This window comes from Suncus etruscus, chromosome 1 (genome assembly GCF_024139225.1).
Source record: "Suncus etruscus isolate mSunEtr1 chromosome 1, mSunEtr1.pri.cur, whole genome shotgun sequence".
Lineage (NCBI taxonomy): Eukaryota > Metazoa > Chordata > Mammalia > Eulipotyphla > Soricidae > Suncus > Suncus etruscus.
Window position 1 is genome coordinate 123,590,972 of NC_064848.1, and position 144,179 is coordinate 123,735,150.

General features: G+C 34.9%; 1 protein-coding gene and 1 non-coding gene across 2 annotated transcripts; one reads left to right on the forward strand and one right to left on the reverse strand.

The window, feature by feature from the left end:
- Positions 1-13,008: 13,008 nt before the first annotated feature.
- Positions 13,009-107,113, forward strand: MDFIC (MyoD family inhibitor domain containing). The gene is given in 5 exon segments (XM_049778387.1): positions 13,009-13,078; positions 38,401-38,523; positions 69,790-70,065; positions 106,816-106,865; positions 106,867-107,113. Coding segments are annotated over 5 exon segments (717 nt in total). The 3' UTR covers positions 107,065-107,113.
- Positions 107,114-140,999: 33,886 nt separating this feature from the next.
- On the reverse strand, positions 141,000-141,106 carry LOC126025122 (U6 spliceosomal RNA). Its single transcript, XR_007501173.1, has one exon. It is a non-coding gene; the product is annotated as a U6 spliceosomal RNA (small nuclear RNA).
- Positions 141,107-144,179: the final 3,073 nt, after the last annotated feature.

A 144,179-nucleotide genomic window follows, 5' to 3' on the forward strand; every position in this document is an offset into this window, starting at 1 on the left:
ATGTTCTTGAAAGGATCTAGAAATCTTTGTTATCTGGGGCCACTTTTCAGCAGATTACAACAGTAGACAAAATCTTAAAGTATGCCTTTGTATAGAATGCCCTGTTTTAGTGCCAAAGTGTTCTATAGTGTGACTGATTTTAGTTGATTTATTTTTGGATTTTGGAGGGTCACTTCCAGTGGTTATTCAGGAATTACTTCTGGCTCTCACTCCTGGTGAGTTTTGAGAAACCTTGTAAAGTGCCAGGGATCAAATCCTGTTTGGGTGGTTTTGCATTGTGAACCCTTTACCAGCTGTACTGTTGCTCCAGCCCTGTGTGACTGATTTTAAATTCAGATATAATAAGTAATTATCTCTGTCTATTAATTTTAGGTTCCCCTCTCCTATTATTTATCCCCCCAAAATCCTTATTTACTTTATTGTATGGCCTGATACCAAATACAAGTCCAGGCAAGTTTAATGTTTGAAGATATTATTATTGGTTACAGTAGATGTAACTAGTTAGAAAATCTAAGAGAAAAAAATTCAGTCAGTAAGAATCCAATAAGTGGTACATGGCATCATTGATCTATCATGATCTATCATGAATGGTCATTCATTTTCTTGGATATATGCTTATATGCATGAATTTATATATCATCTCAGATTCCCATTCTCTACAATATGTTAGTATTATATGATTTTATGTGTGTCCTTTTGCTCACATGCTTACATACTCCTGGCTCTGTCTTTAGAAATCTCTTCTGGCAGGCTCAGAGGACCATGAGATGCAGGTGATGAAACTTGGCTTGATCCCAAGTCAGCTGCATGCAAGGCAAATGCCCTACCCACTTTGCTATCAGTTTTACTGTTACAATATCTAGTCTGCTCTTTTAAATAGTAATACAGACTCCTTGCCTGCATCCATTTTGTTAATACCTTGCTCTCCCAGTATACTGCCCTAGTTAACACCAACATCCTATCAAAATAAAATAATTTCTTTGAGCCTAAGTATATTTGGGGTGGGGATATGTACATGGAACTAAATTGTAGGTTTCTAGGAAAAGACTAAAAATTATTTTAAATATTTTTTTATATTGGTGGTTCCCCCCTTTCTGAGTTTCTATTGACTTTTTTATTAGAAGATATTCTCCTGGTAATTTCCCTCTTAGTTTTTTTTATTTTTCTTATATGTGTCTCTTTTCCTGGTTTTTATTTTATGATTGGTATGAATATTGATATTATACTAGTGTTTTTGTACTTTATGTAGTCTTGCATGTGGAATGGAACTGTTGACATCCTTAGATTACATTCATTCTGTCTTGTTCTACTGCCCCCCTTGATGGGTGATGTTAAGTAATTACTTTTTATTTTTGATTCCTTGTTACTACTTATCACAGAATCAAGGTTTTATGTTCTTTTGTTTTTACTTTTCCTATAAAAGAAATCTTCTCAAAAGGTCAGGTAATGATGAGATTAATTAGTTTTTGCTTTTTCTGGGAAAAATAAATCTTTTCACCTTCATATTTAAATAATTATATTGCAAGGTAGAGTTTTGGTTGAATGGAAGGTTTCTTTATTTTAAGTTTGGAATACTCGCACTATTATTTCTTGACTCCAAACTCTTTTCTTTCCCTTTACTTTTTTGGTTTATATATGTATATTCCACATATAGAATACTAGAATATATATCAAACCTATAGATAATATATATAACTATACTAGTATTTTTCTTTTACTAGTTCTATCTTATAAAAAATGCTAGTAGTTCTTGAAGAGTCTCTTATTTTTGTTTAATATTATATCTATCTCCTCTTGCAATGAGTCATTACTCAAATTTTTGCTTCACTTTTATTATTTGCTCTTTTTTCAAATTCATTTTCTCAGATATCACATTTTAATTTTCATTTATTTTTAACAAGCAGTATCTCTGCATGGAATTTTATCATAGCTTTTTAAAAGAATTACATTAAATTTCATTTTTACTTCAACCAGCCCTTTTTATTTTGTTGTTGTTGCTTGCTTGCTGTGGACTGTAGGGAAAGGGGTTGCACATATTAAGGACTGCGCACTTGATTGTGGTACTCTCTGGGGATGACAGATAAGGTGAGGTGCTTGCATCTTAGTTGCTGTGCTTGCTAGAGTTGCAACTTGTTTGTGATACTTGCACTCTTGTGATGATCACAGTCAGTAGGTTGCGTACATTTGTCATAGTATGTGCAGTTTTGGTTGTATTGCCTAGAGATAACACACTCCATTTTGAGGCCCCCAGGGTGCCCAGAGGCATGGCTGCTGGGATTGCTTAACATATAGAGAAATGTTGGGGGGTTGAACTCATGCTCTCATACCCACAAGGCAACACTATAGCAAAGAGCTGTCCCAGGCCCTAACTTCTATCTCTTTCAATGGGAAACTCTCTACTCCTGCCTTTTCCTTTCTCATGTCATTTAATATTTCATTTGTGTGTGTTGTATTTGATGTATTGCATTGATTTTATTCATAATTGTTAATTTTCATTTATTCTCTCCATTTCTCTACCATTAAAATTGATTTCTAAAGAACTTCATTTTTATTCATTCATCCCATTGCCAGTTTTAGCCATTTTCTGCTGTTTTTCAAGAAGGAGGCAGAGAGGATTTTGATTTGAAGATTTCTTTCCGTTTTTTTTTCAAGACATTTGATGTGTGTGTGTGTTTGTGTGTGTGTGTGTGTGTGTGTGTGTTTGTGTGTGTGTGTGTGTGTGTGTGTGTGTGTGTGTGTAGAGAAAATAATCTATAAGGGAGTTTCTTCCATTGATTCCATGATGGGCCAATAGCCCGTGATGAAATCTTTTCCTGTGCTCACTCTGCTCTGTCTGAATCTGTTCTCTGAGCAACAAGAATAAAATCCCAGATATGACTTTCTGCTGCTATTTATGACATTCTCAGGAGATACCTACACCTAGATTTACAATTAAGGAGAGGAATTTACAAAGTTTTTCATTTTTCCCCTACAGAGCTTAAATGATAGGGCAGCTTTTTGTTCTTTGATGTTCCAAATGCTTTGTCATGGATGAAACTTCTTTTTCCATGTATCTAGGACTTTTGTCTAACTCCAGTTCTGTTGCTCTGGGCAGTTCTTCATACAATTTTCTCCGAACACAAAAGTATGCATTCAAAAATATATATAAACATTGTTATTTATAATATTAAGAACTGGAATCAATTCAAGTAACCAACAATAGATATGTAATGAATAAATAAGTCAAAAAAACAACAATAATACTATATACTACTACTTGGTTATAAGAAAAGATAAAATTTTTGCCTTTTGCTATATATTAATGTACCTAAAAGGAGTTGTGATAAGAGAAATAAGTCAGAAGAAGAAAGACAAACACTAAATAACCTGACTCAGATGTAACATATAAAGAGAAAAATGCCAGGGAATAGACAATGTCTAATGAAAACTATTCATTAGATTTTGATCACAAATTAAGGTAACCAAGTAATGGGAGAATGGACTGAAAGGATTCAATGGATTGTTGCAGAAAGATATTGGCACTTTGATGTTGGACTTGTGTTCTCAATAGCAATGGAACATATACATTTGTACATTAAAAAAAACTTTTTGGAGCCCGAAAAATAGTACAGTGGGTAAGGCACTTGCCTTGCATGCAGCTAACATATACTTGATCCCCATTGTCACACCCATATGGTCTACTGAGTACTGCCAAAAGTGGTCCTGAGGACAGAGCCAAGAATAAGTCCCGAGTGATGCGTGTGACTCCAAAACAAACTAATATGGAGCACTTTAATTAATACAGTTTAAGCCACATCTATAATTGTAAATGTTCATAGTTCTGATGTAAACAGGTACTACTTTACCAGCACCAAAATCCTCAAGACCTCTACCAATGTCTTTACCTTATTTCATTGTTCCATCCTACCCACTTCCTCACCTTGTTTCATATTTTTGGTTTTGTAATCTAGAGGTAAGTTTTGTTATCATTTCATTCTGTCTACTCCCTTGTTTAGTTTAACTACACGCCATAGCCCAGTGTTATCATTCCGTATTTGTCTGGGTCCTTCTGACATATTTCACTCATCATGACACCCTTTCGTTCCATTCCTGTTTCAGCAGTCTGCATGATTTAATCTATTCTTATGACTGCATAGTATTCCATTGTGTATATATACATCTGTCTATTATCTATCTATCTATCTATCTATCTATCTATCTATCTATCTATCTATCTATCTATCTATCTATCTATCTATCTATCTATCATCTATCTATCATCTATCTATCATCTATCTATCTATCAACCTTCCTTTTTTCTATTTATCTGATGATGTACATCTGTCAGATCAGATCTGCTGGGAAGATGGACCCATGCTGCTGGAGTCCATGAGGCCTTGCAGGAAAGACTCTGACAAATATCACAGTATTATTTATTAGAGAAGCCTAGGGTCCTATGACAAACCCCAAGGCCAAGAGAGAGACAAAGAGCTGGGTTTGGTATTATCCAACTGCTATCAAACTCTCCTCTTGCTTCTCCAACTCTCTCTTCCAACTGCCAATGGATTCTATAAACTGTCTCCTCCAAATGCCAACCCTGGGGAGGGTTTTGTAGACTCAGAAGCAATCACGATTGGGGTTATTTAAAGATGTGGTGTCCTATTTAAAGGGACAGATTCCTTTTATGGTTGTCTGATGCTGGACTAGGGGACTAGATGCATCTCTCTGGACATCCATAGTTTGTCCATTGTTCTAAGTACTACAATAAACTTGTATACACTTGTATACCAATGTTATATTAATAAAATAGTAGAATGCATATTACAATAATACTAAACTGCTTCGATTTAGTAGAATTTCTTTAGTAACAAACTGAAACAAGTAGATGTGATGTATAGTTAGTTACTGTTATTTTATTTTTACTTTTCAGGATTTTTTTTCTTTGCTGTGGTCTATTCCTCTCTCTCTCTCTCTCTCTCTCTCTCTCTATATATATATATATATATATATATATTTTTTTTTTTTTTTTTTTGGTTTTTGGGCCACACCTGGTGACGCTCAGGGGTTACTCCTGGCTATGCGCTCAGAAGTCGCTCCTGGCTTGGGGGACCATATGGGACGCCGGGGGATCGAACCGCGGTCCGTCCTAGGCTAGCGCAGGTAAGGCAGGCACCTTACCTCCAGCGCCACCACCTGGCCCCCTATTCCTCTATATTTATGAGTGAGCTTAACTTATTTATATTTGTGTTTTAAGTATTTAATCAAATGTAGTCCATATAAACTTTGGTATAAATTCACAGACATTGAAACTGGGCAACTTAAATAACAAGAGATTATGATGGGGCTTTGAGAGTCTGTGGGGGTAGATGGAAACAGCAGGGCAGTGGTGGTCAGAATTTGTTCATATTAGAAGAGAGAATGAACAGTGGGAGGATATTCAAGAAAGCTTTTTTGTTTCCCTAAAAGAACAGTATAGTTTAATTAGAATGCTGTAGTTCTTATTTTGTGTCCAGTTATTAGTATAACATTCTGAAAAATGCAGACATTAAATTAGAATAGCTTTAGAGGACTCTCCACATCCTGACTTCCATGTAGGATATGCAGATTCTAGGATCTTTAATACAGAAACATGATACCAACAACAGAGACTGTGTGAAAAATAAAAGTGTATTTGCACTACAGACAATGACTTGGATTGGACAAACTAGTTTGCCTGGAGCCTAAAGTTGGTCTTATGCCAGGAAACTTCAGGGGTAGGGTCTCATTGTATTTAGGCCATGTCCTAAATTCCTTTCCATGTCCCTCATATTTTGGTGGGCTTATGCAAACAATAATTGCCACTCACACCATTTTTACAGTGCTCCTTTGACTCTAATCCTTAAAAAAAAAACACTTAAACTTTTGAGGTTAACTTAAACTAATATGCATGTGCATGGAAATGTAAAAAAAATAATATGCCTTCCATGTTTAAGGAGTTACATAAGTTTTATGGCTTTAGATTGCTTTGTGTACTGCTAAGAAATATTATAATGTACTACAATCTGGGGACTTGAGGAACAAGTAATTGTACAAGGGCTCTGTTTTATTTTTCTTAATGTTCTTTGGCTGAAAGTTCAAAATTAAGGTATCAGCAAGGGGACTTCTGAGAATTCTGTTTATGGGTGATTGTCCTTACATTGTAATTTTACCTTGTCCTCTTTCTTTGCATCTTTGTTCTTATAATTAAAAATAAAAAATTAAGATTAAAAAAATATTAGAGTAGCTTTTCCTCATAGTATTTGTAACTAGAATGAGCTTAAAGGCTATCTTTAATATTGTCTTCAATATCTTTGTCATAGTTATTGATCTACAATTATTTCTAATTGCAGATCCATTAGGCCCATGTATGGTTTCAAGAGTTTCTTAAATTTACTAATTTTTCACAATACTTGGTAAGGTTCACATTCTATATACCAAGGAAAAATATACTTGAAGTTATTACCTTTGAGATGACCATTTTCATTTTTATCCTACTCACATTCTTAACTGACATGTGCCACTGCCTGTCTATAAATTCCCCTCCCTTCCTTCCAAACATAAGCAGATACATACAGTGACAGCCAGGTAAGACCCTGAAGTGCCCCGGGCCAAAGAAGTTCACTGAACTGAGTTTAGAGGGAAAGAACAAGTCAAACTAAGTTAGCAACAGGAGATTTTATGTGTCCAATTCTTTGTCCAGACTTTCACCACAGAAAAATTTCTAGAACTCCTAAGTATCCAATTAAGTATATCTTTGCTTCACCATCACTTAGAAATGACAGATTTATTTGTCCACAGAACTAGAGCTAGTGGTTACAGATGAAGAAATATAGACCCTTAGTGTTATTTCTATAATGAACCCACTAAATGGTTTCTGCAAGTCATTTAATATCTCTGGGGATTTTCTCCTGCACCGAGTGTTCACATGTTTTCTCTGAAAATCTGAAGTTCTCTAAGCAATTTCATAGGCAAACTTTGACTCATCAGCAAAACTCAGTTTGGTGTCCTCATCTCTCTGAACCACACCTTGACTGTCCCCACCTACTCTTGAGCAATTTGGGGTTGCTTTCTTTGTGTGTTGCTGGTGCCTCTCTCCCTCTTGACTCTTTTCTCTCACCTTTACAACCAAGGAACTTCTAGAAGATCAAAACAGTTTTTAAACAGGGTAGATATGTTAAAAATTCTAGTGTCCAGCAAATGCTTTAGACCTGTACTAAAAAAAAATCAATAAATTATTTGAGCCTCAACAATGAGCATCGATCTATATTTCTTGCATACTAAAGAAAGGAGCTGTCCCTGCTATATAATTTTCAAACATTTAAAAAGTAAGGGTGGAAGCAATTCTAATTTAAAGAAAAAAAACACAAAACAATTCTGAAGAGAAGTGCTCAATCTGAAGTAAGAACTGGATGCCAGAAGCTGACCACTGACCTGCCATCTTGGAAAAGAGCTATAGAAAAACAGAGCTTTTCCTCAATTAAGTTGGTGGAGGAAAACAATTAAATTGCTGGAGAATCATGATTGTTCATTTCCTTGCTGGTAAAAATTCCAAACCTGAGAAAATTCCCCTTTCAAGTAATAGCATTTATTATGTGAACAGTGTGGGATGAATTTTTTCTAAAATGTAAAGAACATTTCTGTTCCTATAAAATACTAAGAGTATAGCAATAACATAACCGAATGTTTCCTTAATGACTCAGGCCCTCATTAGGAACATTCACTGTTTGGCTGAATTGAATTCACAAAGGTGTTGTTATGACGTGTTTATTTTCCCTTCTATTGCTTCTCTGTCAGCTATCATTTCTGCTGCTGTCATTTTTTTTTTGACCTAATAGCTCCCTTAGCTAATTTCTCTTCCTAAAAAACCCCTGTGCCCTAATTTTTTTTTTTGTGAGCTAAAATAATTTTTTAAGTTTGTTTAGAGGTTATGTTCACACACACACACACACATACACACACACACAAAATAGAGAACTTGAGAGAGTGATGGCCTTTGTGTGGGCACTATGTGAAGTTCATGAAGGTTATTTTAGGTATTTAGAGGTTTAGGGCTATTTCTTGGTTCCTGTGTCCTTGGGTTTGGGGATTTTTTAAGTCAGAGTCTACAAAAATTAGATAGGTGACACATTTTATTTTTGGAAATGCTAACCTTGTACAATTTGAAATTGTACTAAATGTATGTCTTTTAAATTCTTTAAACTCATTTTGAAAAAAGTAAGCCTCTAATATTTAATTATATAAATTATATCATGTGCTAATGTTACATATGCTATAAAATGTAAAAATTAACTTAAAAACAAATATTAATGTTCATCATAATATTTTCTTCACATATCCCAGCAAATGATCTGTAGAGACAAATATATATTTATACACACCCATTGGTAAAACTCTGGTTTTGAAATATGTAAAGTTTATTAACTTCACTTTAAATCTAGCAGCTAAGCCTCTGCTCAATGGCCTAGAATTACTATTTTTCAAGATATTAAATCATGTTTTTGTATCCCTAGTACTTAGCATATGGCCTAGCACATAGTAGGTACAAACTAAATGTGTAACTGATGAATGGCAATAATAGCCCATAGGGATACATTATAAACTCTTACCTGCTTACCTGGTCATAGTATTTTAAAATGCACACAAGTTCTTTATTGTAATTTTATTTGTGTGGACACTATTTGGAAGGAATGGTTGTAAGGCATGTTGGTATTTCTTTATTATAGGGCTTTGAGCCAGTAATAGGGTGACAATTTTGATACACAATTGGTCTATATGGAAGGTTCTACCTATCCAGGCTACTGTAGAATGTGAACTGACAAAATATGACTTAATAAGGAGCAACACATAATGCCAAAGGGTGAGATAGTGGCAGGATACCAAGCAGTATAGTAACTAAATAATGGTGATTCTGAAAGTCTGGAAAATAAAGGGAGAGAGTTACTGTAGACTCCTAGATTTGAATAGAGTTTCAAAGTACAGATATTTTGAACCTGCTGCTTATAGCCATCATTTATCTTGGGTACTCATGACCTCTTAGCCAGTAAATTATAATCAATATCATTATATCCCTGCATTCTGGGTGGTTCCAGTTAGCCTTAGAGTACTTACTCATCTACTTGATTGCCTCAGTAGCTTTCAAAATTTCTGTTTCTCTTAAATGTTCCCATCTCTGATACTATTAGCATTCATTAGATCACATACTTGAAAGTTTTCCTTAATTCTCCTAGCTCCCATATTCTAATTTAATTCACCATTTCTAGTTTGGGTTCATTCTCATTGCCATTATCACCCTGTGCCTCTTAATTATTATTACCCCAAGTTTCAATTAAGTGTCTCAAAATTATTTTATAATTTATACTACAGTGACTTTTATAAATAGCCACTTGATACTGTAGTTTTTATTTTTGTTGGAAGTTGAGATTCCATTCAAGTAAGATGGTAAATCTACACTTCAGCATCATTTCCTATTATTTTCTGTCTAACATTTTATCATTATTTTACAGTTCTTGATCATTCCTTTTTTCGGTTCTTCAAAGAGGTTTGGCTGCCCTACTACCCTTCCTTGTTAGAATTATCATGATTTACTATGCTAAGATTATTCCTTGCAATTCAATTTCGGTACCATTGTAAGTGGCTGTGTTTCCATATTTCTTTTTTTTTTTTTTTGGCTAAAAACTCAATGATAGCAATGGCTCTATCTATTATTTTCACTATTATGATTCCAGAATACATGACATTGCTTTCTACATCACTGCATTTTTTTTTTTTTTGAATAAAAGAAAGAGGATGGGGCCATTGGATTGCTCATCAGGGACAAAGTGAAATGCTTACTCAGATAGACTGAACAAATACAGCAAGTGATGGGGGTAAATGGGCACCTTGGGAAATTCTTAAAACCTCACACTTAATTCCTGTTGTACTGAATACCAGATTTAGGATATTTAAGTTCTCCCAGAGGGAAAACCCAAGTAATTTAAGGAAGTAGGAGAGATTTAATTTCTAAATTCTAACAAGTTACTCATAGACATCTTTTGAGATAATTTAGGCAAAATGATTGACATGGTCACTAGGTGTTTTAACTTAGTCCCTGTGATATAGTCATTGTGCTATGCTCAGTGCTACCAATGGAGAATGAAGTGGTGATACTGATAAAATTGACGAGTAATCTCCCCAATTGACGTTTTTCAAGTTCTATAGAATTATCAACTCCTATGATAACCTACCATGTTTCTTTTATCTTTGTCATTTTATGAGACAACCAAAGCATAGAGAGTCTGACTAACTAAAGCCACAGAGCTAACCAAAGCCTTAACTATTTTTCTTTCTTTTTCTTTTTGGGGGTGGGTGGTACTGATGGTACCAGGGATTGGATATCTGCCTCAATTATGCATAGTAGCATAATATGAGGTTACAACTGAGTGACATTGCTAGTCTTTATTTCTGACTAATCGGTGAATCACTACATAGCTATTCATATGTTCCTAATACATTTTTTAAGGAGGAGGGAACACAGTAATGGTGGTATTGAGGAATTACTCCTTTGCTTCTTTTGTGGTATTTGGTGTCCAGAGGTGCTAGGGATCTAATCTGAGGTCCTGTATGCAGTCTTCTGTGCATTGAGTTATCTTTTAAACCTAGTATCTAATTGATTTAGTTTTCCCCCATTAAAATATAAAATGTAATGTTTAAATTTGATGGACTATTTGCTGAATCTTTTACCATGGTGAGCAAAATTAAGTCTGGTGTCGAATTATTAACAAATATTTACTAACATGGCTTTCTAGAAGAAAGTGCTATTTATAACTTGATATTCATATGATGAACATCTTACTGAGTGGATTAAAAAATAAAGAAATAAGAAGATATAAGGGATAAAATAGAATATTCCAGAGCAGCTGCTTTCCATCCTTTGTGGATTTACAGATTATGCTATAGTAGACCTTGAAACTTCAGAAATGTTTATTCTTTAACGGTAATACAGTCACCCTCAGAATCTATTAGTTCCTGTGAAATGGATTCTAGGTAGTTGGGGCTCACGGTACACTCTCAGATCAGTTTAAACTCTTTTATACACACTATTTCCAGAATTTGTAAGTTGAAAAAGAAGCAATTCTCAGAGGCCATAGAGAAAAATGTCATTTTTCACTTAGACAGTATAGAATCAGATCTCAGAAACTTCAAGGCCTTGTGTTTTAGGTTAATTAAAAGTAGGTTTCGGGGCAGTGACTCTTTGAGAAGATTCATTTTTTTTTTAAATCTTTTTTGTTTGTTTGTTTTGGCATTTCGAGGGTTACCCGGCAGCATTCAGGGGTTACTCCTGGCTCTAAGTTCAGAAATCGCTCCTGGCAGGCTTGGGGGACTTGGCTAGAATCTATCCCAACTTTTTTGTTGTTGAAGAAATGAGGTTTTTAGGATATAATGATACTCCTTAGAAAGAGCATGAATCTAATATATATTTTCTTCAATTTTGATAACAATTTGTGTATGAATCCCCTTTTTTCCTAGGGACTCAAAGAATGAGTTTTTTAGTTTTCAACAAAGACTTTTGCATTTTACTTAAAAGGGCCAAAGTTATCCATGTATATTAAAGTACTCTCTGAAAATACCTATGTGCTATTCTGGACTGATCAGATTAAGCTGCAGTCATTCATTTACTTAATAAATGGAGCTTGGATAAACTTTCCACTTCTCAACAAGGGTAGCTTGCCACAGCAATCAGCAGCATCAGAACAGCCTTAGGGGACCTGTTGGACAAGCCCAAGAGTGTCACCCTTGCAAGTCTCCTGGGGATTCGAGCTATAACTAGTTTGACCTGATCCAGGATCCTGCCTGACCAAAATAAACACAATATTAAAAAACAGCGTAAGATCATTTTAGAATCTGGAATTAAAAGGTCAAACATTCAGCCAAGGGTCAGGGTTTCGACTCCACACTTTGTGCTGCCAGGAAACTCTAATATTCTGGTCCTTTGTTTCTTCTTCCTTTAAGGCACTCCCAGAGATTCTGCAGATCTGAAGCAGGACTGGGAAGAAAAGTTCCCAGTAAGAGGTGACCAGTGAGTGACTCTATGCCAGGCAAGTAAAGAACCAAAGGACCTTCTTTTCCAGTCTCAGAAAGAGTCTCTGGTGTCGGGCCAAGTCAGCCTCGTCAGCTGGACTTTGGCCTCCTGACCCAGACAGGCCCAGGGGCCAAAGAACACGAGGCTGAATCCCAGTGGCACCGCCCCCAGCTGCCCGCCAGGAGTTCGAGGCCTCCTCAATCCGGATGTGATGAAAAGGAGCCACTGTGGGAGAAGTGTTTTGGGAGTGAGTGAAGGAGAGGTGGCGGGGGACAGGGGCCTGGGGGGGGGTGGGGTGGGTGGTGTTCCTGCTGCTGGGGAACTGGCCCGAGTGAGCTGGCTGGAAAGAGGGGGCGGAGAGCGCACAGTCAGAGCCGCCGCAGCGTCCTTGCAGCCACGGTGGTGGAGTCTGGGCTGAACCCTGGGGAGGCGGCTGGGACGTGCCGGGGCTGCCATCAAGGCCACCGGGGCGAGATGCAGCTGCTGGAGCCTCTCTAACTTTTGGGGGGCAGCAGCAGAGTCTGGGGGCAGGGGTTGGAGGGAATGCCCAGGTAGGTGATCTCCTGGGGTTTTGCACCCTTATTCTGGATCCCTTCTCCAAACCCCCTTTTCCAGCCCTCCCGCTACCGACCCCTAGTTGCTGAGACCGTGCGCTAGTGCCTTGCCTTGCCTTGCCTTGCCTTGCCTTGCCGCTGACAGTTTGCTTCGCCCGTTTCAAATCAAAACTTCCCCGGGGTGGGGTTTGCTCCGGGGAGGGAAGCGGAGGAGGAGGGACCGTCCTGCCGGGGTTGGTGGTGTGCTCGTCTCTAAAAACACTTTTTTTTTCTTTTCCGCCAGAAGCCGTCGGTTCCCTGCACCCCGCATTTAGCAGCCTGTCGCACGTCCGTCCGTCCCGCGGGGCAGCTGAGCTTGGCGGCCAGCGGCGAGCGCGCGGACGTGCTCCGGGGCGGCCCATGTCCAGCGCGGGCGAAGCGGCTGCTCCCGGGCCGGCGGCCGGCGGCCGGCTGGGGGCTCCGGCCCTGGGTGAGTGAGTGAGTGAGTGAGTGCGTGAGTGCGCTTGCAAGCTGCAAGCTTGGGTGGTGGGAGTGGTGGTGGTGGGGGACTGGTGGCATTTTAAGACGCATTCAGCATTCGGGGGACTGCGGGGGAGGCTGGAGGGTTGGTCCTCCACGACGGATTCCCGGCCTCGGCGGCACAGTGAACTTTTGCATAGTTAGCATTACTCTAGCGAGTTCTCCAGGATTCCTGTCCTGGATCAACAACAGGATAAAGAGGGCGGGAGCCCTGCGTCCCTCCACTCCCCCTTCCTTTGGACGGCGGAGACAGGATGGCCAGCTTGCTTCCTAAGCATTTTGGGGGGTTGATTGGGGGGCTCTGAAATTCAGAAGTGGGGAATTCAAAAGGAGTCTGTTGTCTCCAGTGTTCCTTTAGCAAGTTGCTGATGCTCCCCGGATGAGAACTTGGCCCTTTTCTTTTTCTGTCGCTTGAGCGCTTTCTTGCAACCTACCCAGTGGTAGAATCCAGGTTTTTTGAGACCAACCGTTTTTGGAATGGTTCAGACATGCGTTTTCAATAACAGTTTTGTTTTGAAACAAAAAGAGATGACCCCCAAACCCAAACATGCTTTAGAAAACAAAACAAAACAAAACACTTTTCAAGAATGAATGAGCTCCTTGTGTTCTTCCAAGGTGTAAACACACACAGCCAATAAAGAAAAAGCTCTTGTTTTTGAGAGACTTCTTATTCTCCACAAGGTTATAAACAAGTCAGACAATGCCTTTCTTCTCCAACCATGTTTGGTTTTCACTGGTTTCAGGGATCCAGGACTTACTCTTCCTAAGTGTTGTCGCTTTTATAAAGTTCTGTGACTGGTGAAAAAGGGAATAATTTTCCAAGGGCTCAGAAACTTTGGTTTCTAGTCTTGACTGTAAGCATATCTTGCTTACAGCGATTACTGGTATTTACGAAGTCTTTTTATTTCTTTACATAAAGGTATTGACTTTGGGGATTCTTTTTAAGGCTGTTTGACAAAGTGGGAAAACAAGTTAACACCATGGTCTACAAATATAAACTGCAGAGCACATCCCTGGTTAAATGAAAAGGTCCTGGCCTCCAGGGCTGTTAAACTAAGTTACGGTTATTATTGTTTATTGCCTTAGAATAGTGACTCATTTTCTAAACAGAGATCACAAACGATAAACAATTCCCCCTCTACTCAAGCATTTCATGTTTTGCACCAAGTTTTGTCCACACTGTCTTTTTCCTGTTACTAGACATGCCCTCACTAGTCAAGTGGATGGGCTTTATATGCCACAATTGTGCATCAAAATTCAAAAATCATTGTTTTGGACTTAATGTTTATGTCATAAATCAATGTAGATCACAACAGAAAAAAAAAGACTTTGGAAAGAGTTGTTGTTTATAGGATATACAATAATAGTATACATTTCAAAGGAAACTCACTACTAGAACTGGTGGTGTTCTTTGGCAGACATGTGAGTTGCAGAGCTACAAGGTTTCATGTGACATGAGTTTTATAACACTGGACATCTGTGAATGCCTCAAAAAGAACCAAAAATTATGGTCTTGGGGCCAGAGAGATAGTACAGTGGGTAGAGCATTTGCTTTGCACATGCTGACCCCTAGTTTGATTCCTGGCATCAAAGTTGTCTCCCGATCATGCCAGGAGTAATTTCTGAATGCAGAGCCAGGAGTAACCCCTAAGAACTGCCTCATGCTTAGGAGATGTGCCCCCTCTCCCCAAGAAAAATGGTTTTGACATAGACTTGTCAGTATGAGAATTATTTTAGGTTGTATTATTATACCTGAAAATTGACTTGGTTTCAATAATGTGATGCCATATTGTTTTTCTATTACATATTTTTCTAAAAACACTCAGACTTGTTAAAATACTCTGTCACAAAATAGGCAGGTTTCATAAGGCAACATTTATGCACATATACATGGGTACACATATACATCTATATATGAGTGTATATGTATCTATATATGAGTGTATATGTATGAATAGCCTGGAGTAGACAGAGAATATATCTCAAGAGATAGTAGATTCCCATGTTTCTTTTGGCTTCTGAGTGAAGTCATCAGTGAAGGTTTGCCTGCCCCCATTCTATCATAAGATTTTCTTCAAGATTTGTTTTCTTAATTTTCCTGTCTCTGGATTCTTTGTCATCATTTTAAAAGAATGCCTTGCAAGTTGTTGATCCAGGACCTAAGGTGGTTGGTTCGAATCCAGGTATCCCATATGGTCCCCCGTGCCTGCCTACCAGGAGCTATTTCTGAGCAGACAGCCAGGAGTAACCCCTGAGCACCGCTGGGTGTGACCCAAAACCAAAAAAAAAAAAAAAAAAAAAAAGAATGTCGTATGTGATAGTATATTGCTCCTGAGTTAATTGATTCTTAGATATTAAAGTGAGGAAAAGTGCAGTATTTAGAGGAGTTAATAGAGATAAATATTTTCACGAAGAGGAAGAAAAAGGACAAAGCTAAACATGTATAGATGTACAATAAAACATTTACTATAACCTCAACATATTTATGATGTAATGCTACTGTTGACCAAAGCCATGAAACCGTAAACTTGGAAACAACTCTAAGCAAGTTCTAGTATGAAATGCCTATTATCCCCAGAATTCTTTCCTACTTACCTTTAGGTAGATAGTTCAAAACTATATTCTATTTACTAGTGGTCAATGTTATGAAGCATTATGAGTATATAACACTCTTTAAAACTTCCACCCATTTGTTGTGATTTAACAAACAAAATCCTGCTGCTCTGAAAGTATAAACAAGCTTTTTAGGACCAGAGGGTAGGAAGTTTGCTTCTCCTAGAGTACATTCCTTTCTTAGAGCATGTATGGTCCCCCAAGCCTTAGAAGAAGTAATCCCCTCCCCACAATTCACCCAATCCTGTGGGTGAATCAGAATCACCCAGGAGTGATCAATATCATCAAGAGTAAATCACTTTGGGGTGACCCTAAAACAAAAGAAAACAAACTAAAAAACTATTGGGCTGGAGAGAAAATACAGGGTTAAGATATATTCATACATGAAGCAAACCCATGTTTTATATGGTCCCCTGAGTACCGGCATTGGTGGTTTCTAAGCACAAAGTCTTGAGCACCAGTGGATGTGGCCAAAACAAAACCAAAAAAAAACTATTTTATTGAGAATTATTATGTCTGGCCATAACTCATATGCTCATAGCAGTATAGATGGTAAAAGGTAAAAAGCAAAGGAGATTGGGAATTGATGATGGGCCAGGTTCAAGATAGTATTTTTTACCTCTAGTTTATTGTTGCAAATTTGATTAACATTTTCAAATATTTTAGAAGAAACTGAAAAAAATTTTTTTGTTTTGTTTTGTTTTGTTTTTGAGCCACACCCAGTGACACTCAGGAGTTACTCCTGCCTATATGCTCAGAAATCACTACTGGCTTGGAAGACCATATGGGACACCAGGGGTATCAAACCAATGTCCATCCTAGGTTAGCGTGTGCAAGCCAAACACCCTACCACTTGCGCCACCACTCCAGCCCCAGATATTGAAAAGTTTTAACATAATTTTATGTGTTTCTTTTCCTTTTGAAATGTTTCCAAATAATTAAATACAATTTTTGTTCAGGTCAAACAAAATAGCTATACTTTCAGGCTTGAAATAAATGTTGTAACTGGTTGGCAATCTCTGTCACAGAAACCAGAAAGTGGATATGATTCTAAACTATTTCCCTGTTTATGACTAATTTTTGAAAGATTGACTTTTTTTTGTTTCTTCTGCTAAGTGCCTGTGTAATTATCTTTAGAGGTAAAGGCAAATTTGAGCTATTTGTTGTTGTTGTTGTTGTTGTTGTTGTTGTTTAGGGGCCATAGGTGCATGCATTCAGAACTTACCCCTGGCTATATACTCAGGGGCTACTCTTAGTGGGCTCTGAAGGGTATATAGCAGTCTAGGGATTTGCCAAGTGCAAGACAAGTGCCTTACTTACTGTAGTGTCTCCAGTCTATTTTTAAGGAAATAGAGCTAATGGTCATGTTTTCTTTTCTTATTTTTTAATATAGTATCATAAAAGTCATTATGTTTTTAAATAACATTGGAAATTTAGGTAGTTACTTTGTTGTACCACTGTTACTAGAATTCATCTAGACAAAAGAGCCTTTTTATTAAGTGATTCATTTAAAAATTAGTACATGCCACTAGTAGAACTTTGAGAAATAGCTTAGTCAAATGGATGCACTTTTTAGGATGTCTAAAAAATGTGAGGGGCTTGCATAAATAAAATCTCATACAATTAATAGAAAGGAGGGTGGGAGCTCAGATTGTCAAATTCATGTTTTGAGAAATGCGGTTTAAGTAGAAAATCAATAGGACTCTTTCAGGCTTTGGATAGTATATTACTTGAAACTGTTCCTGTTTCTCTCTCTCACCCTCCCACCCTTCCCCATTGCATTTGCCAAGATATAGACAGTTGGACTGTGAGTGCTGGAATGTACTTTAATGTGATAATGTGTGATTTAATGCACTCTTCTCTCTTGGGAGAGTCCTTTGAGACTATTAGGCAGACTTTTCATAGCAGGATGCAAAATGCCAGTGAAGTTAATTAAAAATAATTTAAAATAGAAGCTGGGGAGAAAATCTTCATGGCGAAATTATAAACGAAGAGCTTTGACTTAGAAACTTAGCTGAATTGTCAGGAGTTTATAATGGCTAAGGTATTTTCTTTTATGGGCTATGTGTTTATTTCATTAATACAGTATATGTATATAATAACATATGTGTCTACTTTTATCATATTTTATTCTTTTGATGAAGTCTAACATTTCTCAAAGTGTGTTGTGCTTGGGCAACTTCTGTTTCTTACCAGAGATCTATTGAGGGTTTTTGGTCCACCCCAAGAGAGATTTGACACTGTCTAAAAGCATATTTGATGGTCTTAACAGAGGGGGTTGGTGCATCTGACAATGAAGGGGTAGGACAGCCCCCCAGGATTAAGAAATGCCAGGCCCAGATTGTCAGTAGTGATGTGTTGGGGACACTCAGGTCTTCAGATAGCTGGCATTTGTGACTCTAGATCATTAAAATAAAGGACTCTCTGGATTTAAAAGTTAACAACCTGCATTTTATTTTATTTATTTGCTTGTTTATTTATTTATTTATTTATTTATTTTTGGTTTTGGGTCACACTCGGTGGCACTCAGGTGTTACTCCAGGTTTTGTGCTTACAAATTGCTCCTGGCAGGCCTGGGGGATCATATGGGATGCTGGAATTTGAACCACCAATCTCCTGAATCGCCTGCGTGCAAGGCAACTACCCTACTGCTGTGCTATCTCTCTGTCCCTAGAACTTGCATTTTAAAAAAATCTGATATACTGGGAATCTTACTGGGAATCAGTGTTTTAGAGATTATTATCTAAAAGATATATTTTACTGCTACGCTTAAATGATTTATTACCTTTTTTGAAGAGAAAATCTAAAAAAAAAGTTTAAAAATGTTCCCCTTTCGGTCTGAGAGCTTTCAGACAAAACTTTATGTCTATTCAATATGAATTCTGACCTCAGAATGCTTTTTGGGACATCTCATAAGCAGTGTTCAAAGCATCAGAGAGCCACTTCTGTTAGTACTAGGTCCAACTCTGGAGTGCTTCTGTCTGGCAATGTTGGGGCTACCAGGACTATACCATGTGGCATTTGGAAAGCCAAATAGTGAAAAGCATGGAACCATGTAGAGCAAGGCATAGAACACAGCAAGGGAGGTGCTCCAACACTTTGGCCTTCCCCTGGCCCTATCCTTAATATTTATCATAAAATCTAATTAGTAAAAATAAATAATAGTTTTTTTTTTATCATAAAAGAGAGTTCCTTTTTAAAATTGTATTTATGGAGAGATAGTACAGGTGGTAAGACTTGTACTCTGCCAGCCCCAGTTCTGTTCTAGCATTTCAAAAGGTGCCTTGATTGCTGCAAAGACAGATCCCTAAGTATGGAGCCAGGAAATAAAAAAAAAATACATGAATTCTGCCAGGTGCAATCCAGACTACCTTCTAAAATTGCATATCAAGGTACAGATTTTGGTCAATATTACAAAATGCAAACATAATAGTTAAAAAATTAAGAAAGAGTAAGCAAATATGTATTTACATACTTCTATAAATCTCAGTAGATATTCTTGACCTGTCTTCTGAAAGTTCTGTTTGGAGATGAACATTTAGTATAATAAGAAAAGACATAGTAAAAATGCCATTAATTTGCGAATGAATTGCATTTGTAAATTGTACTTTGGAACCTAGATTATAATATCTCCCAGAAACTGGTACCTTTTATTTAATTTTATAATTAATTTCCAAAGATTGTTGGGCTTTTGTTATATTGAATATACTTACAAAGATAAATCATAGAGAACATACTTTTATAACATTGGTATCCAAATATTAATAATCAAGAACAAAATTAAGTCAAATAGAATCTTATTGAGAAAGAACAGGTTTAGCCAGAACACCAAGAAATTTGTCTAGATTTGGAAGAAAATTTGAGGGCATTTTCAAGTACATTCGAACATGCAGGCCTATTTATGTGACTAAGGAAACTAATAATTATTTTGTAATTTTAGATATAGAAATGGAAGGCTTATCAGCTGGACATGTTCATTTTTCCTGGATAAGAAAAAGAAGAAAATAAGTAAAGAGAACAGAGTAATTTGGGAGAAAAACAGGAGACAGAAGAAATAATTAAGAAGCAAAATTTTGGGGAAGGTTTAAGTATATATGTTTAAGAAAGCCTTTAGAGAGGTTGAACTGTCTGGTCTGAAAAAAACAACAACAACTACTTAGTTACGTTATGAGCTGAGGTGATCCTACTCTTTGTACATCTCTGGCTGGTCCTGCCTCACAATGTTTATTTCTGTCTTACTTGGATGTTGTATAAATATTCTTTCTCTCCTTCCCACTTACCCCTACAGGTATATTGAACCTTGCTAAAATAGGATAGGTATAGAGAATTCTATTGATGAATGAAATTGGAGGCTTTAAAAGAGGATAGAGGTAAACAGAAACTTTTAATACTGGACTTACAAGAAAGAGTGACTTCTAGATGTTCTCATAGAGGTACAAGAAAATATAATCATAGGACTGTAGGGGAGACTTGACTGGCTTTTTAAGGAAAACCTTATTAAGGAAACTTTTATGGGGGTGTGCAAACCTGGCAATGCTCATGGCGTTGCTTAGTGATTTCTCTGATAGGACTTGGGGTCAGCTGCAGGCAAGGCAAGCACCTTGCCTCCTTTATTATTTCTCTGGCTCCTCAAGAGAAATTTTTGATTTTAGTTGGAGCAAGAAGCATAGTTCTAGAACTGAAGTTTAGAGATGAATGATAAATCATCCATCAATTGGGGCAGGAGGGGACGTTATTAAAGAATATTGAGTATTTTACTAATTACTAGACCAGTTCTCTACTTCTTAGTGAATTAGTTAGTGAAAGATTTAACGTTCTGTAATTGAATTACATTACAGGAAATATGTAAGAGTAGAAAATAAGGCTAAAGTCATTTTGAGGAAGGCTATGATTTGCTTGCTGAGTATTTTGTATATCCTGTAGATAGAGTTCTCACTGAATGCCATTGAGAAGGGAAAGAAAAGGTCAGGAACTAACTGGTGAGTTTAGAAAACTGGTGGCAGTTCAGAGGTTGACTTTGGAGGTTTGGTGCAATGGTTACAATGGTGAAGCATTGATGAATGGGAGGACTCTTTTACTGATGAATGAGAGAACCTAGAGCAGTGCAGTATGAGTAAAATTAAGAATTATTTAAGATATATAGCGAAAGTAGGATGGATTTCTACCCATATATGAAAACCTCTTTAGGGCGATGGCTTTTTACTTAAACTTCTTTGAATATCTTTTTTTTTGTTTTTTGTTTTTTGTTTTTTGATTTTTTGTTTTTGGGCCACACCCGGCAGTGCTCAGGGGTTACTCCTGGCTGTCTGCTCAGAAACAGCTCCTGGCAGGCATGGGGGACCATATGGGACACCGGGATTCGAACCAACCACCTTTGGTCCTGGGTCAGCTGCTTGCAAGGCAAACACCGCTGTGCTATCTCTCCGGGCCCTTCTTTGAATATCTTAAAGTTCAAATAGTCTCCAAATTTTGAGAAAAATTATTATAACAAATATATGATGTATGAAATATAAAATATTTGAGATGGTTGGAAAGTAGAAATCTAAGGTAATTATTTGGTTTTCTTCTTAAGTTGAATAAAACCATAAGTGAATCTATTAAGCCTGTATGTTAAAATTTCCAGGGAACTTGTACTACCTGTACTAGCCATTGACCACTGAAAAATAATTTATAATCATCAGAGCTTGAAGATGATACTCACATCCTTAAAATTCTCTACCAACTGCTAAGTGGGCATGAGAGTGAAAGAATTGTCACCAAATTTGGAAAGTGAAGGGAGAACAAGGAAAAGAAAATGAGAGTTAATAAATTTGTTTAAAAATTGTACGTTTGGTAATCATGGAAAATAAGAAGATTTGATATCTGTTAAAGCAGAAGTAAGTGTAGTGTTTTTTTTTTTACTGCTTCTTTGTTTTTTTTAAAGGGTTGGATTTTGGGTCTGGTCACAATTCACTAATTGTAAAGTAAGTCAAATAAGAAGAGATAGACGATGAAAGGCCATAAAGTAAGGTAGTAGAATGGTAAAGGTGTTTATAATTGAAAGGGTAAAATTTAGAGAAGGATTGTTAAGAGACCAGTCTCAGGAAAACTGGGAATTTTTCTTTGAAATGCAGATAGAAGAACAGGATGGGTGAAAATTTAGAGAAAATTTGATATGCAAAGTGATAGTTAAAAGACCTGAGTCTAAGAGGATTAAACGAAAACTTTTTCTGGGAAAAGGTGGGCCTGGGAGGATTCAAGAAATGTAAGATGTGTAGAAAATATTTGGAAGAATGAAGAATTCAAGAGGGAGTCGGTCTACTGTAGACAAAGGACTGCTCAGTCTTACTGAGGACTTAACTAAGAATGAATGGCATGAATTCATAGTGGACATACAGCATGGCTGATTGTCTTTATCAGCATGGATATCCTGGAGTTTGTGAATAGAAACAGAGTTTTGTAGTTAGCAGAGGCTTGGAAGCTGATAGTGTGGAAGCAGTGGGGGTGAAAAGGGAGGAACATCTTGCCAGATGTGGGCTGTGTGTGTCTTTTACTAACTGATCTTGTGTTACAGACTGACAGTAGTGTACTTGGCAACATAAGAATCTGGCCAGCAAAAAGCCATGCTCATTGGCTCTGCTTGTTAGTTCACATCCATGGATTTGTATGTATGTGTATATATTATATATAAATCTCTGGATTTATATATGTGTATATATTATGTATAAATCATGGATTTAAATTAATATCAATATATTAATACAATTATAATATACTCATATAATTATAATTAATATATCATTGATATTAATGTATTAATATTTATATCTTAATATACATATGTTTGATTGAATAACCTTTTAACAGCTCCTGGGAAAACTGGAATTTTGGGTGTGTGAAGTGAATTTCCTGTTTCTTTGAACCTTATTTCCTGGACCTCGTTGAGGTGATTTCATGGAAAGGTGTTATAACAGATTGTGGTGTTTTAATTAGTATTTATTTTCATAATAATAAAAGATCTAGGGAAAATAAAGAAACATAAATTGAGATCATATAAAGTCATGCTTTTGCCAATAGAAAATTACAACCACCCAACAAAAAGGGAAACTTTTCCATTTAGTCAAATTATGTTTTAGATAAATGTAATTTGTATATAAGCATGGAGGTGATTTTTATAATTTAATTTTTTTCGTGCTAAATCCTATTTTCTTTAATTTGTATTGTGAACAAAGTGAATTACGAGTCTTTCACAGTAATATTTAGGGTACATAGTGACAATGAATCAGGGTCATTCCCACCACCAGCATTGTCTTCCCTCCTCCTCTGTTCCCGGCATGCATCCTATATCTTTCTCCTTTGCCCGCTGGACTGTATAATTCAAATTTAAGATATATACTCACTTTTCATTCAGGGAAGGTTGCTCCTGCTCTGGTTAGTTTCTAGGTATTTAGATAGTGTGAGTTTAGTGATTCACTGGAGCAGTTAAAAGACTCTGTAGTACTTACTTCCTGTAGTAGTAATCAGTTGTATTTATATACCTATTATTTAAATACTCCTACTTCCCTCTTTCCCTCATCCTTTCTTCATCGTCTAAACACTAACACTTTACAGAAGTTACTTCAACTTTTCAATCTGTTATATTTTATATCTTTGTACATATCCAGTGAAAAGCTTTTAACTTTAAGTTGTGAAATAATCTATGTAATAGATTCTAATTAATTTTTTTTCTAGGACCGCCTTTTGTTTAAAACATTTTTTATTGTGACCAATGTGAATTCCAAGACTTTCATAGTTATATTTAAGGTACATGGTGCCAGTGAATTTGAGCCATTCCCACCACAATCGATTCAAATTCTGATCAGCCGTCACTAAATAGGAACTGTAGAAAAGTTTTTTAGTGTAGTTTTGTTGGTGGTTTATTTTTACAGTCAACTTCTGTTTTCAGTTTCACACCCACGTGATCTGAGGTAGGATGATTCAGATCCATGTGATTTTTATGCTTGATTTTTCAATAACTTCAGGATAAAGTCTTAAATTTATTTTCATTCAGGTACATGTATTTGTTGATCTGTTTCCCTGCCAGTATTTTAATAGTAGGAGCAATTTTGTATTACTTCTATGTAAAAATCTGTTAAGATTAAAAATGTATACTAGTTAGTTTTCTCATAAATAATTTGTAAACTAGACAAGGTAAAGGGTGAGATCTATGTATTAAACTAAATTGCAATTTCTTGTGTAAATATATCAATGAAAGATTATTATTAGAAACGTGTAATAGATTATTTTATGTTTAGTTGGCAGTTGATAGCTACAGTTTTGGGGGAAATGTGTAAAGGTTTAGAAAGAAACTCAAGGTGACAAGTATTCAGTTTTTTCCAGATTTGGTTGCTAATAATGCCAGCTGAAATGTACCCAGTGTACATGTCATTTTGATTTGGATTTTGTACCATTTTAACACTAAAAATAAGGTAATTTGTGGTTGAGCAGGTGGTGGATTATCTGAAACAAGCGGCAGAGTCCAGAAAACCAGCTTCCTTTCTTACTTTTTCTATCTCCAGATAGAATCCTGCTCTTTTGTGGTTGATCAGTCTGATCTTTTGGGTCTGTTTGTAAATGTAGACCTACTCTCTTTGTATATCTTTTATTACCCAAGCAATCTGCTGGATCTTTAGTAATATTTTTTAGTTTTACTCTTCATTAAAAGCATAGGAATTTACAGTATAGTATTAGGGTATAGTACAGGGGCTAGAGTAATAGCATATTGGGTAGGGTGGTTTGCCTTGCACTCGGCAATATGGATTTAATGCCTGTCATCCCATACTCTTCCCCAAACCTACCAGGAGTGATTTTTTTGTTTTTGTTTTTGGACCATACCCTGTGATACTCAGGGGTTACTCCAGCCTCTAGTCTCAGAAATCGCTCCTGGCTTGGGAGACCATATGGGACACTGGGATTTGAACCACTGGCAGTCCTGGATCGGCTTCATGCAAAGCAAATGCCCTACTGGTTTGCTATTGCTCTGGCCCCTACCAAGAGTGATTTCTGAGTGCAGAGCCAGTAGTAACCCCTGGCTTCTGGGTGTGGCCCCCAAATCAAACAAAATACCCTTCAAAACCAACCAACAACAACAAATACATAAGTATTAAAATAACTCAGTTTTTATAAATATGTATACTGACAGAGATGACTCAAAAGGAAATGCTCATGCTATGTCTATGAGAGGATTAGGTTTTACTTCTGGCATTGGGTTCCCTGATCCCAAGCATTTCTTGAGGGAACTCCTGAGTACACTGTTGGATGTAGCCCCTGAGGACTTCCAATAATGATACAAAAGCCAACAAAATAGGTGTAATGAATCTAGTTCTAATTTGGGAAACCTTCAAGGCAAGCGTTCATGGTAATACTCAGCTAGCCAGGCTTGAATATTCAGACCTGAGGAATTGGTTTGTTCAGGATCCCTCTAGTTGTGCTCAGGGTAAACCTAGGCCACAAAGGCTCCTTCAGAGCCACATGAGAGTTGCACAAAGGACCTTGTGATGTTTGATGCAATAGGATTCAGGTGTATCGAGCCCTGTTCTGAATTTATTGTTTTTTTTTTCTTACCTTTTAGGTAAAATGTAGTTATGTTAGCATGTTGATAGTAGAATTAATGTTTATGGTCTTGATGTATAATTACCATATCCTTATTTCCTATTAGGAAGGTATTGTGATTGGAGAAGAATAATCAGAGGTACTTGTAGTGGTCATGGAAAAGAAAGCATAGATTTGAGAAACATTGGGAAGTTGTAACTAGTAGGAGAAATTGATTATATTGGGTAGGGCAAATAGCTGGAACATTGTAAGATCACCCCACACGCTATATCTCTACTCCCAGGTGAACAAGTCTGAACTGGGGTCTCACATGAAATAATCCAAACCAAGCTGAGGGTGAAACACGTGTAGATTGGCAGTCTTCTACCTCATATGTAAAACAAGCTGCTTGCCAGAACTGCCATTTTTATTTAGGACAGAGATCACCCTTGCCCGGGTAGGGCAGTAAAGACATCTCAGGCTATCTTGAGCCAGTCCCACCCAGGTTTACAAGTAAGACAATCTCTGTTTTGTGGTAAATCCAGGTTGTAAACAAACACACAAAGGAACCAGGGATGATCTTTGTTTTAGGTAAAATAAGGTGTAACCTAACAGAACATGATCCTGAATCATTTGTCACTGGTGGCTTCTTGATGGCACAAATTTTTTTTTTGGAGAAATAGGCAAGGAATATGAGAAATGCTTAAGCTCTTGAAACTTTAAATCTATAGGCCATTAGGCTTCCATGTGATGTTTGCATTGTCTAGGTAGCCCTGGGTTGGTAGTTGCTAAAGAGATAGGCTGTGCCAGTGAATTATGAGAGGCTCTGGTTTCAGTTTTAGGAGATTTGCTTAAGAGGATAAATTCTCTGAATTCTAATCCATACCTATTATTTTGAAGGCCAAGAAATCAATTTTAGTTGGTTTCTAATTCTCCTATTATCTTATTTGTGGCTTCATGATTCTATGAAATGCATATCAGCATCCTCTCTCATCCATATACTTCGGATATTAGATCCAAATTAGAGCTTTGAGAATTTATACAGATTAAAATCCATCTTCCCATCGCTTCACTTTTGGTTTCTATTGGCTTTCTTTCCTGTAGTTGTGCCAAATAACTCATCCCTTGGCTGGAGAGCTCATGAAAGAAAGTGATCTTGTTAAAATAATCTTGTAGTTGCCAGAGATAATTTTGTAGTGCACAGAAGGAAAGCACTAGCCTTTCATATGGCTAATCCCTGAAAGGTCTTCCAGGAGTAAGCCCTGAACACTGCTGGGTGTGGCTCCCAAAGCAAAAACAAACAACCCCCCATCAAAAAACATCAAACAAGATTTTTTTAATTGAGATACAAGAGAATATTTTATAAAATGTTCACTCATGGGGCCTGAGAGTGTGTTTGCCTTGCAAGCAGCCGATCCAGGACCTAAGGTGGTTGGTTCTAATCCGGGTGTCCCATATGGTCCCTCTTGCCTGCCAGGAGCTATTTCTGAGCAGATAGCCAGGAGTAACCCGGGAGCACCGCCGGGTGTGGCCCGCCTCCCCCCCCCAAAAAAAAGAAAAAAAGAAATGTTCACTCATAACAGTAGTCATACTGAAAGATCAAATATAACTTTTTTTTTTAAAAAAAGGGAAATATAGTAGTATCTTCATTTCCTTTTGTAGTAGGGATAATTAATAGCTCAAGAGTGCTTTGGATTTCAGCAATCATTTCAGAAATTTGTTTATTGTTTTGAATGTGGCCTACCTGGGTTTGATCCTTGAGTGCAAAACCATGCAGGATTAAGCCCTGAACACCCCCAGGGGTTTACTTAACACCATATAATAGCAACAAAAAAATCAACAAAGAAAAGAGTGACTAGAATGTGAAGTCTAAATAACCATTGAACTAGTTGAAAGTATTTAATGCAGAGAACTTTTTGATAGAGAAACATGGGATATTTTCTAGTACAGGAATCTCACATGGAGAGGTTAGATTTTAATTAGAGAGAGCAAAAGGAGATGAGTCAGTGAAAATTACAGGGAAGTAGGTTTGAGTCAGTTGTGAGTGAACAAGTTTGTGAATGATTAAAGATTTCCCAAACTGGAGTAAGCTATCTTCTGAGGTTATTTCCTTATTTTGGGTGTATTCATGCCTATTCTCCGTGGCTTATTTTTGGAGGTGATGGATATTTTTATAAAAATTCATGTTACTTGTTGATCTAAGACACTTCAAAAAAATCTTAACTCCAAATTCCTAAATCTACATATTTGGCTATAGCATGTGTATACTTGTTGAATTAAAGCACACAACTGAACTTGTATCTAAGTAGGCAGGAGTTTACACAGTCTCAGGGATAGTAACTAGTAATTTTTAGGATAAGGAACTATATATAGGTTTAGATGTGGAAGGTGTAAGAGATTTTAGATTACTGAGATAGTGTGTTTTTTTGTTTGTTTGTTTTCGGATCACAGGGGTTAGCTCAGGGGTTACTCCTGGCTAAGCACTCAGAAATTGCCCCTGGCTTGTGGGAACCATATGAGACGCTGGAGATCAAACCAGGGTCCTTCCTTGGCTAGTGCTTGCAAGGCAGACACCTTACCTCTAGCACCACCTCCCCGGCCCCGAGATAGTGTGTTTTTATATGCCCCACCTGTTTGGTATATTTTACTGCAGACCTCCAGAATTTGTTTTTGAGAGGAAAATTGCGAAATTCTTTCCTCTGGTGTCACATTTATTATTTGAACTGTGAGGCTATATTCAAAAAAAAATTTCTTTGTGGTTTTGGGGTCACACTTTGGAGGTTTTCAGGTATTACTCCTGGCTTAGGAATCACTCCTGGCAGTGTTCAGAGACCAATCAAATGGGATGACAGGATTAAATCTTGGTTGCCACATGCAAGGCAGGGACTCCATCTGCTGTGTTTTGCCTTGGGCCCCTGTAGCTACATTTTGTACTGTTTATCTGCACATTCATATTCAGTTTCATATTCGTTTAATTTTAACTCCTCCTTACTGTCTATAAAATACACTTTTTTACCCTATCCCCAAACTACCAGTTTGTGAATTCAATCCAGGTCACCATTTTTATTCTTTTCACTCTAAACCAATATAAACTTCTAAATTTATAAGAGGAATTTAGTGGAATTAAGTTGCTTTAGAATTTGCTCAAGTGCTATTTTAATTTTTTAGAATATTAATAACAATGGGTTAATTAAATTAAGTGTTTGATACCATATACATTTATAATGTATTTATTCAATAACTTATATTTACAAAACTATGAAATTTTATGCATACTCTCATCTGTTCAAAATATGTTGGTTTATTTTTGGGCTGCTCTTTTATGGACAATGAGATTTAATCTGTTTTAGAAAAATTAGAGAAAGCAGGTCAGTTTTGCAACATTTCCTAAAGGTCGTTTTACTTGAAGGTTTTTAATTTTTATTTATTTTTGAGATCAGTAAGAAGTAAATTTCCAGAGCCTCAGATCTTCCGGAGAGCTGCCTTATCTTTCATTTTTCAAAAGGTTACATTTGGGAAACATTTGTCGGTTTCCTCATTGTTTTTAGCCTTTGGGAAGTACAGACCCAGATTTTTCACTTTTCTCCAAAATTTTAGTCTCAGATTACTTGAGATTTCAAAAACCATACTACACAGAGATCACATGAAAAGAATTTGGCATTTGAATGGAAGGAAGAACAAAAATATAATGTATTTTGTACAAAGGAAATAGGAAAATAGATTGTATAATAGAATTTTTTTGTATATTGTATAACAGAATTGTATAATTGTAAAACAGAAATCATAGTATGTAGATAGAATGATCTATAATATTTAACATTAATTATTTTTTAAATTTTATTTTATTTTTTGCTTGATTTGTTTTGGGGTCACACTTGGTGATGCTCAGGGGTTACTCCTCGCTTTGCACTCAGAAATTGCCCTTGGCAGGCTGGGGAATCATATGGTATGCTGGGAACTGAACCGGGTCCCTCCTGGGTCGGCCACATGCAAGGCAAATGCCCAAGGTTGTGCTAACTCTCCGGCCCCTAGCTTCAAAATGTAATTGAAATGAATGAAGCTACCTCTGAAAAGTTCCAATATTTAAGCACAAAGAGGTATTTTATGTACCTTTTATTCTGTTTTTTAAAAAGGTGTATTTTTTGAAAATAAAACAGTTTATTGTAACCAAATTGGAAACAAAAAATAGATTGTTTATTCTATTAACACAGTATTATAATCCCACCTTTTCTCCCAAAAAATTCATGTAGGAGGTGTCCACTCTTCAAAACACAGATTAGAGTAAAATTACTCTCATTTATATTCCAGTTTTCACACTTAAAATTTTTTTAAATTTTATTTTATTGAAACCATTGAGATTTACAAAGTCCTTCATAGTTGAGCTTCAGACATCCAATGAATCAGAAGGTATATTTTATTTATTTATTTATTTATTTATTTTTTTTTTTTAATTTATTTAAACACCTTAATTACATACATGATTGTGTTTGGGTTTCAGTCATGTAAAGAACACCACCCATCACCAGTGCAACATTTCCATCACCAATGTCCCAAGTCTCCCTCCTCCCCACCCAACCCTCGCCTGTACTCTAGACAGGCTCTCCATTTTCCTCATACATTCTCGTTATTAGGACAGTTCAAAATGTAGTTATTTCCCTAACTAAACTCATCACTCTTTGTGGTGAGCTTCCTGAGGTGAGCTGGAACTTCCAGCTCTTTTCTGTTTTGTGTCTGAAAATTATTATTACAAGGGTGTCTTTCATTTTTCTTAAAACCCATAGAGAAGGTATATTTTATACTAATTATGTTTCATGAGGTTTTTATTTTATTTATTTTTTAATAATATTTTTTATTTAAGCACCTTGACTATAGATATAATTGTAGTTGGGTATCTATTATATAATGAACACCTCTTTCACCATTGCAACATTCCCACCACCAAGGCCTCTTATCTCTCATGTCCTCCCCAACCCCCTTAAATTGTATTTTGGTTTGGGAGCCATACCTGATGATGCTCACAGACTATTCCTGGCTCTGCATTCTGGAATTTCTGACTGTACTTGTGGGACTGTATTGGATACCAGAGAAAGATCAAACCCAGCTTTGCTTGTGCAAGAAAAGTGCCCTACAAGTTGCATTATCTCTAACCCATTCATGAAGTTTTTTTTTACAAAAAGATTTCAATCAGTGCAATCATTTATATCACTGTTGTAAATAAATAAAATAGGGCTAACAAGTAGAATATGTTTTTCAAGATTGGTTTGTTCATTTTCACATACATTGCCTGTTTTGGAAACTATTTGAGATGATTTACAAAAGTATGTTAAAATTAAACAGGGTAATTGGAAATATAGCAGCCTAAGTAATCCAAGCCGAGAAAACTAAGAGTGTTTAGATTTAGATTACAGGGTCTGTCCCAGTTATTTTTTCCTGTAAATATGAATTAAAAAAAAAGCTATTAAAGCATAATTCTTATTGCCCATTACAGGATTTTAAAAAAAAGCCAACATAGCTTCTCAGAGGAAGCAAAACTTTATTTTTTGGGGGTGGAAGTGGAAGAGAGGGGAGGACCCCTGATGGTATGTTGGGATTCAAACTGGCTTTGAATCAGCAACTACATGAGAAGCAATCATCTTAACTTTTGAACTATTTCTGTAGTCCTCAAAACATTTTCTTATACTTGGTCTAGTGACAGATTCTCACAGGATTTTTTTTACATAAGAATTAATAGTTACTGTCTTCAAGGGCCTCTCTGTGATAAATTTGAAGCGAGCTTTTATGAAGGTATACTTACTGTAATAGCAATAGCATGTAAGAATTATGTAACAATAGCTTGTTACAAATAGCCTTTTTAAAATTAGTTTTTTATTTATTGAGCTACCATGAGTTACAAAGTTGTTCATGATTGAGTTTCAGTGTTTTACAGTGTTTTCTAGCAACTATCCCTTTACCAATGTTCACTTCCCTTCACCAGCATCTCCCAAGTTTCTTTTCTGATACCCAGCCTGTCTCTGTGACAGACACTTATTTTCCTTTTAGACACTGGTTTGCAGTGCTGTTACTGAAAGGGTATCATACACCTCACTTTACCTCCTTCTAACACCCAGTTCTTGTCCAGAGTGATCACTTCCCACTGTCATTGTAGTGGTCTCTTCTCTGAACTAACCACCCTCTCCCATTGTAGCAAGCTTTCTACTAAGGACCAGCCCTCCTGGCCATTTTCGCTATTGTCCTTAAGTATTATTCGTCTGCATTTTTTTTTCTATCCCGCAAATGAGTGTGATCATTCTCTGTCCTTTTTCCTCTAACTTACCTCACTCAGCATGATACTTTTCAATATCTATCCATGTATGAGCAAATTTCATGACGTAATATTTTTCTAGCAGCTGCATAGTATTCATGCCATTGTGTGTATATAGACCATAACTTTTTCCATTTCTTCTCTTCATGGGCACTTGTGTTGTTTTCAGATTTTGGTTATTGTGAATAGTGCTACTATGAACATAGAAGTACAGATGTCTTTTCTGCATTGAGTTTTGAGGTTATTATAGTATATTTCCACAGTAACCTGTATTTTGTTATATGTATACTTTGATTTTCTTCCATATCCACATTATGTGATAGATATGTGTCATTCTTATTTTAATGATGCAGACTCTGAGAAAAGCTAACTGTCCAGATCCTTATGAATAATTTCAGATTCCATTGTCTTAAGCAATTCTCTAAGTCAGAAAACAATTTACATATAATGATTCTGCTCAGGAGAACCCAAGAAGAGACTTTTTATTTGTAAGGAAGGGTTTTTATATCTGAACTTTTAGTTAACAGCAATGTTTCTATTTCTTGGCAAACAGTGGCATTTCATTATAGAACTTATTAGCATGTTATAAAGTTCATTATTAACTTTGACAAGCTCATTTTAACTTCATGTGACTTTGCTAGATTCTTCTGTTACTATTATTTAATGAAAACATTTAGATCTTGAGATAATAGATTTGCTTGACTACGTAGAAATACCTATTAAGTAAATTGAACTATTATTGTGTAGACTGCTTTAAACATTCTTATTTCTACATGACATATATAGAGCTAAGATTATTTATAAATAGAATGACATTGACTTTATGTTCAGAATGTAGAACAATTTTTTATGAACTAAACTGACCAAAATTATGGTTCTTTAGGGCCAGAACTGATTATTAGAGTAAAGATTTCTGTTATGATGGGATCTGAGACTCTGAACTTCAAGCCCATAGTAACTGTTTATCATTATATTTCCACTGAGACTTGATATTCTAGGTAGTAAAATGGAGCCCAGTGTTTTCTTTCTATCTTTTTCTGAAATCAAATACTATATATTGAAGTTTTAAAATAGCTAATGCTATAGTTATCATCTTTTTTTGAATCAGAAGGCAGTATTGCACTTTTATTTGTACTTATTTAACAACCAATCATCTACTAATTGGATGATTACAATGTAGCATATATGATATTTTGAGTATATATAATTGCATTGATATATATACATTGTATATCAATATACTTATTTTAATGCTCTTTATTTCATTGTGATTCACCATTTCATTATTTTTTTCTTCAGCTCTGTAAGATAAGCAAAACTCTTCGTTTTAAAATTGGAAAATGCCAACTAAGTGAAATAGTTAGAATTTTAAATTAAATGGACATCTTATTTATTTGAGTCTTCCTTTACTTTTCTGTAGCAGAAATATTCAAGATTGGACAGAGATTATTTCTTACAATTCCTGTCCTTTGAAAAAGTAGTTAAAAAATAGAGTATTGATTAAGTAAGATAAATTGTCATTTCTGAGTAGAAAAATATTGTATTTAAATGGATCCTATGAACTCTTATTTTTCCTTTTGATTCCTTTGCCTAATTTATCCTGGTGACTTTCTTTGAGAATTAACTCAAGTCCAATCAATGTCTCACAAAGGCTTTTCTCTGAATTCAAATTCTCTATTCTGCACACCCATCAGTTTGTATGTGAACTTTTGTTTCTATTTTTTACCTCTTGTGCAGAGACAAAATTACAAAACTGTAGAGACAAAAATAACTCACTCAGTGCCTTCATTTCTACATATATGTATGGATAGAGATCCAGCTCCTGTTGCATATAGTGTGTTAGTGTTGGAACGAGCAATTTTACCCAGAGCAGTTTTCATTTCTATTTTGTCTGCTAGAGCTTAATCATTCCATGTTTACGTTTGATCTTCTTAGTTAGGAGACCAAATAACACAATGAATGACTAAGCATTTATTGTCAAGGACCCAGCTTGGATTCTCATTTGTTTGTTTGTTTTATTTTTTTCTTTTCTTATCTAAAGATTTTACACTGTATGTAGACACATGCTAGGTGCTAACTGCTAGGAAGGAAATGCCAGTGATTTTCAACTATCTTTTAATTTAGTGCTGTTTCAAAATGTCTTCAATTCTTATTTTAATATTAAAACATTTCTGGTTATTGACTTGTTTGGGGCCATATTTGGCTATGTCAGAACTTAACTCTTGGTTTGTGTTCAAGGATGACTCTGGGTTCATGCTTGGGGGGAATGAAGGTATTTGGTGACAAGAATTGAATCTGGGGGGCCGAAGAGATAGCACGGAGGTAAGGCATTTGCCTTGTATGTAGAAGGTCATTGGTTCAAATTCCGGTGTCCCATATAGTCTACCAAGCCTGTCAGGAGCGTTTTCTGAGCATGGAGCCAGGAGTAATCCCTGAGCACTAATGGGTGTGACCCAAAAAAAAAAAAAAAGAATCAAATTTGGGAACCTGGGTTGGCTGCATGCAAGGCAACATGCCATATCCACTGTACTCTCTCTCTCTCTCTGACCCTTAAACATAGGGTCATATGAATTTCTCTGTTAATTTGAACTGATTATGATTATATGTAATTCAGGTTTTGTATTCTCTCTATTTTGACACGGTCACAGAACCAAATAAAATTATAGCTGCTGATTACTTTGATAAGGTGATAAGAAGTAGTTTCCAGCAAAGTATTTGATTTGCTCTTCCTCCAATCACTGAATTGTGTAGTACAGCAGAACTTTCTTAGAACATTGCTCTTCAAGTTTGACCTTATATAATGATGACATTGTCTTCCTACCCTCAACCCCTTCTCCTCAGTTTAATTTGGATTGTCTGAGATTGAAACTTACATATCTTTGTTTTTAAAGCATAATGTAATAGAGAACAGTGGCTTAGAGGAGCAATATTGTGATGTTAAAGGCCTCTTACTAAGTAGTTGTACAGAGGTCTTGTTGGATATGTTTAAACATTATAAAAAGGTATAGAATCATTTTGCGCATCAATGAAATTACATGATTGATTGCCAGTTTTAGGGGTATTTTAGGCCCACTGAAGGGGTGAATTGGCCACTACAAAACTCCATAAACTCAGAACTTGATTAAACTGAAACTGTGCTCCCTCCTCCCCTGCAACTGTGAATTGATACAACAAACCTTTATTGATAACATTAATCTGGTATTTAAAATTTATGTTTTGTGATCTTCATGCACTGTAAGGTTAGTTCTCTGGCTGAAATCACAGTGCCCATTTAACAGCTGCCTACTGAAAAAACTTTACAGTGTATGTATTCAGTATTAGAATGTAACTGAGTAACATTTATGGACCTAGCTATAGATACTCTATTAAGCATTAAAGAAATGTTAATAAAACTGTATACCTACGTTAGAAGTCCTAACATTCAAGTGGTCACGGAAGCTTAATTTACAGAGCATAGAATTTTCATATCACTTTAAATTTCACACTTCAAACCAAAGCCTTGATTTGGACAAATCAGCAAGAATCCAATACCAACTTTGGAGTCGTGACATTTGGTTTCAAGGAGGCAAAGAAAGTGAGATTGATTATTGTGATTTAATAGCAATTACATGCCATTCACTTTTTGTTTTACTATAATGAGTCAAAGAATGATAGTTTTCTCTCTTAACTTGAGGAGGACTTTGGCTTTCATCCAGTTTCAAAAATTCACTCATAAACTCCTGAAAATAAACATAAGCTTATTTAGAATAGGTAGAAAAGCTAGCATCACTCAGTAATGGTAGCAGTAGGGCACTACTAAATCTGTGTATATGGACCACATGACATATTCATTTATTCATGGAGAGTTGAGAGAGTCTGTGTGTAGCACTTGAAATATTGGACATGATTCAAATGTGAGTCAAGTGTGTCTAGAGGCTTTATTCACACCTATTTTCTTTTAGTCAGCAATGCTTCATAATGCCCTGGTTTCATGAATTAATTTTAATGGAATTAAACTTGAACAGCTCAAAATTATATAATTAATTTCATTCAGCTTCAATTAAAGTTACTAATTGAATCAAGCCTACTAGCATGACACCTGGCGGCAGATGGCTACATAACAGTAGCAGCAAGTATATAGGAATTTGCTGATGAGCAAGTCATGTTTACTAATACACCCGTTATAAAATCCTCATCTGGTGATAATCTCAGTGAGGTCTTGAGTTGACTCTGGCAGTGGAAAAATTTCCAGAGTTGTTTGTAAAAGAAAAGATTCTAATTGAAGCTAGCATGTATCAGGAATATTTGATTCACTAGGATAATGTTGAATAAATGTTACATAAATCTAAAACATCCTGGCGTAACATGCTTCTAATTAATATTTTAATGCTATCTGAATATGGTTTTACTTTTTATAATTAGTGTTAAAGATCATTTTTTTCCTCCCAACATCTTAGTTTCTAGACTTAGTCATAGTGGGTGTCCATGTATTTTTATGTGTTGAAATGTGTTTCATGGCAGAGCTTTCTAATTGCTTTGAAATCTGCATGCTACTGGAGACATTTCTGCGTGGGCAGAAATCTTTTTCTTCCTCTGGGAATATGAACACAAATGGCTTGTGGCTTCCATTTGAATCTCTCTCCTGTCGTTGTTTCCTTGAGTTTAACTTCAACCAGCTAGCATCGTTTGCTTCTCTTCCGTCTTCCTACTTGTACAGATCCTTTTGAATACTCACCATTAAATGCATTCTTTAAGTAAGCCCATTTGAATGGCTTTCAGCATTCAGGATACTTTATAACTTTCTTTGTTATTTGCAGTTTCAAATCTAAACTAAACTCATTTGTGAAGGTCACAACTGCATAATGTAATTTGGTAAATTGTTACATGGATATAAACACATGACTAGTCATCTAATAAGTGTGTGTATATATATATATTCCAAGTGTCTGTATATATATATATACATATATATATCTTTAACATGAATGAATTCTCTTGGACTCCAATCTAATAGAATTCCGCCAACTTCAGCTCCATGTTCTATAATTATCTGTGCAAGTTTTTATTTATTTTCTCACATTTATTTCCTTTATTACTTTCTATCCAGTTGATCAAAGACTCAGAAGTTTCTGCTGGAGTACAAGAACTCCCACTTGGTTATTCTTATTAAATTTTCTTGTACCTTCAGAGATTTTCTTTTCTTTCTTTTTGGTTTTTGGGCCACACCCGGCGGTTCTCAGGGGTCACTCCTGGCTGTCTGCTCAGAAATAGCTCCTGGCAGGCACGGGGACCATATGGGACACCGGGATTCAAACCAACCACCTTAGGTCCTGGATCGGCTGCTTGCAAGGCAAATGCTGCTGTGCTATCTCTCTGGCCCCATACTTCAGAGATTCTTAATAAATTTAGTGTAGTAGAGTCACTTATGTGCTGCTCACCAGAATTGAAGTAGAATCTTTGGTAGTAAAGGCCAGGAATATGATTTTTCTTTTTGTTTTATTCTCATATATGCTATGGTCAGGCCTTATTTCCGACTCTGCACTAGGGCATTGTTTTTATTGAGCACAGGGAACCATATGGGATGCTGGGGATTGAACCTGTGCACCATTTTTAGGGACCCTCCCTCCTTCAGAATTTTGGGCACCCTCTCCACATATCTTCTTTATCTGGCCCCCCTGGAATAATTTTTCAAAAAATAAATCTGTGTCCTCCCCATATCAAAATGAGTTAAAATTCAATCAGGATTGAATTAAATCTGTACACAGATTTATTATGCATGCATGATTAGTCAGTTTATAAGTTTTGTTGTCTACTTTGACTTCATTTGCCTTGCTTTCAGATTTCTCCCTCTGGCATTCTAATATCCTTTCTATGTTCCCTGTCAAACATTTACAGTTATTTCTCTGTTTGTCCTAAAGTACTTCACAGTTGATAGAATTTGATTCTTTGCCCAACACTCTGCTTTTGGAGTTTACCCATGCTGATCTTCCACCTGGAATGGCCTTTCTCCAAATATGCACTTTTAAACTTCCTGCTAATCTTTTTTCTATGCATCTTTCTTCTAGTGCCTTTCCTAATCTCTGAATCCTGATGTTTCTTTTTATTTTGATGAACTACTCTAGAACTAAGAATTTACAATGATCTCTTTTTACCTTGCATTAGAATGAGTTTTTTTGCTTGGATTATTGTTCCTAATGTTAACTTTTAATGTTAACTTTTAATGTTAACTTTTCCTTCCGTGTTGGTTTTCTCCCTGGTAACCCTAAAAACAGTCTAAGAGTTTGTCACTCATTCAAATGTAGTTGGGATTTTGTCTTCATCTTCTTTGTCTTTTTTTTCATTTGATTTCTTTCTGTGCTACTCGTACTATGCACTCTTACTATGTACTCTGTAGTCTGTACTCTTAACATGTGAAATAACTTTCAACTTTTCCAAATTCCTTAATGTCAGCACATCACTCGTGTTAAGATGATCTATGAACAATAATTTTAACAGATTATTTGGCTTAGTAGTTAATATTTGTTAAATTATGACTTTATGATTAGTCATTCTGGCAGTTCTGATGCTCAGAAACCATATGCAATGCCAGAGATTGATTTTGTATTGTATGTTTAAGACAAACACCTATTTTAAACATCCATTTTTACTCTATACATATTTATTATATGCTTGGTACATGCCAGGTACTAAACAGTAAAGCTGTTACTTAGTTACGTAATTATCAATAGAAATATTACTCTTTCATTTCTTTAAAATTAAGGAAAAATTTATAAAATTAGAAATATAAAATGATGTAGCACTTAAAATAATAACTCATATTTCTTATTTAGAAAAATGTAATGAAGAAAATTCCAAGACGGATATAACTCAAGCTACCAATAGCTGCTTCACACATGGAGAGATTCAAGACCAGTCTATTTGGGGAAATTGTTCAGATGATGAACTCATCCAAAGTAAGTAATTTTAGAGAAAATTAGATTATCTGGAGATCTGACTGTGAGAAAATGCTCTCAGTTAAGATATCTATATAAGGGAGTTTATCTGAGTGTTTCTATGTGTATTTTTAAATGCAGTACATAATCATTATTAGGATGTGAATAGCTCTTGACTTTTCATTCCTTCCTGTTTTTTTTCTTTTCATTTTTGGGCCCCACCTGATGGTGCTCAGGGATTATTCCTGGCTTTGCACTCTGAAAACACTCCCTGTGGGCTTAGGGGAACCATATGGGATCTGGGGATCGAACTTGAGTAGGCTGAGTGCAAGGCAAATGCCTTGTCCATTGTGCTATAGACCCGGCCCTCATTCTTTTAGATAGGAAGAATTAACATGCAAATTTTAGATTTAAACTTTAGAGAGAGTAAGACAAATTTTATTCATTTATTTATTTGTTTGTTTATTTATTATTTATTTATTTATTTTGGTTTTGTGGTCATACCTTGTGGTGGTCAGGGGTTACCTCCTGGCAGACTGGGGGATCATAATGAGATGCCAGGAATCGATCTAGGTCCAGGGTCAGCCGAGTGCAAAGCAAACACCCTACCGCTGTGCTATTGCTCTGAGGCCCTCATATTTTTATTTCTTTCAATGAACTGCAGCTAAGTAGAAGTATGGCAGTTCTAGATATGCACATGGGTGATGAATCCAAGAAGATAGCAAGGTGGAAGAACCAAAGGCCTAGAAGCAGTACTTTGATAATGTACTGTTCTCCTACTCCAATGATTCCAAACCTTTTTTTTTTCTAGTAGCATTTTAATCGTGATTTGATTGCTTCTTCCTTCCTTCTTCCTAAAATTGCTCAGAGGAAGCTATATGGACACTCTAGAATAGGTTCATTTTGTTCTTGATAATGCCCTTCCATACCTTTTGGGTAATATTCAGAAAACTCATTGCCAGTTAGGTTCTGCCTTTGACCCAGAGTTTATTTTCAGAATCCTAATTTCCCTAATTGGTTTTAAGATGGTTTTGCCATGTAGAGGTTAGCTCTCTATAGTGAATATATAAGTATAAAGGTCCTCACTATGCCACACCTGGAGTAACATAGCAATGAGTGTTTTTGTAAGCTTCTTCTATGGAGTCTGAGTTACCCTGTTTCATTTTCATTCTTCCAGAAAAGTCTTTCTGGAAATCAGTTGTTGTTTTCTTGAAATTGGATTATTTTAAAACTTGGAACATTTTCTTTTCTTCATAGGATGCTCACTTATCTGTCCCTAACGGGAAAACAAAAATAACCAAACACTAGAAAACAAACAACAGTAAAAACACTACTGAAGGAAGTTTTATACAAAGTTCTAAAAGTGAGTGTGTTCTTGTTTAATTTTAGTTCCATTTTTTTTACACTTTTGTCTTAGAGTAGGGGATAGGAAGGAACTGCAACTCAGAAATAAGTGATAAGAAGCAAGATTTATATAACCTTTCCCAAAGAATCAAATAAACATGGATTCAAGTAAACATTTATCCACCAGGAATATATTGGTTGTTTTTATCTAAATACTGACTGTACTGTTATGAAACTTGGGATTTTGTGAGTTACTAGCACATTTTATCTAAGATTATTTAACAGAGACTTCAGACTCCTCTAGAGGTCTTAGAGGCAAATTTATCTATCATTTGAAGAGTATGGTTATTTTTCTCATGCTTTTCATAGTCCCAGAATCAAAAGTATCATTTAATTGATTTATTTTCTTAATCCTCCTTCCTTAGGCCCACGCTAGGAAAACAAGAATAAGAGCTCAGAATATAAAACAAAATCTAAGTACTATTGCATATGGATATGGAGGGTCATGTTCTAATGTTAAGGAATGAATTTTCTATGATTCGTTGAGGCTCATTTCAGTCTCAGAATTCATACCATTAAGAGGAATGAATGTAAAATGAACTAATCTCTCTAACTTATATACTCCTTAATGGACAGTGATCAAAAGGTATTGTAAATTGCGTGAAATAGTTTCTTAATTGAGATAATGATGCAACCTGTGCCATGGGACATTGGGACCTTTGAAAACAACTGCCTTGGTGCTTTCTAATAAGTACCTGTGGAATGCAGAGACAGAGAGATTTATGACCCAATCTGAGTGCTTTATTTGAAAAGCAGACAGATAAATCGACAAAAGAAACTGGCCAAAGAATGTCATGTCAGCCCAACCTAAAACATAAGTTGGCAAGAATTTCCTATATATTCTGAGGTCCATAGGACTCTCAACAATATCAAAAACTATATTTTGGTATTTTTTTTCCCCCAATCACATTTCACTAGAAAAGGAAGCTTTGGGGGAAGTACAGAAAAATAGGATTATCTGAATTTGCCAAAATGGAACATCTTTTGTCATCTCTAAAACCCATCTCAATTCTGGATAAAGTCTGATATTGTTACAATTTCTGCTCTTCCAGCTTCTTGATATTAGACTCTAAGAGCTGCCCAGTTTTTCCTTTTACGGTTCTTCCTCATAAAGTTGTTCCCATCTCCACACAATTTACTGTCTTTGAATCCCGTGGCTAGGGAGCTGTGTTTTTCTCTTGCTTCAGTATCTGGCACATTCGGGGCCCCGGCAAATCTTTGTAATAACAATGGCTCTTGGAAAGAAGGCTCTGGCCAGCTGCATGGAGAGGAGGAGGGAACATCTGTGGTGGATCAGGACCAGTTTGGCTTCTGTTCCAGGGGTCCTGTGTTCCATGTTCCAGGGGGTCCCTGAGCACCATGGAAGAAGTGGACAGCTGGCTGTCATGGAATTAGTGTGAGAGTTCCGACTGGCGTGTGAGGTTGGCAGGATAGAGGGAACATCAGAAAAATTGATTCTGCAGGGGTGTTGGAACCTTTTCAAATGTACAACCTACTCTTTTTCCGAGCTTTCATGGACCTTTTCAGCTACATAAACTAGGACTTGAGTAGTGTGAGCCTGTGTAACATGACCCCCTTTTCTCTATTTGTTCTTGAGAGTGGTTAGTGAGGGCTAACAGCTTCAGTTCCTCTTTTCTCAGATGCCTCTTGCTTGCTTTGTTGGTCATTTGAGGCATGGTGTCTAGAGAACTCTTGGCTGTTTTTTATTTTTCTGAGAATATAACTGAGCTCTGGAAAGTCAAGGGAGTGGCTGTTTTGGAAATTGTATTCTAATGCAAGAGTGTATTCTCAGGCTTTATAAATGCAATCCAAGCTGAGAATAATTTCCAAATTATTCTGTGAACTTTAACCCTTCCTCAGTGGACCACCCACTGTGGCTCACAGTTGGTTCATGCTCCATACAAGTTGGCACTTTGCCTTTCCTGGTCCTTCTAGAAAAAGTTGCAGGTGCCAGACCTGAGATTCTGTGCCCTCAGGGCCTGAATTACAATTGATTGCCCTTGGATTGCTAACTTATTAGAAAGCATCCTTTCTGGAAGTTCATAAATAAAAGAGAATAAATCCATATGGAATCAAACATTCAGAATAAATAGGCCACACACAATCTGGTCAGGGAACGTGCATGGTGATCCTTTTTCTTATGAATTTAAAGCAACTTAAGCCACTCATTTTTTTTTATTTAAAAGATGTAATTCAGATTAGTTAAGAATTAAAAACAGAATGGAGGTTTTATGAGGACATTTATAATTAGAAGAGTCATTATTTTCATTTTACAATTTTTTCCCTTTTACAGTTTGAAAGTCTCATGCAGTTTAATTTCTGAATTGGGGCCTAGAGTTTAGAAGAGCATCTTTTTATGGAACACTGATTAAGACTTTGGCTGTTCCCCTCAGATGAGCATATATGGTACAGTATATAATTTGAAGCTGTGCCTTGTTTTAATAATCACCATTCTTTTAACTTAGTAAAATAAATGTTGCAGTGAAGAGACACTCTCAATTAATAATAATTTTTCTATTTAACCCATAACAGGGATCAACTGATAGCAGGTAATAGGCAACATTTCATCTTTTAATTAGACGAGAAAAAGAATAGAAGTAACATTTTGATCTTAGTCTTTGGGGGGATTTCTAAGATAGGAAAGAGTTTGTGTGCATATGTGTGTGTGCGCACGCGTGCACATTCCCCTCTTATACTCATAGCCATGTGTAATATTTTCCTTTAATTTAGGTCAAATTCTACTATTCTAATTATTTCCTATAGAGGAGCTTACATTTTTCTTTGTTCCTTTTCCTAAAATGCCTCAGGTCTCTATTTTCAATTTTTCTAGGTCTTTCTGAAAATTCTTATTACTTTATCCTTGGTCATTGCTTTTATATAAACGTCTCCAATTTCTAAATGTCATTACTTAACTTCAGAAATTTTCCTTAGCTTCTTTTTTGAAATAAATTCCCCATTAAATTAAACTATTTTGTTCAGCTAATTCTCTCCTTTGTGATTTTGTAGAATTCCCATGATCTGAAGCATAGTTAGAATGCTCTACTTAAAAGGTAATCCCTATCCTGTTTAACCCATTTATTCATTTTGAAGCATTTTCACCTCTCATAATAGTAAGCACTTAAATGTAGTAGAAAGCAAACTTCTCCTTCTAATTTGCATGTGCACCCTCTTTATGGATTTGATGTCATGCCTTTTCACCTACTACCTAAAACCTTCCTCTGGGCATTCTCCGAAATTTCTCTCCAACTCAATAGTCTATGCATCTCTTTATTTTCCTAGCCTCTGTCAACTTATCTCTTATCCTCCCATTTAATTACATTAGGGAATGACTCCTCAATACAGGGAAAAAATAAAGCGGATACTCAGTGGACTTTCCCCCCCCCCCCCCCAGTGGTCTTTTTTAATACTTGAAACATTTCTTACTTGATGAGAAGGAAAGCACATGGAGAGGTTTGGCATTTGTTGTTTAGAACCTGTCTTGTTTGAGGGCATATTGCCTCAAGTGTAATTTAGTGTTTTTTTTAATAATCATTATAAAATACTATTTAGTAATCATGAATAAGAGGACATAAGTATGCTCTATGTAAGAGTGTTTAGATATAAGCTGCCCAGTAAGACTCAAACATATAGTTTTGTATTACTCTTTTTTAGAAATTTTTGTTTGTTTGTTTTTGGGGGGGTAGAATGAGAATCTTATAAAAACGCTGTACATAGTCTAACATATAGTGTATTGATGTTCTTTTACTATCATTATAATTTTTATATTATTATTATTTGATCATATACCATGACTCTTTCAATTTTCAATTTCTTATCTTACTAAGGTTTTTTCTGAGTTTTCCATTTCTTCCTGACATTCCTTAAAAAGTTGTATATATGTGAGTAGAGAGGAGATGTATTGAAGTTAAAGTGGTGAATGAGTCTCAGGTGAAGGAATCATGTTTATCTCTTTTCCCTTTGGGAGTTCTTTGAGCCTTAATAAGAAGCCAAGACCTAGGAAATAGCTCTGGAGAGTTAGTTTAGTTCTTAATGCACTTCTTCCACACCCTGAAAATCTTGAAGTCTTATCAAATAACTCTGAATATGAATATTTCCTACTGGCAATGTAAAATATAAATGATAGTCATAAAATTGAGGTTTATTTTTAATGTTAGCTAGGTCTTTTGAAAGAAACAGAACCAAGGCATTTAGTGTGTTTTCAAATTTTAAATAAAGAAATATTTTATAAAGTTATTAAAATATAAGCCAAAGAACTATACATGTAGTATATAATGTATATCATAAAAAACATTTTACTCCATGATACTTAGGACTTTTATTCTGTGCTCGGTCTTCAAAGATCATTCCTGGAGGTACTCAGGGCCATGTGTAGTGCTGGGGATCTAACTTGGGTCTGTTACATACAAACCAAATGCCTTAATTTCTATAGCATGTCTTTGTCCCCCCACATCTTTTTCTTTTTAATGTAGGCACTGTGGTTTACAATATTGTGATAGTTTCATGTATAACTCATTCCAACACCACACACTCCACCAGTGTCCACTTCCTTCCATTATTGTTCCAGAAATTGATTTTCTCAATTACTTTTCCTACTTCCTACCGGTGTCTCATTTCCTTCTTTTTAAAGGTTAGGTAGAAACTGCAGATGGTCTTTCATTCTTCCCCTAAATTTCTTAGTTATATGCCATATTAAGCTTATGCTGAGATAAAGTAATAGATCACACTAACAGTCCTTTTACTGCAGGCTCCAAAGCTATAGAGGTAGGTAAAGTATAGAATATAGCTTTAGTATAAATGATTTGTTCTTTAAACTGTAAACTCTAAATTTAGAGGATTATCTTCATTATTTAGATGCACTTGATTTATACTTGATTTTTTTGTTTTTCTTCTATTATTATTTCCTTTGATTTTATGACACATACTGATAGATTCTGCAATATATTCTGATTCTTTCATCACTGAGACATTTTAAGTTAGAGGTAAGCACTAGCTACTGGTATTCAAACCTAATTCTGGTCTAAATGATTGATACCTTAGCCCATTGTGATTTATATCCTGGAAGGGCTACATGCAATGAAATTGATCTTTCTGTTACTGATAGGTCATTTTTATCAATTAGGCCAGCGGCCTTTTCTCAGTCTTTATTCTTTTTGCTGGGTTTGACAGGATGTGCTTCCTCTAATGCTACTCACTCCTGACTTTCTGCATTCTTGATCAAACTGGCTTGTGCTCAGTCCCTCAGATGCCTTGAGTTTCTTTCTGTCTCTGGACTTTTGCAATGTTCCCACCAGGATTAGCTGTCACAACCAAAGAAAAACCCTTTTCAGATATCTCAATCTAAAATAGATTTCTCCATTTCTCATAGTACTTTTCTTTTGCAGAGAATGTCACAATTTATACTTTTTTATATGATATGGATAACATTCACTGGTTTTAAGTTATAGCTCCAGCAATTAGTACCATTCCAGAAAGATAGTAAGCAGTTACTAAATGCTTTTGGATGGTGGTCTGTGGGGATTCATTCTGTTGTTCCTCCATTACTTTGTGTGACCTTTTATCCTAGCCAAAGTCCATTGCTTGCTCTTCCCTCTACATGCTCAGTATTTCCCTTCCCAAGCTTCATTCCCAGTCTTCAGTTATATTGCATATTTCTTTACAGCTTATCTGATTTCCCCCCATCTTGGAAGTGTGGAGTGTTTATCTTAATTTCTCGTAAAGAACTTGTTATTTTTCCAATTTGCGTGCAACTGAGGGAACTGAGTTCCCTCAAGGAAGGAATTGTGTCCTAGGCTGTTTTAGAGGTCTCTAGAGTATGTAGCTGAAGACTACACATTTTTTCCCCAGTACTTATATATGTTAATTATTGAATAATTGCAAACTTGCTCCTTTAGGCTATATTTAACTTCTATAGGAGTGTGACAGCTTTGAGTTGGTTAGGTGTACTAATTTGTCTTAAAATATGGATTGACTTTTTACTTTCCTTAAGGAGGTTTTTTTCATTTTTTAGTCCATATCGAAAGGTGCATTTTTTTTGTTGTTTTTTTGTTTGTTTTAGTTTTTTGGGGGGGCCACACCCAGCAGTGCTCACAGGTTACTTCTGGCTCTATGCTCAGAAATCGCTCCTGGCAGGCTCGGGGACCATATGGGATGCCGGGATTCTAACCACCGTCCTTCTGCATCAAAGGAAAACGCCTTAGCTGTGCTATCTCTCCAGCCCAAAAGGTGCATTTTTATATGACAGTAGTAACATTATTACGTAGAAATTTTTACAGCTAATAAAATTTTTTATATTGATTATCAGTAACTTGATCATGTAGGTGGGACTGTAAAGGAAACTTAACTCACAAAAGTCAAGTATTCTGATTAGGATTGCAGAAATAACTGGATTATCTTGATGTGATTCTTAAATGGGAATCAATAAAGGAGTAGAGAGAAAAGTGTTTATGGTCTCAAAGATTGCATTGAAATCTTAGGTATGGCATAAATTAATTCAAATCTTCCCAAATAGAAATTTAATTCCTTTATACCACGATTAATTATATGAAGCATCCATTTTATCTTGGGCTTAAAAAGAATTTGAAGAAAATTCCAACATAACTGAACTTTTTCAGAATTTCATCATAGTAAATAAATTTAAGACAGTTTCCAAGCTTAATTTATATTGAACACCTTAAAAAAGAGAGACTAGTTTTCAAAATTGTTTCTTTATTGCTTCATGAGATTTGTTCCTTAAGAGGTAGAGAATCTTGCATCAGATATTTTTTAATTAAACATTTTTTTGTTTGTTTTTCGGGCCACACCCGTTTGATGCTCAGGGGTTACTCCTGGCTAAGCGCTCAGAAATCAACCCTGACTTGGGGGGACCATATGGGACGCTGGGGATAGAACCTCGGTTTTTCCTTGGCTAGCGCTTGCAAGGCAGATGCCTTATCTCTAGTGCCACCTTGCTGGCCCTAAACTTTTTTTTTTTAATTTAAGCACCATGATTACAAACATGCTCGTAATTGGGTATTACCGTAAAATGCACATTCCCCCTTCACCAATGCAACTTTCCCATTACCATTTCCCCCACTTCTCTCCTGACTCATCTCCCATCTGTCAGATATGTGTTTGTGGTATAATCAGTATTTTCCTTCTGCAGCAGGAAGAAAACATAACAACTGAAGCAAAGATATAGAGGAAGAACAGGAATATGATTCTTGTATCATCTCTTTTTTTGTAAAGCGATAGTTCTTAGCTCACCAACAAGATATTTTTTTATTACTTTAAAAATAGTGATGATTAGGGGCCAAAGAATAGTATTGCAGATAAAGCACATGTTTTGTAAACTACTATTCCTATTTTAACCCCATGCTTCACATGCGCACCCCTGAGTTCAGAAATAATACTTGAACATAGAAACAGGAGTAACCTGAGCATTGCAAGGTGTTACTCAAAAACCAAAAATATAGTGAAGATAGTGATGGCCAAACCTTATGCTAGACCAGTGAACGCAGTCATTTATTTCAGGGTAGGGCTTAGACAATCCTTATTACAAAAAGTTCTCCAATTTTGCAGTGCATATCAGACTTGGAAGTGATAATATTTTAATCAAATACACTTCTTTATAACAAGTAAGATTGTAAAAATTGTAAGGAATTAGTTTTTCATTTAGCATTTAAAAATTTTGCTGTAGGAGGGAATTGGTTTCTTATTGATGGTAAGAATATGGTTTTAGAATAGGTTTATGAGATATGGGGATATGAGACCTGGGTAATATGCCCTGTTCTGGGTATCTGAAACGTTGGCTTCTTTTTTGATCTATTAGTTTCTTAGGGAATTTTTTTCTCTGAAGTGATGTTTACATTTTTCAGAATATGTTGGTTTTGAGTTTTGTTATACAGCACCTTAAATTTTATAATATTGGAAAGCAGCAGTTAAAATTTGTACTCTAGTCTCATTAAGTATCAGAGTGAATTCAAATGGCACAGTGAATGGACTTTAAAACTGAGAACGTGATGTAGTATAAGGAATTGCTTGATTTCTTGATATATTTATTTAAAATCAAGGTCTAGGTTATATATGAGTCAGATATTTTCAGGATGAAAAAAAATTTGTTTTACTACTTGCCTGAGTTACAAATATGTGCTGTTTTTATCTCTCTGCTATAGCACTGGAATCAAAATTGGATTAATAGTTCTCTGTCAGTGAAAGGTTTTTAGAATAAACAGCCTAGCAATCAAATACCAGTAGGTAGTTTGAAAAAATATCTTTCTAATTATTACACCTAGATTTTTTTTCTTGGAGTAAAGTCTCTCATAATAGAGATATAGTTTACCTAAGACTCAAATTAATAAGGAAATAAACCGACCTTTTTGAAAAAATATATATGAATTCATATGGTATCAGTGGTATCTAGGCATTTGGGACAATACATAATTAGTTTCAATTTCCTTTGAGAAGAAGATGTGGATGTTAAAATAAATTGCTGATGAAGCATATACTTTGGAGAACAGTGTATTTCAAAACTTTGTGCAATATCAGCTATTTCTTTCAATGGTATGGAAATATAGTATAAGACTGAGAAGATTTATTAGGGGCAAGTCTACACCATTCTTACTATATAAAAGTTCAGAGTTTGTTCATTTGGGCAGAGTGACAAAAACAAGAATAATAGCAAATATTTATGGGCTTGCTTAGAAAATCATTAGTTATATACAGTTTCTGGTGCCATTGTGTGTAGCCAACAAACTAATAGTAATCATTTGCTTATGTCAGAATAATCAGTATCACAGTATTTCAGTGTTTTAAAAGGCTTGGTCATTTAGCTATTACGTGCTACAAAACATTGAATAATGGACCTACTCCAGAAAAATCTACACTCAGTAAAAAGACTTTGTAGTGTGGATCAGATATATTCTGAGGGAGGAAAAGAAGAACAGGACTTAGAATAAATTGAGTTTATTAACCCAATATGAAAAATTGCCTCTATGGAAGTAACTATTTTGCTACTAGTAATAAATATTCAAGACTGAATTTTTTTTAAGTGTAGAATATCTAATTATTTTCAATTTGAGGGGTTTAGTTGAAAGGTTTTGGATTTGTATTAGGAGCAAATTAGGGTAAGATATAAAGTGCTCCAGTCAAGCATAGTTTACAATCTACTCCTAATTTTTTGAAGCAAACAACAAAATACTTACGTAATAATAATTACCCGAGTTTTTAAAGAAGTTAGTACTCTAAACACAGGTTATCACTGTTACACATGTTCAGACGTTTTATCCCAGTGTAATCAGGTTAATTTTTCAGCCAAAGCTTTAATCATCCTTGATCATCATTTTTTAGCTTGACTTTATTTGGCACATTTTGGGTTCAGGGTTAGTTTCTTGTTCCCATTAAGCCTAAAAAAAATGAGGTCTTTTATTTAGTTTGTCTTTCTGATAATATCTACTCTGTTAAAGTGAAAATATTTAGATGATAACACTCAGAGTATATGCTTAATGTGCAAAAAGCACAAATGTGTGGGAGAGTTCATTTTCTGCATTTAATTTATTTTAAACTAAAAACAAACAAACCCCACACATTGCTTCTTGTAACTAAATTCCAAAATTGGATAACGAAGCTTTCAAAATCAGAATCTACAGTGCTAATAGGCTGAGTACAATCTGGTCGGCAATAATGACAGATTTTAGTGTCCATTTTAATTTAGCGTATGATACAAAATTATAATGACTTCAAAAAAATGGTACGTAAATTTATAAACCTAGAATAGTGCTTTCAGAACACAGATAACATGAAGTTATCTTTTTTTTTTTCCTTTTATATGGTTGTGAAGTGTCTTTCTTTGTATTGGACAGTGCCATTTTTACTTTTTACTTGATTTTTGATTTTTTGATTTTGGGCCACACCTGGCAGGGCTCAGGGGATTACTTTCACCTCTGTGCTCAGAAATCATTCCTGGCAGGTTCAGGGGACCACTTAGGATACTGGGGGTTGAAACCAAGTCGGCCACGTGCACAGCAAAATGCCCTATCTGCTGTGCTACATCTCTGGTATCCATACTTTTGCTTTTTTATACATTAATACAAAGGCAAAAATATTTGTGTATTGTCTGTTTGAAGAAAGACTCAATTTTTTGCATCCTTACTTGAGAACATTTTTGTGATTTATTGGACCAAATAATATTAAAACTTCATCTCTTGGAAATTTTAATTAAAAATGATTATTCAGGTAGCTTAATTTAATTTGTTCAAGTCTTCAGCAGAACTGTTTCAACTTTGAGAGCTTCCTCTGAGTTGGACGTAATGCTCTTGATATAATTTGTTCTAATGTGGCCTGCAAACTAATGGCTGAAATCTCACATTTTGTTAATGATTATGTATGAAGACTTTGGATGAGCGGGCGGTGTCACTGATGACAGATACAGACACAGCAGGTGATTTTTTTTAAAGAAAGGCAAAGTACATGTGTGGTAAGCTAATTAGTTTGACTCCCATATTCTAAATTGACCAAAAATATAAAGCCTTTGGAGGAAAGGTGAAAATGAAGTCATGACCAAAGGCTTGGCTGGCTTTGCAGTCAGGGCATTTAATCAAAGGGAGAGTCCTGGTCAGACATAGTCAAGGCAAACTCTCAGCTTTGAGAGCTTTGTGTATGTGGGGTGGAGTTGAATGATTTAGATTTTAATTCTACTCACATCTTATTATCTATGGCACATCTGGCAGATGACTCTTGTCTTTTAGCTTAATGTATACATCTTTAGGCTAGAGATAGAGGTAATAATCCCTTCCACACAACTACGTGAGTCTAAGAAAGAATCAAACATGAGAATTGTAATGTAGTAATTTTAAGGCTAAGTTTGTAAATGGATATTAGTTATACATTGTGATAAGAAATAACTATACAAGAACCTTTTTGTGTTATGCCTGGAAAGGCAGAAATTTATTTAACTGCTTTTTTACGCTGATGCAAAAATACTAAGAGTAGGGGCCAGAGCAATAGCGCAGCAGTAACGCATTTGCCTTGCATGTGGCTGATCCAAGACAGACCTCAGTTTGATCCTTGGCATTCCATATGGTCCCTCAAGCCAGGATCGATTTCTGAGCACAGAGCCAGGAGTAAACCTTGAAAGTCACCGGATGTGACCCCAAAACAGAAAAAAAAAAACAAAACTAAAGTACTAAGAGTCGATTTAGGGGAATAAAGAGAAATAGATTCTTCTTGTTATGCAAGAGTCAGACACATTACTGTCTCTTTATATGATCCCTTTTTTAAAAATAATTTCTTTATTTAAGCACTGGTTACAAATATGTTAGTAGTTAGATTTTAGTCATCAAATGTGCACTGCCTTTCATTATTGTAACTTTTCTGTCACCAATGTTCCCCATTTTTCTTCCTCACCTGTCTTCGGGACAGGCATTGTATTTCTCTTTCACTATCATTGTCAAAGTAGTTGTTAGTATTGTTATTTCTCTAACTGTGCTCACCACTCTTTATGTTAAGCTTCATAGAGTGTGCTGGTCTTTCTGGCCCTCTACTGTACCTGGGTATTATTACTTTTGTTTTTCTTAAATCACATAGATGAGAGAGACTATTCTGTGTCTCTCTCCCTCTGACTCTTTTTACTCAGCATAATATTCTCCATGTCCATCCATACATAGGAAAATTTCATGATTTTATTGTTCCTGACAGCTGCATAGTATTTTATTGTGTAAATGTACTCCAGTTTCTTTAGCCACAAATCTGTTCTTGGGCACCTGAGTTATTTACAGATTCTGGCTATTGGAAATAGTGCTGCAAAAAACACAGGTATGCAGAGTGCATTTTAGTATTATGTTTTGTGTTCCTAAAGCATATCCCTAGTATTGGTATTGCTGGCTCATATGAAAGCTCAGTTTCCATTTTTTGAGGAATATCCATATTGTTTCCAGGAAAGCCTGGACTAGACAGCATTCTCATGAGCAGTGAATGAGAATTCCTTTCTCCTTGCATCCGTGCCAGCACTGGTTGTTTTTGTTCTCAGTCTCTGTGGCATGAGATGATACCTCATTATTGTTTTGATTTGCATCTCCCTGATGATTAGTGATGTGGAGAGTTTTTTTTTTTTTATGTGCCTTTTGGCTATCTGTATTTCTTCTTTGAGGAAGTGTCTGTTCATTTCTTCTCCCCATTTTCAATATGTTTTTTCTTGTTAAATTCTGTCAGTTTCTTATATATCTTAAATATTAGCCCCTTATCTGATGGGTATTGGGTGAATAGTTTCTCCCATTCTGTGGTGGCCTTTGTATTCTAGTCACTATTTTCTTTGAGTGCAGAAGCTTCTCAGTCTAATGTAAATCTATTTGTTTATCTCTGCTTCCACTTGTTTGGAAAGTGGCATTTCCTCCTTGAAGATGCCTTTAGTCTTAATGTCATAGTTTTTTTTTAAATAATAATTTTTATTTTGACCAAACTGGATTATAAATTATTCACAGTAAAATTTTAGGTATTTAGTGATATTGAATCAGGGGCATTCCCACCACCAATGTTGTCCTCCCTCTACACCCATTTCTAACATGCATCCCATACCCTCCTCCTTTGCCCCCTGGGCTGCTAGTATAAGTGGTCCCCTCTGTGTCTATCTTGTAGATTAGGTAGCAATTTGTAGTCTTGGGCTTTGGATTTGGTACCTAAGTCTGATCATTTTTTATTTCTACTCAATGTTCATACACCTGTTTGGTCTTGGTACCCTCCATTATTTCCCCCTCAGTGTGAGGTGAAACAAGATGGTTGATGTTATGTGGTTCTGTTTGAAGGAAAGAAACATAGGGTGGGAAAAAATCAAACAAGCAAAAAACGGGAGGAGTCCTTCTAGAGGCTATACATTATAGGTTTAAGAGAAGAAAGGGAAAAGGAAGAAAAACAACAATAATACAAAAAAAATCAAACTAAAACCCCAAAAAGCACCACAGCAATAAAGACAACCACCAAACAGTAATCCTGTTCCCAAAATAAAAACAAAACAGAGCACAAAAACATAAAACAGGACAAAACATAAACAAAACAAGGAAAAACAAAACACAACAATAACAACTAAAAAATGAATTTGTGCTCCTTCTATTTTTTTGCATAGATACAGTAAATATTGGGGAGATTAGAGAGAGAATTCCCTTGGCCTACGAGATACAGGGTTTCTCCGCCCTTGAAGTATACTATCATGGGCATAACTCCAGGCTCCATACCTGTTCTTTTACTCTCCCCTAGGTCCCTTTGTGGTGTCTGGAAAATATTCGCTCAGTTATGGATGATAAGATCAGGCCTTTGTAACTAGAGATCTTGGTATTTGCAAAGGTCATAGGATGGAGTCTTTCTTTATGGTTCTAGAAGTTCTGTTCCATCACTGTTGTTTTAATCAGTCTTCTGTAGTTGGTGGTCTTGCTTTTGCACCAATCCTAGGATGAAGCCTAGGATGGAGTCTTTCATTTTGTTTCCAGAAGTTCTGCTCGGTTGCAGTTGTCACAGTCAGACCTCTAAAATTAGAGATCTTGTTTGTTGTACAGATCATAGGCCAAAGCCTAGACTAGAGCCTTTTTTATTGGTCTCAGGATGCATTCTAACCTGTTACGGTTGTCACTGTCAGTCTTCTGTAGTTAATGATCTTGGCTTTTGCATAGATCAAAGGATGACATGTCTTCTGATATCATCTTATTGTCAGGTGGTGAGGTAAGATAACCTGCTCTTAGATCAAGTTGTTGCCATTTCCTCATTGTCAGGATATCATATCAGATGTTAGAGCAGAATTAAAAATGTCCCAGAGGGAGATTGGTACCTGGTGCTGTTGCGGAGAACTGTGTCAGTTCTATGTCTGAGATCTAGGGTTCTGGGTTGGATGGTCGCTGGAGTCAAAGTTGGGACCACATGTTAATGTCATAGAAGTTTTACCTATGTTTTCTTTTTGTTCAGGTCCGATATCAAGGTCTTTAATCTATTTTGATTTGTCCTTTGTATATAGTCGTGTTAGATAGAACTCTGCATTCACTTTTTTGCATAAGGCTGACCTGTTCTCCCAACAGTACTTGTTGAAGAGGTTTTCTTTGTTTCACTTTGTGTTCCTTGACTCTTTAGCAAAGATTAATTTATTGTATGTCTGGGGGTCATTTTCTGAATACTGAAGTCTATTCCACTGATATGTGGGTCTGTTTTTATTCTAATACCATGCTGTTTTAATGATTGCTGCTTTGTAGTACAAGTTAACGTTAGGGAAGTGATGCCTTTCATCTTATTTACTTAGCTATTCTTAGCTATGTTTAGCTATCTATGGGTGTTTATTGTTCCAAATGGATTTATGAACTCTTTGATCCACTTCTTTGAAGAATGTCATAGTTATCCTTAGAGGTATTGCATTCAATCTGTACAATGCTTTGGGGAGTATTGGCATTTAAATGATGTTAATCCTCCCAATCCATGTGTAAAATAAAACCCATGGTTTGTGAGATCGCACTGGCACCATGATTCTGACCCTTACACTGACATGTCTGAAGAAGCAGGATGCAAGTAGGAAATAATAAACCACACCAGCCAAGAGAGAGTAATGGTATCAATGGCTTCTTGTGGTTTCTCCATCTTGGTGTTTCCACAGCCAAAATCCAAAACTTTGCTTTCTTTATTCAACTATTTCTCAATCACCAGGAGGAGGAAGGTCAAGAGTAATTTAGATGGACTTTTGCATATGAAAGAAAGAGGTTTAATGAAAGAGGAAGTTAGAGGAACACCTTTGTCTTGGGTTAAAAGCTGGGTGTCATCTTACACCTTTCTGTTTAAAACAAAAGAAACAAAAAAAAAAAAAATGAGATAAGCTACAAGTTTTGTTCTTCTATTTTCTTCCAGAAGCAGGAACCCCAGATCAGCACTTATAAAAGTAAAGGTTGGGCCGGAGAGATAGCATGGAGGTAAGGCGTTTGCCTTTCATGCAGGAGGTCATCGGTTCAAATCCCGGCGCCCCATATGGTCCCCCGTGCCTGCCAGGAGCAATTTCTGAGCCTGGAGCCAGGAATAACCCCTGAGCACTGCCGGGTGTGACCCAAAAACCAAAAAAAAAAAAAAAATAAAATAAAAGTAAAGGTTATTTTGCAGTAAATACAATAAAATTTGGCTATAAAAGTGTCAAAAGTCAGATTGTGCATATGCATTCTCAAAACAGTTTTTCCAAACCTTGTCTTTTACATATCACATTTTTTTTCATATTTTCACGTTTTTTCACATATTTTCTACAGGTCCACTTAATTTGAAAATTCTTAAACATTCTTACACCAAGCATTGTAATATGAGAACATACTACCATAATTTCAGGCGTATAAGACGACTTGGCGTATAAGACGGCCCCCTAATTTTGCAGTTAAAACATAGAATTAGGCCTATATTCACTGTATCAGACAGAACGTTCATGTGCTGCAACTGTATGTACCACAGTGAGCCAATCACAACAAGCAAAGGTTCAAAGGTTATACTGTAATAGACTTTCTTCCTCTCTGACTCTGGTTATTCTGAGCAGGCTTTTTACAGTGTAGATTCGGGTCCAAAACATTGTCTAATTTGCATGCATAAAAAGCCTGCTTGGAGTGGCTGAGTTAGAGAGGCAGTTGAGCAGCCTTGCAGTGATTGGTCCCTTATCATAGGCACCTTTTCTGGCAATTCCCTGGTGGCCTCAGTTAATCTCCCCCACTACATGAACCAAACAACACCCCATCCTCGGACCCTAGCACTGAACCACCAACACGGTTAGCTGGGTTTTGCCAGAAGTGGCCCCCAGATCTCCTGAGTACTGTTTGGGAGCCCCCAAGAAAGAGATTTGGAAACTCTGTGGCCTGATATTTTTTTTGTTTGTTTAGCGGCATATTGAAACATTTTTCGGGATATACTCAGCGTATAAGACAACCCCTGATTTTCAGTTGACTTTTTTTTTTTTGTTCCAAAAGTTCTTATACACTGGAAAATACTGAAATTCTTTAACATAAACTTCTGTAAACAAAATCACAAGAACATTTCTGCAGATATATAATGTTTGAAAATAAGTTTGTTAAAGTATTCTTGTAATGAGCACTGTAATAAGAGTATAGTATCCAAATTCCTTTTCCATTGACTTCTGTGGACAAAGACAAAACATTTTTGTGATATAATTTGAGAAGTTGCTACATAATATACACAATCAAACATCAGAGTAATTGAATAACAAACACTAGGATAGATGAGAACTATTAAAAATCTAACAACATTATGCATTTCCCTAAAACTTTACAAATTAATATTAAACCACTAAAGTTGGTTACAAAATTATCTGTTTGCAATGGGGCATGAAAATAAAAATCTATCTACCTATCTATCTATCATCTATCTATCTATCTATCTATCTATCTATCTATCTATCTATCTATCTATCTATCTATCTATCTATCTATCTATCTATCTATCTATCTTAGCTATAAAATCTAATACAGGTAGAACACACACTTTAACCATCAGTATAATGACTGATACAAATAGGATTGAGGGATTAATTTAGAAGAAAGTTACAGGAGGTTCTGAAAGCAGTTTCTCCCCAGTTGGTGTTTGGCCTGCTTGGATCCTCCATCTTCTCTATCTTCTGTGTTGTGCAGCTGAGGTCTTATGGGATGGAAAGGCCTTTGGGTTCCTGGGCTGGATTCTGGGTAAGGAGACTTGCTCATCTCCTTGCTGTTGATCCTCCTCCCTGCTCTTGATCCCCCTCAAATGGAGCTTTTTATTTGGTCTCTATCCTATTTTTTGGGGGGTCACACCCGGCAGCACTAAGGGGTCACTCCTGGCTCTATGCTGAGGAATCGCCCCTGACAGGCACGGGAAATCATATGGGATGCTGGGATTCGAACCACTTTCCTTCTGGAAGCAAGGCAAATGCCTTACCTCCATGCTATCTCTCCGGCCCCGGTTTCTATCCAATTAATGACCTATATAAGCTGCTGCGTTTTGAGGGTCTGAGGTTCTCACACAAAGCTCATTTGGTAGAAGAAAAAGAATTGGCCTCAGCCTCTGGGAGGCTGCAAAGTCTTCAGTTCTCTGCCCTTTACTGCCTGCTTCTGTCCCACCCGAAGGGGTCTCTGCCACATTCAGAACCAGAGCCATGTTCACCTATGTTCCAGTGACATATACACTTTTGCCCCCCCCATTCTTCTTTATTTTAAAATTAGTTTTTGGTTTTCGATGTAATGAAATAGATAGGATAATAAACAATACTGTTTATTGTAATAAAAATAGAAGAATATCACAAATATAAGTTTGTTAACTTACATCTTTTGTTTTTAGTACTTTCCTAATTTTAATAATTTGCTAATTTTGAAAAATGTAAGAGATTTGATATTTTTTGCTGATTGCCATTCGCTTAGCAGAAATGAGCTCCTTAGGTGCCTGGCAGAGAGCAGAAAACTTGTGAAATAAGGAATTGTTGGCCAGAAATGTGCTTAAGGGCATTTATTACAAATGTGACTTCTTCAAGTTAATCATGCTCCCCATGAATGCTTCTGTTTGCCGTCTAAATGCTCATACTTTTTGTAAAAAGAAGAAAACGTTGTTAACAATGTTAGTGGATATGGTCTAGGATTAGATGATAGATCATATAGTGAACATTATCCTTATACTTTCACTTCTGTTTTCATAGATATTATTTTATAAATAGATGAGTACATTGTCTTCCTGCATGCTAACAGTGAATTATGGACTTATATATTAATATTGGATGCCAAAGAGATCAGTGTATTTTATTTCTTTACTCTTTCAAGTAACAAACTAAAATATGCAAATCATTTGTTGATAGATACCCAGGTACTTCTTAGCAAAAACTGTAATTTTTCAAAATGGGTTTAAGTTATTAAAGAAAATAGTTAACTTGTAAACTACAGTGTGGGATTTAAAAGGATATATTAATAGAAAGTAATCACTAGATATTAATGGGAACTTTTAAGACCCCAGGTAGATAAATTTACTCAATTCACTGTCCAATTGCCCATTTTGTTCTCCCTTAAGTGTTTGCCTTCATGATAAAAACTGCATTTGGTCAGCATTCCATCCAGCTACAGTTCCAATTAGAATTCTGTCTCTCTAGTGGAGAGAACATGGCAAGAGATAGAAGAATCTCAGGAGATGGAGTATGACTTGTGAAACCACATAAGATATTACTAAAGGTGTGTGTGCAGCTTAAGTAAACCCTATGGAGTATGGTAAAAGGTTGAGAGTACTACTTGAAAATTGTGTTTTAATTGAGTAGAGGAATCTGATTTTAGAAATTGGAATAAAATATGAAGAAATATACATTATACTCTTTATTTCTAAAATCTGAACAAATTCATAAAACACTAACAGATTTCTTCACAGCCATTCATTTTACGATTAAAGAACATCAGCTAATTCATACTGTTCTCTTTAGCCTCAGAACAATTTTCACCCTATTTCAATATAAATAGATTTGTACATTTCAGAGAAATGGATGTATGTGTTTCTTGGAAAATAATTTTAGGATGTTTTTATAAATGTTTCCTAATATTCCAATGTGCTTGCATTTTACACATATATACAGTTGATGGCCCCTTTGTAAAACCACCTAAGAACTCTTATTGGAGTGCCTTGGTATACAGTGAGTATTTAAGCCAATTTTTTTTATTAAACTGAGAGTAGTTTGCTAAGTGAAAAAAATTATTCTAGCACTGATTTGTATACTAAACAAGCATGATTTGTGAGAAAATATTGCCAGGAATTTTTAAAAGTACATTCCATAATTTTTTTTTTGTTCATGCTTGATATTTGAATTAGCTATTAATATAGATGCAAAACGCTGAGTAGTCTCTAGCCACATTGGCTTGTCAACATTTTAGTCAATGTGCCAACTACTGTTCTGTTTTGGGGTTTGAACGCATATTTTCCTTCCCCTTGTATGCTCCTTCCTTATAAGTTTTATCAGAACGCTATTCCTGGCTATTCAGACCAAAGTTATTTTTTCTAATAGTAGGGTCTTAATTTTTTAAAATATACTATAATATCAAAACATGCACTTTGTTATTATTTAGATGTCTTTAGTTCCTTTATCTAAGTTTAATATTTAATAGTACTTTAAATAGTTTAACACTGCTAATTAACACTACTTTCTTATTAAAAAGGATATATAGCAGATGTTTAAGAATTACTTGTAAAATAACCCCTGAGCTCACAGGGTGTCATCCAAAAAGGAAAAAAAAAGCAATTGTTTTGTATAGTTGGTGGCATACCCCAAAATGCTCAAGAGACCACAGGTGTGTTCAAGTATAACCCAGGACTTCTAAGACAAGTACATATTCCAGGTCTTTGAGCCATCTCGTTAGGGTAGAGATTTAAGTAGATTTACTCTGCAGCTAGAAGGTCCTTTGTGTTCCAACATGACCCAGTGAGGACCAGTGAAAATTGAGTGGCATTCGGGAGGGGGGCCAGAGAGATAGCATGAAGATTTGCCTTGCATGCAGAAGGACGATGTTTCAAATTCTGCATCCCATATGGTCCCCCGTGCTTGCCAGGAGCGATTTCTGAGCATAGAGCCAGGAGTAACCCCTGAGTGGTGCCGGGTGTGATCTAAAAACAAAACAAAACAAAACAAAAAACCAAAAAAGACGACAATAAGGAATACCTTTTTCACACCAAGGACTGTTATTATCCCTGAATGTGATATTTATAGCTGTTTCTTCCTAGATAGAACTTTATAACTATGAGGCTGGGAACATTACATGAGAAAACTGGCATAGAAAGGATGTCAAAATCGTGAAATGAATGATAGGAAATTCGTCCTATTTTTGGATTTATTTTTTGTAAGATTGAAAAAGTCCTGTAAATTCAATGAGGGCAAGATCTTTATAAATTTGTCAATAATGTATCCCTTTACCTAGAAGAATAACTGCATAGTTATAATATAGCCCACAAATATTTTATAAAAATCAGATTTAAGTTAGTTTCTGTTTAGTTTTACCTTGGTGGAAGAGTGAGTTTAAGAAAAATTAGAGGCAAAATTTCATAAATTTTGTAAGTGTTCTCAGCTGTGCTAGTCCTGAAATAAGTCAAGTTTTTGGTTGCTCTGTGTTCAACCATTTCCTGATGTTTGTGTTTGGCTAAAATTTCATTTCCACAGACATCAGATGATCTTGGATACTTTGGTGAAGACAACTACCTAAAATTCACATGGCTAAATCAGAGGTCTTAGAGATTTGGAGTTTTGATTCCTAAAACAGTAATAGAAAGAGGTGAGGGCAGAGACTTCGTCTTAGAAAATGACAAGATAATAATAATAGGGGCCAGGCAGTGGCACTAAAGGTAAGGTGCGCCTGCCTTGCCTGCGCTAGCCTTGGACGGACCGCAGTTCGATCCCCTGGTGTCCCATATGGTCCCCCAAGCCAGGAGTAACCCCTGAGCGTTACCAGGTGTGGCCCAAAAACCAAAAAAAAAAAAAAAAAAAGATAATAATAATAATAATAAAGAGAAAATGTTATCTTTACTGTTTTTATACTAAAACCATATTATTATGTTTCAGTTTGACTCTTGATCATAAAGATGATTTGAAGTTTTCAAATCTATCTCTGCAAATTTGGATAAATATATTGTACCAAGTTTTGAAATATTGTCATTAGCTGTATTACTGATGGTTTATTAACTTCTAATGAAACATACCAGAGTTTTGTATAGTGGTTAAACATAATCATTTAACCATTCTGTCTTAGAATGCTGAAAGATTTATGTTTGTTTGACTGTCTTCAGAATTCTAAAAGTTTTGTTCTTTTATTTGTATTTTTTTTTTTATTTGGAGGGGAGCTGGTTTTGTGTCACACCTTGTGGTGCTCAGGGCCTTTTTCTGACTCTGAGCTGAGGTATCACCTCTGGCTTTGCTCTGAGGACCATTTAGGATGTAAAGATCAAATTTGGATGGACCAGGGAAGCACTCAATCTGAGTTGACTCTGAAATTTTTGTTTAAAAATATAAATGTTCAAATTATGTTGGAGGAAATATAATCTATAATGTGAACTGTTACTAAAATTAAAGCACAAAGGGTCCTCTTGTTTAAGGCCATATTGAAAAGGAATTTATTTTAGAGTAAAAGTCATACCAATGATAAATACTTAGCAAAGCATTTTGAGGGTTATGAGCACTATTAAAATTCTGGGGGAATTCATAATAGTACAATTTCCTCCTTCCTTGCATAAGCTGCCATAAATAAATTTACTTTTTAAGTGTTCAGTTAGCAATTGGCCAAATTTCATATCACCTAACATAGAACTTTATTTGCATTTCTACTGCTCTAACCTCAAAGAGGTATCAGTTTAACTTATGTATTAAGTTGGTTTTACTTTTATTATAAGGAAGGAAAAAAATAACTTCTAGATATGTAATTTGGTACAGAGTATCTACTGCTGTTTTCAAAAAAAAGTCATTTAAGTATTTTTTGAATCATTTCTCTACATATAGTATGATATCTGTAACTGAATCTTTAATTCCCTTGTTATAACAGAAAATTTCTTGAATCCTTGCTACAGTTCCACCATCCTCATATTATGCTTTTACAGCAATTCCCTAGACTCATGAAGGTGAAGGATGAAGTTTATAATGGTTTTGAATACCAAACTGTTGCTTGATTTATTCAGAAAGGTTGTTTTATACTGGGATCAAGTGACAGCTTAAAAGCTAGTATAATTCATCATCATCAGTTAATTTTCACTGGGTGTCCACTGGGTGCTGAACATTGTACAAGACTCTTTGTCAGCATGCATGTGTCTGATAAGGTTGATGGAATGCTAAGAAAACGGAATCTTGTCCTTAAGGTACTAGCTGTATAATCTAAAAAGCAAGTCAGCAAATGCCCAGTTGTCAAATTTTGTGTACAAAATGCATGTAACTAAAAATATGTTTCCATTTTTTTTCAAAAATGCTTTTGTAAGTACATTTCGGTTCATTTCTCATTAATATAACTGTAAACAAGGAGTTGATGTTGGTTGAGCCAAAAGTAGGTCTCTATTACAGTCCAATTCTTGGCCAATAGTACATGATTACATGTGTACTATTAAAAAATAGTTCCTGTATGTATAATTCCATAATGTTTCTTTATAATTAAATCTCATTATTCTTCCCATTAATATAGATACATTTTGCTTCTTCTTAACTAGAGACAAGTCAAAGGCATATCCAGATGATGTATCACTATCTAGAGTCAGAGGTCATTTCATTGTTCTCTGTTCTCTGTTGTTTCCTTATCCTGTGAAATAATTATATGTCAGACCAATCAAATTTGGATGTAACTTCACTTGAATTTGCAATTTATGTCTTGTTGTGTAATGAAGTTTAGCGTGACTGCAGTAGAAACACATACAGTGCTGGTCAACTTAAGACCTATTCACCTGGTTCGATTTAGAACAGAAGGTGATATGGTCAATCATGATATTTATTTTACTATTATTATTATTTAGTTTTTAGACCACATCTGGCAGTGCTCAGGGGTTTCCCCTGGCTTTGAGCTCAGAAAGCACTCCTGGAAGACTCGGGAACCATATGGGATGCCGAGAATTGAACCCAGGTCCTTCCCAGGTTGGCCACATGCTAGGCAAATGCCCAAAGGCCCTATGGAATTGCTTTAGACCCTATGTTTTTTTAAAACTGTTTCTTCCCTTTACCTTGGCTAAGGTCTGTGATTTGTGACCACGCTTACCTGGGGGTTATCTACTAAGGAATGTTTTCTTGCTGTCATCTTGCATGGCCTTCTCTGAGATGGGCTTTAGGCAGAATCTTGTGCAAGATAGTCTTTTTTTTGTTATTGTTTGTTTTCTTTTAGTTGCAAGGATTTAGATGCATGGATTATTTCATAGTGGACTAGTTTCAAGTTATTTGCTAGACCAAAGATTTTTTTTGAGCATCTTTGTTGCTTAGAAGTATTATATTCTATTTTGTGTGTTTTTTTCTTTCCTTTTTTTTTTTAAGAAGATGGTGGTGAGGACTTCATTTTCTGGTACTTGCCTCTTTTAGTTTTGAACTCTGGACTCTTATTATCTTCTTTACTCTCAATTTAATGGTTTTCCGGCCACTAGCTTTACTGTAGGTGGTAAAGTTTTCTTACATGCTTTGTGGTACTTGCATGCTATAATTAGTGTGTATGTAGAGTCTCTGTGCAAATTTTGAAATTTCAAATGTTTGGGCCTTTGGCTGTATTCTTTTCTTAGCTTTTACTTGTTTTTACCATTGTATAATATGAAATGTTTGTAGATGTTTAATGCAGTTACATCACATATTTTTAAATATATTTCAAATATTGCTTTAAAAGATGATGCTTAAATATGTCCTATCACACTATTCAGATCTTTTTTTTCTGCAGTTTATTTATTTATTTATTTGGGCCACACTCGGTGGTGCTCAGGGGTTACTCTTGGCTCTGTGTTCAGAAATCGCTTCTGGAAAGCTTGGGGGACCATTTGGGATGCCAGGACTTGAGCAGGGTCAATCCTGGGTTGACAGCATGCAAGGCAAAATGCCTTACCACTGTGCTATCTCTCCCGGCCCTGATCTTTTTAAACTTTGTACTCATGACATCTTTTAATTCAACTTTTTATGTGACCCCAAGTATATAAGTACATAGATTAAGTGTAGAATTTTAACATTTACTGTAATAAGTCAAAATATTATTTAACTCCAGATGGAAAATACATATACCTCACATGTATCCCAAAATTCTAAGGTGATAGGAGTTGCTTATGAAGTTGTCACTTATAAAAAACACCCAAAAACTTTAGACTGAACACAAACAAGGTCTAGCATTTTTTAAATGTTTAAATAATAATCTCAAAATTGTAGTTTAGTAGTAATTTCCTGAAATTTATAATAAATTTATAATACATAATAAATAATAATGAATAATAAATATAATATAATGCCATGTAATATAATATTTTCTTATTGTTTTGAGAATTCTAAGGGAAATTTCTATTTGTTGAAATTAAATTAGTAGCAGTGATTATTTTTCAAAGGTTTCTATAGTACCCTTTCAAAAACAAACACAAATACATACACATAATAAGGTACTTTTTAAACTGACCTACTAGTTTAATTCAGTGTCTTCAAGAGTTCTTTAAAATTGACAGATTTTTTTGGTGTCCTAAATTTTTCCATTATTTGTTAGAAAACTTAGGAATGATTCTTCAGAAGAGTCTGAATGAATAACTTATAAAGTTATTCTTTAAAAAATTCAGCGTGGGAGCCAGAGTGGTAGTACAGTGATAGGGCATTTGCCTTGCAAGCTGCTTACCCAGGATCAAGGTTACCAACACATATAATCCCCTGAGCCTGCCAGGAGCAATTTCTGAGCACAGAGACAGGAGTAACTCTTAAGTGCTGCCAATTGTAGCCTCCACCCCACCCCCCAAAAAAAGCTCAGTGTGAGGGGCTGGAGACATAGCACAGCGGTAGGGTATTTGCCTCGCACATGGCCAACCTGGGAAGGACACAGATTCGATTCCAGGTATCCCGTATGGTCCACTGAGTCTGCCAGGAGCGATTTCTGAGTGTAGAGTTTGGAGTAACACCCAAGCACACCAGATGTGGCCCCCAAACCATAAATAAATACATAAATAAATACATAAATAAATAAAAGTTCAATGTGAAAAGAGATTCTTTGGAAATCATTCCTTTCAGCTTTGGTATATTTGTACTACATTTCTATGACTTTTTCTGTTATGCAAAATATATTGTTTAGACAATTGTCTGTAGTGTGTAAATGCACATAAATGTATTTGTTATATAAAGAGAACCTATAAGCATAAAATCTTCTAATTTAAAATGAAAATATTAAATAAATAAATAAAATGAAAATATTCTGTTATCAAATGTTTGAGTGGTAGCCTGATGTTATTCAGTTAAGTTAGTCTGAAACTATAATATGTAATAGCTGATAAGTGTACAAGTAAGTTTAAATTTATTATTTGTTTGAAGATAAAGATAAATACCACAGAAAGGCTACATTTGGACAGGCTATCATAAAGATTCTTTTTTTTTTCTTTTTTTTTCAGAACATTTTAGTAACCAAGGCCAGAGAGATGGTATATGGGTTAAGGTACTCACTTTATATTTGACTAAGCAACACCAGCCCCAAGAATCATCTTTTGCAAAGAACCCAGAGTCACCTCTGAGCACTGCTGAATGTGGCCCTAAAACAAAAATAACAAAACAAATCACATTACCAACATGTCTCAGTATATCTAGGATTTTTGTGACTTGAACATTTTGAGATTTACTTTTCAATATTCTCCTTCATTCCTGAACACACTAGGATGGCTGGTTGCCCACCTGATAGCCTCTTAGTCATGGAATAATAGTCCAATGGAGTTATGTAATTGTCTCCTGACATTAGAACAGCAGAAAAGGAGTTCTTTTTTTCTATACAACTGAATGACATATTATTATTTATTAATATTAACAAACATTTGCATTATGTAGAAGAATTATTTCTTTTTGGGGGCCACACCCCTTGACGCTCAGGGGTTTTTTCTGGCTATGTGCTCAGAAATCACTCCTCACTAGGGGGACAATATGGGATGCTGGGGATCGAACCAGGTCTGTCCTGGATCTGCCTCGGGCAAGGCAAACGCCCTAACCCTGTGCTATTGCTCCAGCTCCATGAAGTTGAATTTTTAAACTCCACTATAGGTTTTTGCTTTGGATGTATTCTTTCAGATGCTACTAATAAAATTTATACAAAATAATAAATTTTCTCTGTAAAATATCATCCAGGCTTAAAAAGTATCCAAAAGAAGTTTGTACAATTGACTCATTACTCCCATGTTTACTATTATTGAAAATTCCTAGATCTAATTCTGTTGGTTTTCTTTCTGATTGAAAACATTTGAATGTAGGAAACACAGCATTTCTTGATACATATAACTACTCATGTGGATATTAATTATAATCATTCTGTAGTATGAACAATGATATTAAAATTTTTGTACATATGATAAGCGATTGACTGATGTTAGATTTAAAGACGCTGAACATTCATAGAACTGGTATACGAAATTTTGATGTTGATTGAATTTGTTATCAAATATCAAGGTTTTTTGGGGGCTTATATAGACTAAGTTTAAAATGGGGTCTTTTGTAGAAGCACCCATCCTGTTTAGAATGATAAAACAGATGCTGAATGTTCACATATCAAACAAAATGCCAGCTTTCTGTAGAAAAGAGGTGTCAAAAAGTTTCTTTGTACCTTTAACGCATGTGATTATGTAGTACAAAATGCAGAGTTTGTAAAAAATTTCTTGAATATACAGGCAAAAAAATGAATTATTCAAAACAACTCATAAGTTCTACATTCTATTGTCCCTTTATAACGCAGGCAGAAGATAACAGTGTGCTCCCAATAGAGCTGAATTTGCACAAGTTACACCTCTGAAAATGCCAGATGGTCTATGGTCTACTTTTGAGAGCTGTCACATATGTAAAGATTTGAAAAAAGAAAGACAGCTGAATGAGAGCAGCGGATCATTAAAGGGAGAGTGAGGGTCCCTAGACATCACTTGTGTTTTAAGAAGCATTGTGCCGTTCCCATGTTAGTGCTGTTTTTTTTTTAAAGTCATACACAATAATGAAAATATAAGTTATTATGGTTTAACCAGTTCACATTTTTTTTTTGTTTTTAGGAAAAAGTACCATGATTTGATTTGGTTCTACTTGTAATTTTATTATAGGATTTAAATGATACCCATGAAAAATTGTTGATAGTTTAATGTATTTTATAACTGATACAGATATTGATATATATGCTGCTTATGTAGCTAATGCCTATTTCATTTTTTATTCATATAATGCATGTATGACAAAATCATAAGAATAATTACTTAAAGGGAAAGGGTAATATCTGACTATCATACAAATTATACATATTATAATCATACAAATTATAAATATTAGGTGACAGTGAAATATAAATGAAAGAATAATCTTTTATCTGTCAACAGAATTAGATATTGGGTATTATTTTGAAGATTGAAATGTAAGTAAATTATTAAGGAATGTGTTTTAATATCACTCCAGACATACCCAGTAACTTGCACATCATCATGTTAATTAAGTAGACTGTAATCAGATATGTCAATTTTAAACTTGATGGCAAGACACAGTTGTCTTCCTTAGCCTTTATTTTATTTATTAAAGATGCTCATTACATGGCAGTTTTAAATGTATTTTGGATTATGGACTTAGACAAGACAGTTTTAATTGATCAATCTTCTCAGCATAGTGGATTTCAACTTAACCAAGCACTCGGGTTGCTGGAATCATTATTTTCAGAGAAAATTGTGGCCCAAAATATTCCATTGGGGGGGCAGTGAGATTATAGGAAAGTGCTCTGAAAAAATATCCCACCAAATTAGGTTTAACTGTCTTTGTTGGCATCCCTTCAAATACATAATGCATAAGTAGCTTTATTTTTCATAGCAGTCATTAGGATGTCATTCTAGTTGATACAAGAAGTTAGGGAAATAGCAAATTCTACTCTGATCAAATGATTGTACACCTGTAAGAAATAAATTTACTTTTGTACGTGCCTTGATTGTTGACTTTAGTTATGAGAAAGCAATAAATAGCTGCTAAACAGTAATAATATTTTTCTGTAGAAGTGAGAAAAAGCATTTAGTTACATTGTTTACAATTTGTGGTATTCTCAATATTTTTAAAATATTTTTTGTCTAAAGGACTTGATATATTTTATAAATTAGGTATTAGATGTTAATGTTAATTGACAGTGTAAATGTGCTTTTGTTAAGAGATAAAATGAATGTGTCTTTTTTTCTTGAAGTATGTGCTTTCATGCATAGATTATTTTGATATTTTAAGATGATTTTCTTCAAGCTACATAGTATGTGTGAACATGACATAAGTAAACCAAGTTTGCATAAGACTTAACTTACTCAAATGCAATCTCTGTTCTTTGTAAAAAATATATCATCAAGCTGTAGCTATTCCCCAGATCATAATCATTAATTAATATCTTTTAGACACTTTTAGATTCATGTAAAATTATTAATTCTTTGCATAGATTGCTTTTCCTAAATTGAAGCATTCTTAGTATTGAAAACAAAATCCTTTTCCTGCACTTCTAAACTATACAGCTTCCCAATTTTGTTATTTCTAAAAATATTTTATATAAATATCCAGTAATTAAAATTTCATAGCTCTTTTTTCTTCTCCCTAAATATTTTGTTGATGATTCTTGAATAGTTTTTCTTATACATTTTTGGATTGCCTTGATAATATCCATAAATAAACCTGTTAGAATTTTATGAGATTTATACAAAATAAATAAGTTATGGAAAATGAACATATCAAAATTAACAAAGTCATTTCTGCATTTATTAGGGTTTTTTTCTGTGTCTTTCATTAATGCTTTATAATTTCTGACATATAATTTCTGTCCAATTGTCTAATTTCATTCCTATAAACACAAAGGGTTTTATTTCTCTTACTGTGGAGAGCTAATTATTCTTGCCTATTTTTAATTAGGTGCTGTTGTAATTAGTATTGTAACTAATTAGTAACTAATAATTAGTTACTGTTGGCATATAGAGCTATGCTTTTTATTTTGGGTCACATAAGACTTTGCTCAAGGCTTACTCCTGGCTCTGTGCTCAGGGATCAAGTCTGGGGATTCTCAGGGAACCATATGTGGTGCTGGAGATTAAATCCAGGCCACCTGCAAGGCAAGAGCCTTAATCCTTGTACTACCTCTCTGGTTAACAACTTTAATTATAATTGTTTGAATCTATATAAATCTTTATAAATTTCTTAGCTTTTCCCTTGACCATTCAAATCAGATACACTTATCTAAAACTTTCCTTTCTTTCAGGATAAATCTGTTTTTTTTTTTTCTCCTTCTCTTCCCACTTCCCCAGATTTTCCACTGTGATGTATAAAAGGGATGAAGGTGGGCATCATTTTTTTTCCTATGGTTCTGACTTTATTGGAGTACTTTTAATATATTTGCATTTAATTGTGGTTGAAGTATTTTTTGTTAGAATACTGATCTGATTTTAACATGAAGTAAATGATTTATTAAATCAACTTAAGCAGTAAACATAAAGCCCATTATTTTAGAACTTTAAATGAAATTAATAGGCACCCCCCTTTCCAACCAACTTTGTTTTTCTATATTCAACTTTGATGCTTTGAATTTGTTGTTCTTTCCTTTTCTTTTTAAGGTTATTGAAAAGTTTTTTTTTTTTTTTAAGTCAGAGCTACTAAAATGATTACTACTGTGACTACTGTGTCTGTAGCTCCCCAAAGATGACCTGAATCAGTTTTTGAACAACTATTGGGTTACTTTTTCAGATTTAAACTTTGTTTATTTTCTTATTTTTCTTTGGATTTTAGGCATTCCCACATGCTCAGGGCATTTTTTTTGCCTTTTTTCTCAAGGATCTCTCAGGATCGTGTGTGTGTGTGTGTGTGTGTGTGTGTGTGTGTGTGTGTGTGTGTGTGTGTGTGTGTGTGTGTGTGTGTGTATTTATATGTATGTGTATATATATATATATATATATATACATTTACATGGAAAATAAGGACCCTATCCACTGAACAACTATTGGCCTCAGATTTTCAACTTTAATTAAAATAAATTCAAAATACCCTTTTGCTGCTCTTTTTATGTTTCTCTGTAAAGTAACCTTTGTTAACCTCTAGTCTCAGTTTTCTCCTTAGTAATCATGCCTTTTTCTTAAAGTTTATTTAGTAATTTCCTTTATTTCCTTTTCCTTTTAGAATTTGAATCTTAGGGGTAAAATTCTAAAAATGTTTGTGACTAAATGTAGTTTAAACCTGAATTTCTTAACAGATGAACTTTTTTTTTTTTTTAAATGTAGCTCAACCTCAGCGTTTGCCTCAGCTTCAGACTTCAGCACTGGAACACAGTGAGGAGGAAACAAGCAAGATAAAGAATGGCCGAACAAGTCTGAGCAATGGAAATGGAATTCACCATGGGGCCAAGCCGGTAACTTCAGATAACCGAAGACTTTCTGCACCTGTTTCTCAAAAAATGCATAGAAAAATTCAGTCCAGCTTGTCTGTAAACAACAATATCACTAAGAAGAGTAAAGTAAATGCTGTCTTTTCCCAGAAGACAGGCTCTTCACCTGAAGGTAATTTTGAGATATAGGCATGTTTTATTTGACCAGATGTATAATCAGATTCATTAATAATTGACCAAACAAACATAAGTGAAGAGTCTTGCTTATCCTTTAGCAAACAAAATATTTGGTCAAATGTAACTTAACTTCCCCAAAGGAAAGCATAGGCTTGTGAGGAAGGAAAAGGAAACATTGCTGATTGATGTTCCACTTTTAGATCTAACAGTCATCTTGTAAATAGTATTCCTCTACCATTTTTTTAGATATTGCATTTAAAGATACAACACAAGTATTTTGGTGACATGAAATTATTTTCTGCTGTTGATTCAATCTTTAATTTTGCATTTTAGCTAAAGATAAAATGACCTATTTGTGTTTTTTTAAATCAGTTTTATATAGCATTTTTTAAAAATTTTATGTTATTGAAACAACTATGATCTACTGAATCCTTCATAGTTGAATTTCAGATGTGAAATGAGTCAGGGCTCTTCCCACCACCAGTGGTGGTGTCAATTTCCCTCTACCAATGGTCCCACCACTCATTGCCCCTGGCCTGCCACTGTAACAGACCCTTTGACTTTTAGATTGTTAAAGTTTACGTCCCTTGATTCTATCATCACTGAATTTGGCTTGGATATTTAGTTCTGTCCTTATTTATTTCTTCACCAATGCAACTGAGACTATTTGGCCCCTAGCACCCAGCCTTTCTTTATTTTGTTCCTCTTAGTTTTATAGGAAAATGTGGAAATATGTGGTAAAATAAAGTAACCTGTGTCCCAAGGTTCAATGAAAAAGGCCGGAGCCTTGATCAAATCAGTTTTTAAGGATGCAAAATAGATACAAGAAAAAAATTTGGAATTTTTATATTCTTCTCAGAGAAAGGAATAGGAAATCTCTGTTTCTTAACCAAGCAGGTGCTTCCCATCAGAGGTGCTAATAGGTGCCCTGCTCACTCGACTCATGCCTTCAGAGCTCCTCCACTGGAAGCCAGAGGCTGTTTCTCAACCTCTGTTTTACTTATCTTTTATTTCAGCCCCATCTGGCCTCCTTTCTGAGATGAAAAACCTGAGAAGTTTTTCTCTTTCATTATAATATAAATGTATATGACGATAATGGGTTTATAACCTGTAGTCTCCTTTTATAAAAGCATCATGCAGGCCCAAATTGATAATATAGGTAGGGCAATTGCCTTGCATTAAGCTGACCTAGTTTCTATCCCTGGCAACCCATATGCTTCCTTGAGACCACTAGTGGTGATCCCGAATGTAGAACCAGAGATAAGCTTTGAACACCACTGGATATGGTCCCTAAGTCTCCCCCCTTAAGAAAAGTGGTTAATTATTTAAAAAGATTTATCCTTCTCTATAAATGATGTCTGAAATTTCTCCAAGCATATTATAGTACTCCTGTTCTTTCTCCCTTTGTTCACCTTTTCTGGACATCAAAAATCTTAGCTCTAACTCAACCATCAACAACTTTATAAATCTAAACCTTATGGTGATTAAATTAAAAAAATAAAAATACAAATAAACAAAAATCTCAGATCTGTATCCATCCCTGAGATGGTCAGTGGGCTGGACTGTATATTTTTTATATACATAATTTTTTGGACAATATTGGCTTACATATCTTTCACAGTAGTATGTTAGGTACATATTAACATCGAATCAGGTGGACTGTATATTTTGCTGCTGCAGTCCCGTATTCAGTCCTTGACATTGCATACTCCCATGAACACCACTGGAAGTGACCTTTGGAGCACCAGGCCTGTAGTAGCCTCCAAGCAATGCCAGATGAGGTTCGACACCTCCACCAAATCCTCAAATCTGATTTTATCTGAAATGCATGTGAATGTATTTATCCATTAAATCTTAAATAAGGGGAATTCTTTGATTGCTTCTTTGAAGATGGTCATGCCTATTCATAGAGATAAATTGAGTTGTAAATATAAAATTGTATTGAGAGTTGGAGTGATGAGTGGGATAAAGGATATTGCATTTTGGAGATAGGTGTCTCTAACTCCACTGAGGTAAAGTGTCAGGTTGATCAAATGATATGATACAAATGATATGATAATAAACGTTTGCATAGTTCCAGGTCAGTGACACTACTTTCCAAACTAATTAGATTGAAAAGGACATGACTGACACTTGAAAATGAGTTTGACATGTAAGTTGCATGGTCATCTCTGAAAAAGGGGTAGGCTGTTAACTAAACTGGCTCTCCAAGGACAACGTAGGGAAGGCAATGCAATTTCCTTTAGAGGGTCTTTTCCTCTAGATGATTGGGTGAAATAATTGAATGCAATTGAAATCTACTTGTTTTATACATTCCCATTTAGTTCTTTTTTCCCTAACCTCTTATTTTCCATATGATATTTACCTTCTATAATGGATGGTTACATATGTCTTATCAACTCAACTTGAAATAGCTTGTATGTTTTCCTCATTATTTTCTTATTCTTAATCATGTCTTAATATATTTGTAGTAGAACATAATTTGTTAAATAATAGATGAAAGAAGAGTAAAAACAATACTAAACAAATCCTGTTCTTTGTCTTTTCTCCCCAGTTCCACTTTCCTCCCACCTTTTCCTCACTGGTACATAAACCATGCAATACATAAATTAGACCTCAGAAATGGTAAAGGAAATTATTTAATCCTCTCTCTATGATAAATGGTATTCGTGTTTGAATTGGAAGAGTGAGGAGTATGGAACATAATCGAAGATCACTGTGTTATCTATTATTCTAAACAGAAATTTGCTGTTAGGCTGTGAAATTTGATCAATTATGTATAATTTTATAATAACTGCTTTAGCTATATGATAATCCCATTGTCTTAATTAAATTTTTCTTAAAAGTGGGTATCTTCAAGCTTTAGTTTTTGGTGTTTTTCTGTTTTTTTTTTTTTTTTTTTTTAGAATTGGGTTCTAAGATTTTGTTGTTGAGGGCACTGAATCCAGGATTTCATCCATGTGAAATATGTGCTCTCCTACTAAGCAATATACACTCCTGGCTCTGCATTAAAATTTGAAAACATGTTAACACCTAGTCTCTGGTTTTACCCCCCCCTCCAACTTTTAGATGATAAAATTTTGAACACCTAATTGACTTGGTTTAAGTTAGTTGTTTTTTATTTCTAAATTTACTTGGGTTCAAAGTATAAAAGCTTCATAAAGTGTCCTACATGTTAATAAGTGATAGTGTTATCTTTGTTTTATTGTTGTCTATGGGCTACCTGACTATGCTCATAGCTTAATCTTGCCTTTTTTTTATTAAGGGGTTACTACTTGTGGGACTCTGGAGAACCATTTGAGTTGTAAAGGATAGACCTAGGGGTGGCCATTTCCAAGGCAAGCACTATATTTTCTGCATTATCTCTTTAACCTGAATATTTTATTCCAAGCTACTTTATCCTGTCTTACCAGTAGCACTGGAAAAGAAAATGTGTACTTAAATCATTTTCAATGTTCTTGCAAAGTTTTTCTATGTGATGAAGAAAAAAAGATATGGACAATATTGTACATGTTACTTAAACATTTTAAAATTAGTATATATTTTTATGTCTTTTGTATAATTAGGTATTTTCGTACATACTTTTTCTGATTGTAACACTGAGGGAGACAGTTTTAAGCCTAAATGCTTAAGATTCTTAACCTCTAAAATAATTCTAGTATAATTTAATATCATATAATATTCAAATTGCCAAGGGTTCTTATAAATCGATTTTCTGTCATAGAATTAGTAAATCCTAGCACATTTTAGTTGTAATAGTTAGAATTATGTATTTTTGTAAAAGTTAAATTTCAACAGATATTTTTAGAGGAGATTTTATACTTTACAGAAATATTTGACATTTAATTTATTTCTCATGTAATAGTATATATATATATATATCATCTTTCTAAGGAAATACATATCTAGCCCAAGCATTTTATTGAGCATAAATGTTCAGTATATAACTGCAAGGTTATATACATTGCAGTTTCTAGGATCAGCCTTAGTTGTTTTTTATCACAATGAAGCAGTGCCATTGGACAAATGATTAGAATATGAACTTTAAAACCAGTTTGGGTTCAGATATTGATGTTACCAGTTCTCATTTCATTGGGTAGATTTCTTCATCTTTTTATGACTTTGTTTTATTTACAAAATGATATCAGTGCCTATTTCATTGGATTGTTGTGAAAAGGAAATGTGATGATAGTACCTTTAGTTATAATCCAACCTGACCCAGTTGAAAGAGTTGACATGTGTTCATGAATAAGGATCTTATCATTATTGAATGAACAAGAATGTGGGGTTCTTGGAAAAAGTTGATTTTGGATGGAGATTTGAAAAAGAAGGTGAAATTATGGAGTATTACGAGGCATTCATAATGCTAATGGAGTCTTCTGAATTAATCTATACTTTAAATAGGAGACATGTGACTGGAAAGATGAGAAAGAACAAGTCCATAAGCAGTCTGAAATATCTAGTTCTTCCAAAGTAGTATTGTTTAGATTCATATGACTTCAAGGAAGGATATAATTTTATACCTAACATACATTACTTATTTATTTTTTGGGGTTTTGGATTACACCTGGTGATGCTCAGGTGTTACTCCTGGCTCTGCACTCAGAAATCACTCCTGGCTGGGAGACTGAGTGTATGGATGCTGGGGATCAAACCCAGGCCCATGCTGGGTCAGCCACATGCAAGGCAAATGCCCTACTGCTGTGCTATTGCTCCGTCCCTACCTAACATATTATTTTTAAAAATTATATTTTGCTTTCTCTCTATAATACAAAAACTTCATGTCTGCTGTTATGTAAAACCAGGGCATGTTACCTATAATAAATACTAGTATATCTTGTAGGCACCTTGGATTCCCTTTGCAGTCTTTTTGTATATTAGTAATGAACTACATCTATACATATAATGAAAAATTTGTATTACACATGTTGTTTGCTAACAAGCTCTCTGGAAAGCCATTGAGCTTATGGGTAGACTTCAACTCTGATCTCTGGCTTTTTGGTTCTTTTTTTTTTTTTTTTTTGGTTTTTGGGTCACACTGGGCAGCGCTCAGGAGTTACTCCTGGCTCTATGCTCAGAAATCGCTTTTGGCAGGCTCGGAGGACCATATGGGATGCCGATATTTGAACCACCGTCCTTCTGCATCTAAGGCAAAAGCCTTACCGCTTTGCTATCTCTCTGGCCCCTGGCTTTACTGGTTCTTTCATTTTTTTTTTTATTAAACTTTTTCCTTGGCTTTAGGCCTTTGTGATCTTTATCACTTATTTTTAAGATTGCTTGCTCCCCTTTTGTTTGATACCCCTTGCACTAGTATGTAACAATTTTATTTTGCAACATATTGGAGGGACAGGGTGTTATACCATCAATGAGGGTACAGCTATGATGCTAAGATAGAACTTGAATGGGGTGGATTGCTTCAAAAGGGATGTGGTATGATTCAACAGGAAGTTTGAAAAACTCACTAGATGATTCATATATGTTTAGTCACCTTCTTCCTTAAAAATGACTATCTGAATGGTAAAAATATCTTAACCTTACTACTTCCCTCCTTTTTGTCTGCAATCTGAGCTATTCATTAGAAAATGAAATTTTTATTTATTGCAATATTTAGTAGACACTGCACCTGCTTAAGAGACAGATGAGTGCTTTTATTTCTTCTTTCCCTTCAACCTGGAATGTTCTCATCCCTTTGCCTACCTTACCTCTACATTTATTTGTTTGTTTTGTTTTGGGGCTACACCTGCTTGCTCAGGAGTTACTCCTGGCTCTATGCTTAGAGAGGAGATCATATAGAATGCTAGTGATTGAAACAAGCAAATGCTCTACCACTGCACTATTACTCTGGCCCTGCATTTTTTTTTTTTTAAGAACTTAAACATTAGACTTGATACCCATTGGAGATGTTTGCCTCTTGTTTGGGTCACCACAATCCCCTCTCCATACAAGCTGATAATGGAATTTACCAGTTATTACTTTTATTTTCTTTACACAAAAGTGCCATCTAATTAATGACAATTCATTTATAGTTTAATGTCCAGCACAATACACACAGCTTGACTTGTATTAAGGGTTTTGTAAATTATAAAGCAAGTAAAGAGTACACTTCAGAGATATAAGTACTTGTTTTTTAACATTCTGTAATCAATGTGGTTGGAACCTCAGTAATGAAATCTTTAAGGAGTATAATATGGAAAATAAAAGGGAGTACACATACTTGAGCTAACGGAAATAGAAAATGAAACCTCACAAAGACAAAACTCAGAAGCCTGCTTCCATACATCTTCTTTCAATCAACTACACTCACAGTCTCAATTCCTATAACCAAGAGAATAAGTTATATAGGTAAAATAGGAAATATATTATTTATCCTGTTTATAATGATTATATAGAATCTTATCTTTATTTTCCTGGGGGAAAATATTTTCAATAAAACATAGACTGTTAGTATTTTAGGAACTGTAGTAACAGGAATTCATGATATGACCATAGTGTATTAATCTGAATTTTTGGAAACAAATTTTCTATGACTGGCAATTTAAGACACTGTATTCTTCAAATTACATAATTTGCCTGGATATTATTTGTTTTGCCTTCTTTTTTTGTTTTTCTTTTTAGGCAATGTGTCTTCCATTTTGTGTCAGAGGAATTGTGTGTGTGTGGGGGAAAGGTTTAGAAGTCTAATTCTGCCACAGTATTTTTCAATTCATAGGAATACAGGACTTGAATAATTTTAACTGGTCACCCAACAAACTAAATGGAGCAATAATAATACATTTGGGGAGTTATGTACATGAGAAAAGAGAGCAGGCATGGTTAAATTTGGATCTTGCCAAAATAAGATTCATCTGATATTTAAAAGTAATTTCCTTTTATTTACTTGAAGTATTTGATTAGCATTATAACAGTGATTTCTCTGAATTTTTTATAATAATGTTTCTTTAGGTCCCAAAGTAAATATGTATTTTCCTTATGGTTAAAAAAAATCACAGGTTCACAATGTATATTTTTTGCTTGTTTGTTTTTGTTTGTTTTGTTTTGTTTTGTTTTTTTTGGGTTTTTTTTTTTTTTTGGTGTTTAGGTCATACCCAGCAGCGCTCAGGGGTTACTCCTAGTTCTATGCTCAGAAATCGCACCTGGCAGGCTCAGGGGAACATATGGGATGTCAGGATTTGAACCATCGTCCTCTGCATGCAAGGCAAATGCCTTATCTCCATGCTATCTCTCCGGCCCTGATATATTTTTATTAGCTATAATAAGTTATTTTCCTATCCAGCCTTTTTTATTGTGAACAAAGATTTTAGAAAAATTTTAATATGTATTTAACATTCAAAATAGAGATACTGCAAAATAGGAGCTCAAATCTTAGAATAGCTGACAGCTTTCAGACCATAAAAAATAGATACTTACTGTCATCTGTGTAACAATACCACTTCCATATTTGGTTTTTGGTTTTATAGACCAACTGTCTTAGATCGCTATTTTAACAAATTAAATTAACTTAGCATTCATTCAGGAGATGGGTGGAGAGGAAATAAAACAATGGCTATACAGATAGAATAGCCAGGAAACTTTGGGGTGTGGGGATACACAAGTGAATAGTCTATTTGGAAATCAAGTTTTAGTATTATAGGCTTAAAGGAGAAATTTAATACATTATCATCCTAGTATACCAAAGTTAAAAAAAATTTATAGGGGCCAGAGAGATAGCATGGAGGTAAGGCATTTGCCTTGCATGCAGAAGGACGGTAGTTCGAATCCCAGCATCCCATATGGTCCCCCGAGCCTGCCAGGAGCGATTTCTGAGCCTAGAGCTAGGAGTAACCCTTGAGTGCTGACGGGTATGACCCCCCCAAAAATTATAAATATATAAAAGGTCAATTGATGTTTTTACTAGGTCACTCAATAGTGAGTAAATATAACAGCTTGGTTTCCAAAAATTAAAGGGTTTTTTCAACCCCAACTATTATAGGTAATGAAGAGCCTGAAGGTTTCCTTCAGGATTTTGGAATTAAATGTAGGGTGCTGAACCTCAGTAAAGCTAAATAGGATTGAAGTGGTAGTAAAAAGGGCATCTTAAGACGGATGTCATCAATTTGATAATATAATTGAGAAATTTGCAGAAATAAGAAAATTCTGAGGAATAGTTTAATATAGTTTGAAGTCAATTGTGATTTAATTTTAATTAAAAAATTTATTTTAGGGGCTTGAGTGATAGCACAGCAGGTAGGGCATTTGTCTTGCACGTGGCCTACCCGAGTTAGATCATTGGCATTCCATATGGTCCCCCAAGCCTTCCAGGAGAGATTTCTGAGCACAGAACAGGAGTAACCCATGGGATTTCCCTGGTGTGTCCCAAAAACAGAACAAAAAAAAAATGATTCTTACAGCTTCTGTGATACATAGCTTTATAAGACTATCAATGGTAGCATTATATATCATGTTGACAATATTCCAACACCAGATCCACTGCCATAGTATAGTGTCTTTTCCTTCCACCCTTGTCTCAGGGTCCTCCTACCCACTAACCCTTAAACTTTATTTTAGATTTTGTTGTTTCTGCCCTTTTGCTATTCCCCTATTATTCTGCTTTATATTCCACATATGAATCATTCTCTATTTGCCCCTCTCCTAACTAACTTCACTAGTTTCATCCACAAATTAGAACCAATTAGAATTATGGAACCATTATTAGAACTAAAAATACAAGGATGATGTTCTATTATGTATATAGTTTCTTTATTCTGTCATCAGTTCTTAGACATTTATATTTCTCAGATTTGGCTATTGTGAACAGTGCTAGAATGAACATAGGAATGCAATCTTTTCGGGTGCTTGGGTCAATGCCCAGAAGTGAGATTTCTGGGTTATATGGAACCTCAATTCTTAATTTTTGGGAAAAAAATGTTCATTTTGTTTTCCCAAAAGGTTGAACCAGTTAGTTGACATTCCACCATTGAATGATAAGGCTTTCTTCTTCCCACATCCACACCAGCCCTGGTGGTTTTAAGTCTTTGTATTGTCTTCCAGTAACATTACTGTGAGGTGGTATCTTGTTTTGATCTGCATTTCCTGGTGATTAGTGATGCAGAGCATTATTTCATGTCTTTTGGCCATCTAGATATCTTTCTGAAGAAGTTTCTTTTCATCTATTTCCCCCATTTTCTGATAAAATTGTTTTTATCTTTTTATCTGTTTTTATCTTACTAAATATTACATGTGCTTTATATATTTGGGAAATTGATCTATTATCAGTTGGGTGGTATGCAAATATTTTTTCTTAGTCTGTGGGTATCTTCATATTTTGTATTTTGAATTGTTATTTCTCTTGCCATTCAGAAGATTCTTAATTTGATCTACTGTCCTCCTTTTCCTCTTCCTCCTCCACCTCCTCTTCCTTTTCCCTCCTCTTCCTCCTCTTTCCTCCTCTTCCTCTTCCTCCTTTTCTTCCTCTTCCTTCTCTACCTCCTTTTCCTCCTCCTTTTCTGAACCTCCTTCTTTGCCTCCTCCTCCTCTTTTTTCTCCTTCTTTCACCCATTCCTTGAAAGATTAGAGAAACCGCCCCAAAATTTTTTGATCTACTGATTATTTTTGCTTCTGTTTGCTTGGCCAGGGCATTGAATCATTAAAGTTACCTCTGTATTCTAGTCCTGTAGAGTTTTGCCTGTTTCCTCGGTCTAATTTAATAATTTGAGGACTGATGTCATATTGAATTGACAGTTGTGCATGGTATAAGATAGAATTCTTGGAGTTTTTGTTTGTTTGCTTGTTTTTTGTTTTTGGGTCACAACCCAGTGGCACTCAGGAGTTATTCCTGGCTCTGTGCTCAGAAGTGGCTCCTGGCAGGCTCGGGGAACCATATGGGATGCCGGGATTTGAACTAGAGTCTGTTCTGTGTTGGCCGTGTGCAAGGCAAATAACTGTGCTATCCCTTTGGCCCCCAATTCTTGTTGTTTATATATATATATAATATATATATGTATATATATGTTTATATATTTATAAACTCCAAGAATATATTATATATGTGTATATATATATATATGCTTTTTGGGACACATACAGCAGTGCTCAACTTATTCCTGGCATTGCCTGTGGGGATAGAAAGTTTTCCAGGGATGAAACCTGATCAGCCATGTCCAAGACAAGCAACTTCTATCCCTGAAATCTTTTTTTTTTTTTTTGCTCAACTTTCCCAGCAACATTTATTAAAGAGACTATATGAATTATTTTTAGAACTGTTCAATTTCAAACAAGAAGATGCCACCTCTGGGCTCTTTTAATTGTCCAACTGAAGCTTGAGAAAAAGAACCAAGCATACTAATTTATATTGTTTTTATGGAGGGAATATTTGAAATATGAATCTGAATGAGTTTTGTAAGAGAAAGGAGATTTCAGGGAATAAGCTAATAGAAAAGTGACTCAGGGAACACTGGAGATTAGCCAATTTAGTAGGTTAAGCTTGAGTGTTTGGGAAACAATCCCATGGGAAGTTTACACTTTGCTCTAGCACTGATGTCAGATATTTTTGGGGGGAGGGGAGGACTATGACTACTGAAAAGATATCCCAGGAAGAATCAGAGGATGAAGAGAAGAGGAAACCGTAACAGAGATAGGAGGGGGGAAAAATACAAGCTGGGGAGGTGGTATCTAGAAGGACAGGAAAAGAAAGAATGAGAAAGAGAGATGTTTGTCATAAATTTTATGGCTAGGTCCAGTTGAATGATTATTGAAATCATACTATTGGATTAGGAACAACTAGATGATTTGATCAGCATATTCAGGACATTTTCATGGAGAATCCAGAATGATGTGGGTTGTGGAGTATGAAGAAGTACATTGATGTTGACAGTACTAGGTATGTATCTAGAGAGGCTGTTTTGTTTTATATTTGGTTTAATTTGGGCTGAAATCCAAGTGACACTAGGAAAGCTTGTAAATATCAAAGGATAGTAAGATGACAATCTTCCTGACACGCCATCATATAGATTTTTAAATTGTAAATCTAGAGTTAAGTAAACTGAACCATGTGGGTGTGCTGAGTTGTTAATGTAGAAGATGATACTACTCTGTGTAGATTACTTGCTGATTCATCTCAGAGGCTTTATGAGTAACTTCTGTGGAATGACTTGGTATGAAGAAATGTAACCTTTAAAATGATTAAAGCTGATCGCAACTTTCTACTTCTACTTCATTTCAGGCTTTAATTTGCATTCAAAGGGGAAGCATTTATGTTTCTTTATTCTATATTTCTCCCATTTTTTACCACAAATTGATAACAGTTGATCATTTGTAGGCATAAAAAACACTTAATAGACTTTAATTATAGATTTTGCATAAGTATCAGAAAATAAACTATTAATCAGTCAGTTCAAATGTGGGGTCCTGAAAATATATCAGAGGCTTAAAGCAAATTCTTTACATGTGTAACTCCCAGACACCATGTGGTTCTTTCATTCTGACCACTGGGTGTGGCCCAGAACTAAGAGGAAGGAAAGTTAGAATGTACGAAATATGAGTAAGGCTGCTCCTTTAATAATTTTACCCTGGGGTGTGTGTTAATTTTAATATAAATTTAATGTAATATTTTGCTTTAATGTAGATTGCTATTCAGTGAATTGCTACTTCAACCAAAGTCTTAGAAAAGATGATTCCCTTTTAATTATTGACATAAGAATTTAGGACCAAAGAGATAATACAGGGGTTATTGTGATTGGCTTGCCTTATACAAAGCTGGCCTGATTAAGTTCCCTAAACACTGATAGATGAGTCCTTATCACAGAGCCAAGAGGAAGTTCTGAGCAGAGCCAGGAAAGGCCTCAAAATTTATAAATATAGTTAAGATAATAAATAAGTCAAGCTAACTTCTTTGTTTTGAAAAAAGAAAAACAATCTACTTTGGAGATTAAATTGATTTAAAAAATACACAAAAAGTCAGAGTCTTCTCTGGTTAACATAAAGGGTTATTAGACACACTTTATGTTTTCTATAATCAGAAACAGGGTGGGGTTTGGAGGTTATTTAGCAAAAGAAAAGATTGTTTCAGACAAGGTCATTATCCTTTTGGAGAAGGATCCTTTGTAGATTATTAGTCTTTATTTATTCAGACTGGTCAGGATTTTAACACAGCTACAATTCTTCTTAAGTTTTTATGAAGAAAGAAGGTGACATAATCCCATTAACTTCTGTTTTCTTAGAAGCAACTTAATACCTTAATTACCTTTCAAATTTTTTAAGGACTGAACAGTGAAAAGGGAGAACTGATCATTAGTTGTTCCACCTCATCCCCAGAGGGAGGAGAGTATTGGGCTATACCTTTTTGCTGCTCATGGCTTGTTCAGTGAACCTTATGTGATGCTAAGGATTGAACAGGGATTGGCTGTATGCAAAGCAGATGCCTTAACCCCTGTTTTATCTTTTTGTTTCTGGTAATTGATTTTTATCTGAAAAAAAAAAGAACTAGAAAGTCAGTGGTTTATTTGAGCAGATGTCTGCCATTATTTGATTTACATTTTGTCAGCATTGTCCTGCCTTTTATGTTTGAGAGTAGACTAACAGGGTCAAACTGTAGAGGTCTGCTATGCAGTTGCATGAATTCAGATGGAAAATGACAAGGTTGGATCAGGATGACAGTGGTGGAAGATTTGAGACAATATTTGTGCATATGTTTTACCAAGGCATACAGTTTGAGATGAAAGACATGAGTTAATAGAAGCTGACATTAAAATTTGTGTTGAGAAAGTTTGTGTGAGAAAGTTTGTATGAGAAAGCTGTGGTAAATATCCAGTGTCGGTCTTTATTCCTTAAACAGACCTAAAAGTAATCTAAAAGTAATACCTAAAAGTAATATCTGAAAGTACAGTGTTTCCATTATCTGGTTGGGAAGATTTGGAGAATAAGAATCTTGGAGGAAGATCAGAAATTTTGGTTTTAAACATTTTGGACTTGTTTCCCTTTATCTAATCAAGTAATGATAAGACCTAAATTGTTTTATCAGAGAAGTTCAGGAGCTTAAAGGAAAGGTCTTTATCCTTGAGATTATTTTGTAAGTTGTTGGGATACAGAATTCTTTGGAAGAAAATATATAGATTGAGATTCTCAACCATAACTTCTGCATAAAGGAAGTAGAAAGTAAAATACTTGGCCCCAGAGACCCAGATTCATTTATAAGAAATGGGGCTAAGACATCAAAATCCTTCTAAAGTTCTCCCACGTGATTCTAATATGCAGATACAGTGAAAAATGAATACTCAGGCAATAGATAAAGTGAAGCAAGTCCTGGAACCAGTACAGTATACAGTGTTCAAATATGGAGGACCATAAGAAAAATAGTGTTATTAATTGGTAATGGAGAAGAAACAAATAAAAAAGGCAGGTTGGGATCCTGAAAGATAGTTCAGTGGGCTGGAGGACAAGTTTGCATGTGGAAGGCTCTGAATATTTTCCTCAGCACCATATGGTCCCCTAATCACTGTGCAGAGTGGGCTCGAAGTCTGCCAGATATGGTTCAAAACAAACTAACAATAAAAGAAAAGAAAATCAGCTTGGAAATAAATTTATTTTATTATATTTAAATATAATTTTTTAATATAAAGAATAAACCATGTATCAAATGCAGCTGAAAATGAATGAGAAATGACATTGTGGTCCTTAATGAACTTCATAATCTTGTTGTGATGGTGGCAGAAATCTGATTCAAATTCTAGAAATACAAGAGAAATATTGGAAATCTAGGTTACTATGTTTGAAAAATTTTCTTTTCATTTTTCTTCTGGATTTTGAGCCACATTGGTGGTATGCAGGGGTTACTTCTGCTTCTGCTCTCTGAGGTTACGCCTGGAGGTAATTGGGAACCATGTAAGGTGCAGAAGATCAAACTTGGATCCACTTCCTATAAAGTCTAATGCCCTATCTGCTATACTATCATTCAAGCCGTAAGCAATTTTTCTTATAGTAGTGTAATGGCAGTGAGATAGATGATTTTAGAAATCATTATTACCAGTTTTGGGCTGGTGCTTTTTGGGAGCTTCTAAATGCGCCTGTACCTTGAGTAGATTAGAAGTATGGTGATTCCTTGCAAAGTTCTCTGCATTACTTAGTGATGTATAGTGATATATTAATATCACCACCCCTCAGATTTTAGGCCTTTAAAGAAAGAAACCATGCTCAGAGATGTTTTAAATGACTTCATAGATTTCATCTTACACTGGTTTGTTATATTTTCTTTTTTTGTGGGGGGGGGGGGGAGTGCGGGGAGAGGCATAACTGATGATGCTCCTGGCTCTGCACTTAGGAATTATTCCTCATGGTGTTCAAAGAACCATAAAGAATGATAGGGACAGAACTTGGGTTGGCCGTAGAAAGGCAAATGCTGTACCCACTGTACTAATAAGCTCCAGCCCCTGTTCTTTAACTAAAAGAAAGTTTTGTGTGTCATCAGTATCTCTATAAATTCAAAAGATTATTGTTTTTCTCACTAAAAAAGAATAAAATGTTTTGGTCTTTTTACTTTAATATTGTTTTACTAAGACAGACTAATATAGATGGGAATTCAATTTCAACATGGAATTTTTGAAAGAGAGGATTCCTGGCAGGAGAAAGTCCAAAAGTTAAGGAACTTGTGTTGCATGAGAATGTCCCAGTTTAATGATTTTTAGCACATAATTTCATATCACACTGCTGGTAGCGACCCCTGGGTACTGCTGGTGTCTTCTATTTGCTTTCTTTACTCTCCCTCCCCCCGCAAAAAAAAGGAGACATGGTTATGAAGAAATCAAAGGATTCCTTTCATACCTAGGAATGTTTCTGTTTGTGCATCAGAGAAGCTTCCAAATTTGAATAAAGCAATTGCCAAGTTGAGAGTTTTGGTTGTTACTTCAAAGTATCCTTCCTTTCTTGCTATTTTGGTCTTACCTCCTTGAGAAATTTCACATGCTTTCTTAATTTATTTCAGTTTAGAGGAACCAAATGGTAGTGATTCCTGGCTCTTTTGATTCTCACAAGTAGTACTCAGAAGGCCCTCGAGTGATGATCCCAGAGACAGTTGACCAAGTTTAGAATGTTCAGTGATAGAGTCAGAACACTCAGTGCCACTAAGGACACCAGATGGTGCTGAGGATTGGTAGGCATTATCAGGTATTGGTGTAATCAGACATATCAGGTTTACTAAATAAGGCTTATTCATTAAGAACCCCTTAGTTCTCTCTTCAATCCTTAATCCTCAGTTCATGACATTTTTATGTTCTGGTAATGCTTTCAAATCATTTTGTCTTTAAAATCATCAATTTGTCAGTAGTTTTTTTAGTGTATAAGATTCTTGTATTATATTTTAATTTCAGAATAGTTTCCCATCAAGTTTTATAAATCACATTCTCAAATGATCCTGTCTAAACTTGACTCTTAAAACTAATTTTAGCACAGAAATACTTGTTTTTTTTTTAAATAATTTCTGTACTAATTTCAATATTTAATAGGGTTAAACTAACTATTACAGTTTTGAGAACCTTTCATACCTAATAATCATGGAATGTATCAGCTGGTAAGCTATAAAGTAGAATAAAGAGGAGTTTATGTTAGATAAAAGTTGCCATATTCCTGAAAAGCTCTTACAGAGTGAATTTTTAACTATATATGGAAGTTAAGTTATACATAAGTTAAGTGTATAGAGAAGTTACGTTAAATCAACTAGGAAGCTATTTGAAAGATTCACTTTTGATCTTCCAGCTCAAGGTCTATTTGCTTTAGTAAGAAAAGAGAAAAATAATTTTACTAAATTTTAGAAGAAATTTGGGATTTATTTCACTTATAAATATGGGTGACAGACAACAGTAGACCCTGGGACTTATCACAGATATTGTTGCAGGAAATTATGAGACATTGTTTAGGATTATCAGTCACTGTAAATGCATTTAAAGTCACTGTAAATACATTCTACTAGAACTTATTAATGATTTAGAGTACTTCATATAAAGTATTTAAATATAGTTAGTTTAGTTTGATTGTATTTGTATTTTATTTTGAATATTAAGATATATTATTTTGTGCCTGAAGTGTATACACACACATTCACCCAAATACACCAAGAATGTCCACTTTGGTTTTTTTTTATCCTGCATATATTTGTAATATAACTTCTATTGTAGCATTCTTTGTATAGTTTCATTTCTCTTTAAAATTTTTATAAGACAGAGAACACATACTTTAATGCATTATCTGTTTGTTTTAGGGCCATACTTAGTTGTCCTAAGGGATCATGCCTGACCTGACCTCCAAAGATTGAACCTGGTTTGGATTATGCATGGACTATATCTTATCTTCTGTTCTGTTGCTCTGGTCTAATTGTTGCCTTTATTTATATTTATTTGTTGGATTTTGGGTCACATACAGTTGTACTTGGAGCTTACTCCTGGCTTTGAAGTTGGGGGTCACTCCTGGTGGACTCAACCATACGGGGAGCCAGGGATCAAACCTGGATCAGCTGCATGTAAGGAATTTGCCTTATCTGCCTTACTATCTGTCCAGCTCCATTTTAATGCAGTTTAGGAGTTATCTTAAGATACAACAAAGGAAGCATCTAGATTTTTACCTTGAAGGAACTATGTTAGAAATATGAATGTCAACAGTGGTGTATTTTTATTGGTGACCTAGGTTCAATTTCTCCAGCACCCAAAAATAAATAAAATTATTTGAAACTATGAAATTCCAAAATAACTGTGTTTTCAAGTACACATTTTAATGACCAGTGTTCACATTTTTAATGACCAGTATATAGCTATTGTACCAAGTCACAGAAACAGGGAAAATTCTTTTATATGCCACAGTTTTGTAATGTTAATTTAATTCTTCACAAATAAGTACAGGAGAAATTTTATAGAGGTTAACAACGTTGGTTATTGGTGAAAAAATTATTTCAGGGCTCTCAAGACAATCTTGTGCTGAGATTTTCATTAATATGCAAGATTGGGTGGTACAGTTTCTTTGGTCCAGTTCCACTTTTTTTGAACTAGCTTTTGTGCAAACTGACCAAAGGAAAATGGAGCTGGTAATTCTAGTGCATATAAGAGGCAATTAAAAGCATAAAATTAAATAATTATAAAATATTTGCTAAAAAGAAATTGATCTTAGTTTTTATTGTGACTTTTCAGATAATAGTATTGTCCTCTTAGAATATTCAAACTTCAGAGTTTGAGAGAAAATGTAAAGTAAATGAAAAAGGAAAAAGCAAAGTAGATTAATAAACTAGTTTTCCAGTGACATATTAAACCTACTTAAATTTCTTCTCGCACTTCTCTTGGGAAATCAAACTGAAGGAACTGGACCTCTTGGGGAATAATATCCCCATAACATAACATAATTTAAAGTTGACACCAGAAGTTGAAGTTTATTTTTTCCCTAATAATTATGCTTAGTGAGGGACACAGAAATTGCCTTTTGGAGTGACAGAAAAGTAGTTATTTAGAAAGTGCTTTTCCAACTCCATGATAGCTAGAAAAGTGTTGAGGAAAGAAAAAAGTTAAAGTAAAATCAAAAGTAATTATTAACTACTTCAAGCCATAGAAATGAATGTAATCAATTCAACCGGGATTATTTTTTAATTGTCTGGAGTTTGTGAAAGTCTTTTCTTTGGAGGGCGTGTTGTTTCTTTTTGTTTTGTTTAGTTTTGTTTTATTTTTGTGGGGGAGATTAGGGCCCACGCCCAAAAGTGCTCCAGGGGTTAACTCATGGCTCTGTGCTCAGGAATCACACCTGGCAGGCTCAGGGAACCATATGGGATGCTGGAGATCGAGCCTGGGTTGGTTCCAGGTCTGCCTTAGGCCAACACCTTACCCCTGTGCTATTGCTCTGGCTCCTGTTTGTTTTGGGGCCACACCTGGTGATGCTCAAGGATTACTCCTGACTTTCTGCACTTAAGAGTCACTCCTGGCAATTCTCCATATGGGATGCCACAGATCAAATCTGGGTTGACCACATCCAAAGCAGCATTCTATTCAATATACTATTGCTCCAGATCACATTTCTTTTAATTTTTTTTCTGTTACTTTAAAAAAAAAATCACTCTTAGATATACATGGTTTGCCTAACTGTTTCTTTAAGTTCAATATATGGTCTCTTTCTTTCTCTTCCTAATCTAGATTTAGACCTCTGGATTTAACACTCTGAAATTGCTTGCTACCCTATCATATTAGCATTTAGAACCCGAAACCTAGGCTATCTACCTTTTTAGATGATCTACTTTTCTATGCAGTCATTATCTACAGATAATGAATAGCTCCTGAGGAAACTTTTACAACCATAAAAATCACTCTCACTTCTCTGTGGTCTCAAACCTCAGCTGTGTATCAGCAAGATCCCTCAGCAAATCTCGTCTGTCTCTAATTTATTCTGTAGATAACAATTCATCTTGTGACATGCTCTGTATTATTGAGTCCAAGTATACAGTCCTGAAATGCACAGACAAGCCAACTGGCCCTTTTCTATTTGCCCCAATACCTATTTCATTGTTCTTTCTCTCTTTAAAAATAAATGTACAACAAAAGACTCTCCAGAACTTGCCATCACATACTCAGGCATCATCTCTATCTCTCCATCTCAGATTCCTACAGATATGTCTAATCTAAACATGCTCTTATTTACCTTCCACTTCAGAAAGTTCTGTGTCTCTTTCACCATAGATTCAGTCAATGTATTCACCCTGACATCATTTTCCATGTTTTATTTTAAATTTTTTCAAGACAGCAGCTGTCAAACACTGTTATTGTTAAGTATTGGATGTTCTTTTGTAGCTTTTCTTAAATTTCTCTTTTCCCTTCACTTGGATTTCTGGAAAGTATACCAGCATTTACAGTCTCTTCCTCATTTTTTCCAGTCATTCCTCATACTGCTGTATTCCATCCTTACTGCTTCACTGACATTCCTCTGGCTAAAAGGTATCTGGCATCACCTCCAGAAAGTACTTTTGTATTTTCTTCCATTGCTGCCCTCTTTCCTGGAGTTTTAAAAAGTGTTAAGTCCTCAGTCTACTTTTCCTGTTCTTTCTCTTTTGATTGTCCTTTCTTAAATCTGATGTCTTTTGGTATCTCATTGCTTTTTTCTTTCCTTGATACCATTTCCCTGCATCATGTAATAATTTAATTGACTGTAACAGTTTCAGTCTCTGATTCTGGAGCCCACATCCAATTTCTTTCAAGTCTCAAAGCTCTATATCTTACTACTTCTGAGACATTGCTATGTGGGTATCTCAGGCTGAACTTGTCTTGTCTCTTGAATTTTTTTTTTTTTTTTTTTTTTTTGGTTTTTGGGCCACACCCGGTGATGCTCAGGGGTTACTCCTGGCTATGCGCTCAGAAGTCGCTCCTGGCTTGGGGGACCATATGGGACGCCGGGGGATCGAACCGCGGTCCGTCCTAGGCTAGCGCAGGCAAGGCAGGCACCTTACCGTCTCTTGAATTTTATGCCAAACTGTTTTTCTTTCTTGCTTGATAAACAACATGAGAAACCAATAGGGTACGTGAAAATCCTATCTTTGTATCACTGCCTGGTGTAGCATCTTATCAACTCCCACTAATTCAAATCCCTTTGTAGTTATCTTGTCTGACCCCAAGGACACCATATTATCTCTGATTCAGTTCCTCAAATGGAGAAAAAACCTTTTTCATTAATTTTTATTGCAATCCTATGGAACCACCATATTCCTGAAACTCCTGCTCTGACTGTAAAGGAGTTTGGATGACTGTGTTCAGTGCCTTGTTACTGTAAGGATTTGGAAGTTTTACCTAATTCAGCCATCTCTCTGGATGTATGAGCTTTACCTGGTCCTGCTGTATGGGTGTATGAGAGAGAATTTTCTTCTTCTAGTTATTCTTTTTGTCATCTATGTGTCCTGTTCCACTGTTTCTTTTCCTGCCGTTGGCTTCTTTTATCTGTTTTAATTTCCCAACCTACACATTCATTTTCTGTTCTTAACTGGCTAACTGAAAAGGCAGTGAGATTAAAATAATCATATTGGATTTACTGTTGTCAGAAGGATACTCACCCCTTTTATTCTCTTCAACACAGACATTCAGGAATCACCCCATTTTCCTCCACCTACCACTTTTTATCTCCCAAGAGTTACTTGTCCAAATCTTCATGTGAGTTTAATGAATAAATCTTTGCAGACCACTTATAGCAGTTTCTGGAACATTCTGAGCATATATGAAAGTTTGCTAAATACAAAGTAATAAAACTACATAGGCTGGGCCTGGAGAGATAGCACAGCGGCATTTGCCTTGCAAGCAGCCAATCCAGGACCAAAGGTGGTTGGTTCAAATTCCGGTGTCCCATATGTTTCCCATATGTGCCTGCCAGGAGCTATTTCTGAGCAGACAGCCAGGAGTAACCCTTGAGCATCACCGAGTGTGGCCCAAAAACCAAAAAAAAACAAAAACAAAAACAAAAAAAAACAAAAACAAAGACCAAAAAACAAAAAACCACATAGGTTACTGCCTTGCATGCAGCCAATCCTGGTTTGATCCCTAACACCACATATGATCACCTAAACAATACCATCCTAATAAAATAAAAGCTAATGAAGACAATAAATATTGCTGAGGAAAATAGGCATTGAAATCACATAGAACTCCAAGTAGATATGAAGTTTTGCATCTTTTCCAGGGTAAGTTTGCCCCATGCCAGTATTTAAACATTTTTGAAACTCCATTTCCTTATATATAAAAATGAACCAAACTAAACTAACAGAACTTTTTTTTTGTTGGTTTTGTGGGTCACTGCCAGTGGCTCTCAGGGGTTACTCCTGGCTCTGCACTCAGAAATTGCTCCTGGCTCAGGGGACCATATGGGATGCCCGGGATTGAACCCGCGTATGTCCTGGATCAGCTGAATGCAAGGCAAATGCCCTACTGCTGTGCTACCACTCCAGCCCAGAACTCTTTATAATGAAAAGATGATGCCTTTTAGGCACTTAATATGTTAGCTTTCCAGATATTTACTTTCCATATACTTATCACTACATCATGGGTTTTATCTCCATTTTAATTACCATATTACATTGAATATCATTTTTATTATATTCTTTGAGATTGGTCTCCGCTGTTTGGCATGTCTAGCTCATAGTGAAGTACGTAAGACACTCTATTGATTGACCCTATAGCTGCTAAGACCATGTTCCTCTGCTGATTAGGAATGAAGGTCGTGTTTATTTATGTTCTTTCTATTGATAATAAACAACATTTTTAGGAAGTTTTCTGCGACTAATAATTTTACATCACCCTAGTATGGACTTTTGGGGCCTGGGTATAGACTTTATTTTACTTCCCATTAATTCTTTGAAGCTAACTTTAATGATGCAACTTTATTTTTTTTAGAGAACGTCACTCCAGGAGCCTTTGTGGCTTCTGAATAGTCTGTCTGTTTGTAAAGCATATCCAGCTTGAAGTCAGTTTATTTAGCTTTCCATTGTTCTCTGAACATTATGTTAATAAATCCAGCAATGGCCCTGTTCAAAGCCACAGAAAGACCTTACGCCAGACTTTATGATAGATTTTATCAATCATAGACATGTCGTACTTGAAAAGGACTCTCCTTTTCGCTGTACACTTAGGGATACTGAGTAAAATGACTTGTTTAAGGTCACTTTGCCAATTAGTGACAAATCAGGGCTCGAAAATAAAATTTAATTTTCCACTCCCTAGTGGGGGGATATACTTGGGTATATACCATTCAAGAAACTAGCAGAATGAGCATGAATTAAAATAAAATAAAACCTCTTTGTTGTTATACTCCCAATTATTACTTTGCAGAAACATGGCATTCATTTCTTATGGGTACTTCTGGCACTTTCCTGCCTGATTTGTGCCAGAGGAAATAAGCTCTGGCTCTATATCAAAGTCAGTTGGGGATGGCCCAGATGAAGTACAGAGAGGGTTGGGAGACAGCTCAGAGACAGAGGTTTTATTTTTATTTTTTCCCACAGTTTAAAATAAGTGGCAAGGCTACAATATTTTTGTAATAGGAGAAAATTAAGTTCATGTGCTTAGTCACTTTTAGAGCAGTTACAAAGAACATATTAGTAGATTTTCGTGGTTTGGGAATTATTTGTTCAAGTAACTTAATTTTGTAGTTACACGTTACCATTTTATTGTGATGCTGTCCAATACATCTGAGGCTTGTCATAGTGCCTTAGAAAAATCAAAAATAGTACCGCATGGTGGATGGAGAGCGAGGTATCTTAACAATGCCATCACAGTGTCCAAACTAATTCCATAAATAACAGGATTCACTTACTGTGGACAGCTTTGAAAAGTGCTTTGCTGCTCATTTCACTGTCACTTTTCACTCAGCCTTGTGCTTCATCTTGCCTGGAGTGGTCGTTAGACCACTGTGCTTCTTTAGTGGGGACCTTGCCTTTCTAAAGGCGAAACTCTTCCTGCTGGGGATGCTGCCCTTGACTTTACTGGGCCTGCAGGAAGTCACTGCTGTGGCCTCTCAGCCCTTTGGTTTGCACAGATGCCCTTTGGACTCTGGGACAGCTAGGCAACCGGAGAGTTACTATGGCTGATCCCAGCCCTGTGGATTCTTAGTGTGTTGTTTACTCCCATACTACTATGTAGAAGACCTAGAGTCACAGGAGATCTGATCAACCGTTTGAGTCTCAAATACCAGTGACTGAAAACGTGGGTTGGGGTGTTCTGGTTCTAGATGATGACAAAGGAAGGTCCTGAACTCACTTCCCCCACAGACACATGGAAGTTGCACTAGCCCATGAACAGTTTTTCTAAAAAGTAATCTAAAAGCTAGGCAAGCATCTCCTACATATTTTCACACTGAGCAAATGAAAAGGCAAAAAAAAGTTTTGAAGCTAGTAGGAAAGATTGATTCATACTCCATAAACAACGCACTTGGTGTGTCGACCAACAGTCGAGAGGAATTCAGCATTCAGAGCTCTCCTCAAAGATCGAAAAATTGGAACCTACAGCTTTTTATCCCAGCTACTGCGAGGTCAGTCATCCCCAACACCCTCCAGTCCCACAGCTAGTCTTGAAAACAGATGGAACCAGATCCACCAGACTCACAAAGAAAGCTACACAACAGCCTAGACAATGGCTCTTTCAGTATGAAAGGACTATGACTCATTGACTCCAGGGATAAGCACTGATGCTGTCAGTTGCATTTCTCAGCCCTACTGTGAAAAGAGTTAATCTGCCTATTTTCAAAAGTCATCCTGAGTGAAAGGGCTTGCATTGAACATGTATCTAGTGCCTCACTTTCCAGAATAGATATTTGCTCCAGTTTATCTTCTCCTGGCTCTCGTCTATCACCCCCTTGTTTGTGGTTGGAACATAGGGGAACCCCTTTCCTTCTCTCTCCCTCCCTCCCTCCCTTCCCCCCTCTTTCCCTCCCTTCTTCTCTCCCTCCCTTTTCTCTCCCTCATTCCTCACTTCCTCCTCCCTCCCTTTCTCCCTGCCTTTCTCTCTCCCTCCCCCTATCCTCCCTTCTCCCTCCTTTCTTCAGTGTGTATTATGCCTCAGGAATCTACAAAACAGCAACAGATAGAGAGTTCTTAAAAGCCTCCTGTCCATAGAGTACTGCAAAGGACACCACATCCAGAAAACCATACTTCCTACGAAAGACTTATTTGCTTATCTTCACATAGTGTTTTGATTTTGGTGCCATAACTGACTGTGTTTAAGGTTTATCCCTGACTGTGCACTCAGGGATCACTGTTGGTGGGACTTAGGAGACCATATATGGTGCCCAGGATGGAAGCCAAGTTGGCTTTATGCAACGAAAGCAAATACCCTGTCCACCATACTATTGCTTCAGCCTCTATATAATAGTTTGGCTAGAGAGCACTTCTAGGGAAAAAAAAAAGTCTATTTGTATGTTTAAAGGCATCTTTCTGAAAGGCAGGCAAACAGTTTGTTTTCATAAAATAGATTTGGGGAAACTGCAGACATGAGGGAAGGCTCTGCTGAACCCTGAGCATCAAGAGAGGTAAGGAGGACCCACGTAGGTTCCAGTACTGTGCAAATACTTATCTCACCAGTAAGTACATCTGTGACCAACAGAGCTCATCTACAGCTAGCCTTTACTGAGGGACTAACACCTGCTGCTTCAGACTCTAGGAGCTGTGGAATTTAAGCTGGGGTGAGCTTTAGGTCTTTGAGATTAAGAAAAAGATTGTGTAAAAAAGTGTCCTCTAGCCAGGTTCTTTCTTTTCCTGAAAGAAAGAATTCAGTTAGACTTAGCTATACTTCAGTCGAAGCACTTAAAAGATATTACTGGGAGAAAAGAAAAAAGCCCGACCCCCCCCCACACACACACACACTTGTCCTTACTTCTTTGTCTGAGAGAAAGGACTCAAGAAGACAATATAGATAATAGCGAGATTAAGAGATAGTTCGTACCCCAAAACTGTGTGTGGTGAATTACATTAGGTTTTGAGATAAGGGTTTTTAATAAGTGAAGTAGCTAAAGAGACAAATACATAAGATTCTGAGAATAAGTAGCTGCCTGTAATGGTGTTAGGTGTGTGTGTGTGTGTGTGTGTGTGTGTGTGTGTGTGTGTGTGTGTGTGTGTGTGTTGTGTGTGTAAGAACTTGGCTGGCTCGTATACTGCAATTGTCATTAATATATAATTATGCAGCTAAGGGCTTTGTAAGTTAATATGTATTTGGGGCTTAATGTGAAGAAAAACGAAATATGATCAGAGTCCTTTCCATTGAGCATGCTATATAGTATTTGGCTGGAATTATTTTTTTCAAAGCCTCTTAGAATCTCAAGGTCCTTTTTCCTTTGAATATACACTAGTTCATTCTTTCTCTTTCTCCAGTCTTAAGGTCTACAAATGTTACACTTCCCTATGAAATCTACCTTCTTTAAGCAAACAAGCAGAAGGTGCATTCCCTTTACTCTTCAGGTTACTATAACTGACCCGCCCCCAGGAAGGGGTCAGTGTTGCCTACTTGGGGAAACACTAATTTAAACAATTAAACATAAATGAAAACAGCTCTCCAAACCTTCAGTTATGTAATGTTATTTGGTATAATATAGTATCTAAGTAGATAAAAAATAAGTTTGTAACTATAGTGTTTGTCACTATGTAACTAGCCAAATTATGATCATTTCATAAATATACATATATTGATAATTCATATATTGAATCAATATATATTGAATCATGTGTTACAACTGAAACTAACAAAATATATGTCTGTGATATTAAATGTGCATGTACATGCAGCATTCAAATATGTTCATATATATATAGAGAGAGAGTGTATCCATAGACACATTCATTAAAGATTATGATGTATATGGCAGGGATTATAGTTTCATCCTCATTGTCAAAAGTAAAAACCATTTTAGAAGTAAAAATAAGAGGTAATGCAGTAATGTGAATGAGTAAATAAGCATTTAATTGTTCAAGCAAGATTGGGAAAATTTTAAGTTCTGCTTTTGGGGAGAAAATTTTATAACATTTAATACATACATATAACATTTAATATATAATTTAATGAAAAAACTAGGTTTATTTTTATATATTTTTGTCCATGCCCGAGATAAAATTGTAATAAATTTTAATGTTCTGTTAGAAATTAATTCTTTTTAGGAAAAAGGTTTTAAGATCTTACATATTTTATTATCCAGAAATTATATACAACCTTATTATTAATTAAACTTGTTGAATTGTAATTTTTTTTGGGGGGGGGGTCACACCCGGCAATGCTCAGGGGTTATTCCTGGCTCTACGCTCAGAAATCGCCCCCCACAGGCTCCGGGGACCATATGGGATGCCGGGATTCAAACCAGCGACCTTCCGCTTGCAAGGCAAACGACATACTGCTGTGCTATCTCTCTAATGGATTGTTTAAGTGTAGAAAATAGATCATTTAAAAAAAAAATCTGCTGTAGCAAGTACAAGATTTCCCAAGTCTTTTCAGCCAGATTTTGGAAACACTTTTAAGAACCTGTCTCTTAAAATTGTCTTCTTGGTTCTTTCTTTTTAAGTGTTTGAGTTATGAACAAAACTGTGCCTTTCTGGAAGGCACCGAGCCTTTTATAAACCTCACTTAAAAGGCAGTGACCCTGTACTGGTTTGAAAATTAGTGAATGTAAGATCAGTATAGAATATGTGTGTGTGGCTTCTTGGAAATAAATACTTTGCTATCATCTTTGTTGTTATCATAGTAATAATATTAGTAATTTTGTGATAGGCCCTTTATTAAGCACTTTGTATGAACTGTGTCTTTTCATCCTCATTACGATCCTCTGAAAAAAAGCATTTTTATTTCTAGTTCTGAAATTTCTGACCTTAAAGAGATTCAGTAAACTAATAAAAATATTATTTGCTATGCATTTCAGCTTTTCCCTTCCTTCTCTTTGCTCAAATTTTAACTTCACATATATATACATATATATATTTTAAATAAACCCCCACTGCTTTTTTACTTTTCTTCAGATTTATTTGTAAACTAAAATGAGTTCTGCGTTGACTTCTTAGATACTATAAACTGTCATTCTTTAGGAAGAACTACTTAAACAAATATGAGTTAAGTCATATACATACATACATACATACATACATACATACATACATACATACATACATACATATATCTATCAAATATCTGGGAGTTTGGGATACTTGGTGAATCAGCCCAAAACAGGCTGCAAGATAAATAAGAGAAGCAAGCAATCTTTTCTCTCCAAGTGAGTACTTTAAAATACAAACTTTGATTCACACCTCCCAGAAGTGACCAGAATCTAGGATTTGAAAGTGAATTGAAGAAATGATTGAGGTATCTTTTCATAGGATATGGAATGGTGCTGTTTTCATCAAGGGTTTTTTTTATTCCTCTGTGTGGAAAGGAATAATGTTAGTAAAAGAACATTATTTTGTGTAGAGTGTTGTGTGGTCTTCTTTGGGTTGTAGTAGAAAACATGGCTCTTTTCTTTCTTTTTACTAATGACCAATTTCATTTTCTTCCCTACTAGGAAAATATTGACTGCTTTCTGGCTAAGATGCTCAACCTCATCTTGGGGACTAGAAAGTGCCAGAGGGAGGCTCACTTAAGTCCAATTTCAGACCAAATTCGGGCAGCAGGTCATTCTAGAGCCAGAAGCCAAAATGCTATTTATCCTCTGGCGTGAGGAGCTAAGCTACCGTGCTATATTAGTAAATATTTCCTGACCCCACCAACACTTGAATAGCAGATCTCCCTGGAGATGTCTGTGTCTAGTCCTTCACAGCTGGATTTTTTACAGAGCCATTTTGGCTGCCATTCAGGATTACCCAAACTCACACTTTGATTCTCTATGGAGAAGCAACAGTCAGTCCAGCAATAGTTGGAAAGGATATTTCCACTCCAATGGACTTCCCTACTACATTGAAGCCCCTGACCTCCATGGTGTTTCTGTCTCTTGATTATCAAGCTAGAGTTAGATTTGTTTTCAGTGCAATTCTGTATCAGCTGTAGATAGCTCATGATCTATACAATTGTGGTTTTTTACTTACTATTGCCCTGTGAAAACTGAGACTGAAAAATCTCTTACTTGCTATATTATGAGATGATTAAGAAGTTAACTTAAGAACTCTTAAATCATAGGAAACTTTATTAGAGATTCATCAAGATAGAACACATATAAATCGACACTAGCTGAAAAGTGGGTTGTGGGTTATTCTCAGAATTCACTGCTCTTTGCCTTTCTCTGTATTCTGCTCTTCAGTGTCTTTGTTCTGAGAATTCGGGGCACCTGTCATAATGCACCTTAGAAGAAGGAAACTAATGAAGAAATATGACTCTTACCCAGAATAGAGCTCTGTTTATTGCATAAATAGTTTTCCAGTGTCTCTTAATCAGAATTCCTTCAACTATAACTAATGGTTTTCTTCATATTTGCTTAGTATATTTTTGACCATATATATATATATATATATATATATATATATATATATATATATATATTATATATATATATTATATAATATTATATATATTATATATATATATAACTCAGTAGATCCTTTTGAAATAATTGTAGCATTAAACTAAATGATTCTTTTAAAAGTCATCCTCATTCTCATTTTAGACTGAATAGAGCTTCATTGTATGAGTCATAGGTATTTTTACTAGTCATTTAAAATGTAGATTAAGTAGATTTCAGTTATTATCTTTACTCTACTGGGAAGTTAGAAACTTCCAGATATTCCATCTGCATGATTTAATGCTGACCTTTCATAGGACTTGGAGATTTTGTTTGGGTTTGTGTCTACAGTGATTTCCTAACTGTTTTTCAAAAATTTAAATATTGTGTTAAAAAATATGCTTTCCTTTGAGTTACCATACTTGGCCCGCTTGAATGCATCTTTGTTTTTCTAATTTACAATATCTGTCAGTCTTGTGCTGAGATCTCCTTTCAGTAGTGAGTATACTAAATTATGCAATTCTTGCCTGACCCATTTTGGGTCAGGCATTCTTCCCAGAACCTAGTTGGCTTCTCAAAGGTTAAATAGTTTGGGCAAAATTGCAAATATGACTAAATAAAACCATAAAAATGAAAAGCCTCAAGAACAGGAGAATTAAAATTCTGACAGTGAACTGCACCCATGCAGAGGAACCATTTTTTCCTAACCTTTGTTTCTCTGTTCAAGTATTCTTAATTGGATCATTTTTGTATTCCTTTATTTGTTTCAAATCAATCCAACATGTTAAGGTCTTTTATAATTCTTTATTCATTTGGGGGATTAAGATAGGTGTGGTAATGTTGAAATTGTAACATCTGGGCTTTTTTTTTTTTTTTAAAGAAAAACAACCTTTTATTTACTCCCAAGTCACAATCAGGTTACTTTTACAAACAACAGAAAAGAGAACTATTTTTGTCAAGGGTAAAAAAAAATCAGATTAAATTGATAGAATAGATTTTAGAGAGACATATTTTTCATTTCTTTTTCATTATTTTTTATCTATGGGTAGTAAAGATGCATTTTTTTTTCTAGTAGTTTTCTCTGTAAGTGCTGACTAATCTTGCTGACTAATCTATTACTCATTTTGGTTTGTGGCTTCTTGAAGTGTCAGTTAATAAATCTGTTTTTTATAGCATATCTCAATGTGCCCTTCTAAGTACTCTATGTAGAGCTTAGATTTGGGTCCCATATTTTAAAAAGTAAATTATATTTTAAGTAGTTGTTTATTTGTTGAAAATGTCTTTTTTATAGATATCTATTTTTTTAAAGTAGGTGTTTATTTTTCTACATTCTTGTGTCTGTTTCCACAACGTGACTCGTTTATCAATCTTCCAGGTCAAACTTTGCTCTTATTTCGGGAAAGTTAAAATATACTAAGAGATCTTCATTAAAACTGAAATTCACAGTCATCCTTAAAAGGAAAAGGAATATGAGTTAAGGCATAGAAAGAAAGGATCAAGACCAATGAGAAGGGATTGGATTTATGGCTAATTTGACCACCAGGAAGCTGCACAACATGGAATTAGAGATTAGTTGTAATATTGGAACTAGATGTGGTTCTGCAACTTACTGCCTCTTTAATTTTGGATAAATTTCCTCAGTTTTCTCTAAGTTCAGTTCTAGATTAGTAGATCTATAAAATCAGTATTTGATTCATAGGAATGATACTAGAATTAAGTACTTGTAAATAGATTAAGTCAAATTTAATACAAGGTAATTTTCTTATAAATTTATATTTCATATATATTATAATGAAAGTATTTTCTCATGTAAAAATGTATTTCTTTAAAAACAGAAATGTATGTTTAAGGTATAAGATGAATTTTATTTAATTTTTTTTAATTTTTTGAAGACAAAGATGCAAAGAAAGAGGACAAGGTGAAGTTACACTGGAGAGACAATCACCCATAAACAGAATTCTCAAAATAAATCCCCTTGCTGACACCTTAATTTTGAACTTTTAGCTAAAAACCATTAATAAAAATAAAACAAAACACATGCACAAGTACTTTGTCTGTCAAGTCCCCAGATTGTAGTACAATATAACATTTCTTAGCAGTACACAAAGCAATCTAAAGCCACAAAATTTATGTAACTCCTTTAACATTGAAAGCATAGTATTTTTTTTACAGTTCCATGCACATGCATATTAATTTAAGTTAACCTCAGAAATTTAAGTGATAGATCTTGATACTTTCTGATCTGAAGTTTAATACTATTAGTCTGCTTTTGATTTTTCTTTTTTAATTTATTTAAAGAAACTATATAACATAGTTGACACAATTGACACAATTGATTGTATGTTTTTTGGGTCACACCTGGGGGTGCTCAAGGGTTACTCCTGGCTCTACACTCAGAAATTACCCCTGCTAGCTTGGGGGACCATATGGGATGCCGGGAATCAAACTTACATCAGTCCTGGGTTGGCAGCGTGCAAGGCAAATGCCCTACCACTATGCTATCTCTCTGGCCCCAGAAATGTATTTCTTAATTATGAATGTCAGGCTTCCCATTCTACACAAAACAGTCACTCTTTGTAGAAATCAGGTTAGATTATAGAAGACAGACTGTAGAAATCAGGTTAGATTATAGAAGACAGACTAGAAAGGAAAATTTGACTTACTAAGAGATACGTACTTAAAAGAAAATTTTTTTCTTTGTCTACTAAAAATAAAGACATTTTAGCAGACTAATTTGTAGAGCTTGTTGGCTGAAAGTACCAGCTTAGAGAGAATTTCTTTTTTGGGTAGAGCTTCTAATATCTAAATAGCAACTATCATTGTCAAAGGTCTGGAAGAGATTATCATACTCAAATTAATATATCCTTTAAGCAGTAGCTACTTTAATATGGACTGTCACTCTCAACTTTTCATCCTGAGGGCTTTTGACTTCACATCAATCACATTGACTCTCCTTCCTGCTTTTCTTCTATATATAGAATGACTATACTGTCATGTTTTGAATCCAACACTTAACCCTTTTAATTTCCTAATGCTACCACATTTTGTTATTTCTTTTCATTGACTAATTTACCAAATATCTGCCTTCATTTCCTGGGTCATTAATCTACCTCTAATTAATCACAGATTTGGATATGTCTTTACTAAATCAGATTCGTAGTTTAAAAATGTATGAATTTATCTAAATGTTATTTTACCTGTGTTCCATACTGAGGCAGAATACTGAGACAAGAAGCTTAACTTAAGTTAGATCATATACCTCACACATTTGGAGCCCTGAGTTTGACTTCTGAGGCACATCCCCAGCCCCACTAGTGCAACCCTTACAGCCCCCAATCACCTGCTAGCCAGAGCACCTAGAGCACTGCTGACTATGACCCCTATTAAACTTTCTTGTATCTTGCATTGTTTTGGGGCCCCATCAGCCTGTACTCAGAAGTCATTCTTTGCAGTCCTCAGGGGAATATAGGCATTCTAGGGATTGAACCTGGGTCAGTTGCTTGCTAGGCAAATGTCTTAACTAGCTGGATTATCTCCCCAGCTCCAGATTTTTTTTTGAAAACCTTTATACCAAGGAAGAATATTCATATTTAAAAAAGGACTGTGAATATTTGAGTAACTTGGGAAGGTAAAAGTACTTTGAACACACATGACAAAGATGAAGCAAAGAATTATCAAGTATAAGAATTTGTGGAGCCAGAGTGATAGAACAGTGGGTAGCATGTTTGCCTTGCATGTGGCCAACCAGAGTTCGATTCCTGGTATCCCATATGGTCCCCTGAGCCTGCCAGGAGCAATTTCTGAACTCTAAGTCTGCAGTAACCCCTGAGTACTGCTAGGTGTGGTCCCCTTCCCCCCCCCCAAATAAGTATAAGAATGTCTAGGCTTACAGTAAACAAGAAAATTTAAAGTGAAACTGCACTGATGTCTTTTCTCACTTTTATAAGCTACCATGTGAAAACAATTTCAAAATTGTTGGGATGTAGAGCCATAAGTATTGCCATATTTTGTGGGTGGCTGAAATTTTTGGAGCAATCACTGATTTGGTTGTGCTGTGAAGCAAAGGGCTCTATAGCTGTGAGATGTTTTTTCTTGCTGAGCAATACCCTTAATGGTACCTGATAATACTAAACCCACCTTATTATCCCAAATTCTACTGCTAATTATTCAGCATATGTGCTCTAGGATTAAACACACATACATAAAAATATGGACACTGGACGCCCAAATATTGCTAATTATTTTACTCTAGGAGACTTGTGAAGTGGTTTCAGATAGTAACATTTAGTACACCGAAACATTTAGAAACAAACAAAATTTTCATAAATAGTATAATGATAGATTCTGAAATCTATCATTCAAATAGTAAACAGAGAATGAACTACAGTAACTACAGTAAGTAAGTTGAGCAGATTTTAAAAATGATACTCAGGAATGCACACAGTGTGGTTTTCTTTATGGTTTATTATATGGGGATGTTTATGTATGTGTTGTAATAAGAGATACAGTGAACCAGGTAAAGATTCATTCAGAATTCAAGACTGCCTTATCTCTCAGAGTAAGATGAATTTAGGAAAGGACCAAAGAAAGCATCAAAGATAAAGTCTTTCATTTCTAAGATTGAATGAGAAAATCATTCTTTCCCCTCTTAAAAATGATAAGCTACATTACAAAAAGTTCTATAAATGATGCATTTTATGATGAATCATAAAGAATTTTAAGTACCCAATAACTATTCCAAGGTATTATTTCAGAACATTCTTTCAAAGATCCCTCAATGTCAAGTGAGTTTTTGTTGTGTATTTCTCTTTTTAGTCTTGAAATTAAGTATTCCCTACTGGAATACAAAGCTAAAATCTTAGTGAAGTGCTCAGTAGGTTAATATGGGTATTTTATTTAAAGGTTCATTTAATAAATTTGACTATTTGCTGTTTAATGAAGCATTTTTTTTAAATGTTTACTTTTCTTTGATTTGCTTTTTGTCATTCGAGGGATCGTACCCTAATGGTGTGTTGTGACTATATGGAGCTGGAGATTAAATCAGGTTCTCTTGGTTGCAAAGAATGTACTCAGGTCACTAAGCTTTACCTTTGGCCCTTAAGTGCTAATTTATAAAAATAATAATAATCTGGCATTTTAAAAACTTTGCAAATCTTGATGATAAAATAAACTTCAAGACAATAGCAAGGATATGTAGTCAATTTTGGTGCCAACAATGGATGAGTGGATGATGAAAATAAAGTAGATGAATACAATGGAATGCTATGCAATTGTAAGGGAACATGAATCCATGCCTTTTGTTGCAACTTGGATGAAACTGGAGGATATCATGTTAAGTGAAGTGAGTCAGGAAAAGGAGGAAAAGGGGTTGGAGAGATAACATAGCAGGTGGGTATTTGCCTTGTATGCATGCAGCTGGGTTTTATCCCTGTCATCCCATATGGTCCACCGAGTCTGCCAGGAGTGCTGCTGGGTGTGACCTCCCAACAGGGCAAAGAAAATAGGGTGATCTCATATACCTGTGATGTATAGAAAAATATGGATAAAAAGGAACTTTTGGTCTCCAAGTGGGGATGCCCAAACTACTCTTGAAAATAGAAATGATAAGGACAGGGAAGAGAAAGAGAGGACAATAATGAGAGGATGGTAGGTAGCAGGAGTAAGACTCAAGGACTTCAAGCACATTCATAATGTAAAGATGAGGTATTGTATATCTAAATTATGGAGCCAACAGTACTATAATATAGAAAAATTAAAATGGAGGGAAGTTGACTTTAGATGTGGGATTGATGTTGGGACATTTTCTGCCTGAAACTTAGTTAGCAGAACATGCAGATCACAGTGACTTAATATCTAGTAAAATTAATTTTTGAGAAATGATGATTCTCTAAGCATACCTGGGTGTAGCCAAAAACTTAAAGGAAAAAAAGGCTTCGGGCCGGAAAGGTGCGCTTGAGGTAAGGTGTCTGCCTTGCAAGCGCTAACGTAGGACAGACCGTGGTTCGATCCCCTGCGTCCCATATGGTCCCCCCAAGCTAGGAGCGATTTCTGAGTGCCTAGCCAGAAGTAACCCCTGAGCGTCAAACGGGTGTGGCCCGAAAACCAAAAAAAAAAAAGGCTTAACTGAATAAATGCATTAAGAAACACTGTAGGAATTTAAAAAATAGCGTTTCTTTAACTATAGTCTTGGATTTATGTACTTGACTTTAGATTCCCCCAATATGGTTAATTACTACTAAAAATTTTAAAGTATGATGATCAGGAACCTGGGAACTCTGATAACCCATTTCCAATTTACTCCAGAAACCATTGCATATGAAAATAGGTGTTGTACTGAGGAGAATGGAAGGGAAAATTATAGAATTTAAAACTAAGAAGACTGCAACAATCAATAGCTCTGAAGTTTCTGTTTTAAGTCCTTTTGAGGCTTTATTCTACCCTACTCCCATTCTTTTTTTAATATTAGGCTTTGCAAACTATAGATAGGGGGTGTTGGTGGGGCTTTCTGAAGTTTTGTTTTTAAAAATGGATGGTTTTTGGAGGGTTAAGTAAATTCCATGAGACAAGAGATACTATTTCAGGAAAATGGTGGTTTTTCCTTGACTGAAAGCAAAGTACCTGTTATGACATAGGTACAGTCAACTCACATTTATATGCGAATTTGTATTTAATTTTTAGAGGTTCGTTCTTTCCTCTTTTAGGATTGCCAGAAATTATTCCCCTTCATATCCATGTGTCCATGTTTAATTACACAAAAAAAATGCTCATTTTTTGACAAATTTAGAAATGTAAGGGCATATGTTTGTGAAATGGTGGTAATTATGGTTTATTGTTGCTATACTAGGAAGTAATGCCTTTGTTCAAATTTATATTATAAAACATGTATAATGCTATACAACATATTAAAGCATAATTCTATTAAACATTTACAAGTGTTCTGACATTGTACAAATGACTGTTTATTCTTTGGTAGGACTAAATTATATGTGCTCTTCATGTACAGAAAATTTCAGTCCTGTGAAGAAAAAGTTTGGAATATGTGATACCAAATATGTTTAATTGAATTGAATAACTGTCCTTTGTGAAGTTTGGTAAACATCATTGTTTAGAGAGTCATTAGTGGAGATATCTCAGGAAATAGAAATCTAGAGCATCACCACACAGGATGTGGGAAAGCAGTGTTACTGTATCATAAATTATCTGTTAGAAATAGACCAAAAACTATTGTAGAAAAGATGGTTGGACCTAATCGGAGTTTCTCTTTCTGTTTTTAAAATTCCTGTGACACCAGAATAATTTGGGAATATAAAATTGATTTAATTTAATTGAACCATAAAATAGGTTGACCCCAGTAGAATTAAAGTTTAACTACAGAATCTATTCAATAATATTCTGAATATATCTATAGTTTCCCTTCTAAATTTGAAATAAATAGCTAAATTAGTTGAAATCAAATTTCTTTTTGAAGCAAATGGATGATTTTGACCCAATATTGTGAAGACAGGGAAAGTGAGTGTATATCATAGAGAAGAGTAGTCTAATAACTATTTACACAGTGAAAGTAATCCAATCTATGAGCAAACAAACAATATAATTAGATCATTTCACTCAATTTCATATCTACTTTTAACTAGTATTCATCTAGGAACAGAGAGATAACGTTAGCCTCAGACTTAGAATCTGTCCGCAAAGACCACAGAAGATGAACAGCTCTGCAAGCACTAGGGAGAAGTTTTATTACCAGCATGCTGGGTTTGCCCCTTGTTAGGCAGCAACCCTGTACTGAGCTCTCAGACTCCTTTTATTAGGTTACAGGGGCTTCAAACCATCACAGATGACCTTTAAGTAGATTGGCCGTTGTCTAGGGTGTTTCTAGAGTATACTGTTATTTATAGGGCATTGGGGTTTGCATCAGCTGAAGTAGTAGATGAGGGGCTCAGGTGCCCACTGGGCACCCGTGACCTTGATATACAGTTATCACCTACAGGCTCCCGGATGTTGGTAGTTTATCTACTGTTCTATTTCTGGGACTTGCTGTTTTGGCCTAGTCCCTTCTGCCATATAGCTGAGGCACATCATAGCAGTCTTTATGTCTAAAGCAAAGCCAGGATTACAGAAGCAAAACAGGAGTTGATTCTAAATGAAACTTGGTTCATGGGGCCGGCGACAAGGAAGGATCGCGGTTCGATCCTCCCGCGTCCCATATGGTCCCCCCAAGCCAGGGGCAATTTCTGAGCTCTTAGCCAGGAGTAACCCCTGAGTATCAAATGGGTGTGGCCCGAAAAACCAAATAAATAAATAAAAAATAAAAACTTGGTTCTAAGCGTAGATTCTAACAATAGGACAAGGATTAAGGAGCATGCCTTGCATGTAGCTGACCCTGTTTCAATACCAGGTACCACATGGTATCTGAAACATCAGAATGTAGCCCTGGAGGCCCCAGCACTGTTTGGATGTGGCCTGGAAGCTCTTGAGCACTGCTTGTGTCCCTGAGTAATTAATCCTCAGTGGTAAAGTTCCTGAGGAGTAGTATTCATAGATGTTTGCAATGAATCATCAGTTTTGTCAGTAGGACAAATATCACTGGGAGAGTCCCTAGGTTTCCCCTAGTATGTATTGCGTGGGAGTACACTGCCACTAAAGTGAGTAAGCAGACCCCTCATCTAGAATTGAATTTTTATTTTTTGAGCTTCCAACCCACAAAAAGCCTGCATGTTATTGGGTTGAAATTGCTAAAGATGTTTTGACCAATGATCTATTGATGGCTTACATCTTTTCTTCCCTTTTTTTTTCCAACCATGTGTTCTCATGATTGCAATGGAAGACTGTTGTGTCCACTGTATCCTGGCCTGCTTGTTCTGTGAATTTCTGACCCCTCTGCAATTATCGTTTGGGACAAGCTTCGTGTGGCATCTGCACCTCAGAAGCCTGCTGCTGTTGCTGTGGAGATGAGATGGGAGAGGACTGTAATTGTCCGTGTGACATGGACTGTGGCATCATGGATGCCTGTTGTGAATCATCAGACTGCTTGGAAATCTGTATGGAATGCTGCGGAATTTGTTTTCCTTCGTAAATATTTATCTTTGTGTTAAAACTGGAGAGTGTATTCTATTTTTTTTCTTTACAGGGAAAGAAAAGCACGTGGTAAGATTCTCATGAAACAACACAGTATTTTGCACTGTTTAACTTAGTCTTTTGATTTCTGATGGTATTTTTCCTGTAACTAAACCTTTATGGTTTAATATGTGAAATGTTAGCTACTTTTAAACTTCATTTCTAATTACAATGACTGAGGGACCTTTTGATACAAAAGAAAATTAAATGTCTCTTTTCAGAACATTTCTGTTTCTTTTAATGTTCTTGGGAGCCTCTTGCTCCCAAGTATACATTGGTTTTGTTTGTTTGTTTGTTTGTTTGTTTTGTTTTAGTAGATACTTAAGTGTTTTTGGTGTTTATCTGTTAATAACTAATAGTAACCATCTTAAATAGACTCCTGAGGGGAAAAAAGCACAACCACTAGTTAGCCACCCTTTTATCTATGGTCCCTATATCCTACACTATTTCCACTTTCTTTGCTTCTTCCATAGGACTTTCTGCAATACTCCTATAATGACCTCCTGAGATACAAAGAAACTCAAAAGGCCATATCTGGAAAGAAACAACGAGGTAGAATTAGATTTAGAACCAAGTTTTAGGTGAACAGTTTAAATAAACATTTAAGGGTCCCCTTAAGCCGTTAAAAGAAAAAATGCCTGACAAAGTATGTATTTTCTTTAGTTACAGAACATATTTATTTTGGCTGCAAATTTTAAATTAACAAGGAATATGCATTTTACACATAATTTAAATTGTTATGATAGCTTTTTGATTAAAATGCCATGTTAATTGGCTAATTATTACAGAGAATGTGAAGTAAATACTTTTGACACAGAACATTCAAATTATGTGTTTAAATTTAATTAAATGTTTTAATACTAAAATTCCTGTAATGTACATTTGATTCTTCTTTCAACCCTCTAGAATTTTGTCCTTTGGGGGGGGGGAATGAGGAAAGTGTTAAGATTTTTTTCACAAAATTATTTCATAGGAGGTGATTTATTATTACTTTTTATAGTGCTCAGGTTTGAACCTGGGCTTTTCATATGCAAGAGGCATATGCTCTACTGCCTAAGCCTATCCCAGCCCTTAAAGCCATAAGCTTTAATGTAAATCTATCCCTTTTAGTGCATTGGATTCTGTAATAAACACTATTGTGAATTACATTTCAGTGTTGCATTTTTATGTTAAATTAGACCAAATTAAAATGAGATTAACTACATATAGTTATTAAAACATGTTTTGCAGATGAATGTAAATTTTCATTTTATATGCTCTCAATAATTTTGATCTCAAAATTAGTTTGGTTTGACTTAATGTAAATTTTTTATAGAAACATTTTTTGTATACTTTTGTTTCATAGATGTTAGTATATGTGTTTGTGGTAGAAGAGGTGGAAACCGGGGCCAGAGAGATAGCATGGAGGTAAGGCATTTGCCTTTCATACAGAAGGACGGTGGTTCGAATCCCGGCATCCCATATGGTCCCCTGTGCCTGCCAGGAGTGATTTCTGAGCCTAAAGCCAGAAGTAACCCCTGAGTGCTGCCGGGTATGACCCCCCAAAAAAAATTAAAAAAAAAAACAGAAGAAGAAGAGGTGGAAACCAAGGCCTCATACATGAAAGCAGGTGCTCTACCATTGAGTCATATATCTGGTCTCAATAGTTACCTTTAGTTTTTCCCATTTATTATTAAATTATAGAAAAAAACAAATGCTTCCCTTTGAGTTGAAACGTAGATTATACTCCTATTGTTTACCTTAATAGCTTTCAAAATAAAACTCTTAAACCTCCAATTTAGTGTTTTCTATACAAATGCACTTTAAATTGTTCAGTTTAACTAGAATGCTAATAAAAAACTGTATCTTTCTTGTATAAGGAGTCTCTTAGTTTTATCAAATATAATAACTTTATACTATGTCATAATAACTAGAATCTGAATATTTGCATGTAGACAAAGTTACCTTAGCCATATGTGTTAGCATATAAGAATATCATCTGTGTATCAAGATATAAGGCCTTATAATGACCTGAAATTGTTAAAATGTATGATTTTTTTTATTTTTCAAAATTTTCAGCCAAATAGCCTAATATTTAAATGTATTCTGCTATTATTAGCCATAATAATTTTAGCACTTTCCAAATAATTCTTTCTAGCAGAGAATATTAATAATAGCAGAATTTTATTTTCATATTTATACTTTAATTTCTATCCTATTCTTTAACTGTTCTATAAATATCTTACGTGATTTTTAAAAATAAATTAAAATTGAAATGTAGACAAATGTGGAGTTTCAATGGTTTAGAACTTCTTTATATAAAATGTTTTGTTGAATACTACAGTTATAAATTTGGTATCTTTCAATGTGGAAACTTAAATATTATTAAACTGAACATGTTATCCTGAAGTATGTTAATGACAAGAATGAGATTCAGTGGTAGAGCACATTCCTCATGTGTGAATTCTTGGGTTCAACCCCCAACATTGCAAAAATTAATTAAAAAAATATACATTCACTATTGTGCAGTAATGTTTCTTTTCCTTGTTACTTCTTTCTCATTATGTCCTAGTCTGAAAGTAACACTATATTCATGCTCATAAATGAACTGTAAAAGATTTAAACTAGTATCTAGTGTATATTAACCATATTAACTATAGTTAATCTGATTTCATCCGAACATGAGTTTAGTACAGTTTTTCCAGTAAATCTCCTGTATATTTAGGTTTAGTTCTCAAATTATACAAATGAAATCATTTTTGTGGATGGCATTATTGTTTTTCGTCACCCAGGAAATGTCCAGGAGGTCCAGCACTGATGAAGTCTTTTGCCAGCAGAGTACATGACTATGGTGCTGCTGGGAGCTTGAAAGATGGCAATTACCTAGGCCACCCTGATGGGCTTAGGAGACATACGATGCCAGAGATCAAACTAGAATTAGCCATATGTAAGGCATATGCCTTAATCTCTGTAGTATCTTTCGAGCACCAAAAGCTAAAGAATTTAAATATGTCTGTGTGTGTATATATATATGCAAAGATGAGAATTCAAAGACCTGTATAATTATTAGTTTGAATAAACCTTGCCCCTCAAATAAGTCATTAAAGTGTTTTATATAGGACTTCTCAGAGCATAATCTATATATAGAATGAAATATATTTATTTGTACTTTTTTTGAAAGTGCCAGGAATCAAACCCAAAATCACACATGCCAAATGCTATCCTCCTAAGCCACATTTCAGCCCAAAAGTATGTTTAACAGGAAATATATGGTATCAATGTAAGAAGGCCTTTTATTTAAAAGCAACTTTGAATATCCTTTGAATATATGGAAGGATATTCAAATACTCTTAAAAGTATTATGTCTGTGAAAAAAATTAGAAAAACTTTATATAATAGCGTTCCTTTGTTTATATGTACAAATGCTACTAGTGCCCTAGATTCTACTATTATGAACATCAAACATTCCCATTTAACAGTGAGTCTGAGACAGAAAGACTGACTTACCTTCCTGAAATTCTACTTTAAATGCTTATAATTATATAACAACTGAAAGTTAGTTACTTAAAGATTGTCAACATTTTTCAAGAATTTATGATCCTTCTAATTATTTGTCATTTTAAACATCTAGTTTTGTTTTATATAATCTGACAAGCTAGATAAATTTTCAAATATCCTCGCTGATAGGTATTTTGGGCTTCCCTTTCTTGAGTGAAGCATTGTTTTTCTTTAGGTTAATAGACTGATAGCTTGTCCTGTATACTTCTTAATTTTTAAATAAACATTACATAAAAAGGATTAGGAATTACTTTTAACATCTTTCCTATATCCAATACATTTATAGTTCCTTCAAGATCTTTAGAAATTCAATAAACTAAAAAGTTTGAGGGTAAGGCACTTGCCTTGTGTGTGACTGCCATCATTGGTGATGAATCAATCACATATGTTTTCACATTGCAGAATTTACAATGAAAAATGGTCAATTCCTTCTGTAAGACAATGCCAATGGGTAGTCTGGAGGTATATGGACTGTAACCTACCTGCATTGATAGGGTCTTCAAGCAAAAAGAATCTACATCATCACATTCTTCATCAAGATGGCTCAATAGTATGATATTTCCCCCCATTGAGCCTAGAATCTAGTTCCTCAGGAGCCAGATGTTAACAGGAGTAGTTGACCTGTTTTCTAGAAAGCCTTACCTGAAGTTATCTTTAGTTCTATTGTTTATTTACCCTTTCTGCTCTCTTCTTGCTAAAAGAATGTTTCATTGTGAGGTGATCTTGCTAAAACCATTTTTAGATTCCCCTCCTTTACACATTACCAATATGGGGTATACATAACACCCATTAAAAGACAAATATAGCACTACAATTAAGTGTTCTCTTCTAGACCTTCTCTTTGTGTGCGGTTCAGTTGAGAATGTAATTATTAGGAAAATAGCCAAAAGCAAATTCAAACAAGTTCTAAGTTTAGCTTGAAAAAATTGTAAAGGTTCTTAAGTTCTGTCTGATGCATAAAGGGGTAGAAGCAAAGGAATTATGTTCCAAAGCCAAGAAAGAGGGGGTACAAAAGCAGCTGATCCACTTGGCGTAGTTCATAGCCTTTTGCAAAGGAATAAAAGCCTGTTGAGCAGGGGACCAAAAGCTCTCATTATAGGATGAAGCCAAGCCATATTAAAGCTTGTGCACTAGTAACTATGTCTAAAAACAGCCCTGCTGTTTTATATTGAGCCAATACATTTCTTAACTTGGTGGGTTGCAGTGTAAAGATGTACAGATCCTGTCTGCTGGATGTTATGCCAATTACAGATGTGGCGGAGTGGTGTCAAACACCTACAAATAGGATCTCAACCAATCTTAAAGTGAAACAAAGAAGTTTTAAAATGTCATCCGAAAACCTCGAAAGCACAGTTCCATCAGATGTTTCTAACTCTTAATGTCTTGAGATCACCATTGCTCTATAATTTAAAGCGGAGGCCATGAGGTATCTCAGTCAGAATGCAGTTTTTTCAAGAACATGAATAGTGCCTGAAAGATATGAAGAATATCTTTTAAAAAGTAACACCTTCAGATGACAAGGCATCTGTGATAAGCTCTGTAGGAACTGTGTTTTCTTGGTGTTGAGGTGAAGTAGGAGAAAATTACACAGGAACACATATTATGTTCAATGTTTTAGATCATCAGAAAGAATTATTGGTCATATTTACCCAATTACATTTTAGTAAACTCTCATGTCAGCTTAACAAATACATATCCTGTAAAAGTACATTAAATTGCAATTCACAAGCAATTTGGCTGCTCAGGACATTATTGTCTTTATCTAATTATTCACAAATTAATGAATACAATTAAATTCTAATCGCTGAAGAAAATGAGACAACATTGAGAGAACTACAGATTAGTTAAAACAAAGCTATACCATGCATAACAGAATTAAAGCATTTCTTTTATTCAAACTCAGTGCTTAAAAAAGAACAAATCCATCATCTTGAAATTTGACTTGTAGCTTGACATTAAAAATAATATGAGTAGAATTTTCAGTGGGGTAAGCACAAAACTAGTTCAAGTTGTGTCACTCTCAATTACTGTACTCAGGTGGTGTGCCCATTAAAATTCCCACTTGTGGGTTTCGCTCACTATGCAAATGGGGTCATTACCTAGAGAATTTAATTGGTTATGACACTGGGAGTAGGACTTTTCCTTTCAAAATAAACCTACTCACACATATTTTCACTGGATATTTGATTGTTATATAGACTTTGTTTTCTTTCTCCATAAATATTTACAAAAATTAACATTGTTTTTGCTTATAAATTTCTTATAAATAATTCAAAATGTGTTTAAATTTATTTGATATGATTTTATTTTTCTATGAGGCTAGTGAAAATGAATCTTCTGTAAGTCAGATTGTTTAACAAAATACTATTAAATAAATCTTTTTATCCATTATGCCAGCAAGCATCACATATAGGTATATTTCCAGAAACATTTTCAGAATTTTATTGTACACATTTTATCTTTTAAGAGTTATAAACAATCTGAGAGACTTTTCCATTTTTCTCCATTGTGCCATTTTGCAATAAAAGTACAGTATAAGAATTAACCTACTCTATGTATAATTTGCATAGATATCCATACGTATACATATAAATATTTATATAAATATTGCTGAGACCATGTCTCTATCACTTATATAAGGGCCCCTTATTCAATGATAAATGAAGTGAGGACATTTTCAAAATTTATTTTAGAGATATTCCACCAGAAGCCTGAGATAACTGAATTTAAAGTGAACAAATAGCATCAGTATGAAAAGTGCAACTTCTCATACACCTCTCTCTGTACTCAGCAATAGTGATGATTTCAGATGGAGAAAATCTGAGTTTACAGGTATGTAACAAGAGTACTGATAATGGCCTGGATATACAACAAACACTGAAATTACAGTGTGTATATGACAAACTGAGCTCCCAGGGACATAGTTCCTAGACACTTGCTTGATCTGTAGTTCCCGAGTGAACTTGAAGTAGAAACAGGATTGCTGGTAGGTACTAATGATATAATCTCAGGGAAGCACTCTGTTTTTGAAAGAGAGGAGCTATGCCCTTGTAATTTTTATGACTGTACTGAGTTGTCCAGCAAACCGAGATTTTATTGCCAATGTCCCTAGGCCTCAAGAAATGTTTTTCTTTAATGTGGAAAAGAATATTTTTCAAATCAGAAAAAATAATTTCAGAGATGATAGAATACTACAAATTCATAACTGGACCATTGGGCAGGATTTCTAACATCTGTAACTACGGGAAATTTCCCATAGAATATCAAATATGGATCCAAGTTTCTGACATTCATTTTTCTATGATATTTCTAATTGTGCCCAGAGGATAAGAAGGAGTTGGCGCATCCAATAAATATAATCATTTACATGCACGAAGCTCCCTTTGAAGTTAATAGGACCTATGGAAAGGGGAGTGCACACCGAAGATGGAGTTCAGTGTGATTTTAGTTCTTTTTTTCTTAACATGCAGTGGTATTGCCAATACATTTGGATTTTCTTACTGCTTATCTTTTCTTTGTATATTATGTTTAAGTTGGAGTTGAGTGAAGTGCTCCATGTGTAGAAGAGAGATAGTCAAAAAAATAAAAAAGATGTGATAATTGACTAGCATATATTCAGATATACTCAGGGACCAGTTTTTAAGATCAGGTCCAACAGTGATAGGGATAGACAATGGTTGTGCTTGTTTAACTGTTCAAAAGAAAGCCATATCCAGATTCTCATTTGATCTTCACAACCTTATGATTCATCAGAGATTTATATATACCTTAATGTATGTGCATATGCATAAATATGATAAAAATTAACAATTAAAATTATTATTTGAAATTTATTAGTTAAAATTCATCTCTAGCAGCTCCTGATGAACTATGTAAAGCTAATTTATATTCCTAGGTAATTCCATTGGATTGGAATCTGTTAAGAAATTTTACATGTATCATGCATACAAAGATTCATCATGGAGAGACGAAAAACTGCGCTGTTCAATTTACATCTTGCCTTGATCCATAGTATACTAACCTACTATATCTCGCTATTGGGTGTGTAGTTATTTTTGAGATTCTCTTTTCCCAGATGGATGAGGAATCAAGAGTGAGATGCATTTTCCAAGATGGTTTGCCAATCATTTTCCATTTGTCACTCCAGATTTATTTTCTCTTTCTGCCTGCTTTGTCTTGCCTTCTGTTTTCCAGCTAGTCTGGCTGTTGGCAAGAATCATGGGAATCAGAATAGAGAAAAGAGAAGTCAAAATATAAATTGTTGTGCCACTACTTGGCCCCTTTCCTGGCAGGCAGTAATTTTTAACAACCTTACTCCTCCACATAAGATGTCCTTTGCAAAGACCCTAGGCCCTCCCACATCTAAAGCTCCCTGCTCTTGCTTCTTCAAGCAAGGTAAAGAAAAGTTTTCCACTGTTGTTAGTTCCTTACAATTCAAACCCTCTTTTGGTTACCTCATACTGAGTATTCCTCTGTAAACATGTCCTTATTTTTTTTTTCTTTATTGAGACTTTTGTGAAATACAAGTCTTTCACAGTTGTATTTTAGGCATTGAGTAGCAGTGAATTAGGGCCATTCCCACCACCAATGTTGTCCTTCCTCCACCATAGTTCCCTGCAAGCATCCCATACCTGCACCCCTAACCTAACCCCCAGGACTACCAGTGTAACATCCATTTTGTGTTTATTTTGTTGGAGTTTGGGTCTCTTGATTTTATTGTCGCTGAATTTGGCATAGATATTTAGATCTGACCTTTTTTTCCCAATGCTCCTGAGACTGCTTTTAAAACGCTCTTCAGTTAAGCCCTTTGGATGAACCATCTATTTCCCACCAGTACTCTGACTAATGAAATAGCGAAAGAGTTTGTGGGCATGTTCTGTCTGAATCCAATCTTGTTATTGTGTATTTCCATGATTTATAAAATAATGGAAATCCTAGTGTCTTGGATATTATATCTTTTTAACATGGCAGTCAAATTTAATAATATTGACTATACTAGATATTCTAATATTTTACTTGACATAGTCACTCCAGTGATATAACCAAAGCTAACATTTGATATTACAAAATGGGGATAAGAGAGGGGAAAAGAGTGTTTTAGGAGCCAGAGTGATAGCACTGCGGGTAAGGTATTTATTTGTCTTCATGTCAGGAATGATTTCTGAGCACAGCCAGATGTGGTTCAAATACCAAAAAAATAAATAAATAAAAGTGTATAATCACTATGAGTGACCTAGAGTTGTGACTAAACTTGTTTTAGGATCCCTAGAAACAGCAAGGTTTTTCTTTTCTCTAAAACCCGAAAATAACTCAACATCGTCAAATAAGCAGAGTCAATAGAAATTTTAATTTGGCAATTTTTCCCACCAGAAATGTATTTAGAAACTCTATGTCAATGTACCCAAAGGTAATAAAATAATTTAATCTAACATCTATTTACCTTTAGGCTCAAAGATTTCCAGGCCAAAGTATCCAAGTTTCTTTACACACACTGAAAACTCATTGTAACTGTTTCCTCAAATACTCACCCAGTTATCCAAGGAGAATTTACTACTTTCCAGCTTCTGCCAGACCTTTTGCTGGCAGTAGTTGATAGAAAATTATCTTTTTTTTATGGTTTTGGGGCCATACCCAGTGGTGTTCAGGGCTTACTTCTGGCTCAGCCCTCAGATATCACTCCTGGCAGGCTCAGGGGACCTTATAGGATACTGGGCTTCAAATACTGGTAGGATGCATTCAAGGCAGTTCTATCACCTTAGTCCTAGAGAAGTAAATAGTGTAGAGTCTTTAGTTAAGAAAACAAGAGAGAAAATATATTAATTTGATGTAATAAAGAGAGTAATCTTTGGGGACTGAGTGATACCATAGCAGCACAGTGGATAGGATGTTTGCCCTGCAACAAACTGTATGATGCCTTGAGCCTTCTAGGAGTGATTTCTGAACAAAGAGCCAGGAGTAATGTAAATACTGCTGCTCCCTCCAAAAATATTATCATAGAAGCTGGCATATTCTCCATGAGTTAAATAGAAGAATGAATAGAGATGTAGATAGAGCAAACAGATAACCAAGGCACACCACGAGAGATGGAATATTTTTCCAGAAGTGGTAACATCAAACTGGGAAGCAGGGAAAATTAATTTATTGATTCAGTCTAAATTTGGTATAATTTTGAAGAAGGTAAGTAGGAGGTGATTGACGAAGCTGACCTGAGTCCCACAAGACAGATTGTAAATGCTTTCTTGAAGGCTTCTGATCTCTGCCCCATAAGCAAAATGATCAAATTTATATCTATATATTTTCTGATCGTAATAAAGTTCCTTTTATAAGGAAGATGAGGAAAGATTAAGAATAGTTTACATAGATGGTTAAAATATTGTATATTCAATGTATACCAAAGATGATAATTCTTGAACTAAGACATTGGCTGTATGAATAAATAGAAGAACTGAAGTGAAACACTTCTGGGAAAGTATAAAAAGACTATTGTGGTTGAATAGACTTGTCAAATGTGACCAATATTTTCAATATAGAACTAACTGTTAAAAAATGATAAGTTATGGAAGTTTTCAAGAACACTCATATTTCAGGCACAGGTGGAATGTTTTCACTAAGGAGTAAAAGGATCTGTAAGTGTTTATAAGCAGTTTCACCATTAGCAAACAGCATTGGAATTCCATTCAAGTTTTATAAAATAGGAATTGTAGAATACCTTGTATTCAGGTGGGTGGATTCAATTGAGGTCAGTGCTAGTCAGTACATTTTCTGGTCCAGAAAGAGTTCAGTGAGTTAACTGCTTTCCTTGCATGTGGCTGACCTAGATGTGATCCCTGGCACTACATATGGTTCCCTGACCAGAGTCAGTTGTAGGCCCTGAACACAACCAGGTGTGACCTCCCCGCCCAAAATCAAAATAATACAAAACCACAGGCAGGGTGAGAGTGCAGCAGGGTAGGGTATTTGCTTTATATGCACCCTACTCTGATTCGATATTCAGCATCTATATGATCCCCTGAGCCCTACCAGAAGTAATTCCTGAACTCAGAGCCAGGAATAACACCTGGGTGTTGCCAGATGTGACCCAAAAACAAAATAGCAAACAAAAACAAACTAAATGTTCGGGTCCCAAGTAATCCAATGGATGTCATTCTGGAAGTAGTGAGAAGAGATTGACATGAGCAAAGAGATTGACATGAGCAAAGAGACACAAAAAAGGAATCTGCAGAAGGCCAGAAATTAGAAGTCATTAATCTATTTGTTGATTTACTAACTGAATAAGTGAATATATGCACACACACATATATATATATCATAAATAATTTGATTTTCAGAATTTAATATGTTATACTATTGGCATAATAACTAAAATAAATGTTTCTACACAATGGATTTGTTATTAAATGATAAATCACTAGTTATCAATTACAAATTTGTAAAAATTATTTAAGTTACCTAAAGATTGCATGTAATCTATTATGAGTTTTAGGTAGTGTACAATATTGGACACAGCAACTCTAAAATTAGCAAATCTTCCACTGTTATATTCTCAACCACTTTTGTCTTTCCTAAACAATAAGTCATAGCACTTGGAACTAGGAATGTTCCAAGTTTAATATGACTTAGAGGAGGTGTTTATTGGACTAATTTTATCTAATTATCTAATTTTAAGTTGTCTTAAGATCTGCACATAAAATTTTTTTCTTAGCACTAATAAAAAAACACCTAAATTTGCTTTAGCTACTTTATTCATTACAAAAAGTATTGTGAAATTTAAAATATTTATAAAAATTTCATGAGAGGAATTGGCATATTAGGAGGGTAGAAGTTGACTACCTGCCCTTCAGGCTTGAGGTTGTGAGATTAATTCCTAGCAAAGCCCTAAATGCCAAGTATGATCCAAATGACAAGAGTTTGTCATTTTTGATTCTGAGAGCACTTATAAGGTGGGCAATATGGAAAATCACAATCAAGTGTGTGTAAGAAGCATACTTAAAGTGCAGTAACCCTCAGTGAGTACCACAACTAAGCAAGAGTGGTTCTTTGTCATCATAATTACAACTATAAGGCAAAAGAGGGAAAACAGTTACATTATAAAGTAAGTATTTAAAATCACATTGAAAATACTAAAGAATTGTCAAGAAACTTTTTTAACAAAGGTTAAGCAGTAGCCAGCTCTGGTTCCATTGCCAGTTCTTCTGAATACATACCCAGTAGTTAGTAAATCCTGAGAATTGCTCAGCCTGACCCTCAAATCAAAATAGAAGACAACAACAAAAACAATAAAAGTGAGGAATAATCAAAAAATAAAAGGTACCTTTTGGGGGAAAAAAGTTCCTTAGGTTTGTCCTCAGGTTTATACATGAAGGGAATAACTAGTAATTTTTTTGGCCAGAAAATAAATTGTATCTGGCAACTAAATCATGAAATACGATTTAAGATTTGACCATTCATGAAAATATTGATTAATTGTTCAAAGTAAAGGAAATGAATCAGTGTGTCGAAATCATAATAAAAGGACAGATTTCTTAAGAACTATAACATGTGCATGTTCTGATTTAATTAGTCTTTATGTGAGGATGTCATAGAATTAAAGAAGCAAGTGTTTGAGACTATTCACATGTTTTATTATAAAAAAAAGTTGTCATTTTTCACTTAAATTACATTTAAAGGAAACAATGTTTATGGTTTATTACCTAAAATATTGGATAACCAGGCTTATTTTTATTATATTTCAATGCATAGAGCTGATATTTTCATTATTTTTTCTTAAAACAAGAGCATGTACATGGGTCAAATGACTATATCTGTAGAAAATAAATTTAATCTTTTAGCTATTCTATTTTTAACTGTTCTATTTTTAATTCTTCTTAAATTTCATCCGTATATAGTAAAAAGTTTTATTTTTAGTGCATGCAGTAAAAATTTTCAATGACAAAAATATAGTGGGATAATAGATTGCATAATAATACCTTGAGTTTGCGTTATAAAATACCAGACTTGTAAGTTTTGCAACCAGAAGTAGCAATATGGTTGTCATATATTACAGTACACACAATTTGATTGTTACTGAGTAGACATCTGCCAGAAACACTTCAGTTTAGCATGATGAATTTACCTTGCCCTGTCAAGAGTCACATTACAATGCCAAGTATTGCTTTGAATATATGTTGAAAAACAGAAATATATTTGTTGAGGTAGGGTTTCAGATTCCTTCAGAATCATGCCATTGTATTGTGGCTAGGCACAAGTGAGTTCAGGTTGCTCCATGAAGGATTTGCCAGGAACAAATGCCACTATTTTAATCAAGACAGCTAAAGAAAAGATACTGTTGACTGTAGGTGATAGAAGGATTTTATCAGCATTGCAGCAAGGATTCTTTGATACTTGATTTACATATATGTATAATGATATTTAAAACATTATATCTTTGTTAATCATTTAAACATATTTGACATGGGAAGTTGTTCATCTGCAATCATAATTTCTGGTTAATAGTAAACTTTTCTGAAAGATTTAACTAAATCCTATTCAATAGAGACTATATTTGCCTCAAAACACTGAAGTGTAGTCATTGTTTGTCCAGATAGTGGAATTTACACTTTCCTTGACTGTGAAGTATAAGATTATTATAAGATAGAAAGCAGAAAATGCAAACAATTGGCAGATTGTCCCCAAACCACTCAAGAACTATTGAGAAGTTCATATTTTGTGTCATTGGGAGAGTAGGTATACCAGAATCTCTCTATGGTCTGCTTTGGAAATGCCAGGTGATGTTTAATTGTGTTTTCTTGAAAGTGCAATGAATTCTATCAAGAATTTTTGCACACTTCAGAAAGATTTTACAGCGTTAGACATGACCACATGATAGGCTTCTTATATCCGTCTGTAAAAGTCTAAGATGCAGAATAAAGAATACTCTTTAATAACACTAAAGGACTACATCCACATAGGCAAGGTTGTGTGTAGGATTCACAGTTTAACTACCATAAAATTTAGCTGCTGCTTTCATTTGAGGAATGTGGCAGATAAAAGCAGTTTCAATATTCCACCATTGCATTAATGTAGATGTACCACTGATATATTAAATTTTTTCCTCTCAACACCATGCTCTAAGAAGTAGTAAAAGTATTATGTTTGCATGTTACTGATTTGACATGTTCTCTGAGAAATATATGAAATGTTGTATTTTTAAAGAACTTGGCTTATGAAATGTCATATTTGAGGGAGTGTGGAATCAATTCTCAGGGATAGTTTATGGTCTAGGAACTCTTGCAAGGTAATGGGAGAATTCAGTAAGTATATATGAAAAAATTAATAATCTATGTAGATATTCATCAAGAGAAAAAATCCACTGAGGTTATATTTGCAGCACATAGATAATATTCACTTACTCTAAAAGCAGTGTTCACTTAATTTTCCGGTGTTTTGTATCTTGTGGTCGTTTCCAAATCAGCTAAAAATTAAAATTTTAATCATATTCAGGAAATTAAATATAAAAAGATTCTAGATGAAAGCTTTTGTGGCAATGTGGTAAAATATGTCATCTATATATGTATGCAATATATATACATACTACAGGTGTATATTTATTTATCTTTGCTCTAGGTAACCACTTAATGCCTAAATCTTGAAGAATGGTGATTAATTGCTGTGAATAATTTTTTGCTGACACATCTCTAGAAAATATGACTCTGATATATAAAGGCACGAGAATCCTAGTGACTCCTGATAAAAGGAGAAACCTGTGGCAAATAGTTCAGGTAAGCAGAAGACATGGCTATGGAAAAAATGCATTTATCTAATTTTACTGTAATTGAAAAACATGAGTAGGTATCACTGGCAGTAGAACCAAAAATGTTATCCATAGAAAATCAAACTATATCACAATATAAAAACATCACGGCAGTACAACAGGAAAAACAGTGCATTCATGGGAGGAAAAATCTTTGGGAAGTTATTTTGCATATAAATTTAGAAAGCACAGATACACAGCTCTAGAGCTCTTCAATTCTATATTAAAATAAGGAAAGGTTTAAAATCTGTTCTACTTGCCTATTATAGTCCAGCAAGGGAAATTATGAGTATACATCAAATTCATTCTTCTGAAGTTACTTGTATGATGAAACACGTCAAACTTATTTTTGAAATTTCACAGAATTTTTGGCAGCCTAGTACCATTGTTCAGGGGACTCCATCTCTGGATTTTAGATCAAGTAAAATATGAGATATTCAGAAATTGATGCTCACTATCCTTCCTGAAATACAAACTTAAAACATTGAGATTCTTAAAAGGGAATTCAGTTTATAAAACACTTTCAAATTAGAATGTCACTAAAAATTATTGTGTATATAATATGTATATGATGCTTTCATGGGATCAGTATTTATTTAAAAATATGGAATGTTTAATCTTGAGAATAGTTGGTTTTATAAATAGAAGAAATCAAATTTTAATAATCTACAACTTAGCATAATAATATTTTTAAATTAAGCAATATCCCTAAACCTACTGCTGTGCTATTGCTCCTCCCTCACCCCTTCCCCATTGCCTTTTATAAAATTTCTTATCTGAAGATCATCGTTCTCTATTTTCTGTAATTTTCCCCCATGTCTGATTCCTTTAACATTCTGGATATTAAGTTAGGCACACATTGAAACACTTATTATGATTTGAGTCGCATCAACATCAAATCTAAAGATAGAACTCACATTTAGTTTATTTATTTAGTAGTATGGGCAAGCAGAATTTAGTGATAAGAAATAGAAAATGCCAATCTAAAGGTTTTGCAACTAAAAATAAAAGGATTTTATGAAGTTGCTTCATTGCACTACAAGATCCTCTAGCAATATCAGTCTAGGAATGCTCAAAATACTTCCTATAGTATGCATCTAAAAGGGATGATATATAGATAATAATCTTTTAACTCCATTGGATGACATTGCCCCCAAGGGTGATAATAGCCTATACTTCAAAATTATTTTTTCAGCCAACCTTGTTCCCAAGGGTCTAAGCTACCTTTATAAAGAAAAACCAACCCTAGTGTACAAAACTAAGAAATTTCTTGATGCCAGGCTTGTTCAACATGAATACGTAAACTACCAATTTTTTTCACAACTGAAACTAGACAGGGCACCAGTGCACAAGATGAGTTTCTACAAAAGAAAACCACACATAAATACTAGATGAAGCTGCTTGATTTATAAGCATGTAGAATTTTATAGATTCTCTAGATTTTGAAAAACAATATGGAGTATATAACATGTTTTGTATTTTTTGTATATACTTTTCTGAGAAATAAGTCTAACATTTTTTATCAAATTCTAAAATCACTTCTTGACTCAGGAAAGTTCAAGAAACACCAAATTTGAAGCAAGAATAAAAGTGTAAGAAAAGAATTCTTGGAAAAATGATATTAAGATGTCAGAGAGAATATGAGGAAATTTTGGATTCTGGATCAGTAAACATAGAGTCTTGAGTTTGAACTAGCTTCTCTATGAATTTGAGGAAATTAAATTGTTATTTGATCCTTAGTCTGTCACCTATAAAATAATGTAGAAATGAACACTTTAATCTCATGTGTGTGATGAACATTAATATATATCTGGGGGCTGGAGAGATAGCATGGAGGTAGAGCATTTGCCTTGCATGCGAAAAGACAGCAGTTCAAATCCTGGCATCCCTTATGGTCCACCAAGCCTGCCAGGAGCGATTTCCGAGTGTAGAGCCAGGAGTAACCCCTGAGCACTGCCGGTTGTGACCCAAAATCTAGATAGATAGATAGATAGATAGATAGATAGATAGATAGATAGATAGATAGATTTGAAAAGAATTTGGAATAATATAAATGCTCATTAAATAGGTTATCAGAACCAAGATAAACCACAAATAGAAGCGAATGTTAGTTTTCATCAGGCATATATATGATTCATTGAAAATGATTTATTGATTTTTTTATTATTTTTGTAAAAAACAATCAAAATACAATACATGAGTATAAAAGTTCAGAAGAGTGCTGGGTTGAAAGTATTTAATTGTCAATGTGCATTCATATAAATCAATATCTTACCAATATTAAACCTTACAAATAATTTCAGGATATCCCCAGTCAGGGAGCAGAGATGAAGCAGATGTCTGAGACACAGTTCTCCAGATTCTTCCCACTTCATTGCGTGTACTATATCTGGCCCCAAATTATATATGAAGCTTCCAAGAGAGGCTTTCCAAAGACCCCTAGCACTTTCAAGAGCACTAAAGTTAAGACACATTTCTATTTTGTAGCCAAGAGAGCTCTTTAAATTATGGGACATTCTCCAAAGAATCATGGCCTATAAATACATAGATCCTACATTTGCTTTGCAGAGTAATCCTTTAGTCAGGAGTGTTTTGCTAGAAAAAGTAAAAATAAAAAAATATTAGTAGTAAGGTCTGATTCTTTTTATTATGTGATATATACTCTTCTGGAACTTTTTCTTAAATATTTGCATACCTATTTGTTTATATTAGATTAAAATGTGTTTATAATGCATGATTATATATATACACATGTACATATATAAACATATTAATTTAGACTTGGTTTGAGGCTTGTTGTAGTATGTCTTTCCACATAATCATTCAGAATGTCAAAATTGTGAAGACTGATTTTTTATTTTATTTTATATTACATAAATTATATTTTTATTATATTCTCATGAGCTAATGAGACACAGTTTTATAGATGATAGAAGAAAACAATAACTTCTGGGTAAAAGATAAGAACTTTATTATAGAAAGATCAATATCCAGAATATTGGTATTTGTCCAATTTTCTGGGTTTAAATTTTTACAAGCTAAGACAAAGATGTACAGGTAAGGTATGCATAAGCAGAAACTTGGTTGACCCTAACTTAGCCAAAACAAATGTTTTCTCTAATTGGCAGTAAACTAACCAGTTTTACTTTAATTATGGAAAAAATTACTGTAAATTAAATATTCATGACTTGTCTCTATTTGGGGACATTATCTTTATTTTAAGACAATGCATCACACTACAAACAATTGATACAAATATGTTAAACAATATGGAACTTAGTCAAAATATAAAAATAAGAATCACCAATGAACCTGAAATTTTAGTTATGTGCATGAATCCAAAGGAAACAAAAACTTGGTCAAAATATATCTTCATTTTTCTCCCTCGTGTTTATTGCAACATAATTTTAAATATCTAACCCATGGAGATAGTATAAATTTTGATGAACTGATAAATGGCTGGAGAGTACACGTCACATTTATATTTATACAGGTACAAACACACGTAGAATATTATTCAGCCATAAAAAATAAAATACTGACATCTATGACAGCTTCGATGTGCATGATGGGGGCATTATGTTAAATGAAATATGTCAGATAAGACATGATCTTATATGAGATATCTAAAAACAGAAATAGCAAACTCTGTCCCCAAACTGAAGACTATACTAACACTCATATAGAGATGTATATTAGGTATTTGGGAGCCAGCGTGTAATATTGAATGATAAAAATGGTCAGACAAAATTTCCAGTTAATAGAAAAAAGCTAATTACAAGGAACATTAGCAATGTATATGATTGTCTTTCACAAATTTATAAAATGACACCTTAAATTTAAATTCCTTTTTTTTTTTTTTGGTTTTTGGGCCACACCCGGTAACGCTCAGGGGTTACTCCTGGCTATGTGCTCAGAAGTTGCTCCTGGCTTGGGGGACCATATGGGACACCGGGGGATCAAACCGCGGTCCGTCCAAGGCTAGCGCAGGCAAGGCAGGCACCTTACCTTTAGCACCACTGCCCGGCCCCAAATTTAAATTCCTTTTAAACTGACTTGATAACAACTGTTCTCCATTAGAAAACAACAATTCTGATGTTTTAAATATCAGAATTTTTCAGCCCAATTTCTTTAGCCCTAATAATTTTATAACCTTTAGATGTTTCTATGTCCACCATATATAAGATATGGTCTATCAATTCAGAATTGCTCAGAATATAAATCCCCACTTTCCAGGTTGTACATACAGTGAAAATAGGAATGATGAGGAATCACTGGCTACACTTTTAAAAAGTGTATCAGTTCTGTCAGTATTGAAAACTGAACTTCATTCAATTCTGTCTAAATATTGGTGGAGGCAAATAAAAAAGAATGAAGAGCTATAGCTCCTGAATATAGCTTAGACTCCATGGAAAGTTTTTTGGCATTTACAATTTTAAAAAGTATATAAAGAAAATAGCCTGCCTTTTAAGAAATATGGTAACTCAATGACAATACATAGCCTTTAATTCTCTATTATTATTTATAAATAGTATAAAACATTTTGTTTAAAAAAAGGCTTCAAAGTTTGAATAAATTGTTAGGCACAATTAGTGAAGGACAATGCAATCAGACCTTGAAGGACTTTTTTTTTTTCTAATATTGTGTGTGCTTCTTACATAGATTGTCACTTACTAGTGACAATATGAATTAAAATTAAAATAAGGAATATATATTTAAACACAGCAAACCTACATATTAATATGGAAAAAGATTAGAAGAACCACAGAAATGCATTTTTCAACTAAATCTTCATCTTAGTAAAGAGCTAGAATCATTTTCCAGATTGTTTTTCTTCCTACAGATAAAAATATGACCTTGAGAACATAAAATTGATTAAATTTTTAACAGTCTGATTAGTGAGTGAATCAAACACAATTTTTTTTACAAATACATACTACTATATAAGACTAGTAATATACGGGCCTGAACGGTGCAGAGGTCGGGCGTTTGACTTGCACACGGCTGACCCAGGACAGACTGCAGTTCAATCCCTCGGCATCCCATATGGTCCTCCAAGTCAGGAGAGATTTCTGAGCAGGAGTAAACCCTGAGTGTCACTGGGTGTAGGCCAAAATCAGTTAAATTAATTAAGGAGTCCATTTTGAATTTTATTTTCATATAAATATTTACTATATTTTGCTAACATTCTCTAGAAGTCATCATAGAGAGAAGTTAAAAAGAAAAAGTTTAAAATTTATAAATCAATGTAATTTCTAAAAATAGTTTTAGTAATATACATTAATATTTTGACTATTATATTTTTCTAAGAAAAGACACTTTACAGAATGCTGCTACTTAATATCATAAAAATATTTTACACAGGAAATTAATCAAAGTTTTAATGTCACAATAAATTACATATTTTTAAAGAAATATCTGGCTGTTCTTGACAAAACATAAATATATATTAGCTATATTTCTTTTTTCAAAGAATCTATGAATACTTTACTGTCAAATCATTTAAAACATATTCAAGATATGACTGTATATCAAGCTCTATTTTCAGAGCAATTTATTTGCAGTCTCATTTATAGAGCACTTGTCTTTCATGTATACAGTCCTCAGTTTGATCCTCAGGGCCACCTACTCAAAATATCTATTTAAATGCTAAAGAATATCATTGATCTAAACAAAATTCCTATATTCCACGTGGGAATGTTACATCCCAGTAGGAAGAGTTAATAAACAAATTGAGAAGAAAATATATGTCAACTGCCAATGTTGTAGCAAATGAAAAAATGTAAAGCAGAATAAAGGGATTATGGAATGTCAGAGCGGAACAGGTGGTCATAAGTTTGTATAGAATAACCAAAAATACATTCCTCACAGGGTGAAATTTGTACAAATTCACAAAATTTAGCTGTCAGAGGATAAATCTTGATGCTGTTTCAGAAAGGTTTATCCCAGGCAGAAAGTAAAGGCAGATGCAAAGTTCTTGAGGCAGACACAGGCATATATATACTGGAAAAACAGGTGAGTATTAATTGAGCGGCCCCAAGTGAGTTAGGAAAAGATTACATGGCAAAATATATTAGAAAGCTCATAGATGCTTAGGTAATATAGCACTATATAATTAAGCACCTTGACTTTTATTTTGAATAAGTAATAAAAATTAAATGTTCAATAGGGGAGTAATGTGACCTAACTTAAGTTCTCTCCATCTTTCTTTCCTACCTTGCCAATAATCTTTTATTTTGGAATAATTTTAAATTTCCAAAGAAAGATTCACAATTAGCCAGGTGTTTCTATACTTGACTCAAATTTCCGTATGTTTAATATCCTATATGGTATATATGTCAAAAGTAAAAAGAAGCAATAAAACATCAACAATACCCGCAGCATTGGTACTTTTACTATTAACCACATTGCAGAATTGTGTTCCACCGGTTCCTCTATGAGTATTTTTTGTGCTTGTGTTGAGTGGCTGTGAGCTGACATAATTCCACATTCTCTGCTACTTTCAAATAGTTCCTGTATCTTCCCTTGTTTTTAATGACTTTTACAGTCTTGGAGTAGTGACCAAGTTATCCTAATGTCGCTCACTCTGCTTTAATCTCATGTTGAGTCGATTAAAATTATGAGTTTGTGTACTATAAAGGTGAATTGTCTATCCCGTTCTGCCTTTATTGAAAGATATATGATGTTCATAAGATCTTACATACTGACCATATTAGTCTTTATCAATGGTCTTAGAAGTCATATTTTCCCACTTAAAAAATTGCTATTACTTTCCTTAATATTCTGTGCTTTCTCAGCACGATTTACATTTTTAAAAAGTTATTTTGAGAGAAAAGGCAAGAAGACAACGGAGAGGTTGATGCTATAAACTAGGAGAGATGTCAATGCACAGCATTTGTCTGTGATGAACTCCCACATACATTATAGAAAATGCCATTTTGGGGTGGGGGAGGGGTTTAAAAAAAAGAAAATGCCATTTTCACTTGAACTACCTTAGAGAAAGTTATTATAATTATTAATAATATTAGCTTCCAAAATTTAGATACAAATGTATTCGAAAATGCTATTTAATATTGGAAGAATACTTTTGTATGCTGCAAGAAAGTGATTGAAGAAAAAGCACCTATATAATTAAATTATGCTCTAAAAAAGTAATTTGTTTATTATTATACCATGTTTTACATAAAAAATTACTAATAGACAAAATGACTAGTTACACGTGGATTTGGCAGAAATTTTCTTGAAAACAGATCTAGTCTGTTTCTTTAAGAAAACCTCATTCACAATTGGGATTGAAAATTGCTTCAGTATCTATAGAAAATGATGTGGAGCCAATTCAAAAAATTAAAAACTGCCACATGATTTAGCAATTCTAATCCTAGTTATCTAAACCAAGAACAAAACACACTAATTTAAAAAGATGTATGCATACTCATGTTCACTGAAGCTTTATTTACAATAGCCAAGATATAGAAACCCAACTGCCCTACAACAGATAAAGAAATTGTGGTACACACACAGACACTCACACACACATATGCAAACAATAGAATGGCATTCTTCTTCAATAAAAGATGAGATCTTGCATTTTGCTGCAGTATGGATGAAATAAATATATTAAACACAATACATCTGAAAAAAGACAAATACGGAATAATCTCATATCCATACAGTATATATAGAAGCAAAAATATGGCTGTATGCTTAACTTACTTCCTATATTCTAATAAAAATATATTTTGCAATATATTGTACAAAAGACATTAAATTCTAGCTCACTTTATTAAGCCAAATATTAAGATTTGTCAAAATATGATAATGAACCTTTTTTCTTGAGTATCTTAAAATATATTGAAATTTCTTGAAAAATTTCTTAGAAAACATGATATTGTGATGGTTTTATTGTTGCTTATTATGAATGATCAAGTATTTAATTGTTTCTTTTTAAAAATAATTATAATATGGAAGTTGACTAGTACAAGTAACATAAACAAAGTTTCTCTGGTATTCTAAATTTTGGGGCACACCTGATTGTGCACAGGGCTTATTCTTTTTTTTTGTTTTGTTTTGTTTTTTTTTGTTGTTTTTGGGTCACACCCAGTATTGCTCAGGGGTGACTCCTGCTGTCTGCTCAGAAATAGCTCCTGGCAGGCACGGGGGACCATATGGGACACCGGGATTCGAACCAACCACCTTAGGTCCTGGATCGGCTGCTTGCAAGGCAAACACCACTGTGCTATCTCTCCAGGCCCACAGGGCTTATTCTTGCTTCTATGCATCAGGAATCACTCCTGATGGAACTTGGGAGACTATGTGGATCACCTGATCAAACCCAGGTCAACTGCACTCAATGCAAGCATAAAACCTACTATATTACCTCTCTAGTCCCATTCTTAATAAATATTAAGAGATTAAAGTACATGAAACTAAATGTTTGATAATAATTGTTCCAAAGGTCTACTCTTTGGAATTAAACCAATTTGACCAATAAACCAATTTAAGTTAAGCCAATGACATTAATCATCAAAGTCTTTAGTTATAAAACAATGAGATAAAATGTAATTATGTAATTGATGTGAATGTGATTGTAATTAAATGACTATGAAAGTTTTAAGTACTGGTTAGGAGAAAGAGTACTGGCACTTCCCTTGCATGTGTCCACTATGCATTCAATTCCTAGATCTCTGAGTTTCAGAGAATACTGGGTTGAATCTCTGAATTCAATTTCTGGAACTGCTAGGATCACCTGAGCATTGCCAAAACTTATCTTTGAGCAATTACCCCTGAGCATCAAATAAACAGGAAAGTAATATATATTGGTTTTGTTTGTTTGTCTTGTTTTGGGAACACACCCATCAGTGTTCAGGGGTTACTTCTAACTCTGTGCTCAGAAATCACTCCTGGCAGGTTCAGGGGACCACAGGGCTCAGGGATTGAACATGGGTCAGCTGTATGCACAGCAAATGTCTTACCTTCTGTACTATCACTTCAGCCCCTGAAAGTTATATATATATTAAGGAAAATAGAGAACTGGTAAAATTGCTACAATGAAAATTGGAAAGTATTTGATTTGATTTGGGAATATATTGATTTGGGAGTATGGTACTGAAGAACTGCCTTACATGAATGAGAACTCGGGCTCAACTCACTGCATCACAAAAAATTTTTGCGGTCACTTTTCAATATTTAAATAAACTTTTCCTCAGAAAAAATAAAAATTACTGGTTATATCTAAATAGAAAACTTAAAAAAATTACTTTTATTTAACACTGCAGTTTACATAGTTGTTCATAAGACATTTGTTTCTGCCATAACACATTCCAACACAAATCCCAACACTAGGCTAAATTTCCCTCCACCATTGTCCTCGGATTCCTTCCACCCACAGTTTGCCCCTGAACATGTACAAAGTATTTTATTTTATAATGCATATTTACAACTAACAGGTAATGGAATTATAAAAAATATTCCAGCAAAATCAAATTTGTTAATATTTCTATATCTCACAATGGGGTCAGTAAGTCGTCTGAAGTTTTACTAAGCTATTTGTTGCTAATTGATCATTCTGTTACTAGCTTAGTTTGTTAACCTACTATGCTACTTTGACATCTAATTTGATGTGTTTCTACTAGGGTGACAGTATTGAAAAAAACTGGATGTGTCATGCAGACTTACAATCCAGGAATTTCAGGTTTTGTGATTGACAATGACTACAGCTGTGGGGCATAGAATGGCTGCCAGGATTTCCAAAAGTACAAAAAAGTAGGGGGAGGGGACCTCCATTCACTCTGACAAATTTCTGGTGATCTCAGCCCAAATTCTGGCCAGAGTTTTAGTCAGTTAGGCATCTGGGCCATTGGTATGATAGAGATTGTGTGTTGTGGATACAACTGCCAAGCAGACTGTGCCTTGACCCACCCTTTTCCCCAAAAATGCCCTCGAGTTCAGCTGCCAGGGCTGTGTACTCATGATTTTTTGAGGCTTGGTTACATCTCTTTTGAGAATAAAATGTGTCATGGAGTGAACATGACAGCGACTGTCGGGCATGGCTACTGCTCTTAGAAACTTAAGATTTTTCTTTTAATTTTGTAGCCTGCATTTTCCAAATTACATATTATTTATTTCAAACGAAAATGTTAACAATATTTGAAGTTCAGGTATTTTGAATTTAGTTTAAACTGACAGCTCATTTTAATTGGTATACAAAATAATAATATGTGAAAATGATTTATTTTGAAGTTGTAAAGTTATTTGGATCAATTTAGGCTACTTAAATGCATTAGTACATGAGTTCCCTATGAACATAAATAATTTAGCTGTTTTTTGATATTTCCTACATGCACTTAGTACTTTTTCAAAAATATAACTTTTGATTTTTAACAAGTGTAACTGATAAAAGAGGAAACTAAAGCTTTGTTTTAAATATTCCATTTATTATTACTGCATTAAATTGATGACGTATCAGTTCCCTATGAATAATGATAACTCAAGAATTTGTATTATCCTTTGCACAAAATTTGAAGACTTGGTCAAACAATTTTAATTTGATAAAAATTTGGTTTCATTTGTGTTTTCATTAAATTCACTTTTCTATGAGAACATAAAAGATAAACTTATTATTTTTCTAAATTAAAATACAACTTTATTTTAGTCTAGTAACATTAGTAAACTTTATGCATGAATAACATGGGTAAAATTTATAATAATGTTAAATTTTATAATATTCATGTACAAGCCTACTTCATGAGGGGCTGGAGAGATAGCACAGAGGTAAGGCCTTTGCCTTGCATGCAGAGAGTCGGTGGTTCAAATCCCAGGATCCCATATGGTCCCCCGAGCCTGACAGAGCGATTTCTGAGACAGAGCGATTTCTGAGCGTAGAGTCAGTAATGACCCCTGAGCACTGCCGGGTGTGACCCAACCCCCCCCCACCAAAAAAAATTGCATTTGAGTGAGAATGACGTTTTACTAACATGCATTCAATCAGTGGTTTGATCCCCAGCGCCATGTATAGCTCTTTAACACCATAAGTAAACTCAAAGCATAGAATCAGGAGTAAGGCATATCCACTGCTGGGTGTAGCCCCTAAACCAATAGAAAAATTAATTAAATAGTTGTTATTAATCTATAAAATAACTATATTTGTAGGTCATGGGATAGGCGAGGTATTCTCACATAATTTAGTAAATTTTGTAAATAAATTAATGTTTTATTTTATCTTTTCATCTACAAACTAATATTTTATAACATTAAATAACTGAAATTTTAGAACACAAAGAGTCAGAGCATATGCTTTAATGAAGATATAAATTCTATCATAGTTGGGACATGAGGTCCCAACATAGTAAGCCCTCGTCCCTCAAACTACACCGGGACTAGTCCCCTGATCATTACATAGTGTAGACACAAAAGAAAACACTACTAAAAAGTTAAAATGCAGGTTAAAAATGAAAATAAAACATACTGTGTCTTCTCTAATGAACACATATTCTAAAAATCATAAATCTTCCTGGAGTAATTTTATGTTGTAGTCTAAAATAAATTTGTTAATGTAGTTTTCATTTATTTCTCCTTGAATAAAACCATAACTAACCAAAGTCAAACCTCTCTGTTCCCTGAACAGTTTATGAATGTAAAACACACACACACACACACACACACAACAAAATAATAACATAGTTTCCGAGAACTTGACGCAAATGACTTGGCACTAATCTCTGATATCTTTAAGTATGCTGGTAAGTCTTAGAACTTAAGCTGGGTTTATTAGCAATATCCTTAATTTTGAATTTTTCTTTTCAAAGCAACTGTGCTTCTTTCAGTGATTGAAACTATGAACTCACCTCATGAGAATCTATAAAATGTTTTATTTTGTCATAAATATCCAACAGCTAAAAATACAAGAATTAACCTTTTTATTAGCTTACCCTACAACTACTACTTCCATTCTGATTGTGCAAGAAATTTCACTTTTTATTGTAACTTTCTATAGTTAGGAGCCAAAAGAAATTCCTCTCCATTAGAACATCACTTAATGCTAAATCCAACTTCAATTTCCTTTTGTTTCCTATTAACCTATTTCTCGTCTGCTCTTTTATTTCTTCCATATGTTTAAATTACTAGTCTCTTCATCAGAAAAAGCTGCTTCAAAATAGTCACATCTCCTTTAAACTTTAGTTTGTGTTTCTACTTTGTTTAGCAGTCAATCTGGTAGATGTTTGTATTTGTTGGTAAGCAATTTACATAACATTGTAGACAATATTTTTCAGCAGTTCAAGAATTCTTGCTTATTCTGAAAAGTTAAAATCTGAGCAGATGGAGAAAGTTGTTATACTGGCTTTTTATCTTACTATTTGATTTGATCACGTTATCTAAAGGTATTGAAGAGGTCACATTTTCAAGTTTATTTCTCCAAAATTAAACAAAAATTTTATGTGCTTTTATCCAACTTTGTTCCTACATGCATTTTTTTATTTTAATCAAAAGCTTTCTTAAAGTGAGTGAAGGCCACCAACTGAGATAGTTTATGTCTTTCAAAGCTTTGTTTATTACCCAGAGTGATAGTGTATCACAGAGAATTCATTTTGGTTCAAGAGCATATTGTCTTGATTGGGCTTATACATCAAAGAGAAGAATTAAAGGGTTCTGATGAAAACTTTCCACCTGACACACAGGTGGCTGAAAGTATGTGCTATCCTTTCTTGGGTTCCTTTGTCACCTTTCTTAGCTTTCTTGTTTTGAAACATGATAATAGTAGTATTTGAGTTTTCTGGGGATTTTTGTTCTATATTTCATGCTGTGAAAGGATTTTTCTAGGTTCTGCTTCTGGGCTCCCTCTGATCTTGTGATGTTGAACACACAGCTGTCTTCCCTCGGCATTACTCTCATCATTTTCTTCTCCACTTGTTCCACTTCTGTCCTGTGTATATGGGAGGGGGCTGAACAGAAGATGTGAGAGGAAATTTAGTAGAATGGCAGAATAGGGGGATGTCAGGGACTCATACTGCTGGAAAAAAAAAAACCTCCACAACTTCTAAAAGAAAAAAAGTATAGGCTGTAGTGGTCTTTGCATTTTTTCCCAACATAACCACAAAAGTTAATTTTTTTCCCCAATGAAAACCTTAAAAAAGAAATATTGTTACTCATCTTTGAAGTTTGATATCATGTAGTTCTAGAGCTTAGCCTCAAATTCATGATATGCTTTCTAAATGGCAGAAATGGACTTAAACCACTCAAATCCCATATTTTCTATTAAGTGTCATTTTGACTTTGAATAACTGTGTGAACTGTAATTAAAATAAGTTCTTCAGTAAAGCATGACATCATATCTTGATTCATTTTACATTGTTTATGTTTAAGGAAATACTAGAACTTTTCTCTAATAGCTTTAATACCTTAGGAAATATGTTGACTTCTGCTTTCTGTCTTGCCCCAAGGTCATATTTGGAAATTCCACTCAGTATTAAATCCAGATTTAGTCAACAACAACAAAGGAAAGAATGTTGACTTTTATATAATAGATATCACTTTTTAAATATTTCCCTGGAGCCAGTCTCATCTTAGTGAGACTGATGAACAAAAAGGAAATAAAAATGTTAAAAATGTTTAATAATTCTCACATGAATAGAAATTTTTACACAGAGGTCTTCTTTTATATCACTTTTTGTTATTTAGGGCTGGAGTTAAATCTTTCTTTGATATTATTTCTTGAAAGAAATATAGAAATAGCTATGGGGATGTTGTTAAAAATCTCAAATTTTTACTTAATTTTTTTTTCTTTAGGAGAGTGGCTAGGGCCACATCTGGCAGTGCTTAAATATCTTTATTTAAGCACTATGATTACAAACATGTTTGTCATTGGGTTTTAGTTATAAAAAGGAACATCCCCCTTCACCAGTACAATTCACACCACCAGTGCCCACCAACTCCCTTTTCCCCAATCCCTGCATATATCTGACAGGCACTGTCATGATAGTGGTTAGTTTTGCTATTTCTTTAACTGCACTCATCATTCTTTGTGGTAACCTTCAAGGTTTATTATGCCTGGCTCTGTGGTCAGGGATCACTTCTTACTATGCTCAGGAGAACAAGGGGGTGCCAGGAATTGAACCTGGGTTGTCCCTGTGAAAGGTAAATACCTTACCTAGTTCACTGTCTTCAGATCCTCATTTAAGGTGTCATATTCTTAGTAATGTAAGTAAAGTATGAGTAAGATGTCTTATTCTTAATAATGTACAAAGAATGATGGGCATTTGCTACTAGTAAATGTTTCAGTGACATAGGTAGGCAGCCCTGGTAATGACTTTGAAAGATAATAAAATTTTAAAAGAAACCACCCAGCCCTAAAATAGTCTAGGGCATAACGACCTTATCCCTTTCAGATGAAAATCCTGAACTCTTTGGAGATAGAGAAATTGAGGTTCTACCATGATGTAGACATCCAAGGCCTCACCTACAGAGGATGGACCCCCTCAGGAAAAGCTAGAGAAGAACCTAAAGTCCTGAAGACAATATAAAAGAACCATGGACAGTGGAAAGCTTTCCTTTATTGATAACAGGGAATAAAGATTAGCATTTCAGAGAACTCCAGGCTCTATCTTTTGGGTGAATTGTACAAAAGTCCTCTCAAAAGTCATTAGAGGTTTGCTTGCTTTTACAAGTCTCTGTCCTCTCTCTCTTTCTCTCTCTTTTTATCTCTCTCTTTCTTCTCATTTCTATAAATTTAAATTTCTTTCAATAAAACTATTTGCTTAGCCAAAATTAATCTAGAGAGCAATTCACAAATTGCTCTTATTAATAATTTAGTGCTATCATTATCCATATAATAATCTTTCCTAGAACTAACATTTATTATTTTCTTTCTATACCTCTGTCTTATCACTAGCTCCTGTCCTGTATAATAAAAATATGTCAAGCAGGACACATCTTTAACTTCACACTTCATTCATTCATTCCTATTTCTTTTATTCAAATTCTTCACTCCCATTTAGCTATTCAATCACATGTATGTAAATATGCATATTGTAATAGTGTATTATGTGTATTTTTATTTATTTATTTCTATGTAATCACTGTGTTTACAAAAGCTTTCATATTGAGGTTTCCAACTTATAATGTATACCACCCTTACCAGCATGATCTTCCCATCACTAATATCCCCCCATTTCCCTCACCCACCCAACTCCCTGCCTGTTTCTCAGGCATTCTGCCTCTCTCCCTCACTATCATTTTTATGGTAGTCACTGTGATTAATGCTCTAGCTGCACACACCACTCTTTGTGGCTAGCTTCAGGTAATAATCTGGTCTTCCCAGCATTCAGCTCTATTGTTTCTGAATATGGTGTCATATTGTTTTTTATTTTTCTTATATCCTGTAGAGTGTTAATTCTATGTCTACTCCTTTTTCTCTGGCTCATTTCACTCACCATAATAGTCTCCATGTCCATCATGTATAAGCAAATTTTTTACTTCATTTTTCCTAATAGCTGCATAGTAGTCCATTGTGTAAAATGTACCAGTTTCTTTAGCCACTCGTTTTTGTTGGGCTCCTGGGCCGTTTCTAGATACTAGCCATTGTAAATAGTTCTGTGATAAACATAGGGGTGCAGAATGCATTTTTGTATTGTGTTCTTGTTTTCCTAGGTTATATCCCTAGGAGAGGTATTGCTGGATCATAAGGAAGTTCAACTTGCAGCTTTTGGGGGAACATCAATATTGTTTTCCAGAACAGCATTCCCACTAGCAATGAATAAGAGTTCCATTCTCTATGCATCCCTGCCAGCACTGGTTATTCATGTTCTTTGTGATGTGTGCCAGTTTCTGTGGCATGAGATGATACCACACTTTTAAAGATTCATACTGAGACTTTTGCATATAGTCTGTAATTGAACAAGAAAGTTAATAAAAGGATGTGTAAGAAAGGATATGAGGAGATGCTATTATGAATAGGTAATAGTATTTTTCATGCATTTTTGGTGTATAAGTAGATCAAAATACTGTGGTTGAAAATATTAGTCTTATAACTAGTAAAGTTATTAACTTATTGAATTGAAATTTTATGGAACTAACCAGACAGAAATATGGCGAGTCATCAGAATATGAAGTTTGAGAACTCATGAGAATAAATGAGGTGTAAAAGGTTAATACAATTGAACTTCAGATGTAAAATAAGATAGAATAAATTAGATTATAGAAAATAAAGGAAATGATAAAAAAGAATCAAATTCAGATTTTGAAACATAAATTTACTATTATCATCAGTAAATTTACTTTGAGGGAAAGAAAAAGTTAAAATATTATTCAGGAAAAATATGATACTGATTAATGGTGACAATGATAAAGTTACTCAACAAGAAAAGTAAAAAGAACTAAAGTTACTGTTTGGAGAAAATAAAGCATTCAGTAAATATTGGTTTAAAATGTAATACATATGTAATTTTTACTCTAACATTTTAGGTGCCTAGGTGGAGTTACATTCTGGTGAAAGAATAGCAAATAGGGGCCGGAGAGATAGCATAGAGGTAAGGGGTTTGCTTTGCATGCAGAAGGACAGTGGTTCGAATCCCGGCATCCCATATGGTCCCAAGCCTGCCAGGAACGATTTCTGAGTGTAGAGCCAGGAGTAACCTCTGAGTGTCGCCTGGTGTGATCCAAAAACCAAAACCAAAAAAAAAAAAAAAAAAAAAAAAAAGGAAAACTTGAACACATGAGTACTAATTAGAATGTTCACAGAAGACAAAGAAGAATACTGAGAAACAGTGGTCAGCATTGTTGAGTACTGCAGTGTAGCTAAGTGCTGTAAATACTGGAGACCTGCCATCTTCCTGGTAGGAAAAAAAAGGTTGTATCTTATATCATGCTGCAAAATAATAATAATAATAATAATAATAATAAATAATGACTTGATTTTTCCCTGGTAGTCTAGCTCTGGTTCTGTATCTCTGTGAAATTCTCAATATGGGAGGGAGCAGATTCATCTTTCTGCATGAACTACAGAAACTCAGCACCACACTCTCCACTCTTTAACAGAAATGGCCCAGCTCTATAAGGAAAATAAAGACTGTGTGGGGATGACATCCAGAGACAATAGAGATAAAAATCAGGAATACCATTCCATGGTAAGTAAGTTGCCACAAAAAGTGGAGAGTGCAGTTAGAGTAGAAAAGGTCTAATATAAAAAGGACATTCATGGCACCCCTTCATTTTCAATAGTACAAACCACCATGTCATAAAAGATGAGAAAGAGAGAGGGAGAGAGAGAGAGAGAGAGAGAGAGAGAGAGAGAGAGAGAGAAATGGAGAGAGAGAAATGGAGAGAGAGACAGAATGAAGGGTGGTTGGGAGGAAAGAGGGCATCAGGGAGGGTGAGAGAGAAACTATTGACATTGGTGGTGGAAAATGCACACTGGTGATGGTTGTCATACATTATATGACTATAACTCAATCATGCTCAATTATAAACAACTTTATCTGCAGAAAAAACGTTTTTTATGAACAACCCTGTAGCCATATTTAAATTAAAAAACTAAATAAAAAGCATAAATGATCCAGCTATGCAACTTAATTTTATCAAACTGCCAAACCACCAAATTTGTTTCAGATATATAAATTCTAGGCAGTGTGGATACACACAGCCACCAAAACCTAAAAATTTTAAGCAGCATCTGTCTAGTAGTATCACAGGAAATCTGATGGGAAAATTCCAGAGTAACCTACAAAGTTCAGTGAGCCTAAATAGTAGCACAGAAAGCTCAATTGGCACCAATCAAAATCCAGTAAATTCTTTGACAATGACTTTAGCAACAACATAAAAAGAAAGGTATCAGAATTATTTCAAATTGACCCTTGCTGATCTAACATTACATAATTTCATTTACCTTTGCATCGTAACAAACAATATGAAGTAAACTTGTCTGTGCCTACAAGGAGGCAGGTTTTGGTGATGAGTGGGAAATTGGGGACACTGGTAAAGGGAAGGTCACACTTATAGTGAGAATGGTATTGTAACATTTAATGCCTAAAACAACTGTAAAATGAACAACTTGGAAAATCACAGTGTTAAAATAATTTTAAGTGTGGTGAACAGTAAAACCATGAGAGACTCAAGTGCAGAGTCAGGAGTAAGCCTTGAATATCACTATGTGTGGTCTCAAAACAAAAACAAGAAAATAAAAACAAAACAACATTAAAAAAAAAAAAGAAGATGATGCAGCAGGTAAGGAGCTTGCCTCTCACATGGTTTGATCTCTAGCACTACCTGTGGTACTATAAGCCCCACCAGAAGTGATCCCTGAGGAAGTAAAAAGTAATCTCAGCACTGCTGGGTATGACAGCAAAACAAAAACAAGCAAGAAATTTTTTTTTAATTTGGTTTTTGAGTCACAACTGGCAGTGCTCAGGGGTTACTCCTGGCTCTATGCTCAGAAATCGCTCCTGGCAGGCTCGGGGAACCATAATGGGTTGCCGGGATTAGAACCACAGTCCTTCTGCATGCAAGGCAAACGCCTTACCTCCATACTATCTCTCCGGCCCTGCAAGAAATTATTAATAAAATCATATTATATAAATATACTAAATATATAATAATGTATAATTTAAATCCTGTTATATTAATAATAATGTTATTATAACATAATAAAATTACATTGTCCATTAACAACTCATTGACAACAACTTAGTCTTTAAAACATTTACAATTTGATCAAGGCAACACAGAATTTCATTAACCGTGCTTTTACCTTTCCTCAGTCTATTTTTTATTATATTTTGATACATTAAATAAATTAAATATTAACCAAAATATCCTTTTGCTTTTCCTAATAATATTTGTATATTTAATAATTTTTCTTTAATTGCTGGTAAAATAGAAAGATTCAAAATATTCTGCATGTTATATAATATATTATAATATGATATAAATAGTGAGAAGCTTACATAGAATAGAGTAGGAGAATTGAAGTAACTTCTGAGTCATTATTATAATAAACACAAGTCTAATATGTGCTTTGTTGAAAGAAGAAGCAACAATTTATACAAAACATTTTTAAGAAACAACACTTTTCAAAGATCACGTACATATGGAATTCACATCAATAGGTAAGAGAGTATCTTGGTTTTTTTGTTTGTTTGTTTGTTTGTTTGGTTTTTGGGTCACACCCGGCAGCTCAGGGGTTACTCCTGGCTCCACACTCAGAAATCACTCCTGGCAGGCTCAGGGGACCATATCAGATGTCAGGATTCAAACCAATGACCTTCTGCATGAAAGGCAAACATCTTACCTCCATGCTATCTCTCCAGCCCCAGTTTCTTGTTTAACTTAGAATTACTAGCATACTAGTAGATTCATGATTAAGAAAATTACTTAGTTTGAAACAATATTAATTTTGGAAACATTTATTTGAATAGTTTCCACATGATCAGGTAGAAACTAAATGATTTGGAGGTAAGGAATTAGAACTTAGACTTGACCATTTTGCTTTGAATTCTAGAAAAGAAATAACTTATTTGAGCTACAGTAGTCGGAACTCTTTTTGTTTCAATTTTTTAAATTTATTTATTCTTTTTTATATTAAAAATATGGAACGTTTCATAAATTTGCATGTCATCCCTTCGCAGGGGCCATGCTAATCTTCTCTGTATCTTTCCAATTTTAGTATATGTGCTGCCGAAGCGAGCACATATTTATTTATTTTGGTTTTTGGGTCACACCCGGAAGTGCTCAGGGGTTACTCCTGGTTCTATGTTCAGAAATTGCGCCTGGCAGGCTCAGGGGACCATATAGGATGCCAGGATTCGAACCACAGTCCTTTCGCGTGCAAGGCAAATGTCTTACCTCCATGCTATCTCTCCGGAACCCTGAGGGACTTTTAAAAATAATATCTGGAGATACTTAAAGGGAAAGGAGCAAAATCTTCAGGGTTAGATTATTTTCTTCCTTTGAAAATACACCAAGTATAAAATTTGCTTGGCTATAAGTCAACCTAAGAAAGCAGGTACAATGTACTAGAAATATCTTTTCCTTTGTAGGTAATAAGACATGTGGTATTTAATAGGGGCTATCTTAATCAAAGTTAAAGAGCACATTTTAAAAATTGCTATAGCCTTTGGTCATATTATTTTACCCTACTCCCAAACTAGTCTCAACACAGTAATGTTGAACTTTTTCCTAATAATGCCTCTACTCTCCCTAAAACCTTAAATAAAGTCAATATCTGTTTATTACTCACACCCACTTGCCCCCAATTCAATTTTGCTTCGTTCTTTACCAATTCAGTTCTGTATTTTTAGACACACTAAGTTCCTTGGTTTTCAATAGGCAATGCCACTTTTATCTCAGAACTTTGGATCTATTTCTTTCTAATTCTTGAAATATGTCTACCCTCATATCCATAAACCAATCTAGTCAGATTATTCACATCTGACATTTCACTTTTTCAATGAATCTAATCATGTCTTGTATAGAACTGTGTAAATCCCAAACTTTAGACTTCTATCTACTGCATATCTCCTTCTAAAATAATAATTTTCTGTGTTTATTATTTGCTATTTCTTTCTTTCTTTTTTTTTTGGTGGGGGGGTTTGGGTCATACCCGGCAGAGGTTACTCCTGACTCTAAGTTCAGAAATCTATCCTGGCAGGCTCGGGGGACCATATGAGATGCCAGGATTCGAACCACAGTTCTTCTGCATGTAAGGCAAACCCCTTACCTTCATGCTATCTCTCCGGCCCCTATTTGCTATTCTTTCACCAGAATGTAACTCCACCTAGGCACCTAAAATATTTGAGTAAAAATTACATATGTATTACATTTTAAACCAATATTTACTGAATGTTTTATTTTCTCCAAACAGTAACTTTAGTTCTTTTTATTTTTCTTGTTGAGTAACTTTATCATTGTCACCAATAATCAGTATCATATTTTTCCTGAATAATATTTTTAACTTTTTCTTTCCCTCAAAGTAAATTTACTGATGATGCTAGATTTCTATTGCTTAACAGTTGCGTTTAATATAATCCTCAGGCCTGCTTTACTAAATGACATATGTCAAGGAAAGGCGCTTACCAGCACTCACATCTGTCTTGTTGATGTTTGATGACTTGGCATATTTTGTCTGGTTCACTTTATAATTTCTTAAAAAAAAATTGGCAGGGCCTTTTCCAATGGTGTGAAAGCATTTTCTATGGGTTTGCTGATGGTGTGACTATTTCCCTCGGGTCTTACAGCTTTTGCATGGCTTAAAATAAAGGACTGAATTATTTCTATACCTTGCAGTCTTTATTGCTGCACTTCATCAACTCAATCTTACTAAATCGTTAATTTATTTTACTTACATGCCTATACAGGCATGGTGAAAAGAAATCTGAAAAAATTCCACAAAAATAAAGTGCTTTTTTTATTGCATCCCTGGCATTTGTAAAGAGTAAGAGACTTATTTAGCCAATTCTTTTAAATTTTTCTATGAAACAAAGTCCTGATCTCCTAACTTTGAAGATGGCAACTATACTATTTTTATTAGAAATATTTAAAAATGTTATAGAAAGGTGTTGCATTGCCATTATCTTTCTCAGGCACTTGCACAAAAAACAGTGGATGAAGAAAAGCCACCAACAATTCTATTCATACATTCATACATTTTTATTCATACATCCTAGACAATAATCTAATCTTTCTAGAAGCCAATATGTCATCTTTCCTTGATATCTTTTCAGTATTTATTCTACTGAAAGTTCTATAGGATATGACATTTTTAGCTTCCAAACTCAAAGAAAACTTCTTTAGTTCTTGAATCATTTCAAAGAGAATGAGTCACAAAATACTGGTATTCACATCCTGTTCTCTTTCCCTACTATAATCCATATTTTTTAAACTTGAAGATGGTGGAAAGTTGGGAGAAGAACATGGTTCAGACTAGTACTTTCCAGTGAATAAAATATTATTTCCTGTAGATTATAGTTAAGAAGAACTGAGATGTAGAGATTTTACGAAGCTCCCCCAATGTTACTATTAAATTGTTTCTAGAGTTCATGCTGCTAAATTCTTCAAGCCCTTCATTTATAATGACAAACAAAACTACTTAACCTTAGGCATAATTACAACTCATCTCAATTAATCTTCCACTCAAATGAATTGTTATTTTATTTATAAATATTTACAAGATTTTTGTCACTGGTGATAGCCAGAGATTTATATTTTATATTTTGGAGGAGTACCTATTCTTCAAAGCATAGGCATTTTAATTTTTGGTTCCTCATGAAATATTTATTAATGCTAATACCAATAACAATAATACCATGGTGATTATACACTTCAGTCATTAATGCCCTGAAAGAAGTAATTTGCAAATTGGCTCACTGTCACTCAAAGCATTAATTTACCACATGTGGGTATCAAATTACTTCTGGAATCAGGTTAGGCACAATTGTCAAGACTCTCTGACATATTTCAACCTTGTAACATTCACATTCAATCAGTTGCCAAATCTTGCAGGAATGCTAGTTCCACAATGTGTCCTGTATATCCACTATTCTTCCCTATGTTTTGTCACATCGAATTCTACTGTCTTTCTCTTCTGTTTACAGAATAAATCAGTAGTTGTTCAGTAGGCAGTCATTTGGCTTTTACTCCATACTACCTATACAGTTGCCAGCAAAGCTTTTTCATTGACCCCTAAATGAAATTCAGAATCTAGGCCTTTACACACCTACATCTGCACTCAAGATAGAATGACCATGTGCACAAGCAACACATAT